The sequence below is a fragment of the Brachionichthys hirsutus genome, unplaced genomic scaffold (assembly GCF_040956055.1).
Source record: "Brachionichthys hirsutus isolate HB-005 unplaced genomic scaffold, CSIRO-AGI_Bhir_v1 contig_646, whole genome shotgun sequence".
Taxonomy (NCBI): Eukaryota; Metazoa; Chordata; class Actinopteri; order Lophiiformes; family Brachionichthyidae; genus Brachionichthys; species Brachionichthys hirsutus.
The window spans coordinates 170,659-314,837 of record NW_027180356.1 but is presented as its reverse complement, the minus strand read 5'-3'; the positions used below and the strand labels follow the sequence as shown (position 1 = coordinate 314,837).

General features: G+C 39.8%; 4 protein-coding genes across 4 annotated transcripts; 1 reads left to right on the top strand and 3 right to left on the bottom strand.

Moving 5' to 3' along the window:
- Positions 1–82,485: 82,485 nt before the first annotated feature.
- Positions 82,486–100,409, top strand: LOC137913989 (protein phosphatase 1 regulatory subunit 3C-B-like). Its single transcript, XM_068757609.1, has 3 exons — positions 82,486–82,573; positions 86,613–86,751; positions 99,428–100,409. Exons 1-3 carry the CDS (start codon positions 82,486–82,488, stop codon positions 100,407–100,409), a joined length of 1,209 nt encoding a protein of 402 aa, XP_068613710.1.
- Positions 100,410–104,986: 4,577 nt separating this feature from the next.
- Positions 104,987–105,752, bottom strand: LOC137913991 (phospholipase A2, minor isoenzyme-like). Its single transcript, XM_068757610.1, has 4 exons — positions 105,704–105,752; positions 105,462–105,609; positions 105,239–105,372; positions 104,987–105,105 (listed from the first exon to the last, which is right to left on the bottom strand). Exons 1-4 carry the CDS (start codon positions 105,750–105,752, stop codon positions 104,987–104,989), a joined length of 450 nt encoding a protein of 149 aa, XP_068613711.1.
- Positions 105,753–108,070: 2,318 nt separating this feature from the next.
- On the bottom strand, positions 108,071–111,379 carry LOC137913985 (5'-AMP-activated protein kinase subunit beta-1-like). The gene is made up of 7 exons (XM_068757605.1): positions 111,226–111,379; positions 110,967–111,120; positions 110,620–110,713; positions 109,836–109,950; positions 109,586–109,719; positions 109,321–109,389; positions 108,071–108,148 (listed from the first exon to the last, which is right to left on the bottom strand). The coding sequence occupies exons 1-7, from the start codon at positions 111,377–111,379 to the stop codon at positions 108,071–108,073; spliced, it is 798 nt and encodes a 265-aa protein (XP_068613706.1).
- A 7,145-nt stretch (positions 111,380–118,524) lies between these two features.
- On the bottom strand, positions 118,525–132,789 carry LOC137913994 (PHD finger protein 24-like). The gene is made up of 8 exons (XM_068757614.1): positions 132,367–132,789; positions 130,756–130,941; positions 125,030–125,108; positions 123,907–124,109; positions 122,358–122,524; positions 120,500–120,532; positions 119,312–119,389; positions 118,525–118,621 (listed from the first exon to the last, which is right to left on the bottom strand). Exons 1-8 carry the CDS (start codon positions 132,787–132,789, stop codon positions 118,525–118,527), a joined length of 1,266 nt encoding a protein of 421 aa, XP_068613715.1.
- Between the last annotated feature and the right edge of the window lie 11,390 nt (positions 132,790–144,179).

The window sequence follows — 144,179 nt, the reverse complement described above, 5'->3', positions numbered from 1 at the left end:
AATGAAGACCCAGCGTCTCATATTAAATTCAGTGAGCTCTCGCTGTGGAGAAATTTGAACATTTCCATAGCTTACTATTCAGAAACAGTGTAATAATGACAGCTACTCCAGGGCGTCACATTCTCTGATTTCTAACGGCATTTCACAGCCACAAATGAGACAAATCGTCACAGTAAGAAGGAAGTGAACATATTGTTTCTTGTCATCTATTATTGCAAGAACATACTCTTGAGTTTCTTCACATCTTTGAAATATTGTAAAACTGATAAGTGGAAGTTAATGTGTTACATTGATTTCTGGTGATTCAACAATCACTGGAAATCAGTGTAACGGCTGAAAAAAAAAGGATACTGAGGATTAATTGGCCTGAAGTCCGCATTCGACTTTGTAATGTGTCTGTTGAATTTGCCGCAGAAATGTCATTTTGATTGGTCTTGACTTGAACACGTAATCAGATCACTTAGCAAGGTTGCAAGAGAGCTGTGATTCTTGGCTCCAGCGCCTTCCTGTAATTCGATGAGGTCATCCTTTGGTTTGGGCTGACAGATGGTTTTGAAAGTAAGGAAAAGACTGCAATTACACAGAAAGAAATACGGTTAAAAGGCTACAGTCATCAGGCCTTTTTGTTTCTACCTCATTACACAGGGCATGAAGGAATGGCTCCATCTGATACATCAGCTCAAGCTAAAGAAAGTGACCTTTCTCTTGTCCCCCGTACAGCTCGATGCGCTGCATTTAAGGCTTTTAGATAAGACTATTATAGCATCATCAGTAAACCACGTTGATGTGCTGCAGTCAAATGCTGTCACTATCTGAGATCTGAGAACAAGTTGTCTGCTGTTGAAAATATCTATTGGAACAATCTGAAGAACAAATTATATATATTTTTAATCACTTGAGTCAGTATTACATATCAGTGTTTTATGTTTTTAATCATGTCTGTCCTTCTCTGAAGTCTTTTCATGAATCAACTAATGAAAGCTTGGATATTTCTGAAATAAATCAATCATGATTGAGAAGATCAAACCTCCACAAAATTGTCAATTATCAACATTAAGCTACTTAAAATACTTTGCATTGGGAGAGATTGAAGTTCCGCTCCGCTGATGTGATTTTACCTGTACAGGCCAAAACAGAATAGTAATGTGAAAACCAAGAAAATATGCTCTTGAAAGCATAGATTAAGGCACAGGTTTTGCTTGTTACAAACTCAGTCTCCAATAGCATCCTGTAACAGCTCTAAGTTTGCTTTTGCATCATCAGAGCCCGAGCGGCCAGCATATCAGCAGTGAAAAAGCGATATATTAGCAGTCACGTGGATTTGATGAAAACAGGAAAGGACATGGTAAGCCACTAAAGTCCAATAATAAGTCACATATCAAGTTAATTTCTAAAAGGAAATTAAATTATATAGAAAGTTTATATTAATAAGTATTGTTTTTACTGCATCTCATTTGTACCACCTGAAACAAAAAAGAGAAGATATGAGATGTCGAGGCAGATAGAGATGAGATCACATTCATAGGCAGTAACGGCTTGGATGGACATCTGCTCTGCACCAGGTTGGGGTACTTTGGCGTTAACAGATCTGTCAGGTTTGAATAACCCCCGTGGGCCTCCCTGTTCTAGCTGTCCCGCCCGCATCGGCAGACACTCTGAAAAACCTGCAGTGTCGCTTGCGTAAAACTCTTCAGGTGGTACAAGAGTCATTTTATGGTTTGGAGCCTGGAGCTCCGATGTAGTATTAAAAAGTAATGTGGATCTAAGAGGACAATCCTTCAAAGTGAAATTTAGAAAGTAGACCTTTCAGTCACTGACATTTCTTTTCTTTTTAATTTCCAAATGTTGGCGTGACATGCACAGATCGCTTTTCCTACATTATCCGTGTCATTAAGACATAAGGACGCCCCCCTTTTCCTAGAATGCCTCAGACAACAAACATGGGATGTCAATGATGTGTATGTATATAAGTTTTATTTTACATAAATTGGTAAGAATTTGCAATGCAAATGTTTTCAATTTTTTATTTAATCCCTTCACAACAATTTATATTGCACATTAAATATTAATTTAGTTCTCTTGTTGGATTTTACCATATTATTTATCCATTATTGTTTATTTCATACCACAATTTTAGATGTTTGATTATTATTTAACCAAAATATGGACTTAATGGCTCTGAATGCTTTATTTAAGCATGTGTCACTGTTTTGTGTGAATGCAACGTATTTTGTAAAATGCAGCTATGTGTGTGTGTGTGTATTAGTGAAAGGAAAAGTGGGTGGGTGGATCGTGGTAGTAAGGGGGATAGCTGTGCTACAATAATTTTAATGAAGGCAATATGAATATTGTTGCTGCCTCAAAAGAGACAAGAGCCACCTGATGAAATATTTATCAAGGGTTTGAGGATTCGGGCTTTTTAATTACCATTTGCTAAACATGCATCTCACAAGATTTGCTTTGGTGTCATCAGTCCCGACATTTAATGTTTGTCTGTCTCTGATTGCTATGACATTATTTCCTGTTTATGGTGTCTTACATTGCACTAATAAACCCAAACATCTTGGTTTTTCCAAATGCATGCATTTGATGCTTCTAATTTGTCTGAATAAAACATACCAGTTTGGAGGTAGACCATTAATTTCTTACTCAAACTAATATTAAAACTGCAAAAAAGATCTGTCTGAATCCACTTCTCAGTAGGAGTGTTATGCTGTCAATTTTAGGATTGTTGAGACTTTTTTCAAACTAGGAAAAAAAACAAACATGTACAACATGTCAAACATTTCACATTTGTTCGTGCCAGCGGGATAACTTTGCCCCCGGGAAGAAGAGAGCAGTTACTAGAACATTTTAATGTGGAAATTCAGTCTAGAGCGCAAAGGTACAGATCTCATCATAGCTTTTGGTCGTGTACTGGGATAAGAAACGTAGTCCTTAAATTATTCACTGGGACCGTTCCGGGGCGGGGGGCAGGGAGTAAATGATTAGTGCCATTACATCAAGAAAGGTAATAGAGGTTTTGGAATTTAATGTGAGTGCTTCACAACAAATGTTGACCAATCAGATGTGCAGCCATGGTGAAACTTCATATAATGAGTTTATGACATTTTTGTTATTATTTATTCTACTTTTTCCAGTTAATTACATGACCTTTTAGTGTCAAGCCGGGAAGGATGGGAAATAAGTCTGTTTAAACTCAGTTTACTTTACCAGTTAATTTATAATGTCTATAGGTTACCGTGCACCGTCCCCGTATCATGATTGCACAATGTTAACTTAGCAACTCCATTGGCCAAAAATAAAAGAATAAAGTATAAACCTGCTGTAGCATATGTAGTAGACCTTTGGTGGAACTGAGGTATTGTCGCTTATTCACAATTTAGGGTTAATTTAAAAGTTACAAATTAAACTGACAATGCTGTTGCTGCAGTATTTTTCAGGTGTAAGATTTCTGAATTTAATAACATTAATCTAAGAAAGCATTAACACTGACCATTGGTAAACCAAAGCCAACAATCTCTATGTGAAATCAGACCCAGCGGGTTATATAAACTCGACTCCAACGGCTTAATACAAGTGTGACATATTTTATCCATCAAGCCGTGATTCAGAGACGTAAAATGCACAAAAGATATCAGCTTTTCTCCTGGACAAACAAACATGCATCAACTGCCAACTTTCAAGATAAGGCAGAGGCAATAGTTGTCGGTTTACAGTGCAGAGAGACACACAATATACAGCCAGGAATGCAGCAATGCAATGCTGTAAGGTACAAGAAAGACGAAATGAGAATCACACTGTGTAGCCAGAAACGTCCAGATAGCAGCACTGAATGACGCTGCAGATCAAAACTGAAGGGAATGACAGGATATAAGGTATGTTTGTAAAAGATTTATGGGCTACAATAAAGACGGTGTTAATTATTTAGGTGGGTATGCAGTGCAATACATTGAAACTGTTGGATACATCGTGTGAGTCATTTGATAGAACCATAGATAGACACGGGTTATTTCAGAGTCTTACATGAGGAATTACATTTCCTGTATCATAGTAAATTACGAGCAGTGAAACAGACTCCAGACAACACTTTTTATAAAACAGCGCTGTCGACTTCGGTCCTATTTGCATCGGTGCTTATTAAAATTCAGACTCGACATGTTCTAGCCTCAAAGGAACTGTGTGGTCAAGGTTTCTCAGCGAGTAGGTTGTCTCTTGCGGGATTCGCTCTGCCATGATAATATGCAAAGCTATCCCCTCTGGGACTGCATGTAACGACCTGGATTTTTCCGCGATTACTTAAGCCTGATGGCTAATTACCTTTTCGGATGATAACATACGCCTCCTCATTAATTCAGCACGCCACAATCTATCATAATTATAGCCAAATAAGTTGTTGTTACCACTTTAATTGAATTCACAGGCAGTTGGTCGACCTCAAAAGAATATTAAGGAGTAAAAAAAACAAAAAAACAATTGGTAAAATACACCAATACAAACTTTTTTTTACATAAAAGCACATAAAGGCTTCTCGCAGCCACATTGCCATTTATCATCCCACCTAAATGATATGCTTTCTTTTCATTATACATATTATGTCAATTATTTTAAAAGTATGCAATCTTCTGCAATCACTCTTTGGAATAAGTGTTCCTGTTTTATGTATCATGTAACCTGCCACTCATTGCTGTACACACAATGGTGTGTCAGTAAACTGCAGTCGTGCAGCGACTCTAAGGAGAAAGTAAGAGGCAGCAATAACAATGAGATTTCAAACATTTCATTATAAAACAGGCCAATTTAAAGAGCTGAGACTGAGATTAAAACTAAATAATACTGAATGGGAGAAACTCTTGCTTCTGATTTTATCCCAACTATCTAAAACAGATAGGAGTAAACGATAAGTCACGATGGCCACATGCTACTGTGAGATGCTCTTATTTGCTTGCTTGCATCAGTGAATATCTTGCTTTGATAAAATGCCATCTGTGCATGAATACCGTCTAAGCAGCATGTGATGAGTCCGGATGGGAAGCAGATAGGAAGAAGGTCTGCATATAATTTCTGGCTTTTGACCAGCTCCCTTTGACATGTCCTATTAGCCGGGTCTTTAAAAGCATCAGCCGGCCTTCTCAGGCAACATTCCTCCCCAATATCCCTGATTAAAGTGCGGCTGACGCTCCTTGTGTGGAGCCAAGTTGGCCACACAGCATTTACGTTGGGTCATGCTCATTACTCAGACCCACTGCCAGTGCCACCATGACTGCAAGTAGCACATAATGAAAGGACATCACCCGCCAAGAGAATGTGGAACTTGGAATTTGATGTAAGACTGCAGTAACGGAACTACAAATTGTTCTCCTTTGACACAAATCATCATTCTGCTTTCCTAATATGCATTTTGGCACTCGGCAATGGTTCCAGGTTATCTACTGTGGGGAAAAAAGTAGAACTGGAGGCAAGATAAAATAGTTTATTAAGCTGTGAAAATAACCTCAGCGGGCTCTGTCTTTTGTCATTTGCATGAACACAGGTAGCATTATTATATAAAAACATTCAAAGTCTTTGCTGTAGGATAAATTTATATTTCACAACTTTGTTTTATTTCTGTGATTAAATGTAATGTATCACATGAGTTGCAGCAATAAAGTAAAAAGCCAAAAAAACATTAATTCATTATGATGTATAATTTCTTGATAATCCGGCGCTTAATTTGAGAGTCAGTCTTTAATGCAGTGTATTGTGCTTTACTGCTTTACTTCAATCTGCCAGGTGTATGTGTACAGTACCTAAGTATTTTCTACAAGTATTAACACCCAGGGCAGCCAGCACATAGCGTGAAAGATTAAACCCCCAAAGCCTCAACAATTAGTCAAGTACTCATTTAGTTGATTAGTCTCTATACCCTGGCATACTCCTACTGTGGAGCTGTCCGTGGTTCTGAAACGCGCCGCTTTGTTTTGGAGGGCCCCCTGAAACAATGCTCCCCCCCACACAACAAAACAAAAGCGGTGCATTTCAGCACCACGGACAGCTCCGCAGTAGGAGTACGCCAGGGTATAGGATAGGTAGATGAATTAATCTGCAAAGTAAATTTAGAAAGGAAATGTCCTGATTCCAGATAATCAAATGTTAACATTTGCAGATCTGTGTTTTATATAACTGCATATTGAATATGTTTGCTTTGTTTCGTTGGACAAGCTATTTGAAAACCTCGTCATAGACATTGTCAAGTTGTACACTTTTCTAAGATTTCAAGAAATATGTGAACAAAAAAAAGAATGCGATGATAAAAAAAAAAGAATCAAGAATTGCAGGAGATGATGTGCTATTCTGACTAACAATTATTAGCGCATCTCCTTTACATTGTTCTCCATCCCTGCTGTCACTCTGCCGTAGCTCCACGTCATGCTGGACGTTTGTGTGCAGAAAGTATTGTGGCCTGAACAATGTGTTGAGTGTTGAGCAACATTTCATGGCACATTTGCGACAGTCTGCAGAAGCTCCTCTGCTGTACATACCTTAGAGCGGGAGGAGGCTGGGACAAGTTGACGGAGCGACACTCATTGGTGCGTGAAGGGGGCCTTGATCTTTCTCTCTCCTTCCCTGTCTTTCCCCACTTTTCCTTGTTTTAGACCACCTTTGCAAATGAAGTGTAACCAGTGTGTGCGAATGTGTGCGTGTGTGTTTTGTGCCAGAGACCTGTAATCAAGAGTCACTGCACATAAAGGGACCTCTAGTCATTAAGGAATTAGTGGGAGGCTAACAGCTTGTTTAGAGAATCAATTAGTGTAAAATGTGGACGTGTGGGTTCATTTTCACACAGTGCCCGGAGAGAGAAAGTCAAGGGTGTGCCTTCTGCTTCTGAACTTAACTGACCCTTTAATAAGACAACAATCCCAAAAGGCCATTTTATCCTCATTTCATACAAGTTATTCTTAAATACACAGCAAAGCAATTTTATATCATATTTAGCTTCTGCGGTGTGTCAGATCCCCAGGAGACAGAGGTACAATGGTGCAATGACATACTTTTGCGACTTTTGATTATCTTAATCGCCACAGACAACGTATACTCTAGTAAAACAGATGTGCACTGGTACACATCTCTTACCCATGCAGCTGGGAAGTATTTCTCTTGAGATGCCTGGTCTGGAAAAAAAGAAAAGTGCTCTGCTAAAATAATTGACTGGTTGATTGTATGTCACTGAAGCCTGTCTGAAATAAATAAATACCTGTCCTGCATATCCCTGCATGCAGTATACATTTGTAATAAAATGTTGGCAGTACCCACGTGGGAATGCAACACCACAGATACACACACACACAGGTGTGCATGCATTCACGCAAGTTCACAGTTTGCTCAGCGGATATGGTAAATGGTAATTGCTGAAGCTGAAGCAATTACCATTTGCAATGATGGTTCTTAAGAGTTAATTTGTAGATTTACGACTCCACATGTTCACGTATTGTTTAAAATGTGTAATCACTCAAAGTGCCTAATGACACAGTTGCTGAACAATGATCTATCCTGGGAATTATTGTTTTATGTTCTGTTATTTTTATGTCTTCACCAAGCAATTTATTTTTCCATCAGTTAGTTAGATATTTTTATGACCTATTACTTCTGCTAGTATCGCATGCTTTCCTTCATTACCACAACTGCTACTGCTCCCACCAGCACTACTACACTTATTTGTACCACATGCTGACAGTAAATCCACCGTTACTATTAATATAACTGCTACAATATAAGAAATACCACTCTTGATACTCCTAACTTCATCACTTCCAATCCTATTGCTGATACTATTGCTACCACAGTGTGGTTTCTAAAGTTGCTCAATGATGTCATGCGGGTCTCCAGCACAGCAGGGAATCAAATTAATTGTGCCATCAATGCATTGAGCAAATGTATGTCTGTTTTAATCAGGGGTTTCATACACATCCTATAATAAAACATCTAAAAGCAAAATTAATGTCATCTTATCAAGCGGGGGTCTGTGGTTTAATTTGTTTCACTTTAGGGGTCCTCGATATTGAAAATCCCCAAAGCGCTGTCCTCTACTGTTATATCTACTCCTCCTTGCATGGGAAGCCGTGTCTCTAGCAACATAGAATTATGGGACATGGTTGTACTGATTGCTCTAAAAAAGGCTAAACGCTAGGCCATTACATCAAATATGTATCACGGCTTCCTTTAAAAATGAAGCAAAATTAATTTGGATAATAAATCCCTCTGCTTCCACAAAGAAGGCGAAAAGGATAAGAACTAAACAAAGTAAAGTGACTATATCATATTTGATGTAAATTAAATGTGAGTCCACAGAAACGTGCACAGAGATGAACATGCAAAACCTACTAGAAAAGGTTCTTAATCGGGGGATGTTGAAATGACTCAGAAATGATGATAGTAACACATCCAACTCAAGAAATAGAAAACTATATTTAAGTAGAACATTTGTGAAAACAAGAGAAATGACAGTCTGAACAATATTTTAGAAAGAACTCCACTTTCTCATAATTATGCTGATGTGTGCCGCGTCATGGTGGACTGAGAGGATCACACCTGGGAAGGCTGCAGACACCGGAGCTGCAATGCACCTAAATCCTATAGGAGGACGGCAAACGCCGAGGATGTTTGGCACTGATACCCTATCTGGTGGTAAAGGCATAAATAAATAAACCTGTTAGAAGTATGAATTATATATTATTATTATTTTTGCCTTTCTCTGGTCCAGTTTTTACAATCTCACAATGGACCGCTGACCATTGTTTTGGACACAGACATGCTACTAAACTGGAGAATATGCTTACAATAGTGCAAAAAGAGATTTATTTGAACAGCATAAAAGGATCCCTTCCAACAAGTTGTAACGCAGCTGATATTAAAACCATGAAGGTACCAAAATGACAGCCAATAAAATACAATGTGGTAATCTGATAAAAGCCTCTTTAAGAAGAAAATTAAGAGATGAATCTGTCTTGATTTACTGAATGCCCTTGGGGGCAGGTTGTTTCAAACCTGCTTTGGTCATCTTACTTATGCTTGGGGGGGTGCAGAGATAAAGATCCGTGAACAGGAAGGATGCCCATCATTGTCAGATGAAGTACAGACAGGTACCCATTGCAGACATCCAATGGAAGAAGAAGACATATAGCCAGACGTGCAGCTTTGGGTGGGGGGGGCTGCAGAATAAAATGATACACATGTAATATAGGATATGAGAATTGGCTGTACCGGTTCAACATCTCACATAATACACACATAAGCAGCCATACAAATTAATTACCTTGTGCTTTACATTGCAGGTGATTTACCTCAGGGCAGCACCAACTTACCCTTTGCTGGTGACCTTTCAGCACATTCTCACATTGGCAGATCTCCGTGGCACGTCATGCTTTCTTCTCACAAGGAAGCACCTCCTGCTACCATAGACAAAATACACAGTACATTAAGGGTGGGGTCGTGGTTCCCCTTCTCAAATATCCAGACACTTCCCTGCTCCGCGCTGCACCTGACACCCCCCCCCCCCCACACACACACACACACTTTGTACAACACTTCCAACATGTCACAGTCAGTGCAGCTATACTTATCTAACACAGGTCTAGGTCTGTGGAGGTTCGATTCAACGATAAGAGATGAAGCAAATATTAAATGTCACAAAGAAAAAAGATGCCAGCATATTCAATTCAATTCAATTCAGTTTTATTTATATAGCGCCAGATCACAACATAAAGTTATCTCAAGGCATATGGAGTCATTCTGTCAAGCATCAGTAAATGTCAAGTTATATATATAAACTAAATATGTAGTCTTTTTTTCCTCTTCCTGTCTGTCCCTTTTGCAATCACATACATTCACAGTGTGGGCAAGCTTGCAGAAATACAAGACACACAACAGCATACACTCCGCAAAACAGATTTATGCTCTGACAGCTTGACATAATCCACTGAAATGGTTGAGCATTTAATATTGCTTAATGAATGTGTTGGACCTGAGCAGAGAGCTGCAAGTGGGGGCCGAGGTGGACTGGGGTGTGAGACTGAAGACGTGGTGGCGGTGGGGCGGTGTGGTTGGTGAAGGCTTTAAGCTCAAAGGGGAATGAGAGGAGTAATCCACTGAGTGCCTATAATGTAATGAATCAGCCTCACTTAATGGAGTCCATTTAAGGAGGGAGGTGGAGGTTCTAGTCGGGAGTCAATGAAGCTGTGAAAGGCTGGTTAAGCAACTGATATCCCTCCATTTTTTTATTCAAAAGAGAGTAGTCACACATGTGCAACACTGGTGAGAGCAGTTGCTGAATGTTGCACAGCATCTCGGTCGAGTAAAGCTGGAGGCAACAAATAACACTCCTTTTATTTTTTTGTCCAAAACAGAACTGGAGTTAAGGGTGTTCGTGTGCCTTGATCTAGGTTCCACGGCTGAGGATAATTCCTGAACTGCCAAAACTTGTTATCCCACACTGTTTCCTTTTGACTTTGAAAACTGTTCTCTCTCACACATGCAAAAGCAGACGACTCCCAGGCTGCATATATCTGCATTTATTTGACACAGACCTCCTTTAAAAAAAAAAAAAAACCTGACCTGAATTCTCTCACACTGATTCAGAATCCCTACAACTCCGAGTATGATAAATGTTCTTGGATATTGGGGACATGTTTTTTTTGAATTGCTTGCAATGAACAGTGTCTTATTTCTAAATCCACTTCCTTGCCTTTTACTCTGTCGGCTTCCCGTGACTCAATAAATCTGCAAGGACGGTTATGTTTTCACTGTTTGCTTGCTTGTCCTTTAGCGAAATTAGACAATAACTTGATGGATTTTCAAGAAACCTGGAGGGAGGGGATTAGCATGAAACTCTGTGTTTGAGACTCTGATTTACATTGCATTTTTCCTGTTTATTTATTTATTGCAATGCAGATTTGGGTTAATTTAATTATAAAAGGCCATCAAGGCTTGGAGGAGGTATCAACTATGCCGAGTTTCCTTCTTTGAAAGCAGTTTAGGAACAGTCTCATTCATGTCGTATTTGCACCAGTTTCACTTATTTCCCACTTCAAAAATAAAGACTCTGCATAGTCTGCAGGATGTAGTGCTTGGAGCTTTTGGAATGTCATTTTTAAGTGCTTGAGCAAAGGACACATGAAATGCAATTCACCTATATGGGAGTGACAACAAAAGATGAGGGAAGAAAACTTATTGGTGCTTAACATCTTCATGGCCACTGTAGAGATGGGTAGAAAACACAGAATGTCCTTCAGTACATTCAAATAAGCTGCTATGTTTTGTCTTGGATGTGTCTGTGTAGCTGTTTTTAAAAGTTCGGAAAGGAAAGACGACTCATGAAGACATGAGGCACAGCCGAGGTAACGCTCAGCTTTTAATATCACCATCAGCAGACATCAAAGGCAATGGTTTAAACTAGTCCAAAGAGGGAGGAGCTGATTAAGTGAGATGTGTAAGAGGTGCGTCTCGTTCAGTTCAACATAACCTCCGCAGCTGTGCAGGGCATAAATCAACCAGCAGCAACAGTCACCATAGCAACCCTCACTAATGGGGTTTTCAATGTTAAAATGTAAAACATTTTCCTGGCCTCATTCTGGATCAGATCCAGAAGACATTTTTCATGATAGTGCATATCGGGGACCTTTATGACTGTGATTTGTGGTGAGTGAATTGAATGCATATTTTACAAGACATGTTTTTTTTAAAGCCTCCATTTTAAGTAAATGGGAAAATCCAGATTGTAACAGTGTCCACATTCCGGATCCAATCTGCAAGAAATTTGGTGGTAGCATAGAAGTCCCCGCCCCACGTGGCTGTGTCAAATTCCATAAACATCGGTCAATAATTAAAAGAGATGTTGAGGAACACTTTTTGAAGCTCCATTGACTGCAATGTTACCAAAAGTTTCAAAGTGATCCAGAATCCAGGAACTCTTCTGGGCCATATCCAAAATTTTATCAACTATTCCTGGTAAGATTCCCAACATTTCCTGAAAATTTCATCAAGATCCGTCCAGAACCTTTTTGCGTTGAACAGCTGTGGCTGTTTCATGATGCCTCCTGTGGAGTCCAGGCTTGTTTTATTCATGTCTTCAGTGATGATGTCATATGGGCCAATGACACTTGTGCGCTTCTTGTCTCCGGCTCGTACCGATCTGATGATCTGCCGCTGTGTTTTATTCAGGTCAGCTGCCATCTTACCCTCCTGTGCTCACATCCTGTTAGAAATCTCTTAATTGTCCTCCTTTTTTTATGGCGAATAAGTGTGTGATAAATAAGCTGGAGAGACATAGTGTCACGAGAGTCTCATCTGTTTGTTTGGCACCGTTTTAAAGTTTGGGGGAGGAAGCATGAGACCAGACACACAGCCAGATGTGACGCGCGCTCCTGGCTGTCACACAGCAGACATAGCACAGAACATGGCTTACTCGCTTGCACCATAGGTTGAGCAGGGAGCACCTGTGTGGTTTCACTATATGCAGTGTAGTTTATCATCCGTACATGCATGCCTGCATGTCCAAACATGCATATGCACATTTTCTTGTCCTTCCATCTGTGAAATTTAGTATTGCAGCAGGTTGTGGACAGGAAGCGTATTCAGACATCGTATGCTTCACACATCTGTAAGAAGCAGTTATATATTAAAGTGTGTAATATAATTTGAAAAGTACATGTTGTAATCACAGTACATGTTTTTTTATGTAGTTTTATTTGGACCAGTTTTAAATCGTTGTGCAACTTTACGGGCTTGTTCACCACAATCACATAATAAACAACAACAAAAAATGATCACATATTAAACCAGACAGCCCCATGTGTTTTGTATTTTATTTATTTTTATTTTTTCTTTATATAGGTTTTTGTTTTACAGAACATTGTTTCCAGATGGACATAATGAAGCTTAGCTTTTCCAATATAATTTGTCAATGAAAACAACACATTATCTGTGTTGTCTTCAGTGAATTTGGATATAAAGCCTCTTTGGTGAGGGAGTCATATAAATGTAAAAAAAAAGAAAAATAGATGTGCATATATGTGAGGGAAAAACATGAAACCTCTGTGAATGTTCAATGGCAATCTAATTTCAAAAATGTGTACCATTATGGACGCATATCGATTATCTTTATCTGTGTCCATCCTTGAAATGTGTGGTGCCTCTGGAAGAAGGGGGCTAGAATAAGTTCATTCTTCTGAGTTGATCACTTAGTACATTTAATATTTGTTGAACAACTTCAGGACTGAGTATCCGATTGTTAAACAGCTAAAAAAAAATCGGAACTATAGCTTTGGTAGTTCTGAAGTTTTTAAGACTAATATATTTTCTTTATGTCTCCTTTTGTTCCCTCTTCTTTGTATTTTCATCACCCCACCACAACCTACCCACATTTATGTAACCCAACTTTACCCTCTTCATTAAATGTCCCTCATGTGTTTCTCTGTTTGCTCTGTCTGAACAGGTTCCCCACCAATTGGGTGCGCTGACCTTCTACCGCTATGAACAGCCAATTGTAGACTACTGCCAGGCCCATCAGCCCCTGCGGCTCAACCTGGGATATGAGGGACCCCCACAGGGTCTGGAGGACCTGGGGCCATGTGATAGGAGCACCATACAGACAGTGGCGCTGCCTGCTGTGCCCACAACCACCAGCATAGGTGCCCCTGTGCCAGGGCCTCGCTCACCTCCGCCGCCCCTCAGACCACCCGCCGAAGGTCCAAGCAGCGGCCCTTTTCTTTGTGGCGAGCGCACCGGCACCCTCAAATTTGGACGCTAGCAGGCCATATTTCTTTGTTAGAAATAGAAAAAGGGCCTCAGATTAACCGTGACATTCAAATGAATGGGGCAGGCGAGCTGGTTCCTCAGTGGGGCTTTGTTTTGAGGATATAAGTGTTGGAACTAGAGGATAGCGTTTTCTAATTCTGCCCACAGGAATTCAACAACTGAAAAACACAGTCTCACTAGTATAAAATAGTGAGGAGACATCCTTGCGGATCATTTTGATTTCTTTTTCATAAGGCACCTCATAGAAAAACTCATGTCAAAATCACAGGCTTTAATCCAGCACATGACAAAAAAAAGTGTTACCTTGATTCGTAATCCAGTCTGTGTCGTATCCCGCGAGAACATCACAATAGCTGTTCATGGCATAACCGCAGTTCGTTTGTGTCAGGAGTGAAAGGGAAAATGAAACAACTGCAACTTCCCACACACAGTGATAGTCGTAAAAAAAAATAACACATGATGGTGTAGTGGAGGGCAATCCTTACTGTGACAAAATATATTTTATGTCGTAATTAACAAGAGCAAATCCATGTCGTTATTTTACCTACGTAATATGTCAAATTTATTTCTTATTATTTCTTTAGATGTGAGGTCTCTTGCTGAATTCCATTAAGGTGCATGTCAAACCAAAGAGGTAGGCCTATGTAGATTTTCTTTTACTTTTAATGCACACAAGCATTCTTAAATGACCTGTTGGTGTGCTAAACGAGCCTCATTCGCTAACACACACATGCACAGTCAACCAAATCACTCGGTGGTTCCAGATGAATCTGGGCTTGTCATTACAGTTCAGCGAAGTATTTGTGCAATACACACACATATGAAGTTGAAAACCTGAAAAGTAAGGATACTCATCATAATGATGCTTTACCTCATTCTCCTGTCAGTTCAATTCTTAGCCATCATTATCATAATGAACCATAGCACACACAAATACATGGAAGGACGTGTTATGGTATTGTTCCATAGTTCTCCCAAGCATACAGCGCCCTGTTAACACGCGAATGGCCGACATTTGCTCCAATTTAAAGATTCACTTAGGCTTTAAAGGGGAATTAATGTGCTTAAATAAGAACATTTTAATGCAAAGTATTGTAAATATTGATTTTTTTTTTTTTTTTTTTTAATGTCCATTTTACTGAAGGTCAAACCTCTCTCACTGCCCCAAATAGTCATTTGAAACACTATCAAGTCAACGTTTGACTTTCATGCTGGACAATTGGGAGAGCACCATCTTGCCGGGTTGGCAAAGCTCTGGCCGTCTGGTACCTCCTCTCTCCAAGAGAGCTGTGCCTCGTGGGGCTGTGTGGAAGCAGCACGCTGACTTCTCTTTGACCCTAGGCCATGCTGGGAATGTTCCCGGACAGCTCCTTTTTTCCTCCAAGAAGCCTGTCCACAGTGTGGGATTATAACATTCTGTAACCCTTTGGCTACCGTGCCAAGTTCCGTTACACAATGACTCATGGAGCTGATGAGGATGTCAAATATTATCTCTGGCCGAATCCAAGAAATGCCACCAACATGCACTGCATGTCAGCGGTCACACTCTCGGGACTTTGGGAAATGACACTCGGTCCTCTGACGGTGCAATAGATTGAATAACAGATGGATCTTTAAGGGGCCAAAATATCCCAATAAGTTGGGTATATATCATCAAGATAAGATCAATGTTTTTTTTTTATCATTTTATTTTGTTGCTTTGTTTTAGAGAATAAGAGACCGTTTTTGATACGTTCAAAGATGATGTCAAGAAATTATATGAGACGAATCAAAGGACAAAATCCAATGGAACTTATTTATCATGTAAATAGCAAATCTTTAAAGTTGAGGAAAAAACAAATGTAGGAACTTTTTCTGAAACGCAAACTGCTTGAGAAATGAAGAGGAGCCTTAATCATTCTCCAGTTCAAATCCGTTACCAAGACGACTCCGTGAGAAGGTTCCTACTGAGATGCTCCTGTTATTTCAATGATAATTATGTTTTTTTTTTTTATCTTCTCCCATCACTGTTGTGCCATTAAACACATTATCTTACAGGTTTTAATTCTCAAACCCAATAATTTCACATGAAGAACGGCAAATTGGAAATCCTGTCGCTTTGATGCACTTCACGCATGAAACTTCATAGAGATTCCAAATACATTCTATTTTTAAGGAAGTGGCCATGCAGCATCCCGTAACTTACATCCCAATACACTCCTACTGTATAAGAATATCAAAACTACCATGTTGTCTACTTATGAAGAGATGTGCTATTCTTTATACTGAGAGTTTATGTTGTGGGGGTGGGGGGTAATCTTTTGGATGTGACATTATTTTGTTTCATGTTTCACCAAACACCAACCCCACACAAGATTCTTCATGGTTTTCAAGACAAAGAAGGGGGAGTTTGCCCCCCCTTCGTGTACAGGACAATGCATAAGAAGCAGTTGATTCGCTAAGTGCGGTTGCTTAATAGTGCTGGTGGAGTTTACTTTGTAATAGCAGCTGTGCCAATGTCTTTATAACGGGAGCTCTCTCTCTCTCTCTCTCCATTCAATCCATGTATTGTCTTGCCTTGCTCTATACCATCCCTGCTAACTCTTTGGCCTGAATTTCATGTCTGCCTCTCGGTGACTGGGGTGAAACTGTTTAATGATGTTCTATTTCTGTCCGCATGCTGATATTTTGGGAAAGTGTGCCCAGTTAGGGAAGGGCACTGAACCAGAGACAAACACTGTGGGAGATATATCCCATCTGGTGTGCCCTAAAACCAGCAGCACGGTTTGCCATGGACAACTTCGCCATGTTTAAGAGCAACTTGTCCGCCGACCTATCCCTGCCACTGTCCCACCCTAGATGGAATTCCCTGGAAGTATATCGGCAGTTAAGAAAGAGGTTTGTGTTGGGCATTTGGGAACAGATGTCCCTTTATTCGTCTCCTGCTAAATCCTCATGTGCAGTAATCACATCAGTTTTCACAACAGTGATAATGGCTCATTTCAGTCTCAACACAATGATCGAAGCTAATTTGCCTTTTTTTCCCCTGTAATTGGGGGAATGCTGATAAAATAAATCTGTTTATGTTCACAATCAAATCAACTATTAAATAGTGATTAATCATGAAACCCTGATCAAATCTGATCTGTTCTGCAGAATGCCTGGATCCCACTTCCAGCAATTATTTAGCTTTTTTGTCCATTTATCTTGCCATCAGAAGGCTGGAAGCGTAGGCCCTGCACGCTAATGATGAATGTTTGAGCTCAACTCCAGGACCATCTGTACTCGCCCCACAATGCCAAAAGGTTTCTATGTTTCTCCCCCCTTCTGCATTGTTTGTTTATGGCGTTGAGCACCTCGAGCTCCCCACTCTCCTTCACTTTCACTTCAGCCCCAAATGGAAACAGTTATTTTTCTTTTCTTCATTTCTTTTATTGTGTTTTGCCGTCGGGTGGGGGCGAATAAAGGGCTGAAGAATTGTGATGAAAACTTTCACCTATTGTGTTAATGCACAGACACAAAGCGACATGTAAATCTCTAAGGGACGGGGCGTGCAGAGGAGACAGGAAGGGAGAGCCGAGGATGCTGTGCAATAGGGCGGATATAGAGGGAAAAGGACATTTTATGATTTCACAGTGAAAGCTTTGTGGTGTTTCTGAGTGTCCTATTTAGCTTTATTTCCACTGCAAGAGTTGTCAAGACTTACAACTCAGACTAAAGTATTTTCTAGTTCACTACAACACAAAACTGAAAGGTATTCAGAAATCATGCAAGTATTCAAAAACCAATTAGCATATGCTGAACTGTACTTTTTATGCATGCTCACTTGCAAAGGTAAACCATGCCATATCTCAAACACTTTATTTAAAACGGAACATCATCTGTTTTTGATTATTTATGATTTACACTAAGAACCATTTCAACTTGTCAGTGCTTAACTGCAGAATAAGTGTGAAGAAAAACCTACAAACACAGACCATGCACACGCCATGATAAATGATAATAAAGTAATCTGGCTTCTGATGCTCCAATCCATTCTGGTTCACCCGAGGCCATCTGCAGTTCAGAAGGTTCTAATCCATTACCAGATAAATAGATTAGGAAAATGAATTTCAAGAGAGACGTGGAGCTCCAGCTTTTCTTCCTCTACCATACATCTGTGTCTTACCCTCAGGCAGCGCTGGAGCATACCCATACAGCGCAGTCATGACTCCAGAGGATCAGTGGGAATTCTCACAGCTAGAGAGCCGAATCAAGGGGGGGAAAAAAGAAAAGAAAATCCTCCCCATCTGCTCCTTCGCGGCTTCAAATGAGACTTTCTATTTTTGTTAGTGTCATTAGTGTGTGAACAGACAATGAGAATTAATAACTTTGTCAGGTAAGGTATGAAGACAGAATGGAAGCTTTGCTCGAGACGTTGTTAACTTGCATGCGCCCAGATGGCCTGTATCTGTGTGAATCTAGAGCAGCATCTTCTCCTCTACCTCATCTGAACCAACATCACCATTACTGGCGTGCAGGCCATTGATTGTTACTGTTCCACGCTGTTTCACATTAGCAGGAAGTCTTTAACCTTCTGACCGGCATTGTCCCGACTATTTCTCATGTCAGAGGGGACACGGATAGGACAGGCATGATCGTTAACCTCTGTCAACAAAACACACTTTTCTGTTTGTCTGACAAAGCCCGTTTACAGCCCCTAATTGGATTAAATGTGAACAGTGAAGAAAGGAAGCTTTTTTTATTTAAATGGCCTGCATTCTTCTCCTGCAACCAGCTATAACATGCAGTGAGTGAAAGAGAACAGAGAAAATCTGCTAGACAGCAATACCAGACTTTGCCGTTGTTTCCGAGCAGGCGCGTATCAACTTGCTGCTGCTGAACGCTTTCCATATAAAATAGGGGATCCCCACTGTGTCCCTCGCATTCATGTCCTGCAGAGAGCGTCGATTTCTGTAAGGTGTAAATATGCGCTACATTGTTTTCTTTGGTAGTTGGTTTGTTGTTGATTTTGTTTTGTTTTGTTGTTGTTTGTTTTGTTTTCTGATTTGAATTTTAGTTATTTTTACTGTATTAAAAACCTAAAGCATTTTTTGTGGAGACATGGTCCAAGCGCAAAAATATGGCTCTTCTTTTGAGTATATTATTGTCAGAAAATGTTTTGTAAAACTTTTGATGATGATATCTGAAATAAACATCTAAAATGGGAGTTGTGATGTCTTTGTTTATCTGGATGTATATTGTAATGTTATACCATTATTAGGATGAAATTCTGTATTTTGTTCTTGAAGGAATGAAGGATTTAAACAATGATCATCTCGCAGGTTGGACATGAAAACTACACATCTGCTGTAAAAAGGCACGGTGCAATTATGGAACATTGATTTTTTTACCCCAACCTCAACTTTTCTTCTACCACATTTTCAAGGTAAAATGTCTGCAACAATCAAACAAACCAACCAAGCAGCAAAAGTGCACTAACTGCACTGAATGCAACTGGACTTGGTTCTGCCATGAAGAATGCCAGATAATGTGATTTTACCCCAACTTTGAAAATGAGGCCAATAGATTAGGTTACCGGTAATAAGTAATAGTTTTTTTTTGCTGATCTCCAGATACACTAAAAAGCTAACTACGGCTGCTGTATTTTATTAATGTATAGACATATTTACTGCAATAATAATGTGAAATATCCCATAATGCTGCAATGGGTCACCCTGAGGGTCAACCCACAATACATCTATTTATGTCCTCCACTATAATCACACAGTATTCAGTGCAATGTGCTCGACGATATAGAGCACTGCCGTAGCAGACTGACTGTGAAGTGCTTTGTTGTTCAGGGATTCACTTTGGACTCGTGATGTTTGTACTGAATCCAATATGTACTAAATGCCTGCGGTTGCAACAAGCAGCATAAACACAAAGCCGACGATCGACATCACCACTGAGAGTTTAGCTGGCGCTCTGCTGCTCCTCCATTCATTAACCACGGCGTTGCTTCCTCGACGAGTCTGTTGGAGTTTAGGCTCGATGTGGTATTCTTGCAACATCAGCCTTTCACAGGGTTTGCCATTGGATTTTCATTCATTTAGGGTTAACAAATAGACAAACACACATTGTAAATCAAAGTACTTCAAGGGGGAGGGTTCATTTATTGTCTAATAGACGTATCACTGAACAGGTTTTACCTTACTGTCATCATTCTGGAGCAGCCGGTGTTGCTGCCAAGAAACAGAAACCACTCCATCCCTTGAGGCTAGCATTAGTTAGCGTGCTACTGAAATAGTTCTCGCTAAAGAATAGACGGTGGTGTCTCCCCAGGCGTTTTCTGTCGGCTCATTTGGCTTCTTGTTTTTTTTTTTTCTCGCTATAAAGCATGACTAAAACAAGCGTCTGCACCACGTCAATTCTTGTTGCGTTTACACCTTCCTCCCCTCGAGATCACATGAGCGTTAGGTGGTGCATTGTTCCCACTGGCACAGTAATCTTCTATATCCTGTTCTATTATTTTCAGACATTGTATTATGTTTGAGATAAGAGAGAAAGACAGTATGTGAAACTTATCTTTCAATACGTGATGCAACCTGTGTCCGAATCAGATGATATATTACACCTCCTGCAGTCCTGAGCTCGTCTTAATGTTAGACTGACAAACTGGGAATGTGTAACCTGCCAGTTGGGAAAATGGTGCAAGATACTCAAGCATCAGTTATTCCCAGCAAATCCCACATCTGTGATAAAAACACACACATTTATTTAATGTATACAGCTGGTGATGCTTTACGCTGAGGTAAATGTATTTCAGCAAAAACTTCACAGTTGGGCTCTGACTGTTTAGGAAAAGGCTTCCTAACTGTATTCACAATTTCTTGCTCTGATTCCAGGATCTTGCCAGCTGTCTTGGGTAACATTTATTTCAGTTAAAACAAGAAATCCAAAATTGAGCTCAGCATTAAAAAAAACTGACCAGCAAGATGTTCCAACTGTAATCTATAAATCAAAAATTCAAAGTAATGACTGTAATCTGTACTTTTCACCACCTGCAGGACTGAAATCCACAGAGCAAAAGGAAGAATATCACACTGGGGATTTGACAGCCTGTGGTGAGCATGACTGTTGTGTTCTCGAAATAGCATCATGGTCCACAAAGAGCACCATGACAACAAGAAACACACTATCTATCAACTATGCCATTTATGAAGATCTCATCCTTTTTTTTGCTTCTGAACAGTTCCACTTTTTGAAATCTGGTGTCATTGTGTAACAGTCCACTTTACAATAACACTCCAATGTATCAATAATTGAATTTTGAACATTCTTTGAACAACTTTGAATTACATATAATGACATTGGTAATGTAAATTGCAAGAATATGCATGGTGACTTGTTAGGTAAAATTAAAATTTCCACATCAACTTGGATTTAAATTACAGTTAATCACATTTACACAAGTTGAGTCATAAATATATATGTGATGTTTTTCCTAGTAAGACATTAATTGTTAAAATCAATAGAACATGTGTGTATATATCTTTGATTTGACTCACAAAGTATAAATGAAATGATGGATTGGAATTTTTCATTCATTCATCCTTTTTTTAACGAGTCAACATTTTTTGTCAAAAAGGAGTTGCTGTCACTGCAGCTGATTAAATGTAAGAGACAGCTTGTCATACTAGGGCCACAAGTGAAAGTGACTGAAGCCTAATGTGAAATTATCAGACTTTGTTCATGCAGCCATTAAATAAATAAAAAAACTGTTACATCCGAGATAGTTCACCATGATAATGAATAAAACCTTCAGGGCATCTTCAACATTTCTTTAACTGCATTCTTGTGATTTGTGCTTTATATTTTTGAGCAGTTACATCCGAACATAAATCCATGCAGATGATATGGAGTAATAAGATCTGCTCAGCCTCATGTTGATCGTATCCACAGACAATCGTAAAGTATGTATAGAAAGAGGTCACAACATCTTCTGAAACAGTAGTAATATATAATGACATCTTGCTTCTGAGCACGAACAAGATTGTTGAATTAAATCTGGGTTGAAAGGTCCTCAGATGTGGAGTGAGATCCAGAACGTTTACAGTCGAGACAAAGCCAAGCTTTCAGCTCAAACAAACACTGTCCCTATAGTCAGTAAAAAGTAAGCAAAAGGCTTTGTGCATTTTGCTTTTCACATTTGTAGCATGCAGTACTAACCAAGATGACTGTTTGAGATGCTTTTGGGGAAATATGACCAGTCTTTATGAGATTCCATTATACCACCTGATTGTCAATGACATTTCCACAGCTATCCCCCCCCCCCCCACACACACACACACATCCAATTGAGACTCAGTGACTCCTCAAAATACAGAAGAAACGTAGGTGGGCAAAAAAAATGTTGAATGAAATGCTAAAACAGTGGTTTTAGCATCCCCCCCATTCGTATTTTCCAAACTTTTGGGACAGGCACCCATCATGTAAACACTTAGGACGCAACTACATCTCTGGATGAACCAAATAACCTCAGCAGAGGAGTGTTGTCAGTGTCAGACTGCAGATCTATTTGCTTTAGTCTGCTGTCACTTCAGATGCACACATCATGTCGTGACTACCGAGAGTAACGTGGCAGGCCTGCTCAAAGTCCAGCTCACTGCAGCTTTCAGGACATGATGGCTGGCAATCGGTTGCTTTTCTCCTCCGGTGATCACACACCCTCTGGAGGAACTTCAACACCAACATTAAATCCAGTTCCTATGTATTAATATTTTACACCTATAGCTGTAGTATCCGTTTTGTGGCAAAGGCTTACAATCACTAACTTCTAATTTATACTTCCAGTGACATGGATCCTTTTACACCATCGTTTGATGAAATCAAACATTTATGAATATATATATATTATTTATAGCTCTTATAAGTCAGCACTGTTAATCAACGTGTTTGCATTATCATGCATGGCAAGATATACTGTAGTGTGGTGAGAAGCTTAATATCAGATGTTCTGCTTTTTAGGATTACAAAATTCTGCTTTGCAGAAACACATTTAGAAAGGTTAAAAAGGTCTGACGTGGCTGGATGGTTTTATTTCAGCTGATTTTACACAGCCTGCCACAATAGTCTTATGTGGTGAAAAAAAAAAAAAAAAAGCATGGCTGCCAGTTGATTGGAAGGGTCAGGTGGCGTGGTAAGTATGCAGCGTCGGATTGTGAATGACCTTTGAGGGGATGAAATTTCTGCCTTGAAAGGAGTAGTCAATCTCTCTCGCTCTCTCCCTCTCAGGAAGGAAGGTAGGGGAAATATTTATATGCCACTGTTATCTTCACATCCACTGTAATTAATGGATCTCCTCTGGGATGTAAAATGTCTTGTCCTTATGTAACCTGCATTGGCTTTCAGCTATGTCCTGCCACAGTCTGGAGATACCCAAAGTAAATCTCATCAGCGATTGTTGCCCTCTTTGGAAAGCCAGAGACAGCCACTTTCCTCTTCCCTTTGGCGCTTTCCTTTCTTCCATGTCTTCCCTTGACCTGGAAATGAGCAGCCAACATTTAAAAATAGAGTTTGCATTTTTCGACATTCCCGTCCATCCTTTCATTCATTATTTGCCTGTTTCCTTATACTGTGTGTTTTATGCTCAAACCAGTCACCAGGTAGAAGATGTGTGACAAAATGTTCTTGACAGAATGAGTCTGGCCTGCTAGTTCTGGAATGACTTTGGACTGAACTCAGTTGTAGTTTTCACAATGTTAATGCATCTATTTAAAATCACCATAAGACTTAAGCTGTCGTTCAGATTTTGTATTTGCAACACTCGATCTTGCTTTTTTCTTCACACAGAGAAAGGGGGTCAACTCTGAGTGTTTGATGCCAGTAGGGAAATGTTGAGTTTTCCATTAAACAGTCCACGGATAAAGGATTCGGAGGGAGGAGAGTAGACTTACCTGAACAAACCGGCTGCTGGGCCTCAGATGCAGACAGATTTGAAGATGAGTTTCCAAGATTACCAAGGTTTTGCTCCACAAAATGCTTGAGCACTCTGATAAATTGTTGGCAAGATAATAGCTTTTGGTCACAAATGAAATTATGGTTGATTAAAAAGAGCTGGATCTGGAAACCAAAGTCATTTCATCCACTTTAAGCAGCATTCAAATATTCAAATACAGTCGGTGGTATCTGTGACTAAAAATGTGTTTCACGAAAGCATGCAGAGAAAAAGGAGTTTCTCGCACGGAAAGCTGCTGTCATGCTCACACCGCTACAGCTAAATAAGGCCATGCTTTCGAAAGCTAGAAAGCCTTATAATACAGTGGAACCTCGGTTCTCGAACAAAGAAATTCAGTTTGAAATGCATCGGAAGTCAAACAGATTTTCGGAGTTCATTCCACATGAAAAGAGCCGAAGTGAACTGAAGACACGCGAACAAAGGTGGAGTCTACCCGAGTAGGTTCAGTTTGAGTCGACCTGCTGTGTGTGCAGATTTTTCGCTCCCCCCCACCCGTCTCTGCACAGACGGGGGGGGGGGGGGGGCAATAGAAACAACTCGTCTAGTGCTGACCACTGACCTGACTGATGGCTCCCGATGGAGATAGTGTCTGCTCTCATCAGCTGATTGCATTTATCCATCAGCACAGAGACACGCCATCAGTTTGCATATTGTCTCGCGCTATATCTCATAAATTATATTATTTTCCTTCTTGTGCACCTCCACCTCCCATCAACACCCACTTGGTGGAGATTCATCACCTTCATTATTTCATCACTGTAGTCATTCCATCTGTCTCATCAGAGTCATCAGCCTTGATTCCATCAGTGGGTTTATTTTCCTTTTACTCGCCACGGCAGACATAATCTCACTTTATGATCTAAAGCTCTAAAAATAAATGGTTATAATAGACAATTGCCTGTACCTTGTTTATATGCTTCTTATGATTTAACTAGGGGAAAATAGTGGGATGTTGTGTAAAAAGAATAATATTTTTTTAAATTATATTACATTTATTTTGTCTGAATTGTTTTAATTTCACACCTGCAACAATTAAAACGTGGCATTTCGGCAAGGTTTCCTAAATACTCTTACATACAAACTTACATTTTCCAAACAGTTTGCACTTTTGAAAATACTTAATTATGACAGAACTACAAGCCAGGCAGAACGATAAATCAATACTATTTTCTACAACCTACATATTCAGAATTATTAAAAGAAAACTGAAAATATGTCAGGTCTAATGCCTAAAAATAGCAGCAGATTTAATTTCAAATATAAACTGTGAAGCATCCTCTCTTTGGATTATTTTACACAGCATCACAAATGGATTGATTAATTACAAATAAGAAATGCTAATTCAACCCATGGAATAATTTCATTTATTGTTTGTAACATCCTCCGTTTAATACTACGTTAATAAATATGAATTTGAATTATTTAAAACATATCATATATAAATATGAAGATATATTTTTTATGTGATGCTTAACCAAGCTAGAAAAAATGTCAGCTTGATATTTAATGTTATGGGGTTCAAAGTGTCACGTTTGTCCTTGCTGTATTTCGTAGAGCAGCCACATAACGGTGATACCTCAAAGGAGGTGAATTTTGTTTTGTGGAGGACATTATATTATTATATTATTTATATTATTATATTTGTACATTTCCTGTTTACCGTAGATTAAGGTCAACCACAAAACTTCCATTCTTATTTTGTCAAAATACACACACAAATCTGTGAACAACCTACTTAGACACTAAACTGCCCATATCGCCCAATCTTTCCACTAGCAAGAAAACATTTTTGCAGTCACAAAATAAACAAATATATACAAGTTAAACTGTGTTGTGACTTTCCATGGGACTTTCTTTATTTGTTGTTTAAGAAATAATATCTAGTGGATATTTATATAGCCTACTTTAGTCTAACACACGTAATTGAGAAGCATAAAGTGATGAATGCTGAAGAGCAGTAAAACACCCCACTAAAAACACAAAACCCTTTATTTATCCTCGATTTATATATGTTTCATTTCATCAGAGACACTACCACATAATCTTATTTCTCTCTAAGGGGCAATAGAGACCATTGTGCTGGGTAAAATTCAAGTACGATGATAAATGCGTAAATCTTACAAACACCATAGCAGCCTGCTCAGTCATGCTGAAATACTTTGCTTCAATCTCTATACATGGCTGAACATTACTTTACTTTTCAAGACTCATTTTCTTTTGAAAATGAGTCTTGAATGACTTCATTTTCTTTTGAAAATGAAGTCATTTCTGAAGTTATTCTGGTGAAAAGATATTTAGGCCAAGTAATGACAATCAGTTGTTTTACCACCGCCCAGACGAACGGTGATGTTCTGCAACAGGACACTGATTTTACCTGCATAATGGGATAAATTTGTCAAGGCACAGTGATCCCTGCACAGCAGGGTCTGAGTTGGTCTACGTTTGTCAGCATTTGATTGACAGGTGGGAGGAAATACTCAAATACATGGCAAGAGGATGCCCTGAATTCTTTACTTAAGAAAGGATTTGAGGAGAAACTTTACAATAGAATATGTCTAGAAAGGAAGGACAAGAATTATTCAGAAAATTCCAAAACATACTGTGTTATAACGTAACTTAATCTTGTAATCTTTGCCCCACAGTCCCTGAATGCACCGTGACACCTCAGCTGTTCTGAATTGCCAAATCACCAATTCAAAAGCCATCAACAAAGCTGCCTTGGCTTTACTCTCCTCAGTTGTGTGGGAAATAAGCCAAGAAGCAGCAGCAGCATTGTTCTATGTGTTTGGGACATATTACTCATGATAATTCAGTCCACTGCATTGGTGAGTTTGAACCATTTTTGTTGTCTGGTAGGAGGCTGTGCCTGTCTCCTACATATTCCTCCTCACCGTGAGCGGTTAATACACACCAAGAAATCTGGACAAAATTATTCATGTGCTTATCAATCACAAACTTTGAGTTCAATGAGTTGGGAATGCTTATGAAGTCTTTGTGCTGTATATACTGATTTCTGCACCCCACCCAGACAATGTGGTGTGTCTTTTCCAGAAACAAATGGGGAAACAAGAACTGTGATGTGTATAGATCTCATTGAGTAATGAAATACACATGGATGTTGAGCACAGACTCTGTGTGGAATGTGGCTCCTTTGTGACCCCTCAGAAAGAAATATCCTTCATCATCCCGTGAATCAAAGCCACATTTGAGATACTGGAGTTTGCGCTTGGGTTTGGGTTAAGTTGGAAAGACGTGGTTATTTTAATTATATTTATTTTGCTGAATTTGGTACACTTGCATATCAGATTGGAGATTCAAAGAGGAATTTGGGGAGGATGAGTATATATTGTGCGATATTTCAAATCCGGTCAGTTAGTATATTGCTGATATTCATTCACTCCCTTTCATGAAGGTGAGACACTCGGTAAATGTCTCGTCTTCAGCCACTTATCCGGGTTGCAGCTTTATGAATGATCCTAATTTACTGAGATGTGTTATTAATTTTGCGACTTAATGCCACATAGATTTTTCTTTTCTTTATAACATTAGAGACAATTTCCTTTCCTGTCTCATCTACTGTTGTGAATTAGTTGTGCGTAAATATAAATATAGTCCATTGCGTAATGTGTTTTCGGGTGAATCACTTGCTGCATTACATTTTTTAATTAGTGTCTGATAATACAATAGTCTCTCGTATAGTCAGTTGTCTTCTGCTGGCATGGATTTATTATTTTCAAGAATAAACACAATTAAGAGCAAGCACTGCTTAATAATACATAATGACAAACACAAACCAGATTAATCATATAATTAGATTTTGTTTCCGCTGAAGCTCTAACTATGTCTTCATTGTGGGGTTTTTTTCTTTCTGGAGCTGTGAGAGCTACAATTAAGAGTAACTCCTCAAATATACAGTTGTCTATCGACATTATAATACTGTGTGTCTATAGTGTAGGGTTTTACCAACAATAGACATGTTTTGTTTTTGCTCAAATGGCAGGACTGAAAAGCTGAACTCAGACAACGGAGAAGTGGTTAACAATTTATTAGACATGTAAAGTAAAAAAAAATCAGTGCCAGAAAGAAGTTAAGAAACATCACCCGAGACGAGGCCTGCAAGGCAGAGATAAAGGCTGCGACACGACCTTAAATACTGCTGCAGGCTTGATTTGCAGGAGAGAGCTATGTGTGTTTACTGAGAACACACAAGGACACTCGCACTCAGAAAAGGGAGGTGAAGGCATGAGTAGGGAGGAACAAAAGTTAGGAGTAGCTAGTATCATAACGATGCTCCCAAGTTGAGACATGATACATCGAGGTTTTGGCCCCGCAGTGTTGGTGAAAGAAATTATTAGAAATCTGTGACAGGATGAAAAGTATTCCTGCACTGAAATTCAGAGGTAGACATGAAGAAGAGCCTCTGTAAGTAGTCCCTGAAGCAGAAGAGACAAAGCGAAAAGGAAGGATATAGTGAGGTGGAGAGAGGAGCTTGAGACGGAAAAAATACACACAAACAGCTCAACAAATTGAGTGGGGATGGAGGGATGGACGAAACCTGCAGTCAAAATTTATAATCTTGCCGTGCCACAGGGGATAGAAAATTACTTTCAAAGTTGATCATCTATAGCATGTGCGTCATTCCGATATTGATATGTGTCTCCCTTATTAGAAGGGCAAACAAACTGCTGGAATGAAAAAAAAAAAAGATACCTAATGCTAGGGATGTCCCGGTCAGGTTTTTTTTTTTGCCCCGGAGTCATTTGATTTTGAACCGATACCGACTTCCGATCCGATACTTCTATAAGGCATAAAAAAATATTAAGAAGTGTGTCTCAATTTCTGTCTGTAATCAGCCAGCAGTGTGGCTATCGGAATAGCTGCAAGTTCTATAGCAGGTATTTGTATTTTAAGTATAATTAATGAAAAAAAGGAACTTAAATTTATTTAGGCAACACACAATAACCTTATTCTTGTTTTGTTTTTTTTCCATTTGAGAAAAAAACATAAACGTTGCCATTTGAGAATTGTTGATAAGGTATGTGCCAGGCATGCTGAGTCCAACTCCAGTGGGACCACCTCGCAGGCAATATTAGCAATAAAATACGCCTGGATGAAAATCCCAACCCTCTAACAGCAATTCCAGTCGGCGCTCCACGTGGTACAGCACAGGGAGCGCACCTGTTCCTACCTTTTACCTACAGACAGGTAGAAGCCCCAGGGAGATAACAAAGGTCCAACACAGGGCTGTGAATCCTATAACCTGTTAGTTTTGTTGTTTGTCTCTTTCTGGGATGTCAATGGATTTAGATTATTAGTGGGAGCCAGGTGTTAATTAGCCAATGCAGGCCAGGATCGGTTTGGTTCCGATCCATACTGCTGTGTCTCAAAGAGCTCCAACTCTTTGATCTTCCCTGCAGGGCTGAATGCGCCACTGTGCTTGTCATTTCCAATTAGGAAGTTGAGCAGACTTTCCAGTGATATCCCCCCCCTCGTTACCCCCTTCCATTCACATCCCAGTCAGATGAGTAGAACAAGAAGGATGACAAATCAGCAGAGTGAATATTTCCTCTGTTCTCCATTCAGCTGTCTGACAAGAAGCTGTAGTACCAATACGCAAAGCATGCTGAGGAGGGCTTGAAGAGGAAATATGGAAAACAAAGTGAGGCGTTTTCTGTCTGTTTGGTCTGTCTTTTTCATTGTAGATATTGTGTAAATGATGGGAGAATAGACACTTTGGCAGGACATTGTCCCTGAGCTTCAAGTTGGCAATAATCAGGCTGGATTTTCTAATTATACAATAAATACACTTAATGCTTCATCAAATCCAAATGTGTCAGCACTTAAAATGAGGAGTAATTTATGCCAATCGATTGCTCTCTTATGCTAATCAGGTATTTGTTTACTGCCAAGGATCTCATGAGATAATATCTATGCACACATTGCACGAGGTAAAACACGGTGAGTTGCCAACTACAGCTGTCAAGTCACCTCTTTACCAAATGCAAATTGTTACTACATACAATTATCACAATATCTTACAGAACATTAAAAAAACGTATCAAATCTTCATTGTCTCCTTGTTGGAAAATAAGATACATTCAAGATACAAGTATAGTGTGGCGGCAAGAAATTCTGTAACCATGTTTGTGCAAAGGTTCACAAAAAGAAGATAATTAAGATAATAGTTGGAAGAAACTGCCGAGTATTTGTTCTGAGTAATTTCCATAGCATAATTTGCATTCCACTATAAGAATGCAGTGACAGTGTTTTAAAGGTCACCAACAAGGTCCTGGGTTCAAATCAACCTGAGGAATCTTCTGTGTGGCGTTTGCATGTGCTCCTCTTGTCTATGGATTCTCAGATTCTCAAACGTTTGCGAACATCTTGGCAAATCTAGCGATTGATCATTTAATGTGGTTGAAACGGCGTCTCAGCCAGCTATGGCAGGAAAATTCACATTTATATTAATTATTAATATTAGTTTTATTTGTATTGTTAAATGTCGATGATTGATGTACTAAGGACTTTCAACGTTAACAAGACCACAAGGGCTTTTTTGAAATGCTCCTCTTAGACAGGATGTTTGACTGTACTTGTACTGTAATACATGCTACTGTGTGACTGTACCTGTACTCTAACATTCTATCTAATAAATATATTCATCAAACTCGTGTAGCATTAAAGTCATACAGGTACTTTCACTTTAACACTCGGCTAATAGAACTTTCCAGTAAAACTTAGAATGACTTCTGTTATTTGTAACGTGGTTGCATTTAAACTAAAACTGTGTGTTGCAGAGTGCATAGCTCTACCAAGGCCAAACAGTGCCTTGCAAGTATTCTTCTTTTCTTCGCTGACCCATGACACACATTAAGCAGTTTTGAGTTCAGTTTGTTTCTTGAATAAAAATGAACAGGTCAGTATTTTTTTTTCTTGATTTTACAAACCAACAAAGGCAAGTATTCATTTCATTTTTTTTTAAAGAGCTGACGTGTTGAACAAATTAGAGCCCGCAGATAATGAGAAAAAGTGAATGTTGTACCTTTTTTAAATGGTAAATAAATGTATTGCTCTCCTTATTGTCCCCTTTAATTAAAAGTAAAACATTAAAAGCAACAGTATTGATGATGTGGAAAAGGACTTCCCCATTTAAGAAATCCATCAAAATGATGCTTTAAATAACACAATATTCCAAAATGTTCTAAAAAATCTTGAAAACCTTCAAGGTAATAAACATCCACATGCAACAAAAACAATTTTGGACCAAAACATTCATACATTAAAATGCTGCTCCCTAACGCCATTTTCCAAACTTCATCCTCACTGGATTCACAATTTCTGGGTCATAAATGTAATTTAAAAATGGTCTGCAGGTATTTTGCTAACTAGTAGTTCAAAACTGCAGCTCCATGATGTGTAAATATTTTGCTGAGTGAAAACCCAATGCGAGCCTCAATATAAATTACTTTGTTTAATCACCTATCATTAATGCTGCACTTGCCTTTTCATTCCACAGGCATTTGTTCTTGCTGAAGACATCAGTTTGCCAAGGCCTGATCACATCTTGACATTTTATTCTGATTTCTGAAAGAGATGGCACAGAGTGAATATGCATGGAAAATGGATTAGTGGCTACACAGATTTTAGTGGTGTCTAATTTGCATCTCTGCAGCGCCTCAAACATCTTGCTGCAGTTTCAGCACTGATTTGTGTAAACACCTTTGTTTTGCATGGTGAAATGCAGGTGGGGGATGCAAATACAGAATAATAGAGGATTAGAAGGGTTGTATTTGCATAGAAGAAAAAAAAAAAGCATTCACTTATGGGGGATGCTGTATGAACACTGAGTAATGGGTCTTGTGGATGAGCTGTGCAGAAATAGCTCATGGGTTTTCTTTACAGTAGGATCCAATTGAATGGCTTACATAGAATTAGCCTGGCTCTAGAACTATAGCATTTGGCTGCACAGACACAGACGACAGGCCGTTTAACATGCTTTCTTCAATGGTTCTGGGTAATGTGGTAATTGTTTGCCAGTGTAAATATGAACCTGAGTGTTCTCATATTGAACTGCAAAATGTGTGTGAACAAACCTTAGTGGAAATGGACGATTAATTGCGTGGATAGCACATATACACTGTGAGAGTGAGATGGACTGTAACAGTAGGCAGATAAACTCCACTGTATAATGTGCATTCAAAGCTTTTAGGATGCACGAGAAAAAAGGAAATAGGGACAGAAGGTGAAGAAAACATTTCAGACTACTGAAGTATTTCGTTTAACAGAGAATCTCAGAGAGAGAGAAATTGAATGTCAAAATGTAACTGTAGATGAGATTTGAAAAAATGTTCTCGATTAGATTTTTTGGAAAAGTAGTTTCAAGGTTTGGAAGGGAGAAAAGGAAAGAAGGAAAATGTGACAATTGGGAATGTTAAAAACTTAACGGCGAGAGAGATGGATGAGGGGGGATAGAGAGAGGGATGAGTCAGAGAGTGACTGCCAAGAAGATGGGCCAGCATCGGCAGCAGGAACATTTTACCGCAATCTTGTCTTTCATATGAATTGCTGCATAAATGGTGATTTACGCAAACACAGAATATAAAACCCTCTGAATAAGAATGTGGTGACAGCTTACTGGTGGCTGCAGGATTTTAAGAATGAGGCTTGACCCTCCAGACTTTACATGAATGTGAATTATGTAGAATTAGGATGTTGAGGATCCCATTTTATTATCTTATTTGAATGATAGAGATGAGACTTAATAATAATTAACAAATTTAATTATATTATTTGTTAATAAACATATTATAATTGCTTTTAGTGACAAAGATGACAAAAGGGGAGCCTACAGTATCTTGAAAGGCAACCAGAAAAGCACTCAGGGAGCCCAAACTTCCACCAAGCAGCTCATTCCCTTTGCAATTGGATTTACACCGGTGATCTAGATCATCATCAAAAGGTTCTAAATTGTTCTTGGTATCTTTATACACCAACCATGAAAAGTAAAAGTGAATCAGAGTTGATTTTTGAACTGATTTTCGAATTCATAAATGGAGTTTTTAATGTTAAAATTGAATATTTGTTCCTGACCTCATTCTGGATCAGATCCAGAAGATATTTTGCATGATAGTGCACCCCTTTATCACTCTGTTTGGTGAATTAATTGATTGCATATTTTACAAAATAGGATTAAAAAAAAAAAGCCTCCATTAAAATTATTAGAAAAAGAGAAAATCCAGATTATTTATGTATCCAGGCGGCTATCGCTTTCAAAATGTAATGGGATTTAAATTAGACCAAGACCCATCTTCAGAATTTATTTCACTTAGATCCATATTCCTGCTGACAAACACAGACAGACAGACCAAAGCTGTAAAAAAACAAAAAGTTCCTCCCTGGGCGGAGATAATAATTGCCCCCACAGAGCACGGACCCTAATCCGTGCGGTCATTAGAAAAATACATGAAACACATGACCGGCAAGGAAGCTGCCATCGCATGGCATCACAACCAGAAACGGGCTCGTAATAGCCAACAAAAAAATAATGCAATAAGCATTGATGTTTTTCAAAGGTTGCCATGTCCCTGGTTTTTGCAGCACTTCTCATTCAATATCAGCCGGAGACCCTGAAGGCTTTTATTAATAGATGTCTCTGCAGAAGCAATTAAAAAAAAAAAAGATGCAGATTTGCAGTAAACCCAAATCATCTTCATGCGTTGCCTCTCAGTAAATGTTAAATGCCAAGGCAGCAGTAGATGGAAATTGAAAAGCACTGCACAGCTATGCTTCAAGGACTGTGAAGAGTTTTCATTCAATCAGGAAAAAAAAAGATGCTAATTGAGATGGCGTGAATAATGGCTCTGAGAAACATCTGAACCCTTATTCCAGTCAATGCACAAGTAATTGCCATGAACACAAATGTTTCCCATATTCCAAGATGATATTCACGCCTTTCCATCTCTCTTGCTTGTTTTCTTCCTCGGCCGTTTGTAGGATAGACTGACCTAGGAATACAAATGACATAAATTTCTATCTAGCATTTCTCCTTCAGTCTTTCCCCGTCTACTTCCCTTGTGCTTTGGAAATCAAGGGCTGCTGAGCCAAGGGAAAAAAAAAGATTCCATCAATCTTCGCCTCTCCCTAAGAGTAACGTTTACCTGGCAAGTTCCACAGCGCTCTGGAGACGCAGTCCCTTCCTTCCAGAGCTGTGGCTTATGCCCCTGAAATACTGTTTCTCTTTTTCTATTAAATTCCATTTATTGGTCCGCCTTGGTGTCTCAGCAGGTGTAGGTGCATAATGTGAACTTGCAAGATCATGAATTTTGTCTCATGACCTTTGTCATACATCTCCCTCTCTATTTTAAGCTTTATTTATTCCAGGGAGGTTTGCTGAGCATGCAGGCCTGCTTGCCATTCACATTGTAACACACATTCACTGGGATCACTGTCTCACAGCCTAAACGGTGAGACAGGGTGTTGCTCAGGTTCAGGAAAAGATATGTGATGCATATGTGTTTTAACACATGGTACGATCACCATGTTGCATGAAACTGTAACAGAATGGAAATAAGCTTGAATGCAAAATATGTTGAAGAATCTAAGCTCTGTTTAAACCAAGGAACATTGGCCTAAGATCAAAAGCATAACACCCTCCTACGAATGTGGTGTGAAAGCTTAATGAAGAGGCAAATGCACTCATGTAATGTTATCTGGCTACCATCGACTACTAACTAACAAATTCTGGGGAATGTTTCAAATTATAAAACAAGTCTCAGACTCACTTTTATTGTCATTCAGACCACTTGCGCAATTTGAACAAAACATTAGTCCGAAGCTTGGCCTCAGTGCACATTTAAATTGCAAGTAAATTATGAAATGGAAAATGAATAGGATGGTAGAAATGAATAAAACTAAGATAAGTGTAAGGTTAGGCAGGCAAGGACAATGGAAAAGAAGGTAGAGAATAAATAACAGCTATGGAAATGTTAATATTTACAAATGGCTACAGCCAAATGGGCAGTGTTGCAGATACAGCAGCATCATTTAGCAATAGCGGCATTATGGCGTGACAGAATCAGGTGCGTTCAAGGTGCAACCGTGCCTGCATTGAGAACAGTTCAGCAGTCTGACTGCATCTGGGGTGAAAATGCTTTTCAGTCGAGTTTTTTAGCCCGATGTAGCGCAGCCTCCTTCAAGAGGGCAGGGGGGTCGAAAGGTTCATTTGCTGGGTGGGTGGGGGTCACTGAGGATATAGGTGGCCCTTGCCTGCATCTGGTGGCGTAGATGTCCTTCGTGGGTGACAAGTTGCACCCGACGGTCTTTTGTGCGGACTTTATCCACCCTCTTTTCCTTGCACCACAGTGTCAGCTCCTGCACCTCCAGCCTGCACGCTGACGCGACCACCGCAGTCGTATGCCATCAGCGTTGAACACTAGTGGACTGGAGAGCACAGCCTTTGGTGGAGCTAGTGTTCATGTTGATGGTGGAAGATGACCCGTCATCGATCCTGAAGCTCTGAGGTCTGTCTCTCTCTCTCTCCTGTGGTTTGTCTCAATTTTTTGTCCAAATGACAAAGTTTCAAACTAATCTGGAAAAAAACACTTTTTAGAGTTTTCACTCCTACGGAATGATTTAAGTGGATTTATTTTAAGTAGTTATTCATTACATAACACTGAATGCCCACTGTACATGAGTAATTCTTCATACGGGGAAATGGAATTGTCTTGGGTTAGCCACGGAACAGAATATATGTAAAGGCAGATTTATTCAAAGATTGCTTTGCAGAGTCTCCAAAGCTGGAGAATATCAGTCCTCATTATTCTCTTATGATATTGCCCTGAGACGGATCAGACTGCAGATACTTACGACTCTGCTAAGCTTGAGTAACCTCTAAAATCTTTTCCCAGCTTTATCTGTCATTGCTGCATTGATAATGTTATTGCATGATATGCTTATGATGGGCTTTCTGCATATGGAAGGTTGTCTGGCTTTGGCTAAAAGCCTAGAGGATCAACAGAATCATTGTGTTCCAGAGGAGAGCAGACCAGAAGATTCTCACCAGAGACTGCTTATTAAGAGGACAGAGGGCAGGAAAGAGGAATTAAGCACTTAAGTGTTCTTTGCTTTCCTGCAGTGCCAGATTAGATCAGAAACTATTTCAATTTAGGTGTAGATGTAGCAAGATGATGTTATGACCTTGCTCTGCTTCTGCATCAGCTGGAGTCATTGTTTATCCAATGCATTAGCCCAGTAGCCACGGTGAGGGTGACTTAACATGAGACAATACATTGTTCGACTGCGAGGAAACTGGCCTTCTAGTACCCATTTATTGTATTTGTAGGACAATAGGAGACATCCAGTGTCCACCTCTGGAATAAAACATGGTGCGAGGCCGGCAGTAACTCAATCCATAAGGACTTGGCTTGGGAACCGGAGGGCGAGACCAATATGTGAACAGTGCCCTGTCCAAGACCAGAGTGGGGTGAGGTTCCCTTAAGCAAGGCACCAAACCACATGTTGCTCCCTGGCTTGTCCTTCAATCGACCACCTCTCTTTTCCCTAATTTGCATGTTTGTGTGCGCGTGTTTGTGTGGTCAAAGCCTGCATGTGTAAAAGTGTGTAGAGTGAAAAAATGATTTCTGAGTTAAATGTGTTTTTGAGTTACTGTATGATGGTTACCCTGTAAAATGTATTGCAACTACATATCAAAAACTGATGAAATTAGGAATTATATATTTAAAAAAACAACTTTGATCCTGGTAAACAGAAAAACAACAGAATGTGCAGATAGAAGTGTTTTTGAAGTCACTTGACTATAGTCATTGAGTTATCGCTGAGTGAAGACCCAAGGCACCTGGTGTTTGAAGCAACATATGAAAACTTTAATGCTGATCTCCATATTTGGAGCATTGGTCTCTGATCATTGTCAGCCAAGGCTTTTTGTGGAATCCACATTGTTGATGATAAAAAGAATATCTTGAATAGCCGGGTCTTCTCTTTGTGAGGAGGAGGAGCCATGTGACTCTTAGCATTATGCTATGAGGTGGACGGGTGAGAAAGAATAGGGAAAGTGCAGCTAGAGTTAGCTTCGGCCTTCTGTAACCTCCGCAGGAAATTATATTGCAATAATGGATGTGTCCTCATTTCCTAAATGAGAATATAAACAAATGATGGATAGCAATAATCTGAGCAGTCAACGGAGCGCATCAGCACCCACACCACCATGTGGAAATATTCACAGCAGAAAATAGAGCAGGGTTAAAATTGTGTACCAGGAAAAAGCAGGGGGAGGAAAAGAAATTGCATGGCAAATACTCAGCAATTGGAAACACAGTGGCAGGGAGCATCCTGTTTGCTGCTCCTGCACATCTACACAGTGTTTCCTGTGTGTGTCTGTGGCTGAGCCTTTGTGTTTTCTCACTCTCAGATGGTGGTCCAACACAATGATTGTACCTGGTGGTGGGTGCAGGCGCATTTTAGCCTTGCTAAGTGCTTCTTTTTCTGTCTCATCGCTTTTCGTCTCACACTTTCATTATCCGTGCAACTATTTATTATTCTGGTTTATTCCAGCAGCCATTGAAGCTGCTTAGAATTGAGTTATTTCCACAGAAAAGAACACAGATTGTTGTATCTATATTGTGTAAACGTAATAGATGTTTCATTTTTATAAAACTGAACGGCTATGATAGTGGATCTGTGAATCAAATAATTACTTTGGGGTAAATGGGAGCTTGCTACATGATCACAATGACATTTATAGCTCACCAATGTTGACCCACACTACTGCATTTAATCATGATGTCCATGTGACATGCACAGATGTAACAAAAGTAATGTACAGTTTTCATCATCGACTGTGTGATGGCTTACTCACTAACTTAACTGTTACTCTTAATAAATTTAATTGGGATAATAAGCATAATAATACAGGGTAACTCCATGTTTGAAGGCATGGAAGAGGGATGGTGAGCCCTTTAAATACATATCAGTTCCATGCATGGCAATACTTTTCCCTTTTAATCTCAATAGTCCACCAATGGTCATATTTCTGAGTGCAACTTTGAACTTTCTGGATGTCCATATGTCCATCTGACATCTGAAAATATGTCCTAATGTGTCAAAGGTCATAATTAGACATAACAATCGGGTAAATACCCTGTCCGACTGGACATTCAACCACTTTGACAGTGCTCAGTGAAGAACAGTCTTAGAGATGTACTCTGGCTGCTTGATGTAGATGCTCATTGAGTAGTTTGATCACAATTGCTGGGATTGTCCAAGAAAGTGTATATAATGCTTTATGATCGGCCTAAATGGTTTTATAGCTTACCTGAACAGAAAAAAAGATTCTGCTGCAGCTATAGGCCATAGGGTCAGTTGCACCCTCTCCTTCCAGCCCTTTAACACCACCCAAAAAGCATCAGTCTCACCTTGGAACAACCTCGTCATTATGTACAATCTGGTCGCAGACTGTGTAAGCCATGTCAGATGGCCTAAATAATGCCATCACCTGAACAAGCAGGACTCAGCTGAGAGATGAGGGGATTAGCCACAGTGTTGGCTGCTCACTGTCTCGCCTGCTGAAGGGCAGATGGAAATTATTTGGAAAAACAATCCTTTTATCAACAATATCAATATTAATATTAATCAACCAGGGAGAGATTTCGTGAAAAAAGAATATGAAAAAACAGGGGAAAAACTAAAAATCAATGGAAACAATAATAAATAAATTAAAAGTCAAGTGTATATTTATAGATAGACAAATGCACAAAGGTGGAATCAGGAAGAGTCTTGGGCCCTCACCAACACACATATTTACCAAAGAGAGAAAGGTCACTTAAGGACAAACCAATGCAAAGGCAATTGCTGCAAGAAAGCTGACCTCACAAATAATTTCCATTGCGGGTTTCTCAATAGTCACAACAAATATTTAAGAGCTTAACCTTTAAAACTAAATGCAATAAAACAGTAGGTACATGATTCGGATCGTGCCTAAGGTATTTTATTGTGTCTTTACCTTACTGTAATAAGGTTTCTGATATCATTAAAACTTATATGTGTCCAGGAGTAATTACATTGTTATACAAAATTACCATGTCAGATGAGACTTGCTGCTTTAAGTGTCCATGTTGCTGTCAATCCACCATCGTCAAAAGATATAGACAGCAGAGAACAGTCAATATATATTGAACAGTTTCCAAGCTGATTGCTTAGTAGCATCACTATATTCATAAATGTCTAAGGAAAATAATTATAATTTGCAGCACTGAATTGCAATGGACTGCAAGAAGGTATTGGGTTCAACTCTTGCTGGGACTTGTGTCTGTGGACGTGCATGTTCTCTCCATAATTCCAGAAGCATAATCAGTGCAAACTAATTTCTTAGAGTCCCATTTTTTGGGATGCTTAACCAGCTATTTTATGTTTGAAGTCAATAATTAAAAATCATGGCCAAGATCATCAATTCTGCTTCTAATTGCGAGTACCGCTTCAATGGGGAGTATTTTTTTAAGTTTAATATTTCAGCAAATAATGCAACACAAAATATGCAACACAAAATATGCAACACAAAATATGTTCCAACTGTATGAAGTTTTTTTTTTATAATCTGAAGTGTATGATTTAATGTATGCTGCATTGAGAGATGAAGGGCTTGTCCAATTCCTTTTTTTCTGCCTAAGGCTTAAAATCAAGACAAGGAATAAGACAAAAGACTCAAAGGGGTCATATCTTGATCCGTTGTGTAGGTGTTGAGGCGTAACGTGAATCATGCCAAAATGTCATCTCCTATTTGCTTTAAAAGTCAGGTACACGGACCTGCAGCAGCATTCCCCACAGACAGAGGTTGTACATAGCTACATGAAGCTCAGCTTCACCTCACTGATTATTTCAATCTGTTAATATTTTAACAGATATTATTTGTTCCTTTGTGCTGTACTGGTTATTTTTGAAATCAAATTGGCTCATGAATGAAACAAATGGACTCTGCAGAATCTGTGTTGTAGTGATTGTAGTCCTGAACCGGGATAACTCTCCAGCTCAACTGGAGAGTTATCTCAAGTGAGAAGCCATTGCAGAAACATTGTTTTGGCATGTCATACTGATCCGTCTATATGAGCTGAGGGGAAGAGTTGGATGTGAAGTACAAGTACAGGGAAATGGAAATCTGACAGTGGGGGAAATAAATGCAGTCCCTCCTTGTTAATATCTTTCTCTGAGCTTGTGCATACTTGAGATAATGTCAGCTAGGAGGAGAAGATACACTTCCCAAATCATGCATGTATCTGATTTGCCTTTGGCAAGCAGGCAAGTTACATTTAGCTTCAGTGGCAGACTGAAAAGGAAAGAGAGAAGATTAGATGGTATAGAAGGAGAAGGCATCATCATGTCCACTTTATTCCCATCTTGTTTTAAAAGGCACCACGTCTGCATATGTATGCTGGCATAAGTCTTAAATAATTTCAGTTGCCTGTGGCACAGAATGCCGTCATTCTAATCTATCAGATCATCAGACAACAAGTTGAAGTTTTGAAGTTGAAACAGGGTTCGGCCATCAACCTTGGGGAATAGGGCCCCCTTCTATCTAATTATGCATCCTGCAAGAACATAAATTGTCTTCTACTTTTCAGTCGATCCCCTGCTGAGATAGTTTTACAAATAAATGCCATGTTGTGATGTATTTTTCAGCAAAATGTCATTTGCAAATTACAAGATCATAAAAAGAGGTGATACATTTTGTAAAAATATGTTCAAACAATGTGTCAAATGGGAATCACATAGCTCCTACATGCAGCAAGATGATTTCTGTCACTTCATTATTCATTTGGATTTCTTATCAAAGTGCATACTGCAGCCGTGATTCTCTTTTCTAGTCCATCACACCGCATAGACCAGCCTGAGATTCATGCCTAATTCCATTAATCATTGAAGTTCTGTAAGGGTTGGAAGAAGTGTAATACAAGGAGGGAAGACATGGTGGGATTCTTTTCTCTCTGCGAGTACTGCCGCCGACTCTAAACTCCCCCGTTCTCACTTTCCTTTTACTCTTTGTCTCGTATGTCTTCTCTTTTTTTTGTCTGTTGCGATCTTTCTATCTCATGTAGACAGAAACAGACGTCTCCTCCCCTTAACATTGTTAAAGTAAGTGATGGAATGATTCCGATGGGTAAACATGTTCCCTAGTTCTCAAATTTGTAACCGCTGTTATAAGTTCGATGTCTTCCTCCGTCCCCTCTCTTTGGCATCTGTCGGCTGCTGCTGTGCCCGCAGGACACAAGAGGAGGCGACTGGCATCCTCAATGAGGAGGGAAGCGGTGCCCGCCTTCACGCTTCAGCGCCTGCACGCCTGAAGAGATGACAGGGAGAGGGAATGGTGTAGGCTGAGGAGCCAATTTTGCTTTTGCATGCGAACATATGAACAGATTCTCACCTATGCATGCTTTAGGAACAAGAACAAGGTTTGGGGGTAACAGCAACACCTGTATTCCAACAATGCATCTGCCTCCCACATGGTTGGCTATACACCCTTCAGTAAAGATTTATAACATAACATCACAAAGGTTTCTAAGCACACCAACTGCACAATTATCCATGAAACTAAGCACAAATGGAAGCATGGACACAACCAGAGCATGAATACATTTGTTAAGCATGCACTTATTGGCATCTAATATATGCTACATGGATTTATTCTTACACAATATACTAATAATAATATTAACACACTTTGAATGTGACCAAGTTGAATGTGGCGCAGTGGTAAGCGGCCTTTCTGTGAGGAGTTTGCGTGTTCTCCCCGTGTCTGCGTGGGTTCTCTCCGTTCTTCTCCGGCTTCCTCCCACCACCAAAATGCATGCAGTTTAGGCGGACTGGTGCCGCTAAATTGCCCGTAGGTGTGAGTGTGTCTGTGGCTGATTGTCTGTCTGTCTCTGTGTTGCCATACGATGGCCTGGTGGCTTGTCCAGGGTGTACCCCAAGATTTGTCAAAAGTACCCATTTCAAGGTTTCATAACACCTATACATACATAACCCTAACCCTGACATTGATGCACAAATAACATCTGTGAAAATAGTTTAATTACCCAAGTTCTCACATCTATTCATGTAGTGTGGGTTGCAACTTGAGTCACCCTAACTCAGCCATGTTCTTTTTCCCTTCAGGCATGGGAATCGTTTGAAATTGTACTTTAAATTTATATTAAAAAATTGTGATGTCAAACCTAAACATGTCTTGTGTGGATTTGGGATAATTTGATATTTTCTTAGAGAGGCTCAGCGCCATATAAAAGACAAAGACTAGCATTTGAGATTCATGAAGAAAAACAAAAACTTCACTAAGGCCAAAATGAATTCAATATTGTCATTTTATTAGGACCATTTATTTGGCTGAATTTGGCTGCAGGGACCAGCATTCTGTCAATGAAGGAACAGATTGCTCATTCCTGATCCAGAATGTGAACTGCCTGTGCTAGTTGAAGGAATCTGGCTCCATGGTGTAGAAAACATGACAAATTGCCTCAGCAAAAGGTTGCATGGTAAGTAAAACAAATCTAATTAAATGTAGTTATATCCTCCACATTGTCAACACACAATCTACATAAATCACACATGCATCCAGCATGCTTAAAATTATGAACTCAATCAGAAAAAATAGAAGTCAACAAGTAATGTAGTGATATAAAGGAGGTGTGAGGGGTTAAAGTTGCATGCCCAGTTGTATGTTGTAATTTGCTTCATATATAGCTCACACAGGGAAAGTGACTCGTGATGACCTTTCTGTTCAAAATGTAATAGTAAAGAATAGTAAATAGTAAACCAGCAGACTTATGAGGTCTTCTTTGACTTCTCTGACTTAAAGCTTCATTTGTTTTTTGCTCTTACACTATCAAATATACCCCCATATTTAAAAGGGATCATTTGAAAATGTTCCACATAAGGGTTCTCAGATGATTAGTCTCTATGAACCTTTATGACCTTTCCTCCAGCATCACATTTCTATTTTTCACTGAAATACATATTGGATGGGCTACCAGTAAATTAGAAACATTCATGCTACCCTCAGGATGAACTGCAGTCACATGGGATTCCTTGATTATTATTTTTTTCACTAGAACCAATCTGATTTTCCCAAAATGTTGCCTCGAGACAAAGTCCCCTCATACATAATGGATGCTAATCTTGTTTAGCTTTACTTTGCTGAATGTCTTCGAAATTGTTAGCATTCTAACCCATTTAACGTCAATGGTGAATATCAGTGTTATCAGCACATTAGCATTCAGTTCAAAACCACACTGTGCTTATCCAGTGGCATGCAAAAGTATCCATACCCCTTGAACCTTTTTGTATTTTGTTAAGTTACGACGACCAACAAAGTTAGAATAAAACATATTTTGTGGGACACAATTATAAAAGTACAAAGAAAATTCTACATGATGCAAAGCTTCCCTGAGTCAATGTATTGTGCAATTACAGCTCAAGTATTTTGTATGTCTCTACCAGCTCTGAACATCTAGAAACTGACATTTGTTTGTCATTCTTCTTTGCAAAACAGCTCAATCTTAGAGTGTTTATTAATGGCATTGTTCATATTTTGCCAGAGATTCTTGATTCTTGAATATGTTTAGTTAAAGACCCTTCTGTTGTAGCCCTGGCTTTATGTGTAGGATTGTTGTCCTGCTGAAGGGTCTCAAGCCATTTGTAGACTCCCAACATATTTTCTTCCACGATTGCCCTGTATTTGGCTCCATCCATCCTCACATCAACTTTGACCAACTTCCCTCTCCCTGCTGAAGAGACGCACCCCCAAATCAGGATCCTGCCACCACCGTGTTTAAGAGTGGGGGTGGTGCATTCAGAGTGATGTGTGGTGTTAGTTTTGTGTTTATGCCAAAAGGTTCAATTACAGTCTCATCCGATCAGATTCTTCCACATTCCACCTTCTTGGATGCTGTGTTCCCCCCCATGGCTTCTGTCAACAGGACTTTTTCTTTTCTAAAATAATGGCTTTCTTCTTGCCACTCTTTCATAAAGGCAAGATTTTTGCAGTGCACAAACAATAGTTGTCCTGTGAACAGCGACCCATTTTCAAGCATATAACAAGAATGGAACAAAACAAAATATTTTACATAAATTGCGATTCTGATCGCTGTGGAGGAAGAAAATTGCAGCTACTTCAGAAAGGCTTAGTGCCATGCATCATAAATTCAACACATTGATATTTTTTTCCCTGCAGTGGCCGTCTTTTTGTAAAACACGAAACTTGTCCAGCCAAAGACGGAATAAAAAATTTAATGGGCCTAGTTTTTTTTAAAGTTCAAATTATTGCTGAGTATTCGCATGCAGCATTTGGGAAAATGTTTGCGACAAATGGTGTTAAAAAAGATATCTATGACTGACAGTGGGTTAGTTGGGAAAATGGAATAGAGATGATGCCCTTTCTGTGAGGAGTCATGTCATCGCCAGCAGTAGCAGGAAAGGGGACTGTGTCTCATACGCTTCAGTGACTTCTCTCCTGGACAAGAAAGCAGTCACCCATCTTCCAAAAAATCTCTCTTTTGTGCTTTCACTCGATCTCCCTTTGTCTTTCTGCCTATGTTTCAACTCTCCCCCTATGTGCTGTCCCCCAACTCCCTCTGTCCCACCCACCCCTCTCTCGGTCAGACACTGTTAAATCAGATATATGCAGGTGTTTCCTCCGTGAAGGAGAATTGGCTGCTGCTGCATGCTTGCAACCTCGCAGCATGACACAACACCTCTACAATTTACTGTGCCGTAATTTACACACAGATTCAAAACATACTTAAACAACCTCTGCACATACAAGCTTTGTGGGATTCCATTTATCACAATCCCCTGCATCTGCATTATTTACAATATGCGAGTAAATAGAAATGCTGCAGTCATTGAGCACATAAACTTAAGCAATATGCAGCCCAACTTCATCCACTGCCCATGCAGAAATGTTGATATTACTCAAGTGACCAATGAGATTATTATTCTGCATTCATTTACCCCAGGCATTTTAGCATCAGACTAGAGATGAATCAACACTGAATACAATTTTCTGTCTCGCCTGCTGTGCATTCAGGCATATTTTCTTCCCCGTATCCTCGAACTGGCAGCTGGTATCAGTAAATGACACCAACCTTTCTCTCCATGGTGAAAACGACAGCCTAGTAAGCTTAGAAGCAACCTCAGCCCCTCCCGGGATGGTAGTTAAAAAAATGATGTTGACCTACGCGCGACCTCAGGACTGTATATCTCAGCAGGAACAGCAAACTGGAAATAATCCTCCCCCCCCCCCCTGCCAGTTTTGAATTATGTGTCCCAAGGTCCCTAAATTGATTTTCATAGCAGCATTGCAAGCCTGTAGAAACCGGACATCACACCGTTGGCAATTTTATTGATTTTAATATTACATAGATTTCCTTAATGCCCCTCATACAATTAGATTTATTTTCACTCTTCCATTGGCAGGATGGCATTGATTGAGTCCCACCTAAGTGGATAGACCAATGGATTTTTAATATCTAAAGTTAATTAAAACCCTACATTAAATCTGGGATATTGCACCACTGATATCTGAGGAGTGGTCATTTGCTGCCATAACAGCAAACAATCTGCTTTAGGCCATTATGACATTTCCAAACCAACCTTTTTTTTTTTTTTTTTCCATTATCAAAGGCTGTCTGAGTGCACACTGTTTTATATCAACCAATCATTGTTGTGGCTCTGCCCTCATAAGTTCTGAAAGGTCAGTCTGGATCACACCATGTGCGCTAATTAAATTGACTGAAATTGTCTGGGGAGCAGGTCTGGTAATATAGTACCTGCTGCACAAAAGGTTTTGCACACATTCAGGTTAAGGTTCAATCTAAAATTGCTTGAGTTTCATAGGGAACGCAGCATTTTGACCGTCACAAGAAAGGTGCTGCTTAGCAGTTATTGGCCACCCTCTGACTTTTGTTTTTCATGTTTTTATCACTCTTGAAAAATGGGAAACTAAAAAATGTATTGCAAAAAAAGTAATACAATTAAAGAAATCAACAAGTCAGCATTTTTTCTTGCTTTTTTCTTAATGGAGCGCATGCTGTTTCCTTTTTTGGATTATCGATATGCATTGATTATACAATCCACCTCATTGAGAAATTTCCAAGTTAATATTTGAGTTTCTCATGGCTGCAAAACTATTCTGACTGAATTCAACAGCATGCTAGAGCATGAATCAGTTCAGTGCTCTCAAGAGAAGAATTTTCTTGGCAGCATTCATTCCTTACAATGAGGTGGTGTTGAAGGTGACCTCTGGAAGAATATCGGGCTCCAGCACTTTCCTTGTAGCTCTTGCCTGCCTCATGGGCCATCAGAAAGCCAGACTCTGTCCACTTTTCTAAATTGCTACCATTTAATGGAACACCTTGATCTGACTTCCCTCGCTGCCAAAAATAAATAAAGATGCTGTTGGTAGAAATGACACCTCCCAACTTAGGAGAGGACATTTTTATTAATCAGGCACTGCTTTCGTGTATTGCTAAATAGAGGATGTTAACTGGGTTTTAGGTATCTTGGTAATGTCATGAATTTTGAACCAAAGCTAAATAGTAGTAAAGTAGTAGTAAAGTAAAATACTATAAAGAGACTCCTCAAATTAGCTTTGTTCTAGGTAGGCAGCAAATGTTTCATGCCCTGCAGGTACAAATGGAGGGGTTCTGTCCAAACAAGTGTGTGTTATGATTTCTGCACTAAAAAGTAAAAAAGAAAAAAATAATAATTCAGCCCTGGTTTGTCATAGCAATTATCGATCTCGTCTTCAAGCTGGCAATTTCCTCAAAAATCAAAACCTGGCTTTTTTCCTTCTCACTGAAAACCCTACAGATACAGTATATATCTCAGTGTGACTCATTAGAGGGTGCTGAAAGACACACATGCATTTTAGTCTAATTAACTGTCAACCTCTGACTGCAAAAAAAAACAACCTCTGTTAAATCAATCAAAACCTGAGACCTTCTCACACACTAACAGTGTGCAGTGTTTCTCTCTATTTTAGCACCTTAGAGTGCCCTGATGAGACTTTAAATGTAAGTGGCCATAAAGACTCCCTCACGTTAAATTAAGCCAGTGAGAATCGAATTAGCAGTGACTTGAGTGACAGCTTGTAGCAATGCATCAATAAGATATTGATCTTTGCCAAAACAAAGTCCCTGTTCTTAGCCAGAGGCTTAATGGTCAAAGCTGGCTTGATTTCTTATCAAATTATTCAAATAAAGAACAAAAGGATTATGCAGATCCTTTTTTTCTGGGGGGGGGGGGGGGCTTAATTAGAAACACATTTATTGTACGTGTGCGATGGCTATAGTTTTTGAGAAGATGCCTTGAGTTCAGCGAGGACTTTCCATCAATTACTGGTGAGTTCCTGCACCAACGGCATTAAGCTGTTTCTCACTAGCATAATCTTCAAACACTAATAAATGGAGAGTGAATCAAGCATGAAGACACCGAGACACCGCTGTGAACATCGGAAGCAACAACTCTTCAATGTAATTATTAATCTTCTTGGCCGCTTTGTCTGTTACCGGGTCGCAGGTCATGCTGTAACCTATCCCAGCAGTCAAAGGGCGAGAGGCGGGGTACACCCTGGACAAGCCGCCAGTTCATCGCAGGGTCACACATAGACACACTAGATGATTATTTCTACAGAGATCAAATAAATAATGTTCATTCTGGCAATGTATGCATCATTTTCAACTCGACCACTTGGACCACTTGTGTTCTGGGTGGCTACTGCTTTTTATTTAATTTTTAATTTGAAATTGTTGTATAATTCCACAACCAAGAACAAAATCAGGGAAAACAATAAAGAACAGATTGGATTGATGCATTTGTTGCTTTAGATAAAAAAAATAGATATAAAGGTCAGAAATAAGCTATGATGAAAACACACCACTAACAAGCACTTAAAGCCCCAGTGAAAAGTGTAGCCTCACTGAAAAGAAGAGAATCAATACAGGGTCTCTCTCCTTTATTATTTCCCTCCGTGTTCTAATCCACCAATATGCCAATCCTGTTAGGACGATATAATCTGTCTCAGGATGGCACCTTTTTCTAGATCCAGCCTAGTGAGTTTATATATTACTGCCTTTTATTGGAGAGAACAACAGAACAAGGACAGGCTTTATTTGCTATTGGAAAACTATAAGGAGCATGACTTGGTGTAATGGATGAGAACCTGCAGGCTAAAGGCTCACACTGAGGCTATGTATCTCCTGTTAAATGCTTAATAGGTAAGCCTAACCACCACACACTGCAAAAGAGTGCAAAAAGAGAATGATCAACACATTCACATAGTTTAACCATAATATATATATATATATTAGGGATGATCCGATCACGTGATCAGAAATCGGGCCCGATCGTGTGCTTGCAGACTCGATCGGAATCGAACATACCTTCCGATCAGGACCGGATATATATGGATAGGTATTTTCATTACTTATTATCAGATCTGGAGGATTTGTGTACTGTAGATTTTGGGCAACTATGTAAGGAACAAGTGAAGAACAAATCAGGGCTGGTCTAAAACTCATGTTATGGATAGCATAACAATGTCAGATAGAGAGAGGGTTGTGTGCTGATGCACATATACAGCCTGTATAAGCCACAGGTGTGCATTGTCACCAGTTGACCAGTTTGACCCCAATTCAGAAACAAAGCTTGATATTGTTTCAGAGTGCATCCTACATGGACGGTCACATTTCTTATAATGGACATGCACACAACCTCTCACAAAAGAAACAAAAATGATGATAACGGAGCCTGATGAACAGATGGCACCTTTCCCTCTCACCTCAGCTGCCTCTGTGTTTGTGGTAAAACGCTGTATAGGTACAGTCACTTTGCCATCTAATCACAACCTCCATGTATTAGCGAAGCTACAGCTGGTAAATGCAATTACACCATAATCTGCTGTTTTTAGCCCAAAAACATCCATATATGAAAGGGACATGCAACTTTAACCTTCACTTGGTTGTGTTTTAGTGATTCTCTATCCCTGGCTATTCCGCAGCTTCTCTCTCTCGCTGACCTTGGGGACAAGTGAGAGAAGCTCTGGAGTCTAACATATACACTCCATACATACATGTACATACATTTATGTACATTAAAAGGGGCATAGCTGCAGAAGATAGACCCCGAATATACAGAAGAAAGGAAAGAGAAGTGTTCTTGCAACAGATTCATTACATAACCACTTTGCTGCATGGTAAGCTGTTATCCTTTAAAAAATTCTAGTTCACGTCACGCATCAACAAGGAGTAGTCTTAAGGTAGGTAGTGTTTATATGACAGTTGACTCAACCATGCCATGACTGACCAAAGGCGACAAGTTATGAGCAAAGCAGGTCAATGTAACAAGCAAAACATTTTTATTTACTTTTATTTTTTAACTTTTCTGAATGTTGCAAAACATGAAGGCGAAATAATAAATCAAATTTAACACAGGAAACACTGAGTGCATCTTATAAACTCATTTGACGTTCACAAGAAATGGCGTGGATAAGTCCTGTCTGAATTGAAACTTAAATATATATTTATGAATACATATATCTTCGTTTACTTTCATTTAATTAAATTAATACATTTTTGAAAAGCCTTACAATCACCCTCTGTGGACAAAACACAGAGAGTGTGTTTGTCCACACTCTCTTTAAGTCAAACTTTACTGGCTGGTTTGAGTTGTAAATGTATATCGCCTTGCCCTGATTAGTTATTGGTTTCAAATCCTCTTTGAATGCCCCGAGAACTCCTTTTCACCATCACGTTTAGCATTTCTTGCACCTTTTTTGGGGGTAAAACTTGATGAAGCATGATTTTTCTTTGGCACGTCAGATGGATGGTGCAGGATATGGATCACTTGCTTTGATTAAAGCTCCCCACTGCCTTTGCACATCATAATCTCAGAATGGATTACAGCGCAGTAATGTGGATCACAATATTTAGCAACAGTAAAATCAAAGACACTGGAGTGCATGGGAAACAACACTCACGACAAAACGCTACTCGGCACCGCACAATTAAATTGTGGACCGTAACTCCAATCATCCATTTCACGCCTTCCCTGCTTTGGCTGCGTGTAAAGGTGAATGTGTGTGTGGATGTGTGTGTATGCATATGTGCTCAAGGATTTGATTGAGTGTGGTGAGTTATTGACCTCTAGCTGTGGAGGTGCATTAATGTCTAGTGTGCCGTGAAACCAGCCCACACCCCGTGTCCAAGGTGACAGCTGTGCCCCATCCCATGGCACGCTTCCACCTCTGATGGATTGACAGGGCCTTGAATAAGGACTTCTCATAATCTACTGTGCGTGTGTGTGTGGGTGTGTAACCTGTTTAAAGACTACAAGTTGTGTTTTGGTTATCTCCCTTCCTCTCTTGTAAAGCTTCTTGTTCTCTTGGTAACTCCTCAGGAACATTTATCTGGGACTCACCCTCCATGCCTCATGCTAATGACTCCTTGTACGCTTTCTTCTCTCTAATGATCCTCAGGAAAAGCTCCCCTCTTGTCTCCCTCTTATCACTATCTCCCAAGCCCTTTCTATTTATCTAATGCATTCTTTCATTTTTGAGTCATGGTACGCACAGTGCTTGTGACACTCCTATCACGTTCTTATCTCCGCTCCCTCGCATTTTCTCTCCATACGTTACCGCTATAGTTGTGATTGAACAGATTAGACAGATGCCCCAAGGATGGTGCTTATGTCTGTGCAAGACTGTATTGTACATGCTATTTACGGAATGAGTAACATTTGCCTTCACCATGTTGGCCAAGGAATATCTCAGGAACTACCGTGTCTCAGCGGTGGCAGATGAATTCTGGCACCGTCTGACTGCGGACAGATGAGTAAAGACATTTAAATTTGATGGCTTTACGGTGGCTATGTATTCAGTTTCATGGCTTAAGCTCAGCATCACTACCTATGCAAACTGAAGGGCAAAACACCAATTTGCAGTGACATTCTTTTTATATATTCAATGTAATGCCAATTGCAATTTGCATGTGAGCATGAAACATTTACTTTATTCACTTAAAAATATTTTGGGATATTAGCAGCACATTAGCAGGAAATTAGTTTGAATAAATGAGCAAAATTACTTCATTTTTGCACAAATTAAACATCACCTGATCGTTTTCCAATTCATGGATGTGATTGACGATTGAGGGCTACACAATATTTTCTTTCTCCTGTTTTTCTTCAAGATGACACATGTCAATTGTATTACAGCCCAGAAAACTATTTGCAAAAGCATATTTGTAATATTATAACATAATATACTATTATCTATTTCATTCCATGTAGATTAATTCCACTTTGATCAAAATGTCATTTTTATCAGAAATAGTGACCGTCTTCTAAATTGTCAATTCATTGCATGCAACCATTGTCGCTTCATGCGTTCATGAGCTTGCGTAAACCCCCTGATCTCCTTTGTCTATTCTTCACTGTAAAGTTTCCCATCAGAGCTGACAGATAAGCGGGTTTGACCCTCTGTCTCTGCAAGTCCCTGCAGTCAATGCAGATGATTGATGTTTCAAGTGACATTTCTCAGCTAATAACCTCTTATCCTATTGATTCCCTGCCCAGATATCCTGCTCTGCTCTCTTTCAACAAATGGATTTTGTCCCCAGCTGTCCTTCTCCCCACCCATCTTCTTTTCTCTTGTCTCCAGATTTGATAGAATATCTGACATTGACATCGAGGACCTCTTGAAAAAAAAATGCAATGTCAATCTTGAACTTCTCTGAGTAACATCTTTTAGCTTCTTAATTCAAACATATAAAGTAAGAGTTTAAACAAGGACAAAGGTGAGAAGAATGAGAAAATTGATCGGAAAGAAAACATTGGAATAAGTGAGAGAAATGTATGAGGCAAATAATTTAATTAGGTTGCAATTACACTAAATATACTGTATTAGAGCCATCCTCATGTGCTTTTTACCCCTAAAGCCGATTCCATTATCCAAAGAGATGCAGTGTGAAACATTGCCGAATGCTCAAGTGCTCGGACTCATGCAATATGAAAGAGTTTTAAATAAGTTGTCTAAGATATTCATTTGTGTCTTCATAATGGGTTTTCAGGTTTCATCCATATTAGAATTGTTAGTATCAGCTTAAACTACTGATGCATCCATGAAGCAAGAGACAACCAACTAAACATATTGAGTAAATAATGCTTTGGCGTTCTGTCCAACTATCTCTCTGCAGATTCTGATTACAGCAAACCAGACGAAACAAGCCTGAAGCCTGGGGCACCCTACTAAGTCAATCCAATTATTTCCATGATTGATCACCGTGTACTCAGCATTGTGCTGAATGAGAATTTATACTAAGCCACCAGTCCAAGTGGCCTCTGCGCACACTTCCATTTACTTTGACAGTCCATAAATGATCATAAAGTACAGAAGTCTTAAAACTAACAATCAACTTTGGACATTTATGATCACCATCTCCACAAGGGGTGTCATGGTGGCGCAGTCACCCGTGAACTGCAGGGCGGATAGGTGGCTGTAGACTAGACGATTTCTACTGTCACACCTAAAAGAAAATGGATGGATGGATCTCCACAAGGTGATGTAGTTTCTTATGCCAAATGTCAATTGGCTTATGTTGTTTCATTCCCCGATGTAGCACACCTTATAAACCCTGCCCACCATGCAATCCATATTCAACATATCTCCCATGTATCAGAACACATTTTACATTATATTATTGTGATAAACACTGATATACTTATTGGGTGTTGCTGTTTAATATTTGATATCAACAATATGAAAAATTGATGATATCATCTCACGGCTATCTGTTTTATGTGGCAAATGTCTCACTTTTCTTTGGGTTTTTGTGACACAGACCTCAGCAGGCAACCCTCTGCAATCACCAAATACTGTTCTGAGTGAGTTACATCTGCCAGATGACAAAAATGATCTCTCTTCATCGCTTTATCCTGCCAACAGAGTCCTCTTTCTTTGAATTCCCCACTTTGGGTTGAAACACTTCATGGCTGCAGATCTGCAGTTGGCTGAGGCATGGGTAATTTCACCTCATTTCATGCAAATACATGTTTTGTGACGTATCATACATGGTTTAGCACAGGGCTCAGATGGAAACAAAATTAAGAAACTGACTGATATCTGTATTATGTACCTGAGACAGAAAGGGATGGTGTAGTGCAGGGGTGGGCAAACTTTTTGACTCGCGGGCCACAATAGGTTCTAAAATTTGACAGAGGGGCCGGACCAAGAACAGATGGATGGAGTATTTGTGTGAGCTAATATAAATGACACATGAAAGCTATTGCATGAAAGGATTTGGTCTTTTACAGGTAGCATTACAGGAAAAAGGTCAAATGAATGAGGTTTAATTATAATACAATTTTATTTAATGATATACTTTGGAGAAGTTTGGCGGGCCGGATTAAAAAGACCAACGGGCCGCATATGGCCCCCGGGCCTGGGTTTGCCCATGCCTGGTGTAGTGTGTGCGTTCTAGTTCCTCACTGTGTGTTGTTAAGCTGTTACTCTTTATTTGCTAAATCTCCCATGCCAGAAAATTGGCTCTCCAGTTCCAAGCCATAGTCAATCCCTGACCGGTGTGCCGCTGCATTCAATTAGAGAAGTATTTGATTTTTTTCATGCAAAGTCATGCATTTGACATCAACATATACTGTAGGCACATTAATTGTTAACATTGTGCCCTGATTATCCAATTGATGGATGAAGAACTTCAGGGATCTGGGTTTGGCCTCCTACCATTCTCATTCTGTACTGTATATTTAGGTCTCAAACATTAGCTACACTTTATTTATTTTATTTTTATTTTATTCTGGGACATTTCAGACCTGCTGGTTGTCTCCTTTGATTTCAGCTCTGGTCTATTGGATGTTTGCAAGATCCAATATAAGATGACATGTAACCCCAATGTTAGCACTGCTCCTGTGATTAGAGTAAATTCCAATGAGCAATTTGAAGGGATGTATAGTATTGACTTGTGAACAAAACTCCCATATTCATATTCAGAATACGTTGTTAATCCCAATTGGAAATTCAGGCACATGTGCACTAATATACTGATATTAGTGAATGCTTATATGAACCATATGAGTGAATGCAAATTGTTCAAATCTTTACTTGTATTCAAGTATATACTTGAATTTTACTGAATCTATTTTGAAACACAATCTGCCATTTGAAATGTTCTACATAGATTCATCTTAAATATATCAGGTTATAAATATATGATTGAGTATGCAATAAAAAGTATTAATAAATGAACATCCTGGGTTTGATTCATATCTTACAGTGTCTTCCAGCAGTTAGTACCATCCACTTAAATCAGCGATGTCTGCATAAAATATTAAATTTTTATATCATTTGAGGCTAGTTAATATAATAATTATAATGGAGGTTTATCTTGTTTTTTTTTTTGAGAAAACTATCAACAAATTCTGAAAGTACAGGACTTTGAGATAAAGGTGCTGTGCTGCTATCTATTGTATTTTTTTGTCTTAATCTGACAACCAAAATAAAACTCATCATATCATATCTAAAGACCCAGCAGCCCTGTGGGGCACCACATTCTTTGATTTCAGAAGTAGCTGTATGTGTATTGACTCCTCATTTATTCACTTATAAATGTTCCATCTTCAAATTGTTTAAAGATGTGCCAAATGGGCTGCTGTTCCCTTGACCCCTGGAATGTTACTGGAGGACATTTTTCCATCAGCTTCTTCTCGAAGAGCAGAAATGAAAGGGAAGATATTATATAGAGGACAAAGTAAGACAAAGATAAATAAAGGAGAGAGGTGCAAACAAAGAGAGGTGGAGCTTTCGTACAATTTTATGAGCTCAGATGTGGATAACTTCCAAGCTCTGGAAGTTTTAGGTTGCTGTGAGGGGAATTGGGTTTCACAGTCATAGCAGAGAGCTTTGTCTTACTTTGGATTGAATTGGCAACCGTTCATATAAGAAAACATTTTTGTGTACCGGTAATCATGTTGACCTCAAATCAGACAAGGGGAGTTGAGAAATCGGGACCACCTTGTGAATATAAAAAGCATGTTGATTAAGGTGCCGTTTTGATATTTGCTCTTTCAGTTTCAAGGTTCTTCTGCCAGCGTCAACCTTAAATAACTTGATATAAATTTGTGTTGTAGTACAACAGATTATCAAACAACTTGAGCAGAATACCGTGCAACATGAAAGTATTTGGCTCTGCTGAGTCTTGCACAGAAAGGAGAATGACACCATGTGGTGAGAAAATCAAGCTGTTTTAGATGTGGAATAGAAATAATTCAAAAAACAGGGGAACACAAAATCAATGAGCTTAGTGCAAATGAAAAGGCATTAAGCAAATGAAGCATTTTTTGTAATTGTTTAAATGTCTTCCATGTTAAACATTTATTTGTAATTCATGACTTTGTAATTAATTATGCTGAGCAAGCCTGGAAAATTGGGAACTCAAGCTTTCCATTACATAACCACAAAACCTCGGCAACATGATTTGTCAATTAGTGCAGCTAAGTGAAACTGATTATGACATATCAAAATACCGTCAATCCCTCCGTGCAGACTCATAGAGCCTGTTGTGGACCATTCCAAAAAGCATGGACAAAGGTGTTTTCTTGTATATTCTGTCAATGTTATAAAGAAATAAAGGTAGTCTTGAAAAGTTATATTAAGAAATTAATAAGTGGTAGACAAAGAAAACCATTGTAGCAGAGGAGATGGCTATGACGAGAGAAAAGAAACCTAGAAAAATGTCAAGCCAAACAATCTGTCTCATGTTCCCTCAAGCGGCCATGCCTGTGCTTCCATTGCCCTCCACGGTGACGAGAAGAAAACAAACGGATATTCTCCGCATCTCTCTTCTGCATCCAGCAGGGCATGTGCCACTGAGGTAAGGGGACGGTTCATGGGCGGCACAGATTAGGAGTCAACGGGGTTCCTTTCATCTGACTGAATGCAGCTGGAGGGCCGATTAGACAACCCAAGCATGGGTGAGGAAGGGGACGCCCGATGCTATCACAGCCTCTCAACACTCACATCCTCGCTGGGAACTTGGCAGACTAGCGTGAAATTGATCAAGGTCCCTGGAAAGATGTCACCGTATGTGATGCGTCACAGGGAAAGGGAAATGGGGATAATTGCAATGAGAACATGTCTGCAGGGTTTCGGGATGTCACATATATATTTATATATATATTGCTGTTGCTCTTGTTTCATTCTGTCAATGCATTGCTTTGTTGTGGATCTTTACAATGAACACATGGTGTCTTTTCATTCAGCAGTCTATTTCACTCTGTCTATAATACGCATCTTTAGTCAGGTCACTCTCTATATTGTCATCAGAGCCTGAAAAAAAAAATCAATATTTTTGATGTCCATTAATTTTGTTCCTGTGTCACACAATCAGAAACAGCGTTACCTAAAAACCGCTCTAAGAAGAACATGTATTCATTGTTGCTTTTTCTTTTTCAGATAAAGGTGCTGTGCTGCTATCTAAAGACCCAGCAGCCCTGTTGGGCACTACATTATTTGATTGCACAAGTAGCTGTATGTGTATTGACTCCTCATTTATTCACTTATATATGTTCCATCTCCAAATTGTTTAAAGATTTGCCAAATGGGCTGCTGTTCCCTTGACTCCTGGAATGTTATCTTCTTTTTATTTTTCAATTCAACATTATTTCAGTGGCGTAACTCAGATTAGCATCGGTCTTTAGAGTCAGGTGAAATGATCGCAAGCTTTCCTAGCTATAATCATTCTGTGATTCTGTGTACAGTATATACTGCCCCCAAATCAGAGCTGTTCCCAGCTCCTATAAATATTTTTAACTTCTTATTCATTGGCATTAATAGTTAAAAGTTTTGTAAACAACCTGCCATCATGTCTGAAACAAATTGATTTGACTGGGGCTCGGAGTCACGGTCCGAGGTTAGCCAGGGAGTGTTTCCATGTGGACGCCAAGAATCCCTGCATTTGTCTGTCTCTTTCTAGAGTTCTCTTCTTCTCTGATATTCTCTTCACTGTGGACTACATCTCTCCCATCCCCACAGCCCAAGCAGGGACAGGGTCAGTCTGACGAAGGAGAACAAAAGAACTGGAAGAGGGCTTAGAAAAACCCTAACACTATATTATATTTGTTCCAACTGGCGCATTTCTTTTCTAATCCAGGCGAAATCTACCACTTCTCATGTAGTCATAAAAAAAACTCACTATACATGAGCGATCATCTTTTCATTTCAGACCCCATTTTGATGCTGGATCTAAGGGTGAGAAAAGGGATGACTTTAGGAGGTTAAGTTAGACCTCAAAAGCAACATACACACATCTTATATATCATATGTGTCATAGTCCTGCAGGTTGGCAGCTCATACTTACTTTATCGTGTTCAGTCTGAAAAAAAACAACATTACACACATGCTTAATTAAAAAGAAAGAAGAAAAAGCACTCAATTTTTGATTTCAATTTATCATCTGGGTTTTATCTTCTAGAAAGGCATGGCTTCAGAATGACCCTCCACAGATGAATAAGAGAAGCATTAGATTCAAAGTGCAATCATTTGCATTTGAATGATTCTAGTCTAAGCTGGTGGAACAAATAGCCACAGAAGTCCTTTGAGTTACAACAAAACTACGCTCATTTTCCTCTAGAGAGTACAGTACAGTGTGTACAGGAGGGCCGATTACAATAGCAGCTTTGTAAGTAGTGTTTGAACTGAGGGAATCAGACGTATTGCCTTTGAAGAAAAGAAACATGCCTTTGGGTTACGTAAATGGAGAGTCAATCAGGTTTTTTTTTACATTTAAGCAAGACAAGTAGTTGAGTAAAATAAAGGTGTATTACGTCAAATGATATATGAGCAGCAGCAGCAAGATATACTGTATATTCTCCTTCAGAGTTTAAACTGTAGTGATGAAGATTTTGAAGACTTGGCAGTAATGTGGAGATGAGGGATGTGTTAACAACAATGTGAAAGAACTAGAGGAATGAAGCGAGTCGGATAAAAATGACAGCAGCAGCATGACTGGCTGACGATGAAGGTGAATCACTGGGCGGTTGGAACCAGCTACAGCTTAATTTCAAAGGTTATGTCTTCCTGGCTGAACATAACGACAACTTTGTTTAATATTATTATAATGCTTAGTTTACATTCAGTACACACACACAAAGAAAACTGTGTTTCTGTATGTCAAAGAAGAACTATGTTAAATTATACTTTCTGTGTACTGTCCAGAACTAGTATCCCTGTGGATCACCATTCTGGCCTCAATGGAATGAAGAAGGGATTATAAAACAAAGAAAAAAGCATGGGGGGGCAGACAGGGAAGAGCCCAGCGATGAAGTACTCCACATAGATCTTCCTCCCTAGTGCTTTCCTCTCCAACGTGCAGTGCAAGATGGATGAGATGTGGCCCTACACATATATCCACCAGACTGCTGTGTGCTGATTTTCACAATGCATTATTTGAGGATTTTAATTTTACTTATAAACTGTAATTCCCAGGATGCTCCATCAGCTCCACCAGCCAGGCCATAACTCAGTCCTGTGCTACTGTGTGGCTACTTTTTGACTGATGCTATTTTAAGTGCACTTTACAATCTACACGAAAAGTCAATATGGACGTATATTTCCCAGACTGTAATCTTCTTGATATTGCCTTGAGTATGAGAGTACTAGTATGATGGATATTATATATACTATATAATTAAAGTAAACAGTATTATATTCTATTCGAATTGACTAAACGGCAGATAATCACATCTTTCATTTGTATTTTTTTGTTGCAGTGTTACAAATAGTCTGATTATAAAATATTTTATCCTCTATCAGATAGACCAGCCGTTTCTTTCACGTTTCCATCACACATGCTCTCTGGACGAGAAACTGGAAAATGTCAGTAGTGAAGCGTAAGGTCCATCGGGCCAAAATAAACTCCTTAACTTACTGAGCTCTAATTGCCGTTCAGCAGAGTGGGCGAGGGCTATCAGACCGTTCAGGAACACTTTCTGTGTTTTATTTTCTTTCGTGTTCCACTCACTTCTCTTTGACCCCAAGCTGCCCACACATGTTTGAGGGGAATGTAGGGAAGCTGGTTGCATCAAGCAAATGTAAAAATGCATACTCCAAGGGTTTGCTTGGCATTGTTGCTGGCTTCTGTAATAACAGGCTGGGTGTGAAGCTGTTGAATTTGTGCAGCATGGAATCAAAGATAGCAAGCGTACAGGTTCTTGAGTCTGGTATTCTTATCCTTACACCTCTGTTTGTTGGAAAAATACATATGTGTATTTAATGAAGCTGTAATATTTCAATTTGCCGTGATGTATCCATTTTTATCTTGGCTTGGATAAATCAATTCATGGTGTATTCTCCCACCTTGATGGTTTGATCAGTTCATCTGTTAAGAGGGTTTTCTTTCTTTGCTAGTATGCAAAATATCAATTTCAATTCAATTTTTGTAATGTAACCAGTTAGAAGGGGGGGGGGGGGGGGGGGGTTGATTCCATACTGACACGGATTGTATTTCTATTAACTGTTTTTAGAAGAAAATAATGCAATATTCAAATGCAATTCAGAATTGGGTGAGATTTAAACCGCAATTCATCTCTTCAATCATTTGAACTCCTCACTCGTGTGTCTTTGAGTGAATCTCCCAAGAAAATAGAATTGTAACCATAAGAAAGATTTTGCTTGCAGCAACTATAAAAAAGAAAGATCTTCAAAGCTAAGCTCCCTTGGTCGTCAATCAGATAAAGGCAGTAAATATATCCTTAAAGTTCAGAAGTTTGTCTGCGCAAATAATAATGATTCTACTCCATCTTTTGGTGGATGTTGATAGGGCTAAAAAATAATAACCGACTCAGATTATTAATATCTATTATATGGGTTATTAGACCAGACTGAACAAACTGATAATAGAAAACTGGAAAACTCTTCTCTATATTAATGACAGGCTCATTCCATTATAAGCAGCCATTCAACACACCATGATAATGAAAATACCATAAATTCAAAAAACGATCAATACATTTCAATCTACAACACTGGAGGTAACAATGCAGCTGATTAATGACACCTAAAAGCTGCAAGAAGGGTGCAGTGGGGTCTGTATTTTGCAGCGACTACTCCCTCCGTCTCATTTTGCTTTCTTCCTTCTGTCTTTATCTGTGATTGTGAAGTTTCCCTCAACAATTCTGCACAAAGATACTTGATTGTTCAATTAACCATCTTTGCCGCACTGCTTCATTGGTGTGACAGAGAGATGCTTTTTATCATTTACTGGAATATCCTATGCAAGCTAACCCTCAAGAGAAGACAGTACATTTGTGAGTCTTATTTTTTTTTTTACGATGTTTTACAAACCCTTAGAAGCCTGATGTTGACTCTAGCTTCGGGAAATCTTTTCTCTCCTGACTAGCAGATCCTTTTGTTTGGTACCAGCAAATATCTTTCCATTAGTCAATATTCCTCTTTGTAGAAGGAGATGGTTTGCAGCACAGTGGCTAGCTATTCAGCAGGGCGCCTGGGGAGCTGAGCTGCATGCTGGAGCCTGTGTGGTGATAAATCACGCTGTGACTCCGCATCTCTTGGGCCTGTCAACTTCTCTGGCCACATGAGGTCCAGGAACATCTGTGGATGTCTGCGAACGTCAGGGGGGTGACCACAGCCCATATGTCTCCCAGGGACAGTGACCAGACGTGCAGCCTCAATCTCATGTCAGCCCCACTTCTTACCTCCAGGGTCCCTACAGACCCAGCTTGGACATGAGATGTACACTCTTATTACATGACATATAAGGCCCTGAGGAACTGTGAACAGAGAAAAAGCAATGTCTTGGGGCTGCACATCAGTGACAATAACAACCAAGGTCGGTAATATGCCTGTTGGTGAGCTATCAAAAAGAACAACAACCTGCTGGGTGTGGGAACAGTGTCTGACACATTGCTTTAGCAGCTGCAGCTTCAGGAAGAGATGCGGTTAAAAATAACATAGAAGAAGCTGCACAGCATCGGAATGATTGTATCGACTAGCAAAATGGAGAAAACTGGAAAGAACTGTTAAAAAAATGTGTCTGAATAGCAACAAAATGTAAAAAAAAAAAAAAAAATCAGAAGAATTCAAGAACAACGTTCTTAATAATTCAAAGTGGAAATTCTTTTTTTCACTCAACTATTTATACACACATAAAAGCCTAAAAAAAACAGACACACACAAAAGGCCTTTAGACATGTAAATGTGGACAGAGATGGTGGAGTGATGGTCAGCCACGTGGCGGAGCCCTCAGAGCAGCAGGGGGTTCAGTGCCTTGCACAAGGGCACCTCCACTTCTAGGCGATGAATTGGTGCCCCTCCGACTGTCGGCCCATATTCCGGCCACCCTCCAGTTCCAAAGCCAAATCCATGTGAACTAGCTACTTCAGCTCAAACGAATGTACTTCAGGTGTTGGACTGGACTTTATCTAAACACTTTCTAACATTGCAAATATTCCTGTCCAAACAGAAACATCTTGGAATAAAGCAACATGTTTTTATATTAGCTGCAATTACTTATTTTTGTGACAGTTTTATTTTATTAAGCATGCTGCTTGCGAGCATAGTAAGTATAATTGTATTTATTTTAAATATAAAAGATATACTCCTTCACAATTATCATAAGGGATTATGATTTATTTAGATTGCTGTGTTTGTTATAACAATTTATATCATCAGCACTGGAAAAACACTCTCAGGTAACAGGTAATTCAGGTAACCCAAATAGTAGATTATGGAATATGCAAAGCGAGATTTTATGAACAAATGCTTTCAGTGGGCAGGCTGTGAGTCCATTAAGACAATCTGCTGAATTACTCTCGCAATCCACTCATTGTTTCACTTCAGGCAATGTGTCCCATGGCTTATTTTGTAAACATGAACCTGATTATATCTGCAGCGCAATCCTGGTGATTCACGGCAAATCCATTCAGGAGAGATAAGATGGAGCAGCTGAGATGAAGAAGTTAATGCAGATGAGGTATTCTGGGCATAAAAGAACCAGCTGATTATGCAGTGGCCCCGTTGCCTTTTCCAAGAAGTTGCTGTGCAGCAGAGATACAGGAGCTCGGCTCTCCCGTTCGCTCGGCATACGACGGCATGATGAACGATCGCTAAAGGGGGAAGAGGGGGAAGATGCGGCCGGAGCAAGTCTGACATGAAGGAATCATGGAATATACATGGACTGGCTTTGTGCATTGGTCTCTTTCCATTTTTGTCTTTCTTACCCTCTAGCTGGGTGCTCAAACCTGATGTCTTTGGAAAGCGGTGATGGCAGATTCAAGGGCCTCCCTCCAGTGAGACGTTTGACAGGTGGCAGTTGTCAGTGGTTGCTTTTTTTGGGGGGGTTTTTTTGCATGTAGAGTTTAGAACCAATGGCCCTCTATAAGAATAAAAGTACTTTCAACCCTATAAAACCCAATGTGACTTCGTTGAGCAGACACATGCATATAGATTATAGATGCATTGTGCACAGATGCATACTGCCACACATGCATAAGTTTCAGAAAAATAAAATGCTAATAGAGCTCAGTACAAATACATGAGATGACTGCATTTAGGCTGAGAATTCTATGTAATGCTATTATGCTAAATCCTAATCTTCATTCAAGAAGCAGCTTGTATCTGTGCTGTATCTATTAGAGGTGAGACCAGCACCTAGAACATTTACTGCCTGTGCGCTGTAGAAGACAGCTCATCAAGAATCCAGTACACAACTCACCCGAGTTATATGGCAATTAATTCAAAGTGGGTATGTCCAAACAGTCTTAAATGTGTGTTACATTTCCCAGATCAGCACACCCCTGGGTGTGCTGTTTCATTCCGTGAGGAGGAATCCAATGTGCTTTAGATACTCGACTCACTTAGTTGTGTATCATTCATTTACAAATTCTGCAAATATACAATATTTACAGCAAGCAACAAAAAAAATCAAATCTAAATCCTAAATAGTCATGAATGTCATCAGAAAGTGACTGAAGCTTCATACTATAAGCTTTCATATGTACACCATCAGCTATTCATATAGACAATGATGAGTTTCGCAATAATGTTAATCAAAACTAAGAAATTAAAAGTAAAAAAAAAAAAATCTTGTTTTGATGCATTTACATGCAAAATGAAAACTGGAACACAGATGACACTTTGCATGATGTGCACCATTTCTGTAATTACAACAGCATCCCGTTACACACATACCTTGTTTTACCAACAGGAGTACAGAAAAACTGCAATAAAAAACATATATTTTTTAGATGTGATTCAATCAAGGTAATACACAGCTCTGTTTGTTGTGGAAAATTAGGGATATTTTTAGTAATTATTACATTGGGTCAAAGACCATAAAGGCTCAGTGGTTATCATAAATCAATAGGGTAAATGTGAAAATTATCCAAAGCATCCAGGACTTTATATTATACAAAATTATATACAATTATACAATTCGATTTCCATGTCTGAGCTGACAGGAGGTTCAACGTTGACATTTAGGGATGATTGTGTGAATCAGGAATTGACCTGATAGCACATATATATATATATATATATATGCATATGTATACTGTGTGCTTACTTTGGATGCACTGTCACTGTGAAAGTCCCCATATCTCTGGACACCAATGGAGAGGATTGCCCTTTCATTAATCTCCCTGCCGGCAGTGGTGACCCTCCTAATTGCAGCTACTGTGTTTACCTTTGCCTCAGCACAACCATTAAATTATTAATGGCTACCCTGTCCCAATCAGTTTATAGTCCTCTCCGCTGGAAGCACACCATGCAATGGACAGATACCTACCAATACAATTCTGCTGGCTCCTGTATGACACGTCACTGCATTACTATGCTAATAACAATTTATTGTCCCGTCAGTTCTGACTTTTATCAGATTAATGGATCATCAGGGGACTTTTAAGCATTTCCCCCATGTTATATTTCACTACATTTTAAAAATATTCTAATATCCTTGAAACGCCAAGGTTCATCCTTTAACTTATGGGATACACAAATGACCGTTGTAGTTATTCAAATGGTAACCACTGGCAATTATCCTTAATGTTTATTATTGTCTGAAATGGCAGCATATTGCAAGTCACATCCAATTTGTGAAACCTGCGTTCTGTGGCTCATTATAACTCTCTAATGGCATGCATACATAAAATCCCCTTATCTCCTCTGCAAATAAAAAAAAAAGCAACTGAGACCAAAACCCAAATCCATGAGTGATTACCCCAAACAATAAGTAAATCTGCAGAACTAAAATTCAATTTTCAGAAATCCCACAATCCTACTGCTAGACGCCATTCAAAGCTCATGAGGATTTGGACTTAAGGAGACTTAGAGGTGATTTATGCAGTAACCCAAATGGCTGTGCAAGGAAGAAAATTAGACACATGCCCTCCTGTCTCAATTCTCATGACTCGCTGTATCTGGCTGAACTCTGCCTGAAAAAGGTATTGCCATGCATTAGCCTGCCAAGGATCACACTCTACTGCGTGTTTCCAGCACGCACCACCCATGTGTCATACAGTTAAAGAAAACATTCTCTGGGAAAGAGAAACAAGATCAATCTTAAATCTCAAAGCCATTTGAGATGCATCTGTCCTCTGCTCCAGTATGCCAATCTATAAAAAATAATTAGATTTTTCAGTACTGCATATCCCAGTGGATCAAGTGTCAAAACAACAATTCAGAAATGTCTCATCGTAGCCTATACCCAAACATTTCATACATAAATACACATTGCTATGGAAAAATGTCAGATGGTTAGGTAAGTATAGGATAGTAGTAGTACATCAGTCTGTTGGTTTTTAAGTCAGATGTTTAGCATGTATTTGGTTGGCCAATCTATAAGCTAAATAAATATTGAAAATAGCATCCTTCGATTTTCTTGTAGACCTCAATCGTCTCGTCTACAGCCGCTTTGCCCGCCTTGCGTGCCACAGGTGTTACCAGAACCTATCCCAGCTGACTACAGGCGAGTGGCGTGGTACACCCCGGAGCAAATCACAGGGCCACACATAGACAGACAACCACTCACGCACACACTCGCACCTACAGACAACCTGGAGTGATCACTTCTTCATCTTTGCCACTTCCTGCTCCACCTCCTGTCATTTCCTCAGAGCCACTGTCTCTAAGCCATCCATCATGGCTGTCCTCACCTCTGTCTTGTAGACCTTTCCTTTCATCATTGCTGACACTCTCCTATCACAGAGCACACCTGATACTTCCCTCCACCCGTTCCAGCCTGGTAGAGAAGGGTAGATTTATCATCACCACTTCATGCAGGTTACCCCGGAAAACTGCGTAAATGCCGAACATCAGTGCACCCAAGGATGATTTCCGTATACTTCAATGACCTGCATAAATCAGAATGCTTAAAGGTTCCTATAAATTATTTATGTTGATAACTATTTATTTACTCTCTAATGAATCCCTGACTTGTGAAATGTTAACCCTGGCTAACTTAAGAAATAATTTACACACCAATTTAACGTTTTAGAGTATCTGTTAAACAACTGATGCAATAGATGTGGATGATTAGGGGGGGGGGAGATTGAAATTCCCTGTTAACAAACGCTATAGATGCCCCTTTTATTTAGGCCGCTTGTTAAATTGCACACATTCATTCAAAAATCCATTGACTTCCTTTTATCTCTTACTTCGAGCAGCCCTTGAAATATAGGAGGGCAAAACTAATTTTTGTTCTTCTTCCTTTTTGATCAATCATCATCCCTTATTCTTTGTAAAACAATCATGCTAAAAGGAGGACACTTTCTGGGGAAAACGATCAACAGTAATGCTTTAACATACATTCCTCACTCACCAGGAAGCAATGATTGGATGAAGGTCTTTGCACAGCCTTCCTTTGACAGAAATGTCAGAGCTTGGGAAGAGTAGACAAGCACGTGACCAGCTGATGATGATGGCTATTTCAGATATCGGCCACAAGGTGAGATGAGGAAAATGACTAACAACCAGACAGCAAATAAAAGGGCTTGTCAAGTGCCATCAAGGAGTCACTTCCACATGACTGAAGGGGTCTAAATAAGAAATTAACAGAATTTCCATTGTAGACTCAGAACAACAACCATAAACTGTATTTTATTCCATCTCAAAAACAACAGCTGTGAGACAAAAAAAATAAAAAATGTCACTTTAAGAGAATAAAGTGGTCAACAGCCACATCCGAATATGCATGAACAGGGTTGTCACTGATATCAGTTACAGAGAAGTGAACTAGAAAAATTCTAATTTCTTCAGTGACCTTTTTTATGTTTTGCTTTTGAGAAAACAAATTGCAGGAAAAAGATTCATTATGTGTCTCAGTGTTAATAAAAACAATATATTTTACTGATTAAAACTAATCTTTTCTGATAGGTTTTCAAAATCATGATCTAGAACAGTCAGAGTTACTTAAGTACTTTATTTTTGACAGTATTATTTGGCAGCTTCCTGAAGGACACAATTCTCCATTGTTGATGTGTGTACTTACATTTCTCCTGCTCTGTCAAGCCCTGATATTTTGCTTCAAATCCATACCGATATTTTGAGAAGAAAAAAAATTACTTGATGGGAAAAGGATCTCATATTTAAACATAGGTTCAAATATTTTCTCATTTGCAACCATTTAACCTTGCAAGCGATTAACTGTATTTTAAGACAGACTTACATCACCGCTCTCCAGGAGCAAAGCCAAATGTATCTATCCCTAAATGCTTTTTTGTCCTTTCAGTCACCACTGATGGTATTATTTTAATTATAATTAGTCTATTAAACTGAAGATTCAGGCAGCTGTCAAAACCTAAGGGGGGTATTTAAACCAATGGACAGCAGCATTGATTCCACACAGTCTTGTTCCGACATTATTTTTTACATTGGCAGAGAAATCAAAAACAAAACATCCATGTAATAATAAGCCTAGAGGTGATTCTGTAGACTTTCATAGTTGTCCAGATTTGTACTCCCTTTTGGTTGCTCCAAGATTATTAGTACATGATTTTAGCACCTCTACTCCTGATGAATATTTGCATGTTATAAACTTCATGCCCCAAGATTTTAAAGTATTCATGCTGACACCAATATAACTGCTGAATTTACAGTATCTTTGTTTTTTTGTTTTTTACTCTTAACAGCATGATCCACCTTTTTTGGGTAACTATCCCAATAACAACTGCACTGCTCCTCATGTGCGGGATTTGTTTCAAACCCGTATATCTAAAAGAAAGAAAGCCTGAGATGCAGAGATGCATATCCCGGAATCCCATTGTTGCAGTTTGATTCTGGCTATACTAAAAAAAATTACCATCCTTGAGTATTCAGTCTGTCTACTGAACTTTGAAATCAAAATCCCAGCAATAAAATACAACATGGCAGAAAAAAATAATTGTAACCGGATGATTGGGGTTAATTGGGCAGGCAGGTGTGGGAGGGAGCACCTGTGGCCCGTTTACCACTGATTGGGGGGGCGGCGTATATAGGTGCTTCCCCTCCCTCGTTCCAAGTCCTCATTTTGTGTTTTCCCCGTCTCGAAGGCAGGTTGGCCGTATAGACTGTCGCTGCCGTGTCTCTCCTTTTCTTTTGTTAGTTTTGTTTTTAGAGTGTAAATAAATGTTTTGAATTCCTAATGCCGTGCTGGTCATCACTGTGAGCGGACCTGTGGGTGGGGAGACCCGCTAAAACGAGCTGGGAACCAAAGGAACAAATTAAATAGATCTTCAGGTTGAAAGTCCTGAAGTGGCGTTGTCGGCTTTGGCAACAATCGTTTGGCCCCATTTGCCCAACGCCACATAATCATATTAAGGAGAAGGGAAGACTTGGTGTTTTTTTTGTTCCTGCTGCATTTTGCTCAGTGTCTGATTGAGGCAGGAACATGACTTGCTTGAACATTAGTCATCTGTGAAAGGAAGGAAATCTAATCCTCAATGACCTTTCCTAGACTGCCTTGGATGTAAAATGCCTTATAAACAATCCGTGGTTGAAACAAACAAACAACAAACATTAGAGCTTAATTCAGTTCACAAATGACTCCTGCTGCTGGCTTTTCTTTGCAGGCAGAAATGAAATGCAGTTGAGAGTCATAAAAGAAAAAGAAAATCATCCGGTCTCGTGTAGAAAACTTTGTTACAGCCATTGCTTTTTATCTGAAGTGCAATTCCTCAGAGTCACAAGCTGGCTGGAGCCTTGAGATTTTACAGGCACACATAACATCGTTGACAGCATAATAATGACAATTTATGGTGAGTTAGTGAAAGTCCAAGTGTTACCATCTACACTGAGAATAAGAAACTGAACCTGGAAATCCAGAGTGTCACCCAGGGAAGCTGTCCCTAATGTCAAATAAAAAGTACCAGTAGTCTGTGCTTCAAACTTCAATGGCAATGGGAATAAATTATTACTGGTGTTTAATAGTAAAAAATAGATTAGAACATTTTCCTTTTAAAGGATAATTGATGTTGGATTATTTTGGAATTCTGATGCCTGCAGATGTTGGAAGTGGAGGCCTGGTTGTCACTACCAACAGCTTCTCTCCTCAAAGGAGAATGAAACATACATGGGAAACAAAAAACATGGAGCAATACAGATCATAGAACAGAACTGACAAACATTGTAAAAAAAAAAAATTGGAAATAAAAAAACACAGACTAAATAGAGGGAGGCAAGGAGATAATATGGGAACGGGTGGTACAGGGAGGGAAGACTCATAGACAGGTGGGAATGATCAGATAATCACAGTGGAGGGAAGTGAGGAGCAAAAACTGGAAGGGAAAACCATATGGAGGATGCAATAATAAACTAACATAAGAGAGTAAAAAGACAGAAGGAAGAAGAGCAAATTAGAACTGAAAACACAGATGGAGGAAACAAAAGGGTAAATTAGATCACAATAAAAGACAGGAAGTGTAAAGCATGGGACACTATGCAGAACTGTCAAAATGAATCCATATATCTATCTGTCCATCCAGCCATCTATTGCATAGAGACAAAAGACAACTTCAAATTATAATACAACCTAAAAAACAATAATGCCAACATTGCACCATGTCCTCTGTGTTTTTTTGCAATCCTTTGATGATGAGGTTCATAAAAACAGAAAAGAATGCAGCTCTTTAACTTCTTCCAAGGTCTTAATGTTTGCTACAGCATCTCCTGAAACAAACTGAGTGGCTCAAACAAAGGTGAACAAATATTTCATCTAGAAATAGATATTTGTACGAATGCATAGTGTGTAGATTCTGCATTATTAAACATAACAGATAAGGAGCTCTGTCCCCGTCAGGTAAAGTACAGCAGCAGGTTACCAAATGAAAGCACCGCTGACTTTAACATAGGACTTCTATGAGGATCAATATTGCAAAAATATGATATGTCAAATATGTATTTCAAGTCTAAAGATACTTCTAACACATTTAACATGTTGCTGCTGAGATTTGTAAGTTGATGATTAACTGTCTCTCTTCTAAATCTGCTGAGCTCACTATTACTAAGATTCCTACTGTACTCTCAGCTTGTCTCGTGTGGGATCGCCACAGCAAATCAACCTTCTCCTCTTCACCCTGTCCTTTGCATTGGATCCTTTGCAAGATCCAATGCATTCTCTCTCATCTGATACATATTTGGATTGGCACCTTGCCTGTGTTAAATGTCAGCAAATGTAATTCTCCAATTGCTGATGGACACTAGTTCAGGCGCTGCACCTTGGCCTCCAGTCTATCCCTTTGCACAGGCGCAAGCAAGTCTGCGATAATCTAATGCGTGCCGCCCAGGCCCTATGATCCTGCGGGAGTGGCTCTGCCCCTGTAAGTGAGGCTGAATGCTTTATCCCATGGCATTAGTTGTCCATGTTTGAGTTAATACTGTAGAGTAGAGCTTCTATCCAGAGGCATTAATGTCTGACACTCCACAGCACAGAATGGGGGAGGCGCTCACATCGTCCTCTTGCACCAAAACTCCCCCTCAACTCTTCTGTGTCCTTTTCATCCTTGCACGGTTTTGATGACAGTTGGCAAACTTAGCTTACATCGTTACTTTCCTGAGATGAAACATACAAGATAAAGCTACTTTCATCCAGAGGTGCTGCTGATGCACATCACAAGCATTCCTATATCCTGTCTGCGTGGCGCTTGTCATTTCTGCTGTCAGGCCTTTTTTTTTATCACACACCTACAGAGAAATGACTCGTACATATACTGTATATTGTCATTTCAAAAATAACTTGTCCTCATTTATTTGCTGCAAGAGTTTCGTGAGTTTGTTAATGGGAAACAATTAAGATTCATCTTCATTTAGTTTATTTAATAATTTAGTTTATTTTTTCCCTTCATTTTCACCAGCCTTACCACTAGGATTCTGAACATAAAAATATGTTAATTGTATTTATCAACTACTGTAACTATAAATCTTGGAAATTGTTTAAGAGAATGAAGGATTAGCGTTTTTATAATCTTTTCTGTACTCTTTCACTACAGTCACGGATTCTGGTTTACTAACCCCTCCCTTATTATACTCGCATAACCTGCAATTGTATGCATTCATACACACACACTGAAATCCAAATGCAGACAGATTTTAATCTGTTTGGGTCATTATGATAATGAAAGGCATACAGTGTCTCTTGTCATTTAAAGCAATTAGAGTAAAAAATCCCTCTGCTTGAGTTTGCATTTCTATTGCGTATTCCTAGATTAATTATTTTATCTCCATTTAATTTATTCTTCTGAATCAGGGGTGGGCAATTAGCGGCCCATGGGCCAAATTTGGACCACAAGAGGCTTTGGATGAAGCCACAAGACTGATGCACACGTTGTCATCACTGCAGGTTTGAAAAGGGCTGGCATTTCATGCCATGGAAGAAGAAGTGTATACATGATGTATACCTGATTACCAGCTGAGTAATGAAATACCCACGTACCATCTTTAGCAAGCTAATGACAAACAACTCGCAAGTTCGTATTAACGCTGCTAGACAAGAACAAGTTCGATGTATTTTGGTGTTTCTTATTCATTTCAAGTTGATGTGTGTGCGGCCCTTCTTCAATGCTTTGGCAAAAAAAAAAAAATGTAAAAATTGAGTGGAAAAAATCATCCTCTGAAATATTTAAATCCCTCATGTTTGCGCCTCAGTGAAATATCGGTGTCCTTGAGAAACACAGGAGTTTTCCACCATGTTGGTCAATGTTTGCCTGAGTTCCCTCTGACGGCATGATGGGTGTGTGTGTGTGTGGGGGGGGGGGGGGGGGGGGTCACGGAAGGGTTGATAGGACTGTTGCTTTTTAGCAGTATAAGGTCACTTACAGTTGCTGTGGTGTACACATTAGCAGTTAATTTCAATCTGCTGTTTGACTTATCAAGTGACACAAAGTTTAAATTCAATGTCATTTCTATGAGGAAACTTCAGGTAACAGAAGTCTGCCTTTATTCATCACCTCCCTGCAGTGTTTTTTATTACGACTGTCAAATTGGAAGTGTGAATGTATTGTTGTTTGCAATAGAGGAAGACCAAAATATACCACGTGCATCCAGGACTGAAGGATGTTTACTGCATCAGACTGGGCCCTTACATTAAAAGAGCAAGCCGGCCCTTTTCCCTTTTGAGTATGGAACGGTATCACTTGCATTGCTTAGTACTGACTAAACTGGACTTTTTTGGTTTCCATTAGGTAAAAGGTCTCTGCTACAAATTTGGCCACTGATTGACTTAGAGATGGAGAGGATAGTTGTTGTATCATCAGTGACCAGAATTCATGGACTATCCTGCACAGCTATAATCAATGGTACATTCATGCTACTTTAGCAGTCATGGTTTCTTTTCATTTTTTTAACTATGACCTCTATAATGACGAGGATTGACTTTCCTGTCTTCGGTAGCTAATGAGAGGATCAGGAAAGGTGGATGAGGGGTGTGTGTCAAGACAGACCATGGCTGAAGTGGTACAGGTATCAAAAGGAAAATGACCTTCGGAAACCCAGAATGAGTGGAGTTGAGTAAAGCCAGTATTTTGTGGTGAAAATACATCAACATATCTAAATAGATACCTAATAATATAAGCGTGTACCGGTACATGTTGTATGACATCAGGAGTTCATAAAAAACGTCAACAGACAACTACCGTATATGAAATGGTATTTGGTCAAGTTACACACAGTTTCTGTTCACCCACCTCGGCAACAAAGTGCAGAAAAAAGAGGTCATTGGGCCACGGGGAAGAGACTGACGCATTATTTTCCCAACTATGATTCCGTGTACTATAAATCCTGTTGAGGAAATATGGTGGTAAAATGCTGTTTGGAGTTTTGGGTGATAGTTTAATTTCCAAATATTAATATGAACACACCCCAAACGAAAAATAACATTGTACATAATTAAATTGATGTTTGAGCACGGATAAAAGATCCAACATGAGTATATTGCTATTCATATTTGGATTTTGGTAATGCCAATAATTACTATAATCACTCCCATTCAATCGCTCCCATTTTGACCCGAGACATCATGAATCTGTCTCCATTGTATCAAAAATGATTCCTCTTTCACAGCTAAAATGAGGCTAAAACTATCTATGAAGAGATTATCTTCCAAATGTGCAGTTTATTTGCATTGTGGAATTTATTCTTTGTTGTCTGATGTTAATGCAGTTGTAACATGTTTCCTTGTGGAGCTGCAGCGAAAGAAAGAACACAAAACATGGATTTTCAGCCATTTTGTCCCAAATCTCTTCCCTTAGAATCAGACTGGAGTCGGAGAATTGATCCCAGGGCAAGTGTAAAGATATGGGCATTATTTCAGCAGGCAAAAATATGGTAGTCTTCTGAGTGCTGTAATGAGGGCCCAGAGAAGCAGGTTTCTCTCAATCAGATTTACACTAAGTGCTCAAGCAGATATACCACAACCCCCCCCCCCCCTTTTTTTTTCAGTCAATGCAAACCGAAGCCACACTGTTCTGATGTTAACTCATCATATAACTTGTTTTATTATTATCATTTCATTTAAGACAAATGGTGGTGACCCAGGTTTAAAGGCAACAAGAAATACATGTTGCACCTTGTAGTACACAATGTGATACATTTAAGGTACCTTTTTAAATGTAATGAAATTCTTGGATTTAGGTCAGAAAATTCAATGCTTTTTCAATCCCAATGAGACAAATGAAATTTGCAAATGAAGACTGCTACATAAGCAGGACAACATACTACACCCAGGTTGCAGGCTGTCATGCGATACAATTGTTTTTGATTGTTTGTTTCTTTGGCCACAAAACTGCTCAAAATAAATACATACATAAAAAAATAAAAAATAAACATCAAACAACCTGCTAAATCAAGGATTTAAATTGCATGATTTATGATGTTTTAAAAATCTATTTTTTGAGATGATTAAGAAGACCTTTTTTTTAAATTATAATTATTTCATAACACAAATGCTTTCCAGCCTTTATCTTCGAGACTTTCCTAAGCTCAATGCACGCAGACATACTGTGTGCAAGGAGGAAAATATAGAGTCTTGCATAACGGACAAAAACAATGCGAGAACAAGAGAATTCAGAAACATCAGTATTCCTTCAGTGTTCTTTCTCCCCAAAAGTTACAGTCCTGCTTACATGTTTTACTTCTTTCACCATGAAAGAAGAGAACTTGGATCCATTCATAACTTTTTGCCATTGGGAAGACTTTTTTCCTGTTGTGCAAATCAGATTCCCAATCCATCCATAACTGCTGTGGTTAAACTACTTCTTTCACGGTTTATAGAATATAAAGCCTTTATTGTCATTGCATAGTGGATATACAACAAGATTAGGAGTGCTACTCTGTATGATGCTTATGTACAACATAAAAAACAGGTAGTAGTAGAAAATACAGATAGTAGTAGATGCAACATTAGGCAAGTGAAAAAACAATGCTCTCAGCTAGCCAACCATACAGCAGCCAAAGTACAAGAGCAAGGACTAAAGCCTATTTGCTACAATGAAATAACATTTTATAAGGGAAAATGCTAAACAGATAAAGAAAACTCTGTCTAAATGTTTCAAAGAGAAGCTGTGTCCCGATTCAGCTGCTAGATTCTCTAAAGTCTGCATTTCTAGACCAAGCGTGTCCCAAAAAGTTCAGTGTGTCCCATTTCAAAGGCTGCTTCAAATGCATCTGATGGATTGAACCAGCGTTGGCATCTTCTTTGTGGCTGAGCTTCATTCCATAATACATGATGTGCCAATCAGTTGTTTAAACCAGTCGGCTCTGTTAACTTGCAGAGCAGGAAATGTGTGCAATCAGATGACCATAAATTATTGATACACCACTTGATATATAATCACACATACGCACATACATATTTTTAATTGCATTAAATTGGTATAATGTGAGTGGCAAGCGTGTCCATTAATATCAACAAATGAACACGGCTCCACATTGCTCTAGTTAATGCAAGCTAACTGTATTTTGCAGTCATTGACGGAAAAAATACCACTCTGAAATAATAAACACCAACTGTTAATTTAAAAGGTTGATTTGTTCATATATTCTAAACCAATTGAGTCCTTTTGGGGCTACAGGAATTAGGCATAGTTTGACTCGTGGTTCATTGAGGGGCTCCAGTCACTGACGAGTTATTTGCCATTACACTTTGTCTACGTCAAGTATTTCTTTAAAGATCACATATTATACTCTTTTTCCACAAGGTATTTCAGTTCCCAGACACTTATATAAAATATCTGTAGAGGATTTTGTCAAAGCAGCAAACAGCTCTGTCAGAAAAGCCTCTGAAAACAAAACTGAAAGTAAGTTCATCGCGTGCATGAGCGCAGCAGCGTGCACGCAATGAATGTGCATGCATGTGCACGTTCGCCCTCTGTGACATTGCAGGGGGCGAGATTTCTGCCAGACGAATTTCAGTAGGTGATTACACTTGATGCTTTATTTTGCTGTTTTGGGACCAAAAGGACCGAAAACCACCAAAATAGTGTAGAAACATGGGAAAAGTGAAATTTTCATAATATGTCTTCTTTAAATGAAGGATACATTTTACAGTGCTGTCACTGAAAGGTATTCGAGCAAGAAAAACATTTATCAACCTTCCTGTTGTCAGGTCTCTACCAAGCGACAACTTGAGTGTTCTGTGCTTATAATTCCAAGCTTCTCTCTCACAGCAGTGAGCTGTAATGCAACCATAGAAGAAGAAAAAAAAAACCTCTCACAGTTTGAATCCCCCAGAAATTCAAGTCTCAGCAAAATGGAGCACTCCATGGACACTGTTGTGTGCACACAGACTCTCCCTCCAGGGAGCCTCCAAATCACACAAGAGGTAAGCACATGCACAGGAAAAACTTACAACAAATGACAGATAAGAAAATCTTAATCCATCATCATATTGCAAATTAGGGAGTACTTAATGAGAGTGATTGAGCACACACTGTAGTAAACAGTTACCTAAAGATGTTTGGGTTTCATGAGAAGCAATAAGCTGGCTCAAATTACATTATTAATAAACACCAGCTTCTTCCCACGCAGCAGCGGGGGAGCACAATGGAGCTCTTTAAAGTGTTTCTGTTTACCTGACAAAGGCGTATCTATCAATATCAAAATGTTTTAAGCTGTACTTTGCTCTCATATGTCACTGTCTAACAGCGGTACGAGTCAGCAAGAATTCTTCTTTGGATGTTCACTGCCAATGTCCTGCTGGGCAGTTACTGCAGAAGGAAAGGCACGGATGCTTTCTTTGACCTTAGCACACTGTGATTCCTACAAATAAGTCGGTGGATGCCTCTGGGAGGCAACTGGCACAGTAAATACAGCAAAACAAACTAACACATATTTGTATTTAGAAACATTAAAACATGAAGGGAATTGTTTCTTTTTTTTCTTAACCGATTCTACAAGTAGATGGAAGAATAGCGTTTCACTTCAACAAACTTTCCTCAAGGGCAGCATGGTGGTGGAGTGGTAGCGCTGTTGCCTCACAGCAAGAAGGTCACAGGTTCAAATCCAACAGGTCCTTTCTGTGAGGAGTTTGCATGTTCTTCCCGTATTTGTTCACCATTAAAACATGCAAATTAGGTGTGTGTGTGTGTGTGAGAACTCTCGGCTTGGAATAGGCTCCAGCACGGCCCGCAAAGCAGTTAAGAAGATGAATGAATGAATGGAAATGTGTTCAAGGAGATCCAAGTGGCACAGATATCAACAAAAATCACAAAACAAAGATCTTTCAATAAACTGATCTGACCCACTTGTTCACACGACTTGCCTTCCTGTTTTTCTTGCCACAGCAAGAACTGCCTGGGAGATTTTCACCCACCCCTGGGCTTCAGAAAAAGAGGTGGCACGTTCTTCTAAAAGAAGAAGATTGCCCTCATTCCAGTAAAAAGACTCAGGAAGCAAAGGGTAGGGTAGAGGATGTGGCTATAGAAATCTGATCATTGCAACGTGCTACGGCAATCCATGTGAGAAAACCCCTCACCTGCACACTTCAGCTTCATTGATGGAGAATCACATGCGAAGTGATTCTCAAATGGTGGGATGTGCCACGAAAATGTACGTATGTCGACCAGATATGAAGCGTAGCATCATGGTTGGTCGTGTTTTTGCGGAAGGATCAATTGAGAAGCATTGGCATGAGTTCATTCATTCATTTTCCAACCGCTTACTCCATCATCAGGTTGCGGGCACAGAGCCAATCCCAGCAGTCAATGGCCGAGAGGCGGGGTACACCCTGGACAAGCCGCCAGTCCATCGCAGGGCGACACAGAGACAGACAATCAGCCACTCACACCCTCACACCTACGGGCAATTTAGTGTCACTAATCAGCCTAACCCGCATGTTGTTGGTGGTGGGAGGAAGCCGGAGAGCCCGGAGAGAACCCACGCAGACACGGGGAGAACATGCAAACTCCCCACAGAACGGCCACAAGTTGGAGACGAACCTGCGACCATCTTGCTGTGAGGCAACAGTGCTTACCACTGCGCCACCGGGCCACGGCGTAAGTACACCCGATACACAAAGACGCTGCCGGATGGGATAGTAGTAGAAAAGCAATATTTAAACATAAAACTAGGTACTATATTAACTAAAGGACCCCAAGCTTGCTGTAACCAGTCAACAACAACAAGTGCACTTGAGCCGAATACATATTAGGCACTCATGCAGTTTTGTCACTTGGTTTTGATCCACCGCATGAGTATTTTTAGATTTTACCTCATAAATATGTTTAAAATGTATTTGCATACTGATGTTTAAATTAACGTGCATTTAGGCTGCAGTCTTTTCTAAATATGATGGTTAGCAATGTAAAACATTGCAGAAAAGCCAAGCCTTGATCCTCATCATGGGTCATTTGTGAGCCACCACGGTAGAAGGTGCATGTCCTTTGTGCTGCGAAAGCAATGCCTTACTAGAATTAGATCTGACAGGGTTATTTCATTTGGGTTTCTGTGGGAGGACCAATATAGAAGAAGCAGGCTGAAATTAATAGAGTATTGCAGCCAAATATTGCTGTGAGGCTTTTCATTAGCAAGGGAGAGTTAGATAAAAACCTTCAAGATTATTTTTTACACTAATGGAACCACATCTCATTGTAGCTCCCATTCTAGTCTTTTTTTTTTTCAAACTTCTTTTAAATATTGCAGTCTACCTGAATCTGTCTATGGCATTATACCAACTTGATAAAGTGATCCATCCCATAGTGTACCCTTCATCTGAGAAGCCTAGAGTTTCAGAGGACTGAGGAGGACTGGCTTGCATCTTGCATACGAATATGGTGACTGAATTCGTTCCATTCATAGAAATATTTCATCGAGAAAACGGTCTCAACAGAATATATTTATTTGCTTTCTAACCTAACTTCCAGATTGTCCCAACCTCTTAGAAATGTTTGTGCTTTCCAGATAAGACATTTTGCCAAAAAGATAAAGTTATAATGTCCATCACATACACTATAGTTAGAATCATTTTATTTTTGTTGGAACTGCTTGTGTGGAGGTAATACTGCAAGAAGATGGACATGTGCAGCGCCAGGTTTAGCCTCATAGGGGGCCAACATTTACTGGCCTGTTGTGTATTTGCAGTATTTAATATTATTATTATTATTATTTATGATTCTCGTCCAAAAGTCTTGTCACCCTTACCAAAAACTATTTGTTTTTATTTTGTTCTTTTTAGTTTTTCAGATTACCCTGCAGTTTGTGTATTCCTGTGTGTGTAAGTATTCTTAAATACCCAAGCCAACCAGAAAAAAACTGCTCTGCCTTTGAGTGGAATTTGCCTGTAAATGAAAAGAGATTGTATTGAAGAGGACATTTCTTTTCACAGTGTGTCCGCTGCTATACATGTTTTCCATTTTATGTCTTTTGTGAGAGCAGAACATGTCATCACTTATTTAGCTTGTTGTGGCTCAGCATCTGTCCATCTCATTTTTTACTTCTCTCCCCGTGTGTGATTGCAGGTTTGACTGTGTGTATTGAAATGGTGGTATTTGCTGAAAATATGTTTTTTATTGAGTGTTGTTTTTTTATTTTACCCCAGTCGTGTTCCAGAAACTCATTGTTATACAGATTCTTGTCTCTCCCTCAAGAAGTGTTTCCTTTCGTCTCAAAAGTGAGACCAGGCTTCACAGATTAATTTAACAAAGAGCTCTTTATTTTTCCTTTTTCATCAAGTCTTTTCACTTGGCAGCTTTTAGCCTAACAAAGTTCTGTAGAATGGCCTGTCAGTGAGTGCTTTTCAAGTACACCAGAATGTATCACATTTATTCATGCACACAGATTTGATTAGATCACTCGTCAAACAAACAGCTCATACCTGCAACAGCAGGAAGATGGGAATCTAGGTCAGTAAATGAGTTGATGTGCATTCTGTGAAAGCATGTAGGCTAATGCATTATTCTTTTTCTATACTATATTCAAAACATAAATAAAGCTGTGCTTTTGAATATGTAATTTATAGTGCTGGTTTTACAGATAAAAGACATGCAGCTACCTCATGAAATCAGATTTGAGAAACGTTTTCACCTCCGTCGAGACAGGGATTATATAATCACTGGCTTTGGTTTGTCTGTCTGTTAGGAACATAGGAACTCAAAAGGTTAAAGACAAATCCTGATGGAATTTTCAGGACATGTTGGGAATGTTACCAGGAACAGATGGTTACATTTTGGTGATGATCCAGAAGAGATCCTGGTTTATTGATCGCTTTTAATTTTTTGTTAACATTGCAGTCAATGGAGCTTCAATATTTGTTCCTCAATATCTTGGTTGACAATTTAAAAGGTGTAAGGTGACTTTATTTGTACGCGAAGGTAGAATTGGTTTACAGCAGTTACACTCTGCTGCTGGTCGCAGCGTGCGCATGCGCCCGGGCAATGTGGGTGAAGTGTCTTGCCTAAGGACACAACGACAGTGTTCACATGTGCCCGAGCCGGGGATCGAACCGGTAGTTGTGCTAATTGTTGTTTTGCTTCTAGAGTTTCATGTGATCACATGAACTCCACAGAATATTAAATGCACACAAAACTACCAAAACATGAAACCAAATTGTTAAATTCAAAAGATCCTCATAAATTACCTTAATTGCCATTTTTTTAAATTTAGATTTTGATATAATTTTAAAATGTATTGGGCAGCACGGTGGCGGAGTGGTAGCGCTGTTGCCTCACAGCAAGAAGGTTTCTGTGAGGAGTTTGCATGTTCTCACCCTGTCTGCGTGGGTTCTCTCCGGGTTCTCCGGCTTCCTCCCACCACCAAAAACATGCAAATTTGGTGAATTGGTTACACTAAATTGTCTGTGTGTGTGTGTGTGTGTGTGAATTATTGTCTGTTGTGTGTGTGGCCCTGTGATGAACTGGCAGCTTGTCCAGGGTGTTCCCTGCCTCACTGCTGGATAGGCTCCAGCATGACACAACCTGGTAACAGACAAAGAAGATGAATGAATGAATCGAAATATATTATTGTAGCAAGTAAAATGCAGATTGCTTTGCTACTTCCAGTTTTTTGTAGCTGCTTCCAAACATTTACACCAAATCGTTGTTGTTTTTTAGCACCGTTTATTAGTCAAAAGTGCCGAGCTGAAGGGTTGCTCAATCAGTAATCTTGTGAAGTGCAAAATGGCCTCCTTTTCAAATAAAACACTTGCAGGAGAGCCTGAATGTTCCCTATTGTCCATTGATTTTGTCGCCTGTAATGGCCCTTCTTCAAGTAATCTCTTTTTGAAATCAAACATGAGGCCGATGCCTACTATTATCAAACCATGCAGTACCAATGAGGAAAAGAAGGAACAGCTTACTACTGATCAAATTAGACAGATCAATGCTGGCCCCTGTTTATGTCTAATCAATGTAATCGAATCTGTCCTGAGACTGACATCGAGATCAGAGCGAGAGCTGTGTGCTCGGCAGTTAAACGTAAACCTGAAACCCTAAGAGCACAGTGTCATGAAGACATGCACTAAACTCTATGGATACCAGCCTTATCATGTGCACTCGTGCAGTTGATGGTTTGCCTCTTGGGAGCTTGGTATTCTAAATGCTGTATGCAGAGGTCCCTGCTTTTCAATGATGTGGTCAAATCCCATGAAAGTGGAAGTTGGACTTGGCATTGCTTTTGGGTGCTGCGTAGAAACTAGGCATACGGACGACTGTAATGTTTTGGAGGCCTCCCAATCCGTCATCATGCACAGGGGGGTGAAACCCAGCATACTGATGGGAAAGGAAGGCTATCATCAGAGGATGCATTTAATTTCCATAAATATGACTTTGTTCCCTAATTAATCTCCTGGCTCTGCCTTCCTGCTTCACTCTTGTCACTTCCTCAAAATGAAACGTAGCCGGCAATTTGTTAAATCAATTATTCCAGTTAGAAAGCAAGCTCATTCCGCAGACATGCAGAACAAAAAGCTCTCTCTCTCACACACACACACATACACGCACAGAAGAGGTGGCGAGGGAGGCTGAGTTTAAAGATGTCAGCTGGTCTTCAAGTGACAAGGTGAGCTGTGACATTGGAATTTCGGGATCTGTAAATTAAGGGAAAGGAACTGTTTGCCCTTGTTGACATGGCATAAAGCGTCACAAACACTTGGCTGACGAGGACTCTCCTTGGCCTTCTGAACTCTTACCGGGAAAAAAAACCTGACTGCTCAGGCTCAGGGGACAGGGCACTCAAAAATAAAAAGAAGAAGGAGTAAGGGCATGGTGACAGCAAGGGATAGAAGCAGCAAAGGAAATGAAATAAGAGGAAAACATGGATGACAAATGGCAAAATAAATTAAAGAAAAATGAATTAGAAATGAGTTTGTTTTTTCTTTGTACATCTACTTTTTAAAGAACTCTGCTCTCTACTTTCTTTGCTTTTGCATTTATGGTAAACGTTGATTGAGAATAAAGCATTTTCAACCTGACACATGCTGAAGGTGCACCGGAGCGAATGATTAGGTTCGGGCTCTAAACAAAAAAACAACAAAGCACATTTTAGATCACGTTTGACTTGCCAATGATCTACAGGTGCACAGAAGAGAAGTGTGATTCATTCCAGGGCAAGAGGAGAGACGGTGGATTGCTTCCAAATGAAAAAGCTGACTTTCAAAAAGGAAGATAAACAGAGAGCGGCCAATGTTGACGTTGGCTCTTTCCGGCTGTATTAGGGAAGAGAAATAGCGTGGCAGGATGTGTTTAAATCAGGGCGCTCTATCTTGTAGTGGGACACATTTCATTAAGCCCAGCAGCTGGGGCCATGGTTCCGTGCGTCTACATATCTATCACACAAATCCATCAGGCCTGTCTCCTTACAGTGCTGACAGCATATGTAGGATAGGACGCCGTCCCTCTGATCATGACTGGCTCCACCTTTTCATTTTATACTTTATATTTCTCTTTCTGTGAAAAAATTCTTGTTTGCACTCTTTCTTTGATTTTTTCTGGCACTCCTTTTTTCCCTCCCATCGACCTTCAGCCTTCATTTCTTTCTTAGCCCACTTTTTTCTATTTTTGGGGGGGGGGTGACAGATGTTGCTTAGCTTTGCCTTAAAGCCTGCTGTTTCCTCTCTGTTTCACTTTATTCCCTCATGTGTCACCCATCCTTCTCTCACACGGTAGGCACATAGTTCAGCACAGCAAAAAGTGAAATACGGCATTGAAGTGCATTACAAATAGTGAAAATATATTAGCAAAATGTACAAACCAGTATTTAACATAAGTAAAACCCATATGAAGTTGGAACATACTGTAGGATGTATGGCAGATAAGACTGATTGCAATCAGATTGCAGCTAATAAATGTTCCAAGGGGCCCCTTGCATAGGGTGTACTTGGGTGCAAAGACAATTCCGTTGCGTGCTTGCACTGTAACAGTTGTAACATAAAATAACAAAGACTTTCTTTCTTCTTCTTTTTTCTTCCGTTGATTTGAAGTTTTAAGAATATTTGATCATCCTACATGAAGAGACTCTAACATATTGCGTGTTTTTATCTATTCAGAAGTGAATTGTATTTGTATTTCCCTTTATCCACTGAATTACTGATATTAATAAAATATATTTTGTAATAGATTCTGTGGTGAAAGAAAGACAAATACAAGTGGCTGAAATGATCGTCCTCCAAAATATGTCTTGGCTTGCCCTTAAATATTTGGTTAGGACGCCCCCGAACTACTAGGGAAGTATTCCGGGCATGTCCCAGTGGGAGGAGACCGCGGAGAGACCCTGGAGTGGTAATATCTCTCAGCTGTCTTGGGAATGCCTTGCTGTACCCCAGAAGAGTAAGAGTAGGTGGTTGATGTAAGGAAGATTTGGGCTTCTCTCCTGAGACTGTTGCTTCTGACCCAGACCTGGATAAGCTGAAGAAAATGAATGAATGAATGAATGAATAAGTCCTATTTATAAACTAATTCCCTTGGTGAAGAATATTATTCATGTCTTTTGACCATGCCTGATATATTGGTTTGTAGAAGATGCATTTCAAGCTTCTGCTCCAAACTGTGTGATCATAAATAAACGACGAGACGTCATGGCACTTAAATAGAGTGAATCTTGAGTGAATGCAGTCAAATGTCTTTCCTCCGGTGTCAATTCTTCCTGAACTACCTCCAGCTCTCCACTGTGCCCATCAACATGCAAACACCGGGCGGTTACTGGAATGTGCAGTCTGAGCAGAATAGCAGCCAATTATGGCGCTCTGGTCCAGGAGCTGTGGGGCGGCATGGTGGCGTAGTGGTTAGCGCTGTTGCCTCACTGCATTATCGGATGAATTGCATCAAGCTACTTATTAATGCTATACTTAATTAACCGAGAGGGTCTTTGAAATCCACTAATGAGGTTTTGTCAAAGGGTTAAGATATATAGACCGGGATATGGGAAGTGTTAGCAGCTGGATAGGCTGTCTCTCCAGTCTGTTTATTTCATATTATTCATTTCTACCACTGGTGACATGATCAAAGATGACCTTCACTTTGCTCACTATACTGAGAGGCTCTCCTCTGAGACCTTGATGCAGCTTAGATTTTAAAAAGATACACAGTCCAAATACTCAGAATTACCTTTAAAAAAAAGCAACCACTACTGTAGTTTTATTTGTAACCAAGACAAATATCCAATGGAGCGCTATCACAATGGAGAGTTGTCTTTAGTCTGTTGCCTATTGGAGCAATAGTGAGGATTTGAGTTCACCAGTTTGGTGGTGACTTTTGGCAGTCCTAAAAACCAGTTGTTGCCTACATTTAACAGCAGCTGACCACATGTGTGGGTATGAATACTTCAAACAATTCCCTTTGCTGCTGTATTGACTTATCCAACTGCTTGTAATAAATGGCCTTGAGGAAAAGCTCTGCATGTGGGTTAATTTTGAATTCAGAAACAATTCACATTTTGTTGCACGTCAAAAAACAAAAAAACTCGTGTTAAAAGGAAAGAGAGAAAAAACAATCCTACCATATTTGATCACAGATGCCCCAAATCTAATCTCCATACTCAGAATTTCTATATGTTCTATGTTGCACAGTGAAACGGTGTACTTTTTATGACGTATTTATATAAATCTGCATATTTTGCCATGCAAACACATTTATACTATATTTATTTATGTTGTGTGTTTTTGCTCTTGTCATTTGTTTCTTTTGGTCTTCATCACCAATTTTAGACAACCCCTTTTTTAAAATATTCAAACTGGAAACAGGGCTGCAATGATTATTGAAAATAACCACACTTTTCTATTGTCCGTGAGCCATTGAAGACACTTCAACAAGCATCAAACCTCTCCCCTGGGCTCCCACACGCCAGAGGTAAAAGACACTTTTTTGCTATTTAAACATTCTTTAGTCTCTAAAAATATCAATTCACTTCAATGAATATTCACCTTCCTATTAAGCGGGTCCTATCTACAGAGATGTCTGACTCAAAGTGGCAGCTAATCAGCGATTTTATTCACCAACATTCCATCAATATACCTGATAAAAATAACCACTGTTTATTAAAATCACCTCACGTATTGTTTAGAAGTGTAGGTGACACATGTATTGTGCATACATGTGTGTTGTTTTCACCGAGGCCTGTATACAGAATGCACAAATGTATTTGCTTAGACATGAATTTCTTAATTAGTGCAATGCATAAGATGTATTTGAAAAATATCTCACATTGGTGGAGTATCCAGTATTCATCTTTATCTATAGGTGGAACACAGTGTTGGGTGAGTTACTCAAGATCAGTAATATATTACTTATTACTAATCACTTGCTGATAAAAGTAATTACTTTACTTTAGTTATTACTCCCTGGAAAAAGTAACTGGTTACTTATTGCTTTAAGTTACTTTTTTCCTTCTCGCCCTCAATAATTGCCTCCTTTCTCCCCTAACCACTACGCCACCGTCCCGCCCATTATGCGGAAAATGTAATTAGCACAGATTATTGTGCAAAAAGAAAAATGTGATCCAAATGTGAAACCGCCAGGATTTTGAAGACTGCAGACATAAACATATGAGACGCAGACAGCAGTAAAGAAAAGGAATCCAACCACTGCAAGATAAACTGTGATTCTATAATATGATTACCCTTGGTGGCTGGAAATGTACATAAAATCTAACTGAACATAGTGGAATATGTTCCTACAAATCACACAAGCAGCCTCTCTTTGGTCCATCCAGTTCCAGACCTATTCCCTATGTATAAGTATTTTATGGTACCTCATCTGAATCCCAATAATAAACATTTTGTCAGCGAGTGTTTTTTTTTTTGTATTGCACATTGTGCTCAAGCTCGATAGCCTTCACCACAGTGTTCATCACACAGCAGAGCTGTGCTGCTTCGGCACAGTGCCTGTTCCTAGGAAATACTGTGCATTTCGATGGCCTCACCACGTCTGTCATCAAGTTTCCTGCATCACACGAAGTAAATCCCATTCTGCTTGCCAGCCATTGTTGGAGTTGTTACTCCATACCGCTTGATCATCCCAGTGTTCAACAGTGCCCTTTCAGGGCGGGTAACCAAAGCCCCACTGGACAGGCTTGAGTAAATGACAGTGGGAAATGGGTGTACTTTAGAACACAGTGATACTCGGTCCACGTGGAGGCGGGCGCCTTTAGTGCCATTAAATCCTCCATTCATGCTGCCTGGTGTTTACCGCTGGTGGAATATCGCTCCAGATCTGAAATCCTGACTATCCTCAAAACCCCATTACAGACTTTAATCCCCAGCCCAGCCATGCACACTCTACACTCTTAGCTCAGGGAGCATTATGAGTGCCTGAGTAATTTAATTTCGTCTGAACCTACGCAAATATTCTTTGTGTGAAATATTTGTGAAGATAGATTAAGTCTTTAGTCTCCATTTGTGAGCCCTAAAATACAGGTGCCACCACTTCTTTTAATTGTTTTGTGGGATTTATGGAACAGCAGGGTGCTACATGCAACACAATTTATTATAAGCAAGAGTAATAGTTAGGGATGGGATAAGATCAAAATGCCCCAAGATTTTTCATCCTTGCGTTAAACTATTGAGGTGTTCTCAAAAGCTTCACGGATGCTAGAAAATAAGTTATCACCACCTGCAACACATGCAAAAATTGATATCAGTTTTATAATTACATATCCCAGCAAGGATGAGTCAAAGGAGTAAATATGATGACAGAGCAAGAAGAAAAGCCAAACAAATGTTACAACTACCAGAAACAGGCTTTCGGATAAGAGGGGGCAGGAAATTCAGATACATCTTTTACAATTAGGAGACACTTGGCTCAATGTTCTGTTTTTGGTTGCTTCAGATATGTGAGGAAATCGAGATAAGGAGCCTTCAAAGATATTTCTCATCAGGAGAGATTTTTGTTACAGAGTGGAACAATGTTATGGTTTCAGGCGCTCAAGATATGAATGTAAAAAAATAAATATGTCTTATGACATATGCATCTGAAGCATTCTGACTAAGAGCTGAGGTTAAGGTTAAGGCTTTCTCTGTGCGATAGACCCGCAAGGGAAGAATGCTGTGCATGAGTACAGAACGTAAGTAGACATAATGTTAGATATAAAGAAGAAGAAAAGAAAAAGAAAACATCTTCAAGACCAAATAATTGGGGATAATTGAATTCATTAAAGAAGAGTTTTAAAATGCATGTTTATTGACAGAAATCCAATCTACAGATTACTCACACTCAAACACCTATCTAGAAAATAAATTTACACAAAACATAAATAAATTAGAGGAAAATAGTAAATAAACTATCTTGTGGGGGTGCTTCAGGAGTATGGGGTTTTTAAATTTAATTACCGGTATACTGGGACATCTATTTCGGATGCCCCCTGGACACCCAGGTGTTCCGGGCATGTCCCGCCGGGAGGAGGCCTCAGTGAAGACCGAGGACAACCTAGAGAGGCGGTCTCTTGGTGGTTGCCCAGGGAACGCCTCGGGATCCTCCCGGGAGAGCTGGAGGAGGTGTCTGGGGACAGGGAAGTTTGGAAATCCCTTGGAAGTTCCTTGCAATATTTGTAACTAATTAGAGCCACACTGATTAATCAATTTGTCAGATATGCATATTTGTTTGGTGTCTACATCACTAATTGGTATGTTCACATGGTTACTCAATAAAATTGGGTGAAGAACTCTGGTTTCTCTATTAAAGTAAAACAACATAACTACTCATTTCCACCTAAATTGTGTTTTTTTTATATATATATATCTAAGTGACTCTTTTCACATAAAAGTAGACATTTGATTCAATGTTATTATAAAAATAGTGAGAAAATTAGTTAATGTAAGTATCATTAGTGGTGGAAATAGATACAAAATATCTATATTCAGGTCACAGTCTGTGGTGTGGCTCTCATCTGAGCAATGCAAAGCTCCCCATTTTCCTGCAGGAGCTTCCACTTATATGTGGGATCAACAGTTTCATGCAAGATTCACCTGTACCATAATGTAAAAGAAAATGTCAGATAGATCAAACTTTTAACTTTTTCTACAATGTTCCATTACTTTAATGTCTGACTTATTTGGCTGCTACATGATGGAATAGAAAAAGTACCCCAATAGGTCCCAAAGATATGCCCTAACTGGATACCAGGAAAGGAGCAAAATGAATAAATGTGCTCATTTAAAATTGAAGATGATATCATTCCACACACGCAGTCGAATGACCTTAGGAAGTTTGCAATTTTTTTAAGTGAATAGGTCATGGTCACCCTCCAAAAGAGAGAATCTTTCACAAAAAGGAAGAACTGTTAGCAGATGCCCGTGTCAGAGACCTGCTGGCAGATTGCCGGCATCGGATCCTTCCGGACCCCCTCTAAGGCCTCCTCGGGGGGCGTTTAATGGAACAACAGCTGTGCCAATGCTATTTCTCATTTAATTCACTTAGAGGCTGCCTTCTTATCACAGGCTCAGAGGAAAAAAAGAAGAAAAAAACCCATCAGGTCACCCTTCCAGCGCTTCCCCCTTTCTCTACAGCTCCCTAACGTGATTGTAAACTTCTAAAATTTAATTGTGGTTCCACAGAATTGCTCTGTGAATTTGATCGAAGCCCCCACTAGAAAGCAAATTCACCGGTTTCCTTGGAGCAAATGTCTGTTAGGCCAGCCCCCATCCCAGCACACAGCTGAAGGAACACGGAATGCTCTGCACACATAATCATGCACCAGCCCAAGAGGGCACACTAATATAATTAGGTACAAACCAATTATTCAAGCAATCAGTCTCAGTTTGATGATATGTCAACACTCCTTGTCGATCCTATTTCCCAAACTGTTCTTGAGCTGCATCACTAATTTTGTATTCATACACAGCATCCATAAACCTTGCTCTCTCCTCAATTTTAATCATTGTAGTCCCGGCAATCAAGAGCGAGGAAACTGTTGACAAGAGGTCAGAAGTCGACTTATGAAATATTACAAAAGTGTGAATTTAAATGAGACACTCTGCTAGTTATCCTCCCACAGTAAACATCCAAAACGGACTACTTAGCTGCATAATGCCTCCGTATGTGCGAGGAGGCAGAGCAATTTAAAAACAAGATAGAAATTTTGAGACATAAAAAAAAAAGATGTGGATAAGAACTTGGGATAAAGCTCTAGACTACAGGTAATGTCGTGGACTCTCTCTGTCAATCAGCAAAATGATTGTCGAAGTAGAGTGTAATGTCGTTTTATTTTTTTAGGTCTTTGTATCCCCAAAATATGCAAATTCCACTGAGAGAGCATCACATTGTTTGGTTTATTGGGCATGTCTGCAATCAATTTACATTTACAGCACATGCAAACGTTAAGATGAATTTTCATCAGCTTTGAAAGTCAACAGTCTGTGTCACCGAAGAGAAGCATTTGACTGAATTCTTCTTGTCCTTTTTATACAAGGTTGAGATCAGAGGTGAGCCATCAAGAAGCTGAGCCGTCATTCAATAACTATTCAGTGTTCAAGGACACATCAGGAGTGGGTAGAAACAAGGGAAGTGATTTTTGTTTTTGTTTTTTTAAACAGAAAGCAAGTGGTGCATTCTGATATTTTTCATCCATGGTTACTGACATGATGTGTTGGGATCACTTGAATTTTAATGTATCATCAAGATTTAAAGTGGCCTTGATGGCATGATACTAAACTTTACTCCAGTTAGCGAACTGTTTCAAGCATTATGATGTGTGATGGCTATATGGATGATCTTTGTTCAAATCTCACCTGCATTTGATTAGTCAATTTCTTTTCGTTTTTTAGTTAAGGTTTTGAGCAATGGCACCAAAAATAGCATCAAAAAAAAAAAAGCCTGCTTTCAAAGCATCTATATTCTCCTTCTTGGTCCTCCTGATTAAAAGATCCAGGAGGTACGATCCAGAAATAAAGATGAGCACAAGATCAGACAAATGTTAGCTCGGTGGAGTTAGCGTGCTATCATTTTCAACATCTGTAACATTTTGACAAGATTGTTGGCTCCAGTTTGGTGCCATGCTACCTCAGCCTTTGAACAATAAGCCTTTCGACTTTAATTCAACAACTGACGGCTTGCCTGCATGCAGTCAGTGAGCCCACGTATTTGCATCCTGTCAAGTAACACCAGTCATCATTCTCTTTGAGCTGACAGGAGCAGATGATGACATGTTAGTGAAGGGACAGTTGTCGGGACTCAGAGCTAAATCAAAATGTATTTTAATGAACCTTTGCCATTAAGCGCTCAGTTGGGAGACGAGCAAATCGAGCCCCCTCCATGTCTTTCAAACCCTGACGTAACCTCCTTTGTCTCCGTCATTTGGTCCCTGGTGTCTGTAATTCCTGTTTGCATCATCAGAGCACTAACTTCAGGCTATCGAGGCTAAGAGGGCCCGTTAAGATTCATCAGGAGCAAAATGATCAGTGGATTGAAGAGTGTGAAAGCATCTCTGAGACCAATTACGGCACAGATTCAACATAAAATGTTCCCCGCTGTATTTTACGCATGATTCTTTGATCAAAAGCCGATCGATCATCAATGAGTAGCAGTGTGTCCACATAAGTAGTAAAATCACTGACAGTTTATTGACAATTCTGCACAGTGATCACAGGTAAAATGACAGTAGCCACGGTGCATCACTCTGGGTAAGCCCCAATGTTGCCTACCAGCACATGCATTTACTTATAGACCTCCTTCAAATCACCTTCTAGCCCATACCCCCCCCCCCCCCAAACCCTACCATTTCTCATTCCATTAAATCATGAATTATTCAAAACAAATTAAATTGATTTCATGATAGTTTAATCGCAAATCAAAACGGAACCTTGGACCCAGTTCTTTCCCTCGGGGCAATTTCTGACAATCAAATATTCATGTGGGAATGAAATGTTAGCAGATCATTTCTGCTTCTAGCTGATTAGGCAGACACAATGAAATTTAGTTGGAGAAAAGAAACAGGCATGGAATTAACTTAAGCGATATGATAAGGGGGGTGGGGGGGTTTTTTGATTCTGTGGTCAGGAAATGCCTGCAGGTCAGGGGTTTGCCCTTTGCTGGAAACACAGCATCAAGTACACACACACACACACACACATTTATATAGGCCTATGTGTTGTTGATTTTTCTGTTTTTTTCTTGTAACCTTTATCACTGATATGACTGACTTGACCCCATTAAAAACTAAAATTACACGTTATCCAATGCACTCTATTGATAATATGTCGGGTATTGACATTGGGCTGGCTGATCACATGAAGATGAGATTCAGCACAAACAAGAAAATAAGAGTTAAATGTGTGTTATATTAATACACAGAACTTTTAAAGCTTTGAAAATTTGAAAGTCCAACACACCATGGTATAAAAAAAAAACCTACCCTCACGTAAAACAATACATTCATTCAAGATGAGCGTACAGGCTCACATTTCCTAAAAACAAATAAACAAAAATAATACATATAAATGTCAGATGACATGACGATGAGGTCATTCCATCACCATCATGTGTGCACAACAGCCAGATACATGCGCATGTTAATGTTTAGTAAAATAATTGTTTCCTTTCAGCAGCTAAATGTTGTTCGGCTTTCTTGTGCTATGCTAATATAATTCAGAAGCTTCTCACCCAACTTTTTGTTTTCCTTAAACTATGCAATTATTTCTTCAAATTGTGTACTATTATCCATGCCTCATCGATTGATTGGTAGAGACTGACTTGAACTTTAAAAAATAAACTGTAGTAGAATTTCTTCAACAAGAGCAATAACTGTTTTAAAGGGCTGGCAAGAACACAATGACAATTCTCTATTACCATCCAAAGAATGAACCACCTGTCCATTACCAAACAAAAGGAGTCTGAAAATTATTCAAATTTACCACTCAGATATGAGCCTTAGATTTCTAAAGTCCATTTGACTCTTAAAGTGCATCGTAATTGAATGAGTTTCTAAACCTCTGTAAGAGAAAATAAGAGAGTGATCGAGAAAAGAAAAAGGCCGAACGCCATCACAGAGGAGGAGGAGAGGGAGGAGGTTTGGTGCGCTCCCTGCCTGCTGTGCGGTTTATCAGGTTGTATGCTTCGAGGGGGGGGGGGGGGGGGGGCAGCTCTGATCTATCAGCTGTATTAAATCTACGGTTTGCATTATTTCATTGGAACATGTTTGTGCTCTACATTGTATATGTCAATGCAGCATTCTCGTCTCCATTTTTATTAGATTTTACACAATTGTGAGAGTATTAATATACTATGCATGCTAAACTATTACCATGAGAGAAATTATAAACAATTGTGTACAATATTTCTTCTTTAAATATATAATTTACATTTCTACTTTTTTTCTTTACAGCTTTCATAACTCCTCCGAGTTTATGCTGTGCTTAATTATCAGTGTGTGCGTTCCCTCAGACAAGGGCTCTGATGATGCAAGGCCTTTAAAAAAAAAAAGCCAAAATATACTACAAGCCATATAATGCCTATGGGATAGAGACATAGGAAATAAACTAGCCCAAATTGCCCTCTGCATGGTCAACACACTGCATCATGTAAGTGTGAAATGGGCTGAAATGAACAACACTTGAGAGTTTGCATTCCTCCTGGTGTGCTGCAGGTTTAGGAGCCTTTATTTACTTACAGCCATTCCACACGGGAACTTTCTTTCATGCGACAAATATTGCATGTGAATTCGGCATATGTGCTGTGTAGCAGCAGTGGAGTACCAATGTGTGTATTCTGATCTGCACAACATAATGTGCATAAAATAGAAATGTTTTCTGTTTACTCTTTCTTATGACAATGGACATTATTATTAATAATATGTTCAATGTCGAGTGGATGCTAATTGCGGCAGACTAATGTCCGAAGTACAGTAAGTGCCTCGCACAGGGCCTTGAACAGTTTTTGAAGTTCTCAACGACTAACATTATTTGCCGATACTATGTCCAAGGTTGCACAAGTGCTTGCGTTTGTGGAAAGCCTTTCACGAGGCTCTATCAGGTTGAAATAGCCAGAGCCACAAGCACACCTGTGGGCCCGCTGTGCTATTCATTATGAAGACAGCAGGGTCCAGGTTTCATTATGTTTACTGTAGGAACCTGATGATGTAGAATGACAGAGTGAGGTTCGGTCGTGTCGCTGTGCCCGATGTTCCACTGCTCTCTGGTGGAACAGTCTGAGACCTGCATGCAAGCAAATGCTGAAGTGGAGAAATCAGGAGGGCAGAGAGAGAGAGAGAGATAGAGAGAGGTTATGTTTTGATGATCATTTTAATCAGAGCTGTCTAAGGAAGGTAACAGAGCAGATTTAAGAACAATTCTAAGGTACTGATATCTTGAGTACTTCTGCTTCATGCGACTTTATGCTTCCTTATTCACAAACTTTTAGAAGAGTCCTTTATTCTTTTCGTCTATTACGCTTAGGGAAGAAAATGGATGGATGGATGTGAGGCGTTGTCCCACGCCCCTAACCACATAACCTCTTCTCCCACCATGGTGATCTGGAAGAGAGGCCACACAAAGATGACTGAATGCAGCTACATAAATTAAATTGTGTTCAGGTGAGGATAGACTGTATGAAAAAACAAAACGAGACAAGACAAGGAAGTATCCATATGGAGCCATCCTGGACAACATCTGTGTGAGCCGAGGCAACGGAATCTGGATGACATGCTGGTGAGCGGAGAGGAACTATTAAATCTGAAACACGTCACATGTTAGCATCACAGTAATCATGATATAATTACTGTGTCTGCCGTCACGGGCTAAGTGCCCCATCAGTTTTCGTCAGATGATTTAAATCGTCATTGTCATTATCTTTTCTTTTTTTCTTCTATTCTTGAGGGCAGCTGTCAGAGAATCCATCTGTCATCCCTCCACCTTTGTTCTTATAGGCCCGTAATATGTCAGTCATTGTGAATGTGACAACAGAGAAAACATTCTGGAAAAAAATATCCCATCTGCTATGAACGCCACATGATCCAAACAACAACAGGGTTATATTTTTCAGTTAAAAACAAGATCTTCTGCAAACCAGTTTAGTTGAATACACGCTGATGATGAATCATCCTTTGTCATACATTACTGTACACAATGCTCGAAGTTGTGTAAGGAGATGCTGATAATCAATTGCCTATTGTTGCAGATGAGGTCCATCTACCGCATGGCATGCGGCATAGAGATGATGAAACAGCTCGATTAGAAACTGCAGCTCCAGATTAAGCCCACAGCTTCCAGCCCCTGTTATTTCGCCCTGCTGCAACTTCTAGATTTAGACTTTGCTCTCCCAGCTGTTGCATATCCACCCTGAGGATCCCTGGCAAGAGCTGCAAGCTAAACCCTTAGATGCTCTTATCTCTGATGCACTCCTTCTTAAGCCTCGGACCGCAGCCCACAGGGGTAAATATGGCAGCAAGTGCAATCACGTGAAGCCAACTGCAAAATAGATTTAACATCCTAGATCTTGATTTCATTACTAGAAAAGAGCAAGCTGGTCAGGCGCTGTGGTCAGACGGCATTGCAGTTCTCACAGCTCTTTTACATGTCCCAGATATCCTATACATCTTAAAGCAATGTACTGAGGCCCACTAGTTCCTTTAGTCTGCTGAATGCAACCTGTCATACGCTGAATAAATCTGTCAGATTGTAATGATTCAACTGCCATGATCGTAGATTTAAGATCTTCTTCAATCCAGGGGCACATTAAAAAGAAAGAAGCAACAGTACACACTAATTATAGACTTTGTGTATATACTACTGTTTATACTATTGTGTTGTGATTTTCTAATTATTATCATTATCATTATATTGTTTCATCATTTAAACTTTGCATACCTTGGTATCTTTAAAATTAAAAGTGAATCGGAATTGATTTTTAACTGCTTCTGGAATCCACAAATGGACTTTTCAATGTTAAAATTGAAAGATTTTTATATATTAAAATGTACTAATATTATATATTATATTAGTATAAGTTTTTTGGTGAGTGAATTGAATGCATATTTTACAAGATAGGATTTTTGGAAAAAGCCTCCATTATAAATAAATGGACAAATCCGGATTGCGACAGTATCTCCAAATCCAGATTAAATTCAGTGGTAAAATAGAGGTCCTCACCCTACATTACTGTCAAATTCCCTAAACATTGCTCAATAATCAACCAATATATTGAGGAACAAATTCTGAAGCTCCATTGACTGCAATCTTAACAAAAATGTCAAAGTGATCATGAATCTCGATTATCACCAAAAACTCATCATCTGATCCTGGTAATAACATTTCCAATTCCAATTTCATCAAGATCCGTCTATAACTTTTTGCGTTATCTTGCTAACAGACACAGAGATGGAGAGGCTTTGATTACATAACCTCTGCCTTGGCGGCGGCAGTAAAAAGATTCCATAAAGATTTTCAGACTACTCAACATCCTTTAAATGCTGGCATTGAGTGTCTATTATAGCTTTTGAATAACTGAAAATGTATTCTTGTATTAATTAAAAACAGAATAATACAAAAGTCTGCACTTGGACACAATAAACCAGTCTCTGGGTGCATATATATAATCTTCAGAGACTCCCTCTTTACAGTGGAGAGAAGTGCCGCCTTCTCCTCCCACAGGAGGGTGCTCCTCCCCTATCCCTTCTGGCTGCATTGGGAGTCAGCACAAATGATAGGGTAGGGTACTATCTTCAGTCAACCAGGAGTCGTAATGGAGTTACAGTGTGCAATTTGCTGCTCGAGCCCTGTAAGCTTGCATCAGCTTCCTTCATCATTCTTCTTAAATGCTCAGTTCTAATCGTTCTGCCAGCAGAAATCCAGCGTCGGCTTTGAAGACATTATGTTTCACGCCCGAAAGAAATAAAGTTTGGACTTTGAAGATCCCATTATTGCAGCTATATTTCTTTTTTTTTTTTGTCCCAGAATTAAGTTGGGTCTTAAAAAATTGTCTAAGGCATTTTGAATTTCAAATTCAGACTTCAAAAAACGTTTAAGCTGCATATCAGACAAATTGGTTTCCAGCAGTTTATTTAAGAAGTTAGCGGCTAATTTAACCCACAAGAAAGGATGGCGAACAAACCGGGTTATTTTATCATTTCATTGCCTATCTGGCAAGTTAAGAATTCATATATGGAACGTGCGAGACACGCATGAGACATGCTTTAATGATGAAAACATGTTTAGAAGCCTGAATTTAACTTTAATAATCCATCTGTATTAACCATAAACAACGCAGATCTTTAATTGTACTGATCATTTTATAGTGTGCGTGTGTCTGATATGTATATGCATGTCTGATATGTGTCTACATTATGTATTGCAGTTAAATTAATTGAAATGTTTTATTAATTATAGATTTTCTCTTTTTTTATCTCAAACTCTATTTCTTTTTATTGTTGAAATAATTTTGGTCTTAAAATCCCACAAGTTTAGCCCTTCTGCTTGCATCACAAAGTGTGTTTACATTGGTTCAGTGTGAGGGGGAAAGGTCACGTCAATGTCAAAGAAAGTGAGGAAATAAGCCTTCATCTGGAGCCGCATCCTTCATTCTACAACATTCTGTGGAAATGTATTTTCTGTGCAATTCTGCTGAAACAAATCAACAAAACTGAGACAGGTAAAAAAGAAAGACACAAATCCCCCAGTGTGTGACAACTTTGCCGACATTTTGTGCGGCCAATTTCTTCTATATTTGCATACGTATCCATCCCAGCTTACTATGGGCAAGAGGCGGGGTACACCCCGAATGTGTCGCCAGTGCTAACCACTACTCCAGTTCACACACAAATACAATATGTAATGTGATGTAAATATTGCAATTATTTTAATATGTTCTATTGATGATTTTTTTTCATAACCCCCCCCGACAAATAAACACATTCAAAAAACATTTGACCCCCAACAAATTTTAATAGTGGTGAGACACAAAGTAATTGATCTAATGGAATTATGTAACAGAGTCTAATCAGCTAAATGTTTGCTTGCCCATTCGTTGGCTTCGTAGAGCCAATAAGAGTAGAGCTAACTTAGATTTAATACTTGTTGCTGTTGCATAAGCAACTGTTCACATTTATGCTCGAATGGAAGGATAGTGTCATCTTCATTCCTTGAAAATGTGTTCATCACACACAAATCAGCACGAAGCCGAGAACAAAATAAAACAGCTCTCATCCCTCTGCTGAAGACGTTTACCACCCACACAAGTCTGATTGTCCTCCCTGCACTTGCGCCGCCCTCCACATCATGCTGCGGTGAAAGGATTATGCCATTTTCCAGTCAAGCTTAACCTTGCAATATTACCCATAGTTACGAAACCTTTCTGGATGCACCATATAACTTCATATACAGTCCTGTACACAATAATATTAAAGCGAGTACGTACAAATACATGACTGAATGGCCGTACTCAAAGCAACATTATCTGATGATGATGAATATATTTATTAGATAGAATGTTAGAGCAGTACAAGTACAGTCTGACAATAATATCTATTACAGTACAAATACAGTCAAACATCCTGTCTAAGAGTTGCATTTGTAAAAAGCCCTTGTGGTCTTGTTTCCGTTGAAAGTCCTTCGTACATAATTCAATACACCATTGATGCAAAATAACAATAAATTAAAAAGACACATAATATGTACAATGTAGGTGGACAAAAAAGGGGGGGGATTGATCTGGAGAGAGTCGACTATCTCCATTTCTGGCCTTCTGATAGGTGAATTTTCAGGGCTCTAAGCAAAGACCTTTGAACACTGTTAACATCTTTTAAGGCATGCAAATAGGATCCTAATGTGTTTAGTCACAAGTATAGGCCGCTAACCTCAGACAGCTCCCTGTTGTATTAGAACAAACGGCTCAGCTTACACACACTCACAATGTGTTATCCACACATTAGCAGCAATTATAGGAGGTGTTATTATGAACCAAGGAGCTTGTGCCGCTGTGAAATTACAGAACCACTGGTCAAAGACTCTTTAAATCCTCTCAATCTCATATTAATGACACACATTAGCAGGAGGGATAGAGACAGGCAGACAGACTGCTGATGCCGAGACAAAACGTTTCATTAATGATGACGCTCTATGAGTCAATATGAACTCAATGAACACCTGTGAAATGATAAAATGCACCGTGACTCCTGGCGCCGCTTTTTCAGCACTTTTTCACAGATTAAATTCATGATCTGTGAATGTTTCAGAGTTTGACTGTTAATATTTGTCTTTTTACATTTCCAGCATGTTTTATTTGTGGAGTAAATAAGTGTTCACACCAGCAAAGAGTATAAGACAATAGGAGTGTTCAAACACACGCACAGAAAACATACTTTCAACATTCAGGTATTTGATTCGCATCCTAACCCTGACATCATCGGGAGCTGGCTGGAACGCTTCCACTGCCATAAATGGAAAACAGGCAGTTACGTCTGGAGAACAGAGTGGCGTTAGAACAGGCAGGAAAGACTGTGTCAAACGTCCTCGTGTTTGTGTGTGTGTGTGTGTGTGTGACCTCACCTTAATGGAATATGTCTGCTTAGGACACGCCCAAACTGTCAGCATACCTACAGTGTGTGTAACAGGTATGGCCTTCGTGTCTCTCCACGCAGCTATCGCTGACCTGCTGATTCAGCATATTCATAATATACACAGTTTGTTGTTGGGATATAGCAGTTCAATTGTTTGTTTGTTCATTTCTTTGTTGTTTCATTCAATCTGCTCCTATTGAAAAAATGTAACAAATGACGCTATTCCTGTTTAGCCAGAGAAGGACATGCAATAGAGGGACCGTGATTCTGTTTGCATGAATCACAAACCTTGTAAAACTAGAATGCTGATTGATTGTTGGAACACCTTTTCCAACGTGTGTAAGCAACCGTAAGCAGAGCCAGAAAATGATCTATCAGTTGGCCGCAGAACTTTAGCCAACTTTTTAACATGCGGGTGTGTTTTTAATAACCGCCCAGGGCAGTGCTATGAAAATCCCCAGTAAGCCAGTAATGGAATATGTCTGCTTAAAGGAGACATGAAATTAGTTCCAACTGATACAACATATTGAAATATGCATTTATCACAGCAAAGAACTTATTAGCGTTCCTGCGTAATTTCCATATTAATTTTTAGGTATTTTTATTATTATCAAAAATACAGTTTTGGACTACTAATTGCTATAAAGAGAGGTGGACAACTTAACAGTCATTGTAATAGTTTGTAAAATTCCAGAAGAAAATGCTTAACAATAAGAAATTAAAAAACAACCAGAAAAACACGAGGAGAGCGCAGAACTCCGCCAAGCAGCTCATTCCCCTCCCAATTGGATTTACACCGTCGACATGGTGATCTGGATCATCATCAAAAGGTTCTAAATTGTTATTGGTATCTTTAAACACGAACCATGAAAAGTGAATCAGAGGTTATGTGTATTTTTTACTTGTTTTTAATCTGTAAATGGGATTTTAAATGTAACATTCCTAATTTAATTCTGGATCAAACGCTGTCAAAGACATAACCTCCTTGGTGGAGGTAATGAAAAAACCGCTCTAGGTTATTTGTCATTTAGGTGTGAAGGAATATATTTGACTATATTGACCTACACTGTTCTTGTTTTAATTAACAAAAAAAAATACAACAGCAACACACAAACACATTCTCTTATTTTAAGTATTTTCTTACCTTAACTATATAACTGTAAATAAAACATTACATAGTTTCGTGTAAAGGCTCCCATAGTGGGCAGGACTTTCCCATCACTGACTTGAACTCCACCCACATGTAAGTGTGATGCCACAGAAGTTTCCAGCCCCATTAATAAACTCACTGCCTTGGCTCCACAGAGAGCAGAGATGCTGCAGATCCACAGTAGTCTCTGTTTCCCAGGCACGCGTTTGAGGAAACACATTGTACTGTGCAGTCTGTGAGTATCTTCCTATCCAAAGATACCTTACCTTTATACTAATGCTGTTTACATCTATGGGAAAAAAATAATTTGATGATTAAATCAGATTTTCTTTTGCCGATTGATAAGACTTTGCTGCAACCATTGGACAAAGACAACAGATAAGCAACGCAACATTTAAAGTCTACATATGAATTGCACAAGGTAAGCTGCTGCCTGCGTTCATGTATTCTGTCCCATACGTACTTGCTGTTTCATATCAAGTACAATCATACCGGAAAATACATGTCTCATCACGATTTAGATCATTTTATCACCACCATGTCCTCCTTCTCTCAGAGTCCTCAACGCCTTCGGCAGTCCCCACCAGCCAGCTGGAATGCCGGTCAATCTTGCCATGTGTCTGAATATCAATCAACTGCTGTCCATGTCACCACTGAAACCCACAAAGCCACACTGCCAGCCAGCTGATGGTCCAACAAGGGCCAGCCTTCCCTCTCCACATTGTAGCTCGTCTTCCCTCTACCCACTGCCGTCATCGCTGCGCTCCCCTTTGCCACGAGTGCGCCGGAGCTGCTTCCGCAAGGACGGCACGAGTCAGAACAAGAAGCATGTGGTATTCGCAGATGCCAAAGGATTGGCTCTCACTGCTGTGCATCTGTTTATCCCCGAGTCCACTTCCTCCCCAGCTAAGCTGCATTCACAACAGTCAAACGCACAGCGACGCCACAAGCTGAAGTTGGGTTTTCCTCAGCCAGCACTTGACTTTAAAGCCTTCTTTGCCCGTCTGAGAGAAACCAATGTGCTGCTGCAGAGCTGCAGTGTTTCAGAGAACACCTTGATTGCAAAAGTCTGTGTCTCCCATGTCAGTATTGAAAAGGACGTACATGCTCGCGTGACCTTCAACTCTTGGCGGAGCCATCATGACATTCCCTGCACCTTCCTGCAGCATGTGCCCTATGGCGGTTCAGACATTGATGTTTTTGCTTTTGGCTTAATCTTACCAAAGGACTTGGATCCAAAGGAAGGAATTGAGTTTTGTCTGTGCTTCAGGCCTGGACCTGGTGAAATGCCACGTTGGGATGACAACAGGGGGCAGAATTACAGACTGTGCATGGAAGGAGCTGGAATGAATGCTGGTGAAGGCACTTCTAAGCATTATCATCCCAAACCATCATACCTTCAGCCACCATCGTGGACTCATCCTACATTTCAGAACTCCACTAAGCTTCAGTATCTGCAGAGGACTTTACCAATGAAAGTCAGAGCAGAGTGGAACAGTCGTGGATTTAGCCTCAACAGAACTGGAAAATGTCAATAACGTGAATCTAATTTATTTAATATATTAGAGAGTGCCCCTTGGGATGTATGCACTTTCTGAATTCTCCAGCACCTGAGCACAACCCTGATTTAATGTGAATAATGCATTACACATTAATGTTCCCATTAAATCTATTTTTTTTAAATAAGCTATTCCTTTGCTTTTTTTCTCTCTGCGGAAGGTAAATTATTTAACCGACGCACATTTTCAAATGCCTCCTAAATTTGACTCCACTATAATGTGTATACTTGTGTAGTGTAGCATGACATGAGACACTGGGGGGGGGGGGGGGGGGTCAGCACTTTGATTTGAGAGAAAACATGTGCATCACTACTCAAAGAGATACTTTTATTCCAAATACATATTGATTTTGAGCTACTAACCATTTTTTTTAACAGAGATATGAGATGGAATGAATAGCCTCCACCCACAATGTTCTGTCAGAGCAGACTTGATCCACCCTGGCGCCGGCTCAGTTTCCCATGCATGTCATGCATACCAGACAGAGTAAGTCAACTCGGTGAAACTTCTTCAGGGCGAACTGGCACACATAGCTATCAAGGGAGAGCCTGCAAACGTAGGCCTGCCTGGCCAGCCCAACACGACAGTACTACCAGTATATATCTGCAATACTATCTAATGATATGAACTGTGTGTCATCTAGTTTTATTCACCCAATACTACTCTTACTACAGCACTTTCGGCTTGTCCCGTGAGGGATCGCCACAGCAACTCAACCGTCTCCACTCCACCCTGTCCTTTGCATCGTCCTCCCCAACACCAGCCACTCTCATGTCCTCCCTCACTACGTCCATGTATCTTCTCCTGGGTCGACCTCTAGCCCTGTTCCCTGGCAGTTCCATCCTCAGCATCCTTCTGCCGATATAGTCCCTGTCTCTTCTCTGGACATGTCCAAACCATCTAAGTCTGGTCTCTCTGACCTTGTCCCCAAAGCCTCTACCCTTCACTGTCCCTCTTATTGTCTCATTTCTAATCCTGTCCAACCTGGTCGCTCCCAAGGAGAACCTCAGCAGCTTCATCTTCTCCACTTCTAGCTCCGCCTCCTGTCTTTTCCTCAGAGCCACTGTCTCCAAGCCGTCCATCATGGCTGGCCTCACCACTGTCTTGAAGACCTTTCTCTTCATCCTTGCTGACACTCTCCTACCATATAGCACACCTGAAACTTTCCTCCACCCGTTGGCTGCGCACGATACCACCCACCCTCATCCAAAACAAATGATAATTTCTTGTTCAGAGACCCACATGAATGCTTAACTCCACCTCTGCTGATCCTGTACGTTACATCACATTTTAAATGATGTGAAAAAGACTTTCTAGATTATATTTTGTTTAAACCACAAGGATTTGTCAGATCGGTGCTTTTCCGTTCAGCCAGAAGGAGGGAAAAACTCCCAGAAAGCATCACATTTTCACAGTGCCTGGAACTATTTGAATATGACCTAGATGCTAAATAGATGCCTAAAGTCAGCTTGGACAAGCACCAGCCCCCCGCCACCACCCAATGGATAACAGAGAGATAAATGAATCAATTCATCTTCTCAGTGTTGCAGGACATTTAAATTACCAATAAATTTAAGTTGCTGTGCCTTTTAAATAAATGACAGAAGAGATCTCTCCTGGCGCTTTGTGATTTCTCTAGGCAATGTAATTCATGTTTGGTCATTATGAAACTATTTTATCCACTTGCTTCCAGTCTGCTATTAATAAGAAGGATCGTTCTCATAACTTGGTCCTGTCATCAGCAGCACTTACAAGCCACAGATGAATCTTTTATTCGTGCTTTATAGGTGCTCGTATCAGTGTATATTTCTTTTTACGTGCATGCATTCTCAACCTTCTGGTTGTTGATTGATTTGCAATATGGCATCGATCTCAATCAAAAAGGTGCATTGGTGGGGGGGGGGGGGGGGTCTGTGAAAAAATCCAGGCACGCTCCACTTTAGATCCAACTAAATGTTCATGTCATGAAGATGTGAGTCATTGTTAAGGGAGAACTGTTTAAGGGGAAGTACAGTCGCCAAGTGTCCTTCAAAAATGAATTGAAATTTACACATGTAAATCAAGTCGCCACCATGGCCCTGTATTAAATACTGCAGAAGACATCCAGTCGGAGGAGCCTCCTTTGTAGCCTTGGTTGACCGAACCAGAGAAATCCCATCACATCCAGTGTGACACACGTGTTGGTGCGGGAAATAGCGTTACCCTGGCAGCACCACAGACAACCTACCATTTGGATACTTGGGCCTGTGTCCACATGCAAAGGGTGGAGTCATTATTACCTCCGCCAAGGTTGTTATGTCTATGGTGTCTGTCTGTCTGATTGTTGGCAGGATTACGGAAAGACCACAGGATGGATCTCGATGAAAAAATAATCTGAAGATGAGTCCTGGTCTAACTTAGATACCATTAAATCTTTGAGAGTGATCCGGATACTAAATAAATATATATATATACAGATTTTCCCATTTACTTATAATGCATGCTTTTTCAAAAAAGTATTTATTGTAAAATATGCATTCAATTCACTTACCAAAAATCAATAGTCCGATATGCACTGTCATAGTTAGAAACCTTCACGTTTACTTTTCATGATTCGTGTAAAAATATACCAATGAAAATGACATTTGGTGATGATCCAGATCACCATCTGGATCAAGGACGTTCTTTTTTTTTGTGGCTTGGGAGGTTTGTGCTCTCAGTACTTTTCTCCCTGGCTACTGTAGCAGTCACAGCGGTGAGTCTCTGCTTCTTCTTCTTCAGTTCCATTCCTTCTTTGAAATGTGTCAGTTCGATTCCTTGTATATGCTTGTGTCCTTCTAGTAATAGTGCCCATGTAAGACACAGTTCGCACGTATAACAAATATGAATACACTGTAGCCGAAAGCACTGTTTATTCACGAGTGTCAGCAGGGTAGGCAGTAAAAACGATTTTAAAACAATGGTGGGCGTGGTTTGGTTTTTCTTATTTTACATAACTAGAAACAGCTTTGTAATGAGACATTCCAGTCACGCAAAGCAGTCATCACACTAAGCAAAAAACCAATCACAGGTGTGTCCTGAGAGACCAGCTGTTAAGCTACAGGAGTGCGCATGAGATCCACTGTCTTCATTTCCTGTTTCTCTCTCTACTGTCTCATCAAGTAAATGTTAAACCACCAAGCAATTATCTCAGTAAGCAGCCAAATAACATTTACTCGTATCCCACTGTTAAAGGAATCAGGTACCAAAGTGATACAGGAAGTGCGGTCTTATTTAATAAGAAATCACCATATGGTAATTTTAATTATTTAATTATTCATCTAATGCAAGCAGGACATCCATCAGTACATGATATCAATGACAAGCGATAACTTCTTGTGTGTTTTGAAATGAATATTGGAAGTATAGTAGAACTAGAAGAAATCTGAGACACAAAAATATCAAGAGGATGAAATCAAAATATTTTAGTTTTAAATTAACTAACAATATGGTATTTTTCAATTCAACCTAAGAATCACACAAGAGCAAAGGAATGGTAGACGAATCCTGAAATGCATGTTCTGCTACGAACGTATGCAGATTATCAATCTTGTCCTGCTGATTAATGGTGCCATAAAACACAAATGATCAATTACTCAGGCAATGGCAACTACATTTAGTCACTCTTTTGGGGGATGTTCTAATGTGCAGCAAAGCACTTTCGCCGAAAACAATGCTTGTCATCAGGGTATATTTCATTTGTCATTGCTCTCCTTTTATCCTTAAGCCTTCGGCAGCCACAGCCGGCTGATGGCGAGCAGTCCGCCAGCTTCAAGCTGCTGGTGCTTCCACTGCGGATGTTAAGTGTCATCTTAACAATTGCCTAAAGACTGATCCAGTGGGCTGCAGACACAGCTGTGATCACACGAGAGTGAGCTAACTGTGGTGATGATGATGAATATATTTATTAGATAGAATGTTAGAGTACAAGTACAGTCACACAGTAGCATGTATTACAGTACAAATAAGGTCAAACATCCTGTCTAAGAGGAGCATTTCTAAAAAGCCCTCGCGGTCTTGTTTCCGTTGAAAGTCCTTGATTGGTTTGTACACGCAGCCAAGTATTCACAAAGGAATCCAGAATTTTGCTTGCAAAACGTCTGGCAACTTGAGAGCTGTGTGTGAAAACTGAGAAGAGGAAGAGATTATGGGAATGCCTCAACTAAAGCTGCTGGGAAAATACTGCCTGTTACCCAATGATGTGTTCGTGCCGATGTTCCAAACATCAGCTTACTTAAATCTAATAAAATAAAGGAAAAAAATACATATATATATAATTAGTCGACGCTTTACTGAATTGCTAGCTCCAGAAAAATGTGGGCCACAGTGCCCTCTAGGGATACTAAATATTAGTAAACAGTGCAAAATTTGAGATGCAGATCTAAATGTGTTTATTGCAAGAAGTAGCAGGTTATTTTCCTTAATGGATGTGTCATAAGTTTTTGTTGTTTGAAAACTACAGATCTCAAAATAATCAATCAGTGAACCCCCCCCCCAAACAAAGAAAAAAGATGTCCCTCATTTCCAGCAGCCGTTCTTCACTGACAGTTCTCGCTGGGCAGGTGCTCGTGATCGGGGTTCCAGTGGGATTTGGAGAAACACTCGACGGCCTTCCTGTCACACTCGCAGATGAACATCTCGCAAGAGTCGTTTTCAACTGAAGAGAGCACAAAATGACCATCAACCGTTTTCATCGAATCAATTCTCCCCAAACAGTTTTATCATCTACACTTTTACTCTCTTACCAAGTTGCTATGTTGGATTCGGTTTATCAGGTGAAGCATACTCACCGCTGCAGGTGACCGTTCGGCTCTCCTCATGGCAGCTGTAGTGATAGAGCTCAATGTAGGGATCGTCTACAATGGGCCAACAATCAGGGTGTAGTTTAGCGTCATCGTAACACCGGTCGTGCGCTTGACAACATCTACAGGTCAAAAGGTCAAAGACAGTACTTTTTAAAACAGTTTTTTCTCTCTCTCTCTCTCTCATATAAAGCAGTCACTGAAGCGTCACCTGTCCAGTTCATCCACCGGCTCCCCAGAGCCTCCTTTTCCACAGTAACAGCCGTAGTCGATGTAGTCCAAAACAGGCCAGCTACCGGGCATCACGCACAGCATCATCTGTCTGAACTGGTTGAGTGCCTTGTAGTCAATGGACAGGGCTGCGGTACGGCAGGCAGGCATAGTCAGGGCTCTGGTTATACCCGTCTGAATAATGTACGCATTCACAACCGCCACCAGTCACGTTGCACTCACCAAGAGACAGGCTAGCGGCCGAGAGGAGCAGAGCGTGAATGGTCTTCATCCTGAAGCCGGTCGGCGAAAACAGGTGTCGCTTGAACACCGGCCCCCGTTTATATACCGAGTCTAGGACCTGGAGATGTGCACCTGTTCACACTAGAAAGGGTCACACGTTGCATCAGCCCCCTGCTCAGACTTCTGAACCCACCTTCCTGTATGTGTTCTGTCAAATCCAGAGTTGTTCTGTCTTGAAGTTAAGGATCCATCCAAGATATAGGGGACTAATGGCATGCAAGTGATTTGGGGAAACTCATCTGAAGAGCATGGATCATATATCGTGTGCATTTTGATCACTCTGAAGAAGCCTAGTCATTGAATCATCGTCTTTCCGCCAAGTCCTATTACTTTTGGATAAGCTTCCAAAATTCTCGATTATTACGCAACATCCATGTCAGGTGAAGAAAACAAACATCCGACAAAACTAAACATCACCATGTGTGGAGCGAGGCGGAAAATCCCAGACTTCAAGAGCATGATGAGCAGGGTAGCAGACTGTGCCCTAGCGAAAACACGTTTGTGTTTTCCTTTAAAAAGCTGCCCAAACTCAATGTCTGCTTGTAAGTTAGTTTCTTTTCGAGCATATTGTAAATAGAAGCTTAGATTGGACAATAGATGACCTGAAACCGTCTTGCATTACAGAATAACAGAATAAAAACAAACTTGCAAGATAATCTTTAATACAAACATCTCTAAAAACAGAAAATGTCTTCACACCAGCAACGGTTCAAAGGGACAATCGGTTTAATAATTGTTCTGATACAACAGCAGCGCTGCCGCAAACACGAGAGCAGCTGTCAGATGTATTGGATTTATTACATGATGATAGTTTACTTAGAATCTAACCTTGCAGGTGTTAGTGACAGAAATACCATTATACAGAGTACTGGACCACTTTGAGAAGGAAAAAAAAAACATCTGAAAATTAAGTTAATTACAGAAAAGATGTTTAAAAAAAAGTATGACAATCAAGTACTTTTATGAAGATGCTGCTGCAAATAAACTAGTTTAAGAGAGGGAAAATAGCCATATTACAAGAAGAAAGTAATTTTATAACAACAATAGCTTGGATGGTGTAATATCAGCAGTGTTACAAGCACCACAATCAGTGCCGTGAAGCGTCGTATCCAGCTGCAGTCGACAAGTTGTTGGTTTCAAAACAAAAAAAACACTGAATCTTTTGGCAAATCGGCACCATGGATGCTGTTGGTTGCATCAACACACTCATTTGAGTGTATTATCGGAATATAGCAAGTTTAAGTCAGTGTTGAATTGAACCTGCTTTACATTCATCTTTCTTTCTTCAATATTTCCTATATAACATTTTCACAAATCAACCAGGAACATCACTTTATAGATACGAACGCCGCTACTATAAATCGATAAATGGAGTTTTACAGCAGATGCCAGTGATGTCACATGGAGAGAGCGTCTGGTCTCAACTGGAATGGATTCACATGAGCATGAAACTTGTGCAAAGACGTGAAGTGTGAGGATTATTCCACCTTTCTGGATGATCAGAAGGGTGGAAAGCAATAATGTTGATAAATAGTTGTGCTGTAAGTGTACATACACTGTATGCATATTCTAACTTACAAATAAATATGTGTTACCATAGTGCAAAACTTATGTATTCTGAGGTTTAGATCAAATTCAAGTCTAAAAAAAAAAAGATGATGTTCTGGTCTCAACTGGAATGATATTGGCCACAAGAATGCAATTAACTATAGGAAGAGCCTTTCTGTTTGTTGGCTTTTCACAACAAACCACATCATGACACATATCACAGAGAGACTTCACAATATAAATATATATCATCTGGGTTTTGCATGGGTGTTATTAAGGACATATTCCTCAAGGTAGACAAGCATGAACTTCAAAACAGTGCTTAACTACTGCAGCCCCCCCCCCCCTTCCTAAATGTATATTCAGTCTTGATTGTACAGCTGCTGTCTTCACAATCACAGAAACCTTCCTCATTACTTCCTGATCAGGCATGTCGGAGTGTCTTCCCTCATCATTATTACCTCTCAGTGTACTTTAGCAACGATAATATTTGTGAGACTATAAAGTGAAATCGTGAACAAATACAGGCAGGTTCTGCAGGACTGGAGAGATATTAGCATCCGACACAGCGGTGTGAGAGAACTGGAGGTGCAGTGAGTGTACACGATATCTTATTACTTATGATATTCTAAGAATCTCATCGAGGTGACTGCTAACCTGTGTTGACCCCCTTTCACCAATAAATGGACCGGATTCACCTGCTCACTGCCTAGTTTGTATTCCGTACACCCGGTATGCCGGCTAACACAGAGCCCTCCATCAAATGGGCTTGTACAGTAAGGTGGTGACGTACTTCTTCTTGTAACGATGTGTCGCGCTGAGCACCATCACTCCGTCCTGTAGTGGAAAAACGTGACATGGAGGAAGAACTGTCTTCAGAAACTCACATTTTGAAAACAAATACATGGTTACACAGTTTTGAAAGAAGTAGGCCAGCGGAAACAAAGCTATCAGTCGTAGCATGCGCAGCAGCAACGGATTAATGGAAGCGCCACCCACTTATCTCTGAGCCGCTCTGCTTTCTAATCCCTGTCAACAATGGGACAATATAATGTGATATACTCCTGTCTCCTGCTGTTCAAGAACTATTTGTGGAAACTAAATGCTTCATTTTGCTGATTTACAATAAAGAGAGTTTCCATGCATCATTTTCACAACAGGTGGAGGATGAAATACGTTTTCCAAGTAAACGATTCGGGTTTGAATCCTATCTGTGTTTGTATGTTCTCCCTGTGTCCGTTTGGGTTTTCTCTGGGCTCTCTGGTTACCCCAAAAACATGAAGCTTAGGTGAACTGATTACTCCTAGTGTGCGTGAGTTGTCTGTCTATGTGCCCGCCTCTCAGTCGTATTAATTATTAGCAACTGCCAGGAAGCATTTGTTTTGGGAATGTTCCTTAGTAACCTGCGACAACAGAGCTCCAGTGGGGCCTGATCTGCTGTTTCCCAGCTGATAGTGCTGCTATGAAAACATTTGGATGGGAACACAGAAGCCGTCTCGTTTGCCAGCTCAAAGAAAATAAATAAATAGAAGACTCGTGTCCAAGGACAGACGGCCCTTCTACTGGAAAAACTAAATGAAAAAAACCTCAATGCTAATGCTAAGCAACAATAATACGCCCTATCGTGGGTGAATGAGAGCAAACTGGAATGGGCTGAATTCAAATTTGCCTAAAAATTTAAGAATAAAGGAAAGTGAAGAAAGCAATTAGGAAATGCACATCTAGGTGCACATGTGCAACGCCTCATTGGATTATGCCAAACGGTTTTTGAAAAATGTGTGTTACAGCACAGCCTGAACTTGTGTGATCTATTTTTTCCTGTGTGTCCTGATTTCACACGAACCCAGTGCTGCTATTTATAGCTTGACTTGCATGTTTTGTTTGTTTTTCCTGTCACAATAGTGGAAAAAAGGGAAATGATCCGTCCTTCAGCTCCCCTTATAAGCAGCTTGTTAGAACTTGAAAGATGCAGTGCTAGTACGGTAGCAGCTGCAGAAGCAGAGCTTTACCTTGATGGAGAGAGCATAGAGGTGGTTGAGCATGACATGGTTGGGTTCTGGGAGTAATGCGGGATCACACTGGAGACAAAAACATACATTTGTAGTCACTTAGTTGTATGTATGCAACTAAATTACAATTGTCTCAGAGTGATATATTCCTTTTTTGATTGGTTATTAAGCTTATTGTGAAACAATTCAATATTTCATTTGACATAAGAGAGAATAACAATTCTATTAACTTGGAAGAAAGAAGAAATATTTGGGAGCCACTTACAGAAATCCCAGTGTCCTTGTTCAGAATGACCTGCAGGAGGTGAGGTGGGAGGATGGGCGGAGACTTGAACTTCTCCTCCTGTTTAGGAACATAGGCATCCTGATGATATGGGCCCGGAGGAGAGCTGGAGAGGTCTAATTTGGGAAAGCGTGGAACAGTATAATTGAGACACAACACCAATTACTGACATCGACACAGGTTCAGGTTGGAACAATCGAAACGGGAAGCACGAGGATTTGTCACCACTAACCTGACATGTCAGAACACTTCTGTGAGTCGACCATTAGAGCATCAAACACCTCGAAGTCAGTCTTTTTCACCTGGATGACGTTGTTGACTGTACCGAGTTGACTCGTTACAACTGGCTGTCAGGGAACATGACGCAAACATATTGAGCGTAAAAAGTAGCATCAAAACTGATTTCTATTCCACACACACAAATAAAATGTGTTGCATGTTTTACCTAGACGGGCAGAGCACTACGTAGTGAGAAGCGGAGGTAGGGAAAATAATAGCTTTGATTATCTTGTTTTTTATTCAAATGTGAGTTAATAATTACTTAAGTCTCATCTTATATTCTTATATTATTTCTTGTTGTGTAATGAGATCATTTGTCCCCATTTTAAAGATTCCAAGTGGAAGGAAGTTTAATACACAACTGGTGGTGGTTTTTATTATCTCAATCTTTGATGTTATAGGAGACCTTAGTGCAGTTTTCAAAAAGGCAATAATTATTGATATTTCCAATAAAAAAATAATCATCTTAAATAATCCATCTCAGTATTGACCACAATAACAGACATCGATTTTTGTATAATTCAGCAGCTCTATGATAAATTACTAATGTTTAAGGTCATATATTTGCTCAAACTAAGAAATGAAGAAAACTGCAGGCAAAAGAAAAAGAAAAAACACCTTCAAATTTTTCGTAACCAAAAAATGTCCCTCAGTTGAAACGACGTTCACAGATAAAATATATAATGTTTGTTTGCACAGTAAAACAGAAATGATTAGAACAAATAGTCACTGCTAACCTCGGCCGGGTCATGGGTCCACTGGCCATCCACATAAAACTTGTACTGGTGCTCCCCCTCAGGTAGATCAACGATGGCCACAAAGGTGTTCTGACTGAAGAGATTAAGACACAAAGGACAGTTAATGCGGTTCCTCCATCTCTAATCCTTAACCGCATCAGAAAGCACGCCCTATAGTTAGTGCACTGACCTAAAACAAGCTATTAAACCCTGACTACAGAAGTATTCTTGCAGCAAAGCACTTAGAAACACAATGAAACTTGATCCTCTGTCCATAGAATAACTAAACGTTTCATACTAAAGAGGTTCAACAGATGCATTTAATCATTGTTATCTGAAATAAAAACCTTCTAGTGAGAGGAATCTTGTTGGCCCAGCTGTTGAAGGAACCGGAGAGGTAGACCTCTCTGCCATCGCCAGTCCAACGAAAGACTGTTGGTCTGTCCAAGGTTGGCCCTTTGTCGTCTGCTTCCAAGTCTTGCTGCCATGCAAGGAACTCTTCTTTCTCTGAAGGAGCCTAAAACACCCAGCATGCATCTGCTTACTGTCCAAAGGTCTCCGGGGAATGTCAAACTGGCAGCAGATGAAATGTTGTTGGACCACAACTCACTTTAATGTCTTCCCCATGAAATATATCTGCATCCTCTGGACTGTCCATCAGGATTTTTGGCCTCTCCCCCTCTTTGTTGCCTCGGCTGTCCCGACGCTGGGCCTTCTCCCCCTGGCCCATGGCAGCCCTCTCGCTGCTCGTGTTTCCCATGATTCTGTCTTCCTGTCAACCGGCACAAGGGCACTGAGGAATTAGACAAACCAGCAACTCAGAAGACGATACAATATTTGATAAGTGACTAATCATTTATTGGTTCAGGAAGCGTACTGGCAACAGGGGGGGGGGGGTAACAATTTGTTGCTTTTCTTAACTTCATAATCAAACATACTGCACGATCATTAGCCAACATTATTACTCAAAGAGCAAGATACAGACCTTTCAATGCACTTCCTGTTCAACTGCATTAACAATATTCCAGAGTTATATTTGTATGAGACTTACCGGTAATTCAATGATACCTTCAGTTGTCAATGAAGTTGCTGGACATTTTGTATAACATATACTTGTGATAAATAGCCGCAAATTATTTGAAAACTATGCCACTGCTTCATTACAATCTAAAAGAAATAAAAAATCATCGCATTTACTTTTCATGTTTACAGTAAATTAATAGGGAACTAGATAATTAAGCATCTGTGAAGAAAAGGAAAAATACGGGTGTTTCAAATTAGCGCAGACCTTCATATCGCTGCCACATGAAACTAAACTACAACAGGAAACTTCAAAGAGCCGAAGAACATTATTGTTATCTTTTAGTCCATTTCTTCACGCAAGCTGCTCTGACACTGAAACCCCGTCAATTCAAAGCTAATGTCGCGTTAGCTCAATTTAAACCCTGGTGCGCACGCACATAACACCCACTGTTACTCGTTATGAGATTAATCAGACACATATACTAACTTTGATTTCTCAGCTTCGCGTCTGAAGAGTACCTGCTTTGATATACGACCTAGCTAACAAAAACGCATGCTAAAGCTAACGACAGTTAGCGCCAGTGCGCGTCGGGACCGGCTGGGCGTCCTTGGACCCAAACAGCACTGCTCGCTGCACAGAACCGCTACAACTTTAAACAACCAATTCAGTGAAAGTAAATAAAAACGGTCGAGTAACGTTTTACCTCGTAAATTCTTACCGTCGCAGTGGAATGTGTTCAGACCATCACTCGACCCAGAAAGCTACAGACACGCCCACTGCTCTGCGCATGCGCACTGAGTCGCGCCGGAAAACGGGCTCGTTTTATTATGACAGTACTGAAGAATCACACTGTGTATTAATTCTACATATGTGCATACTATTGTGTACTTTTTATTTTTTGGGATACTAGTTCTTTTATTTTTTTACTATTCCCATGTGTTATAGTCTAGTGCCCTGCAACGAGAGATGCAATTATATGTACTTTACACTAGATGGAAGAGTGAGACAACTGTAGTGTCAACATGAAGACATGGATGGAAGCACGCACATACACAAGCATAGTAGAAGTATTAGTAGTAGTAGTAGTAGTAGTAGTAGTAGTAGTAGTAGATGCAAGATTCTAAATTGTGTTGGCCTTCAGATATCATACCGTACACTGTGAATTATGTGGAATGTGAAAACACACCAACATATTTTTATGTAACTTTCTTACTGTGTTAATATGTGACAGTGATTTATCTCATCATTCACTACATTTTGAAATTCATAATTGCTGATTTAAAAAAAAAAGTAATCTGCAACTTTTCTTTCCCACAGCCATTCACAACATTCACTGAAGCTTTGTTCAACATGGAACAGGCAAAGAATAAATGGCGCTTTCAGCTTCCAGCTTCCAGCCTTAGAAAATGTGTTAACTGTGAGTTCTCGGATGTCACAACTATTACATTCATTAAAGATACAGTTATACAGCATACAAGTACTTTTCATTCAGATGTGCAGACCAGTTTGACATGAGAGCAGAAGACAGCTGCTGCGGCCCTATTTTCCCTAAGCAGCACTGAAGTGATGACCACAGGTATCAGTGCACCTGCCAAAAGATGAGGCAGATTTGACTTGGACCAAAATCATATCTCATTAGTAATAACGAGTCCTAATGAGTAATATCTCATTAGGACAAACACTCACTATGTGCAATATCTAAATGTGCAATAACAAATGTACTGTATTTCTCTCAACACATGCACTGATCACTTTAAATCATACTTGTATTTTAAGGCACATCTACCTGCATTTTCTTATATTATTATTATGTTGTACTACGCACCGGACGGAGCAGTGCTCCTAATCCACTATGCAAAGACAATAAAGGCTTTCTATTCTATTCTATTTCTATTAATCATGCTCCAATTTAGGAATGCATTTGGCCCCGTAGGCGATACACCTGTTGGAGCGTAGACATAACACTATTAGGTCAACATGATCTTGACATTTTTGAAATGTTTGTCAGTGGCCTAATTTAGCGTTTTCCAATTGTTGTTTGGATTTTTTTTTTTTATATGTTACTTAAAGCTATGTCTTGTGCAATACAAAGTGAAAAACCTGTTTCAATAGTCAGATGATGGAGGTAAATTCTTCTCACACTAAGTTATCCTCACAGAGAAATTAATTATTCATCATTACCCTATTATCTTCAGCGTCCCAGCAACCATTGCTCCAAATGATGAGGGTGGGTGGGCACAATGGATTGTAGTACACAGATGTTGGTCCACACGAGGTGTTCAATTACAGATATTAAATGCCTTCACAGCATTCTTCCCTTGTAATGAACAGAATATATTGTTGTTTTCTCCTCAGTAGGCTTCACATCTCTCAGACAGTAAATCTCATAGTCAGGTATTTACAGTAAAATGACTACAGTTGAAGCTGATTGCAGTGATTGGTTCACAGCAGCACCATAAATTGAATTGGCTCCAAGGAAGAATTGAGACATGACTGATGAAGTTGGGATGCTGTGCTATTGTTTGAATTGGGAACTTTAACTTCAAAATGTATGGAGATAAAAAAGTTTTTTTGTGTGTGTGTGCCTAAACCCTGAACTGGCTCGTTTGAAATGTTCTATTGGCTCACAGGCCTGCTGATGAACTTTGTGATGTGCTTGCATTTCACTGTGGCTCCGCTCCTGCCTCGCGTCCCATGAGCCATGACCACACCGGCGCGGCTGTTTGCTGATGCCCGTCCCCGCTGAGTTAAACCATCGCAAGGCATATCAGCCATCTGCACCACAGCACCTGGACCTCATGCACTCGCTGTAGGACAAGCCAGATAACCTTTAGACAGAGTTCCTCTGCATTACAAATGGGGTGTGATGACTAACACTACTTGGCAAGCTGCTGTGAACCGATCACTGCAATCAGCTTCAATTGTGGTCATTTTACTGTAAATACCTGGCTATGATATCTTTTTTGCAAGTTGTCTATGATAAAAACATTTTGCTACTGCTTCTAACTGTACAAATAAACCTCTTCACATAAATTGTTGCTTCATGCAATAACAGTCTTACTGTTTCCACATATATTAATGATACTGTCTGAGAGATGTGAAGCCTAATGAGGAGAAAACAATAATATATACAGTTCATTACAAGGGAAGAATGCTGTGAAGGAAAAACAAATAATATCTGTAATAAGTACATGATAACGGCCCTGTAATAATGAATGTGATTGCTGAACACTGAAAATGGAAATTAGCATTTTTGTTATTATCACATCAAAACCCAACAGTGATAGATGTTAGCCCTTTTCTTAACAACTTACAATTACCCTTAGTATCTCAGTGTGTACCGTATTTTCACGACCTTATGACGCACCTGGTGATTCGGCGCAGTCTCATTAACAGCTGATTTTTCGGTATTTCAAACATACAAAGGGCGCGCGGATCAAAAGGCGCCGGCATGATAGGTGCTCGTTTATCACGGATTTGACGGCGCCCATTTGATGCTTGATTTGTCAGATAAGCTCCAATCTTTTCAAGACCTGATTTGGCTTAATGCCCAATGTTCATTTTTTTTTCATTCATTCATTTTTAAGCCTTGACACATGTGAACAAGATTAGAAAACGATTGCTTTCCAGAAATTATCTACTCAAAACTGCATAGCAGAAACATTTTAGAGTTTTCAAATAATATCCTGATATGATTACATTAAATATTTTGCTTTTTAATGCTAAAATGTTCTCATACTATAAACTAATCTATTAAAAAAAAAACCTTTGCTAGCGTTCTTATTCAGTCTTTATCACTAAATAAAGTAAACTTTAAAATAAATTTGAAGAACAGTTTCACCTGATGGACATGAGAAATTATTCCTAAGCCTCATGTCCCAAATGACATGAAGGCTGCGTCACAAGGTCGAAAGCAATCTGTGTGGCTATTTGAGAGGAATAACCTCAGACTCTTCCAAAGCTCAAGTTTCACATTTAACTCAGCTTTTAATGTAGCAATTAACCCAGAGAAGAGCATCGTTATTGAATCAGTTATGAAACAGTTGCATAACATCCTCCTCAAAGCGATTTCTCTACCACACACACACACACACACACACACTTGCTCATTGCTTGTGCCCTTTCATCTCTACTTCCTGTTTAGCGTCTGTGCGACTTTATCTCTCTCTGTCTCCTTCTACTGCATGTCTTTCTCCGAATCTTACAGTTTGACCTTCTGTTCGGTATCTGGCGAGCTGCTGCTGGCTACTTTCTATGTGTTGCTGACAGACAAAAGGATAGCTATAGCTTCAGGGCAGCAGAGGTCCACTTGGACTTCAACACTTCACTTATTTCTCTCCTTCTTTATTTCCTCCAGTTTGACTTTGTGCAATTTGGCAAGCCTTCAAGACCAATGCTCAGTGGTTCGTCTTTGTGAGAAAGCGATGTCTTGATGATATAAGAGGCAATCGTTTTCATTTCTGTTGTAGGCGAGAATTCCACTGGCATGGTGCTGTGAGGTCGGGGCTTCTGTCCATTTTATGTACATCGTACATCTCAGTTCCTACCCACTAAACTCTTTTCAGGGAAAGCCTTTTGCCCTCTGTTGAATTTTTAGTCTCCGATGGCAATATAGGAAGCGCTGTTTTGTATTATTTGTATTTTCTGCTTCGACAAGTTGCAGCTCTCCAGTCTGAGAACACACAATTAAGTGCTACAAACAAGTGTGAAATCAATTCAACGTGAACAGACATAAAGGTGTTTATTTTGGGCGCGCAGTTTTTATTTTTAGTTTCTTCTTTTGGCATTTGGGTCATGAAGATGAAAATCATTTTTGAGCTTTTGGTGAATAATCTCCATTATTCATGCCATTCAGGTGGCACGGTGGTGTAGTGGTTAGCACTGTCGCCTCAAAACAAGTTCAAATCCTATCTGTGTGTAGTTTGTATGTTCTCCCTGTGTCCGTGTGGGTTTCTCCGGTTTCCTTCCACCTCCAAAAACAAGCAATTTGGATGAATTGATTCCTCCACATTGCATATAGTGTTTGAGCGTGTGCGTGGATAGTTGTCTGTCACTGTGTGGCCCCGCAATGTGCTGGTGACGTGTCCCAGGTGTACCCCACCCATAGCAAGCTGTGATAGGCTCCAGCAACTCCCGTGACCCGCAAAGTGCAAAATCGGCAAGTAAGTGGATGGATGGATGTTAAAAAAGTCTATTGTAAATGAATGAGGACAAAGATCTCACTGGTTCCTTTAGAAAAAAAGGTGTGTTGTAAATACTGGCGGATATTTAGGTAGTACTACAAAGTGGTCAGTGTTGGTGTGTTGTTCTTGCAACATACTCTTGTTCCAATGTTGCACTGTACTTGTATTGTGATGACACTGACAATAAAAAGCTTAATTAAAAAAGCTTAATTAAAAAAAATAATTATTGATTTGTCATAACTGATGCCATAGACACTATTTTTTAATTAGTTGTAAGTAGACAAACAATTATTATTTCATGCAAATGTAAAGAATTTACATAATTTGTGTTGAGAAAATATTCTTATATAGTATTATTATTATATAATAGTATAGTATTGTGGTAAATGTTGCAACTTCATTGTCTTATAGGCTTTTTGTTGTTTGTTGTTGTTTCTTTGTTGTCATTTATAATAATAAAAAGAAAATACATCAATATTTCCAAAAATAGAGAGTAAATGTTATGCATTTATTTCAGCACTGTGCCATACCATTCAGACGATCACGTTTCATTTCATCATCACATTTATTCACTAACACGACCTGAAATCGACCCTTCGTTACATGGCATGAACACTGCATGACGTTCCTCTTGTTACAGCATGTTTCAAGTGAGTCTGTGGGCAGTTTCCTGTGCATCTAAATTGTTATGAAACCTGTAACAATAAAGTTTCCATCATGTGTTATGCATATAAACAAATGACAAAATGCTTGCACAACTTCTCCAGATTGTCCTTTAGTAATATTGACACTCGAGCAGAAGTGGCAGATGACTCCACCTTTTAGCAAAGTGCAAGCTCTGGGCACAAACAGGAACATAATGTACGATATGGCAGTATATATACACAACAATTACTAGGGTTAGCTTCATTAATGTTCACTCCACATACCCTGTTCACACTTTAGAAGAACATCTTGGAAGTTAATGGGGGAAAACACAGGCTATATGGGTGGATACCGGAATAAATACAGTGTTTTAATGCATAACATTAATTTATACTGGTATGAATAGCAGTTCTCATATAATATGGTTTATGCAGATAGCTTTCATTCCTGTTTGGTATATGTTCTGATAATGGCAGTTGCAGTGCTAACCCCCTTCCATAAGCCCATCCACAAGTAAGAGTACCATTAAAGAATCTGTATGTGCCTCTGCGTAGCGTGATTGACAAGTCTGATGGTGAATAACAAAGAGTAACAGCCTGTCGCACTGATGCACACGTGGAGCGATGTGTTATGTCGTCAGAAGGCCGTACAGAGCAGTCTAGATTTATTCAACACAAGCTTGTCTCATTTTGTGCATGTCTACACTTCAAAGTTTCAGAAACACCTCTGACATCCTCATTCTACCTCTTGAACTTGTTTTAAGCCGTCAGGGTTTCGAGTCGGGGACCTGTGACAGCTGCTGTCACTTGCGTTATCGTTGTCAGTCTGTGTGTGCGTGTGTTGTGTTGTCAGTTTTCGTGGCCGTGGGGTTGATACAGAGGGGTAGAGATTCAGTCGATGGCTTGATCTACATTCTTTCTCAGTCCTCTCAGTTGATTTCCTCACATCACTGTGTCATCATGTCCGCCTTGCTCCACTCATCTGCATACGACGGGTACACCTTCCATCGCTCTCGCTCCCTCTCCCTGCTGGGCTGCAGCGGACCGTCCTGGACTATAGAGGCAAACGGATATGCATGGCAGAGCTATTGGGGCGTGCAGCCAAGATATAGATGGCACTCTCCTTTAAAAAGTCTGCCCAGGTCATCAGTCTGTGGAATAAACAGAGGGGTATATTTCCTAGTTAAATACAAATATTTATTGTTACTGTATAATTAAAATTAGGGGAATGGAAAAGGTGCTGTGGAGAGAGGTTGAGCAAACGAACCATGGAGCACTTCAGAAATAAAGTTCATAAAGGACAACAGTGAAATGTTAATAAAGTTTATATGCAAGAACAAAAGTGCTCCTTAACATAACCACAAAGAACAAATAATTTGATGATATTAGAGAAAGTAGAATGCGCAGATCCCAGTAGATCCAGATACTTTTGAGTTCTCTAAAAATGATTGCAAATTGTTGCAATATGAAATACGTGATATGTCTCTACTGTCTGGTGACAAATGTGAGCCAGAGGTCCATTGTAGGATGAGGAAAGCCTGGAGGGAGAATTGTGTTTCCAAGAACACAGCAGTTTGGGTCCTATAATTTTACTCCAAATTAATTCCATGAAATATTAATGCGTTTTGCACAAGTACGTCTCCAAGTTCATAAAGGCAATTTGTAGCCTGGTCCAGTGGGGGGGGGTCAGGATTTATGCTCACAAAGTGAACAAGTTTATGTAAATTTCCTTGCTGGTGTTAGCTTCATCCAACTGATATTTACAGCAAATCTGTTATAGTTAGTTTCTAATATTTTTTGCCCATGTCTTTTACGTAGTCATAAATCCAGTGAAGACAAACCTGTTTTCATCAGTTTTGCTCCGTTCACTGCCGGAGCTGGCTGGACTACTCTCGCACATGGGTCCAACGTGACTTATGCTGCACCAGAAGACAAAGAATAAAAACACAAAAGCAGGAGTTCAATAGAATACTAGTAGTCACTGAAAGGAGAGGATGCCAAATTCTTATATAAAAATTTGCACTAAATTATTTCTTTACTCGCCTGTACCACTAATCTTTTTAAGTGCTTTTCCAGAGACGTGTCTCAGGGATCCTACAGATGCAGCTGTGCACGTGCACGCAATGAATTTAGTTTTGTTTTCGTTTTCAGGGGCTTTTCTGGCAGAGCTGTTTGAGACAGAAAAGAAGGATGCTGTCCTGCAGCATCTGTTTTTTATTTTGACCAAAGACTGGGACAGATATTTCATATGGTGTCTGGGAACTGTGTTAACTTGTGGAAAAAGGGTATACCGGCAATATGTGATCTCTAAGTATTTTAACAAGGCTGCTTCTAGGGGTATCGAGCCCCTCTCATTGACTTCCTCTGCAGCCAGGCAGCATTTGCTGATGAGCTCCTGAAATCGGGCAGGTGGTGTTTCAGTATGAACCTAGATTACTTCTACATTTATATAAGTTCTTTTTTTTAGCGTTCAGTCAGGTAGAGGCTCTTATGAGGATTCTTTTGAGTGATGTGGAGAAAAAAAAGTCTTATCTCTCTCACGCTGAAACTTGATAATGACTATAATCCAGCTAGCAAAGAGTAGCGTCATGCCTCATTCAATATTTCCTTTTTAATGAGCATGGCTGGCTTTTAGTGTTATGCATGGACCTGATGTGCACTCACATGCTTCACGTCCACAGTGTCCACTTATAGTGATAAGTGAGGCTTTTAAAGCAAAGCTCTCCCAAAGAGATCAGAAGGATCTCTTTTTGATTCCTGTAATCAGAGGCCAGTGTGATTCGATTCATGCCTCCATGTAACAAGTCCTAATCAGAGGAAGGGCTCACATTATGCGTGTTGCATTTCATTCAGGGAAGCATGACACTTTGATTGCTGTGTATTTAGAACGAGTTCAGATATGTAGACTGAGGGTTAGATTACAAGTAAAATCTAAATCAAGGAGTTGTCTGAAAATACTTGGAGGTTTGCGGAGAACTCAAGGGTGTTGACGTGAGGATGACAGCCATGCAGGTCTGAGTCACACTCACCCACAATTCATAGGAGAGCAGATTCCCATGAGTCTGTGGGGAATGCCAATTGTTGCATGGGTGACAGTGATGAAATGGCACAGCACAGGAGATGAGTCAGCACAAGAGGTTATAAGCAGTAGCAAACACATTCACATGCATGCAGTCACATGACACTCTCTGAGGTGGTGGAGGAGCCACACAAATCTGAAATACTTCATTTATTTCATACTTTGGTGGTCCACTTCATTCAAAAGAGGAATGTGTCTAATTGACTACATTTGTTCGTAGTCACCACTTACTACAAATTCTGACATCACGTACAAAACATATGACAAGTTGTTAAACTGTGATGTAGCAGTGCATGAGTAACTAAAAAGGATGAAGCGTGATGAAAGTCTACAGAACCACAGATACAATACTGTCTTGTATCTTTTTGCTTTGTCTAAGCCCTGTTGCTAAACATGAACAGATCTCAGGCCAAACACAGCACAGCCTGAAAAGTCTTCGAAAATGCATTCCGACAAAAAGTAAATGGCTTTGTCAATCCAGTAACGGACAGTTTATTAATTGCAGAAAGGCAATCATACTCTGCCTCCAAATGGAGGGCATTAAGTGCTTGCCAACATCCTGACTAGCAGTGCAAAATGCATCATCAAATGAAACGTATTAATATAATATAGATCTGGCTGAATTTACTCTTTCTTCACATGTTGTGATAATTTCAATATGTTTCCCAGAAGCAAATATTCTGTGATAATCCTTGTTTCCTTTATTGCCAAATCCAATGCCTCTCATTCAACTTAATTAACATTGACTTCCCTGTCATTATTCTGCATGCAAAGTGTGATGGAGTGTAAATAGTGTGAAGTATGCCTGTTGTATATTCCTCCTCCATCTCCAAAGATAATAACAGTTTGCTCATTTGCATACAAAAACGAAACGCATTTAAAATAAAAACTAAAACTAAAAAACACGCAATTTAGGTCCAGTTCATTATTGAAAATGAGAATTAGTTCTCACTTAACTTACTTGGTTAAATAAAGGTAAAATTCAAATTAATAAAAAGTTCAAGAAGACAATGTGTATCTCCTGAAAGGGGGTTATCAATATATATATATATATATATTATTATTAATCCCATTGAAGTCTATCAATAGCAACATATTATTAATTTCAATTGATAAATATCCCTTAAACTTGCTGCCCTTACGATGCAACTTTTGCATTTATAACCACAACTTTAAGATCTTTAGACAACTACAGTATGAGTGAGAAACTAAATAATGAAGTTAGGGTCCAGACAGATGGAACAGACCAGAGTTCAATATATTCTGATTGTTTTCATGTTACCATGGATCCAAGTTAAGGTATGCATGATTATCACTTAAAAGGTGGGCCTGTAAAACAGAGAAGGGACGCATTTCAAAAGCCGCAGCAACCTAAAATGTTGACAAGGGGACACATGTCCAGTGAAGTACGTTTGTGTGTTTGTGTTGATGTTGGGGAAAAAAATGACAATCATTTTTTTCATCCCTGACAATTAAAGTGGTGTATGATCTGCAAAAAATAAAATAACAAATGTTTACTGCGCTCTATATTTTTGAACCTAGATTTTGTCCATAACATGCATATTAGAAAACAAAACACATTCCTATCTTGCCTCTAATCATATCTTTTCCCAGAGGAGGCAAACTTTTTTTATTTTTCATGACTGTTACAATTTGCATACAGATGAAACCCTAACTCCCCCCAAAATGTCTGCAGGACTTTATGCAGATGTTTTACTGTTAGTCTGAAAATAGAATATGTTAGACTGGTTTTGAGTCTTACTACTTACTGACTCAGTCATGGCTGGATTTGTCTGTGGTGTGCTCACCTCACATTGCAGGACTGTGAGTCTTTGCTGAGCTTCTGGAACCAGGACTGCTGGGCCTGGCGCCATTCTGCTCTTGAAATCATGCCATCTCGATCCAGGCCCAGACTCAGGAACACTGATCGTGCGTTGTCTCTCTCCTTGGCAGTTAACAGGCGCATCATTGAGTTCTAGAAATAAATGTTTTATTTAAGTAATACATTTGCCTGGATGTCCTCCTTTTATCATTAATGTTTTTTCATCTGCATTTCAGTGCTGTAATTTAGAGGCATGAATACAAATTTTTTGGCCTCAAACTTTTTCAAGTATATTATCACATGTTTGACATAATTAGCAAGCAATGCTTTACCCCATGTCACCTCAGAGTCACAAATTGCAAATCGTAAAATGAATCTGCAAAGCCAAAAACATATAGTATTTAAGCTGCTGCCAGGGCATCAAATGCAATAAAGGAGAGTAATTTGGGGACACAAGCCAATTTTCTTTGGATCTACAAGAGGAAGGGTTGATTTTACCAGACACCCCACCTGGCAGGCTGGAAGATACCGTTCATCAAAACACAAAACTGATTGTAGATTATTTACACATCATATGAAATATATGCAGAAATATCATGCAGCATTAAGCTCAGAAGTCTAGTCTTTTTCAGAACTGCAATACTTTATAGGTCATTTATGACTGTGTCCGCTACAATGAATGAAACAACATAAACAAAATTCAAAATTCATTGGAACGTAGTTCAACATATTTCATGTTGATTACCAATGCAGACATCCATTATCCGGCTGCTGCTTAAAACTCAAGCAAACATTTTTGTCAGCAAATTGAATGAATCCTGTCCGAGGTCGTGCTGTCCGTAATTCTAACAGACGATGCTACGTGTTCATGGGTTCTAAGCCTCCCTTCATAATGTGCAAGAATAACCCCAAATCCTTGTATTCCTACATAGTTTACACTTAATGTAGTTCTGCAACACAGATGCACTTGAGAATTACCATTTTTCCAGTGTGCTAAATACAGTAATAACTTGACATATGAGCATAATTTGTTCCTGGACCGAGCTCGTAACTCAAATCACTAAAGTACGTAGACACTTTATACCGTAATTGTACCTTACCCGTACACAAACTTAGATATAATTAGTTCTGCCTTTGGAAGGCTTTGTGTCCTTATTAGCATCGTTCTGTTTGAGAATTGTACATATTGTCGATACACTCCACTCAGTGATGCCAAATCACTCAAAGCGCTCGTGTGTCGAGGTATTACTGTACTGTTATAGGAATACTGTGAGTTGTATCTGAAATATATACAACATGTGTATTCATTCTATATATACTTTCAGATGCCATCCATCAGTGTCACACTGATTATTCGGCATCAGCAGCATTTATCGGGCATCTACCTGTCATCATTTTGTGTTCAAATGTAAACAAGGCCACGGCAACTGAGACATGCAGACAGTTACATGTATGAACATAATACTGATTCAGTTGTATGAGGCATAGTCACAACTTAAGTGTCACAAATCGTGCAGTCTGCGCATGGGATTTACCTCTGAGCGAAACTTCCTCAAGACCGCCAGTGTTTCAAAGCACAGGAAGTCCGACCATTCAATGTGGCCCTTCTTCTCGGGATCCAGCGCTGCAAACTGAGCCATTACTTCCTCCTCTTGCTCATCGGTCAGGTCTTTATCAAACTGCTGCTTGGATACAAAGTGGCGGTACTGAAGCAGCTCATCTGACACCAGGCATGACTCTACAGCAGCAAGGAACAATTCATCACATCAGATCTAATTAGTTGCTGTGCAGTCTTCCAGAAATAATTACCTTATGGTGACTCATTCTCAACAATGGCACGGGGCCACCTCTCACTGATTGCCCCCGCCAGCCCCCCCCCCAAGCTATGGAAAAATGCCACACACTGAGGAGGAGATAGGCGGGAGGAGCAATGATGGTTAATTCTACGTACATGTAGTATAGCTCTCTGTCAGGTCGAGTACTTGTTCACCAGTGACCTTGTCTCTGCTCCCCAATGGAGGTTGTAAGAGTGCAGAAATAGAGGTTGCCTCCGAACAAATTAATTTAGTGTCAACAGATGTAGAGCAATTGACAGGAGAATGTAAGAAGTCAAGACTGTCGGTTAAGCAGAACGTGGTCCTCAAAACATCTTTTGAAATGGATTCATTCTGGTTCCAACGGCCGAGCTGAGCTGTGAGTCTGACACAATCAGACCGTTTTCACGTGCATTTGTTAAAGTTTCTCTGCACTCATTAATAATGTAATTTTAAAAAGCAAGTGACATCACAAATAGTTTGTTTCAAATTAGCATTTATCATGCAAAAGTAAACATGTTCTGCTTCATATATTCTGCAGGGAGGGGTAGCGGCCATTTAATGTATTTTAATATATAATAATTGCACATTATATAAAAGCGAATGTTTTATTCCATCTCCTACTGAATATCTATTTCTTCTCCACTTAATTTTCACTTTTGTTCTGTATGTAAAACTGCGAGGCCGCGCTGTCATGCTGTAAGCTAATGCGAGCATGCTAACTAATGCGATGAGACTAATAGGCATTAACGGCTACCAGCTTGTATTTAAGTGGCAAACCAATTTAAATTGCCATTTACAGTAGCAGTGTCTTATTTTCTAACTTTACTTTACGGCGACTCACCCGGGATGATCTTGCACTGCTTGAAGGTCTCCATTAGGCTGTACATCTCCTCCTCTGTTAGGAGCAGATTCAGATTATCCTGCAGGAAATGGAAAGACGACGGCAGAGAATTTCATTTTACGAGAAACAGAAGACGTAATCATTAATTTAGTCAAATGGTGCATGACATAAATGTGATCTAATTATCTAGAGTCAGCCCTAGATGTGCTTCCTACAATTATTCATAAACATACAATGTAATGGATTGCGATGTCAGCAACTATTACATATTCCATGTTATTCAATAAAGGTTTTTTAGTTCATTTCAATTAAGGTTTGAGTGTTTTATATTCAGCATAACATTTTTTTTTTATGTGTACATGATTACAAAAGCTCAATCAATGTTATTATGTCATATGTTTCATGCCAGCATCACATGTATGTCCATCCATCCATCCATCCATCCATCTTCATCCGCTTATCCCGGGGCTGGGTCACGGGGGCAGCAGCCTAAGCAGGGAAGCCCAGACTTCCTTCTCCCCGGCCACTTCCTCTAGCTCTTCCGGGGGGATCCCGAGGCGTTCCCAGGCCAGCCGAGAGACATCGTCTCTCCAGCGTGTCCTGGGTCTTCCCCGTGGTCTCCTCCCGGTGGGACGTGCCCTGAACACCTCACCGGGGAGGCGTCCAGGAGGTATCCTGAATAGATGCCCGAGCCACCTCATCTGGCTCCTCTCAACGCGGAGGAGCAGCGGCTCTACTCCGAGCTCCTCCCGGATGACTGAGCTTCTCACCCTATCTCTAAGGGAGAGCCCAGCCACCCTACGGAGGAAGCTCATTTCAGCCGCTTGTACCCGCGATCTCGTTCTTTCGGTCACTACCCAAAGCTCGTGACCATAGGTGAGGGTAGGAACGAAGATCGACCGGTAAATGGAGAGCTTCGCCTTTCGGCTCAGCTCTCTCTTGCTCTCAAGAGAAAGCACATGTATGTGAATGAATCAAACACCGTATTTATACATTTCCAATACTTTTCCAGAATCTGTGGTTAGATGAATAGCAAGCACTTCGGATAAGGTTTGGGAAAATGTTACCATTCATCTTTCATCCTAATGTGTCATATTCATGGATGTACAGCCATAATAAAAAAAAAAAATAAAGTTCTTTAAAAGAAACAAAAAGTTTATTTCATCTATATTTACATATGGCCAGGTCAAAATGTAATAATGTGTATTTAATTGCTGCTATGGAAATTGAAAGCCATCCAATCACATTAATGTGATGAAATATGCATGGATATCAGAAAATCCACAAATAGGGATAAAAAAAACCCACAAGAAATATTGATTTTAATATTTATATTTTTGTGTAAATTATTTATGAAACTTTAATGATCTCTATGGTGACTGTTGGTTAGTTAACTCCAGTTTGTTTACGTTACCCTCAATTATGGTTACAATCGATCAATACTTTCTAAAAATCTCATTATGAACTCTAAATGAATATTTGCAGCACCATGTAGAGAGAGCGTGTCGGACAGCAAACGACGGGGCGTTCGAAGACGCTCCGTCACACCAATCATTGAATTTCATCGAGCTCAGGTTTCCTTTCCAGAATATGTGACTATGACAAATTGCAAACAAAAACACGGTAGCAGTAAATACTGCTAAATAAGGGGAAGTATGAAATAAATAAAACCAGAAGTTCAGTGATCAAACTTAGATTACCCTCGTCCACACACTGACTCTGTCTTGGGTCCACACCCATCCCCAACTTTCACTGCATATTAAAGTTTAATTTGCCGCAATCGAAGAAGGCCACTTGGCCTCATTAAAGCAGCCACTGGGAAGCGGACACATGTCCCAGCAAGCTGTGCGTGTCCTGCTGCATTTCTTCAACCTGCCAACAAGATTACAGCAAAGTAGTAACACCATGAATCAAGGGTTCATGCCGTATGAGCATGTTTGCTTATTTCCTGCAACGCCTCTTCCGTTTTTGACCATTAAGGACTGAGCTATTCATATTAATATGGACCCACACAGTACCGGACATGAGCCTCAACCAGGATAATAGACTCACATCCTGTCTGTATCTCTCCGGCATGTGATGTGGATGCAGGCTGGGACACCATGTCCTTGTTTAAGTTTTAATGTGTCATTGCAGAAGACTGGAATTGTTACTGGAATGTGTCTCAGCTAAGCAAGAGTTACAGCCACACAACAACAAAAGCCATTGAATGGGGATTTATATCAAGAAAGGAGTTTTACAATCTTTTTTTTTTTTTTTTAAAGAATTTTACAATCTTGAGATTCAATCTTTGAACTTCCAGGCCTCACTTGCTCAAAATGTCATTTCCAAGAACTTTTGGGGAAGAGTTTGAGAATCCTTATATAGTACGTATCAATATATCTAAATATGTTATTCTAAAACTGGAAAAGCACTCAGAGAGTGCAAACCTCAACCAAGCAGTTCATTCATTTCTCACCGCTTATTCCGCTATCGGGTCACGGGCCAAGCTGGAGCCAATCCCAGCAGTCAATGGGCGAGAGGCAGGGTACACCCTGGACAAGCCGCCAGTTCATCGCAGGGCAACACAGAGACAGACAACCAGCCACACACACACTCACACCTACGGACAATTTAGGGTCACCAATCAGCCTAGGCTGCATGTCTTTGGAGGTGGGAGGAAGCCGGAGAACCCGGAGGGAACCCACGCAGGCACGGGGAGAACATGCAAACTCCACACAGAATGGCCACAAGCCGGAGACGAACCTGCGACCATCTCGCTGTGAGGCAACAGTGCTTACCACTGCGCCACCGAGCCGCCCCCAAGCAGTTCATCCCCCTCATAATTAAAGAAAATGTTCAACATTTTGCATGATAGTTGAGTGAGTGTGTTTTTGCTTATGTGGACTTCTGAAATGGTTTGTTATGTAATATCAGACCCCTTTATGGCTGTGATTTTTGGTCAGTGAATTAAATGCATATTTGACAAGATTTTATTTTATTATTATTATTACAAAGCCTCCATTATAAGTAAACGTAAAAATCCAGATTTCTTTGTATCCAGATGGATATTTTAATGGGATCTAAACTAGACCCATCTTCAGATTTTTTTTCCCACCAAGATCCATCCAGCAGTTTTTCCTTAATCCTGCTAACAAACAAACAGACAGACAAACAGCATCAAAAACATAACCTCCTTGGCGGAGGATCAACAAGAAAGTGCATTCTCATACTGTGTGGGAAGCACAATTCTTTTTGTTTTAATCTGTTGCAGCCCTCTATGTGTTTTCCTTTGTCACATCAACTATCTGTCACAGGTGCTAAGATGATTACCTCCGCTGAGGCGGACAGACAAACTCATTTGTTTGTCTGTCCTTCTGTTGGCAAGATAGCTCAAAAGGTTCAGGATGGATCTTAATGAAATTTTCAGGAAATTGTGACATTTTGGTGATGATCAAGGAGAGATCCTGGATTATGGATCAGTTTGAAATTTGTGGTAACATTGCAGTCAATGGAGCTTTAAAATTCGTTCATTAATGTCTCGGTTGATTATTGACCAATGTTTATGGAATTTGACACAATCATGTAGGGTGGGGGCCTCTATCTCACAACTGCATTTAATCTGGATTTTTAATTTCATTGTTTTTACTTCAATTTAAACCAAAATATTAAACCTAAATGTCTCCAAGTCAAACCCATATACACTTTAGAGATAAATCTTTTAAGGGTCACTTAAAATACTTAAGCGTTGATACTTCGCTGTATTCCCAGAACCATATTGCAGATAATAGGCACATAGTATCGATTGACCAGAGCTGAAAAGCAAAATGCGGACTATCTACCGGTATTCATTACAATAGACATAGATGGGGTGAAAAACAAATGACTCTTTTTTTCCATGTCAATGAAACATGTAGCAAGACTCCTTCAAATGCACTTTTTAACAGGCACGCATTGGTTGGTCCAGAACTGTCAGCACAAGCTCAAGCAGAAGCCACGAGGTCATTTATGATCCATATCCCTGTTGCATATGATTGGCTGCCACTGAAACATTCACCCAGCAGTTTGCTTAGAAGGGCTGACTGTAAATTCACTTTCAAGGAAACTTGGTCCGTCTGCCAGCAGAAGTCTCCGGTGCCTATATGTGAAAGTAAATGTCAGTCGCAACAGAAGGGGGGATTTGTAACAGCTGAATGATGTCTGCTGACAAATAAGCTTAGAATTCACAATTTAAAGAACATCTCTCTCCCGCTTCCTTTCTCTGAATCGTCTTCTTTCGCTCACATTCACACGCATTGAAAAAGGAAGTTGAAGAAGGAGCCAAAAAAAAAGATTGTGCGAGAACATCACCCTGGCAAAGCAATTTCACTTCGAAAAAAATCTGTCGAAAGCCAGCAAAGCCCCTCCTCCACTCTGAAGGGTCCTCCAGCAAAAGCGCCCTTCAGCTGTTTATGCCTCGATTAAAACAGACTTGTATTAGGCCTCAAACAGTGCCACGCTCACCAGAGAGACATCAGCTTTGTCAACGGTCTGGAATTCCTGATGAGAAGCCAAGTGTTTGTTGCAATGAAGATAACGGGAATTACAGCTGTGCAGCACAAAAGCTGCCATCATACATGCAACATGGACATAAAATCAGCAGCAACAGACGAGTACTGGAAGCCGAAGAGCCCAGTGGTGAAAAACCACTCGATCCGTGACCTTCCAAAAAAAAGACAGCAATAAGAGAAAATATTGCAGTTTTTTTTTTCTTTAGCAATATCTAAAGTTTTGAACACAACTTAATAACAACTGTTGTATTAACAAGCTGTGGCGAATTGACTTAAAGGCAGATCATTCACCATGACAACTGTCACTGACAGCTTTAGCTAATTAGAGCTGTCTAACACTTAGAGGAAGCAGAGCCTCTGTTTGTGATATTAGCTCCACTTGAGTGGGGTTTTTTTTTGCGGTGACTTGGGGAATCTGCCATGAAAAGAATGTGTTGTATTGTTATTATGCTCCTCTCAAGTCCGTGTCTTTATATTTATGCTTAGCCAGGGATATTTTTGTGAATTAACTTCTTCCTGTATCACGTTATTGTATTTGTCAAAGAGAAATAAAAAAAAGGATTGGCTCTGTCTGGCAGGCAACTCAGCGTTCAACATCTGTGAAACAAGCCGTATGAATCCATACGTCATAATTTAAAGCTTGAAGTCTTTGGAAGTCTGAATTTGATTTGTGGCCTTTAATTAAAATAAGGTGTGATGTCATGTTTCAATGTCCAGATTGAGGTTTTTATCTTAACTATTTATAAGATATTACATCTAATGAGCATATATTATTAAATACTGTGCACATTTAAATGTGCATTAATGTAAAGAGACCAGTCAGATTATCGGTAACTATAATAAAAAAAATTGTTGAGCTCTAAAGTAGTTTTTAATAACCAGAACAACTTTTTTCTCTTTTTGAAAATTCATTACCATATTCTTAATTTGTGTGTTTTTGGACCACCACAACTTCCTTACATTAAACTGATGCATTAAACGTCTCTGTATGTGTCACAAAGCTAAATCATTTCATGGAATCCGTTAAAGGAAAAGCACAACTCCAAATAAAGTCTCAATATAGATATTGATTAAATATTGCACCAAATGTTCCTCGAAACCTAGTTCTTTTTTTTAGAATGAATCTGCATTTGTTAATCCAACATTCATTTATTTGTATTCATCATTAAAGAGTGCAAGTGGGACGAACAGACTTACACAATAGTAGCAGCTCCAGCCGATAACATCGTGGGCTGCGTCTCGCATCTCCTGCAGGGCCTCGGCACGCAAGTAGCCAAGCTCCCTCAGGCAGCCATCATGGAACACCCGGGTGCAGATCCTGCAGGGGTACAGGTCATCGGCCGTCCACACCTCACACACGTCGCACATCTCATCACTGGGTGGCTGACAGAAGATTAAAATTGCATCATTTAGAATCTTATTTTGGGGGGGCAGTTTGAGGATTACTCTCATGTCCATCGAGGATGGAATAGACAGGTGACCCTTACCATCAGTGGTGTGTGTGTGGCTTGATGGTATGGTGGGATTGCTGTCTTATAATGTATCAGCGGTTCAGTGCTGTGTTCTTTGTTCAGATGTACAGATATAATCACATAGAGACTAATACCCATGGCTTTGTCCAAATGGCCCATTGTCCCATATTGTCTCCCTAACTTTCTCCATTTACATCCAGAATAAATTCAGATGTCAAACCCATAAAATGACAGCAGGAGGCTTGACTGGTAAACCATGGAAACACATTTCCATTTACCATCCACACACTGTTTTATTTGTTTTAATCTGTCAGTGCTGTAGCAGCAGCTTGACAGCTGCACACATAAGACATATGAGACCTTTGCAAATCTCTTCAGCCAGCGTTCATCTTATAATCATAACCCATTTCATGTGCATCCATCTTCAGTACAAGGGCAAGACGCAAACATCATAGTCGAAGGCAAAATAATATCTTGGGTTATGCTTTGTGGCAAAGGTAATAAACGTCTAGGATGGGGTAACATCATAAAGATGACGCTGACAAATTAAGCGACCCTACAAGCCTGATGCTCACACATAAAGAAAGAGCAAACTACACAAAAAGCATCTGGGTCAGTAACCTCCAGAAGGTTGGGATTGCAATTATACACAATAAATTCCCTTGAAGTCTGTCTCTTTAAAGGAAAAATATATTCTCTAGTAAGAAAAATATATTCTCTAGTAATCTTAGATTACGATTCATGCAACATTTAAAAAAACTACCCCCCCCCCCCCCCCCCCCCAAATATATATATATACAAATGAAATAAAAATCCGTAGATCGATACTTTTATTTCTGCACCTCTCAGAAAAATGTAACTGCGATAGCAAGTGAGACTGTGAGACAATGTTTACACTTTGCCAAATAGACAACCTGATGGTGTCAGCTCTCCTGTTAACTCCCACCCCTGTCGTCAGTGTGGCCCTGGATATAGCCAGCCGGAGCCGCCCGCCCACAGGTGCCATGCTGTGAAGAGTCCTTGTACACAACAACACATCTCTCAGTGTACGAGGAGATAAAGAGGCTTGCAGAAAACTACTTCAAACTCGTACTTTCTCACCTTCAACAACGGTGTTTAGATAAAGCCCGTTTTCACCCTTGCTGGAACGCTTTATCAAAATGTCTATCCTTAGTGAGGAAAAGAGACGATATTCTGCTGTTGCCATGGAGATTGTTGACATGCCTGAGACACTCTTTAATTTTAAAATGTGAGGATTTTTAGTGTTACATCAAAAAAGGAGTTCAAATATGAAGTCCTTACTGAGTTAATGAGGAAAAATGGAATTGTTTCATACCTGCTCTTTCTTCTCCAGCTCCACCTCTACAGGCTGATCATCATCGGCTTCCCTTTTGGGCCGCACAAATGCAGGTGGTGTGAGCTGATGGCTCTTGTCAAGGTCTTCAGGCTCCACTCCTTTCCCATCTCGTAATCTGGACCAAGCCTCCTGGTTGGCCTTACACTCAACCCTGGCTGGCGCTGAGGCCTGCTGGGAGGTTGAAGGACATGCACTATTGTTCGTCTCCTCTTTCTCCTCCTGCTCTCTGGTCTTTTCATCAACACTGGCCGATGGTTTGGCAGGGCCATTGCCTTCCTCCACCTCACTGTCTGCCTGTTTAGCCGGGGGATAACGGTCTTTAACTCCCGATTGGAAGGCAGACACGACGGCGTTGCATTTCTGCACCTTCTCCACCTGTTTCTTTGACATTAGCACTCCCATGGCTGCAGACATATGGAAAGAGAAAGAAGCAGAAGAGATTTACTCTAATAAGCTGCATTAAAATCGACACTGGCCAACAGCAGCACAATTATCCAAGATCCTCCAAGGTCCTTGAAAGCATTTTTTGTCATTTTGACTAATTCACTGGTGCCAAATATTTAATCAATAAAAGTAATTCAAAAACATCACTGAGTATTATATTGATAAGATAAATGCCAAACCTTAGCCAGTCTGATACACAGCCAGTCTGTGCTAACTGTTCAAATTACAGCTCACACACTTAACCTGTATATTTACCAAGTAGCTGCAGACCACTTAACCCAAGAAATAGCATGTGTTGAAAGATTTGGGTTTGTTATAACCAGTTCTCTGGTGGGTTGATTTCTCCATTTGATATGTTTTGATGCAACTGATAAATGAGACACAGCTCCAAGAAGTAGGACACTAAATATTGGCATTACACCTTGATGTTTGTACTTCTAAATGTGTCACTAATTGCTTCCATATCTCTGAGTTTTATGCAATATGGCAAACATGCCTTAAGCTGGGATATGAATATTTAATCCCGGTGTTTTATGTTATCTATAAAGCAGGCCTGTGATTAAGGATAACACTGTTAAATATTAGTAGTTATTTAATGCAAGATGCCCCAGACACCTAGGTTAATGGGTGTATGTCCCCAGTAGGATGAGGTTTGGTGCCTGCTTACATTCCAATCCAATGCAGCTGAATGGAATTTTGATTTGTGGTGCTCACGGTGCAAAAGACCAGCAGTGTGTCTTCTGAGGAACAATCGCTTCGATCGCCCAGCACGCCACATCTCCCGGACTCTCCAGTCACCCTCTCCTCCCATCACAACATGGAGGGCACTTCATCAAAGGCCTCCACATACCCCCCCCCCCCCATCTGCATCCAGGAGCAAAATGTGCACACACAGTTCATGAAGCTGAACCCCCACAAAGCTGCTGGGCCGGACAATGTTTCCTTCTCCATCCTGAAACACTGCCACTGAGCTGACTCCTCTCTTCACGGGCATTTTTAACACCTTCCTGGAGTCATGTCATGCAAGCCTGCTTTAAATCCAATTTAAATACAATTCTCATAAGAGAATTCTTATGCTGAACAAGTCATTTACATTTTCCCAACAAATATTTTTTTTAATTTGTCATAGATTCCTTCTTGCATGACCTTGTTTTCAAAGGTCAACCTTGTCAACCTGCATGGGAGTGGGAAACATCACCTGCTTCCTGCTTGGGAAATTAACCTCCATGATTTTGTCAAGAGGCCAGATTTTGCTCAGATATCAGGGAATACCTCAAGAGTAAGCATTTGCTGTGTGTGCATATAAAACATGTGCCTCATTTGAATTCCACAGTAGAGTTTTCATGCACAGCATCAATCACCTCAACTTGCTGAGCTCAGCCAGCTGTGGATATTTGATATCATCTGTCTTCTCTTCTGACTGTTAGGCAAATTAAATGATTTATGGTAAGATCGGCTTTATTGATCCCAGTGAATGAAAATAACTTCACTCTTGTTGCATATTTTACGTTTTTATGTTATTTTATAGTCTTTAAAGTCTTGATTGGGTTTTTTTTTAGGAATAATGCGGCAACACATTAATCTATGAGCAACTCCTGACCAAACTACGTTATGTGAAATCATATACCATTAAATGTGGTGCATTATCACAGAGCTTTGAAAAACTATATATATAAAAATTGACTTAGTTCTCATTTTGCACTTAAGTGAGACACAACCGCGAATTCTGGTATTGAAAAACATGCATCTATAATGGTTTGAAGTTGATTACATGGTACTTATGGGACATATGTCTTGGCTCTACAATGCAACCCCATCCATCCATGGTCCTCGTAAGTGCTTGTGTGAAATTCTATCCCATTTATCTGAAGTAATATGGGACTCATTCCCACTCTCCTCTACCCAGGCTCTAATAGTCTGTCAAGGCTTATGTTGTCAGGCTGCTGGTGAACTCATGCTTCATAGCGTGTGGAAGATAAAACAGTTATTTAAAAAGAGGCATTATTGTACAACTAAATCATGAGGTTCGAGTGGAGAGTTAGTCCTGCACTGAATATCTATCTGGAGTCTCTCTCAAGAATGAGGTCAAAGATAATGCTGGTTAGAGCATTGCACTCTTGCAGTGCAAAGTAATTCATTATAAAACATGATGTCCCAGTATTGAATTTGCAACATGAGCACACTGAATAAACAATGAATAACAATGCAAAGGACAATAGAAATTGTAAACATGAGTTCCAGTGAGATGGCAACTGTATTTTTCCCCAGTGCCTTGGAATAGAGAAAGGGGCTCAGAATTAAACAGTATTTCCCTCCATGCATTTTCTTGGATGGATGGATAGACTTATCCACCTTGTGGGTCATGGGTGTTGCTGGAGCCTATCCTAGCTGACTACGGGCGAGAGGCGGGGTACACCCCGGATGTGCCACATGTGTCTCACAGAGGCAGACGCACACACTCACACCTACTCACACCTTGGAGTAATAAAAACACCCAAATGTCATGTTTTTGGAGGTGGGTAGAAACCGGAGGAAACCCACACAGACACAGTGAAAACATAAAAACTCCACACAGGTAGGAATCAAACCGAGCATCTTCTTGCTGTGAGGCAACAGCTCTACAGATGATGCAACTGTGCAGGCAGTAAGATACTGCAAAGGCCAGAGCACTATTTAGGTTGACCTATAATAAATAGCCTATTTAGTTTTATTCTTTTATTTAATTTTGTTTGTGGCTGTTCACTTTTATTTAATTTATATTAGATGCCAGTTAATTAAACGTTCATCAGAACATCGCCAAAGTCAGGAAGATTGTACCTAAATGAATTGGGATTTATGTCTATACAACATTGCATTACAATCCAGCGCCTGTCTGGATCAAATCGGTCCACAGAGACTGACTGGCATGGAAATGACAAACTAGCACTAGCTTGGATGATGTTAAAACCTGCTAAATACATAAGAATTATCTTTGCCGAAGATTCCAAACAGCTCATAAATGCACTGCAAAATAACACACCACAATACATGTTGCTACCATCATTATTATGGCTTTTATATCTGACCTTCCCATCCTGGCTCAGTATAGTGCTGGCACAGAGACGGTGGCAGCTTTTAGATGCCTTCAAGGATCAGCCATCTCTTTGCAGTTTGTATACTTTTCACTTGTCTAAAGGCAAAGACTCAAACTAATACTTGTCACAGTTGGATCCTAAACTGTGCAGTGCAGATAATGGACCGTACAATATTAAATGAGATAATCAACAGTAAACAAATTGCACTTTAATGGCCGGAAAAGTGAATAGGCTTCAAAAACAGCAGGGGGATGAATCAGTAGCAATAACAAATAAAGTAAATGCTATTAAAAGCCTGAATGTCTACAATCTGTCAGATAAATGCCAGCAACAAACAACACACATTTCATTATCCTAAAAAAAACAAGTACTCATAATTTGAAAATGAATACTATTTTCTTAAATATAGAACAAACAAAAAAATAAGCTATATATAGATCAACAAAGCAAAGATAGAATAATGGTTTGCATTCGTCAACCAGAGCAGGAAGCAAAGCCACTGCTGATGAGGACATAGGCGACCTTGTCATTTCCAGGTTAAATTATGAATTTTAAATAAGGGTGTTGTGTTCTTTTTCTCTCTGCACAAGTTGATTCTGACACAAATAGGTCAGTGATTGCCTTTGATACTTCAGTTTATTATAAAGCATTAAGAAGGATGCCACTTGGGTGCCTTTGCAAGTCTGAGATCCAACAGCTTCTGACTGAAGGCCTGTCAAATTGCTCAACCCCTTTTTCTGCCGGACTGACAGCAATATTTGCGCAGCTCAACATGTGCGTGAACTCCATGCTCAAGAGAGACACTGCTGACGTATTTGTTTTTCATCCGTAACTGCACATTAGTATTTTCAGCAAATACATGCTATTTTGCATGTCAGTACAACAGCTTAGCAGAACTTGAGTCTTATTTTTGCAGGTTTGCTCATGATTATTAATTATTTGTAAGACAAAATGAAGACAAACAGTTTTAAACAAAATAATTCTGAGAGTGTAAACCTCTGCAAAGGCAGCTCATTTTCCCCACGATGTCATTGAACTTGAAAGCAGCAATCCAAAAATAGTTTTGCCCTTATACTATGACTCCTTGATTTGTCCATGAATAATCATCCCTTGCATCCCCACAACTTGCATACCTACGTACCTTCCTATATGTATGCATACATCTACCCATAAAATGCACCTACAGACATTTATACTACAAAAGTCATACGTGAAATGGCAGGAGAAAATGCCGCCGCTGCCACACTCTGCCCTGCCATCATCATAACCACTGATGGAAGTGATCAAATGAACACTTGTTCTTGCTCAAAGTGGAAACTTTTGTGGCTAGGTGCAGTAAAGAACAGCCAGGAACTATCGATCGCCTGGCAGATATGTTTTTCAAGTAGAATAAACAGCGTTCTTTTTATGCACCGTGTAACGGAGACTCTCCAATCACATCTGTATAATCAAATCCAGTTCCACTGATCTGGTGCTGCAGGCTAGGATCCCTCTTGGATGTCTATTCTATGTTCTAGAAAAGAAAGTTCAATATGCATCTGACCCATACTGTCATACAGCTCTTACTATTAATGCAAAAAAATAAGAAAACCACTAACAGACTTCACTACGACACCAGAGATGTCAAAGATTTTAAGTGAGTCTGTGAATGAAATACTTTATGAATCACAAGAACCTATCCATTGGTCTATAAAACATGTCTTAGTATTGAACAAAACGTTCAATTTAACCCATGTCAGGATGTCACTTGGTTGTCGATCGCTACCATAAAAAAAAGTTAGACAATTACTCAGTAATACATTTTATATATTGTTTCTTATTTTGTGACTTTTATCCTTATACAACCTCTTTTATTTGACAACTGTCATTCAGCCAGGCTCCCAGATTGCAGCGATTAATTTCCTGAGCGCGAGATAATAATACAACAAATGGCTAAACTAGACATATAATGTGGCAAATGGAACACGTTTCTTCAATTGCCAAATTTATTTACAAAAAAGATCCCTCTGAGGCCCAAATTCACCCTTCACATTATGTTTTGAAGGCAATAAAATTGGACAAAGATCGGATGAACTGCCTCAGGCTTGACATTCACTGTGAGCAGCTGCCTCTCCAGCTTTGCTCTCTTTCCGAACCCCTCTGAATGATTTAAATGCCCCAGGATAAAAAAAGATCTGGACCAAGAGAAGGAAAACAGGGACACTCCTTGGGGCAGAACCTGCCATATGTGACTGAGAAAATGTTTTTCTCTCAAGCTGCAAGAGAATATTCTCTTTAAAATGGGAAAGCAGATCAGTGAGTTCCACATCTTAGTTTACGGGACAAGGTCTACATTACAACTACTCGCCTCATTCAAATCTCAGAGAGACGTATACAAAGAAGTCAAGCAATGATTTTCCTATTTTTCCAAATGATTTTAACATACTTGATTCAATCTGGCTTAGGCTCATATTTCATGTCAGCGAGAGGACGATCATGAAGCTCTGAGGAGCATCTTGGTTTAGTTAAAGATTGACAATTTGTTATGCAGGTGGCACCAAAGTGCTTTTAAACCCTTTTGTAGATGGTTGACGGTCCACTCATTTCTTCAACAACACCAGACAATGGACCAAGTCTCCATAAGCAGTGCCTTTATGAAGCATCAATTCCACATGAAGTCATTTTCTGAATGTTATACATCGCTGACAAATGAGAAGAAATAAATGGTGGTGGATCTATATCTTGTCACACAGCCTGGTGGGAAGCACTATGCTGAAACAGGATATTAATCTTTAGCTAGAATTGGATCCATTGACTCCTGAAAACAGAAGTGTGTATTAAATGCCAAAAGGGACAGCCTCGCGTGAAAATTAGTATTCAGTCTCTGTTCCCCAAAGTGTCACCGTGGAGGTGTTATTGAGGTCGACAGGAGATCATATAACAGCCATGTCTCATTTTATGAGGGGGGGGGGGGGGGGGAGCCTCCCACTCCTGAGAAATATTAACCAGTCAACCAGTCTAAAGTCAATACTTTTGTTGAGACATATTATTCTTACCTGTAGAATTGTTGTAAGATGTTTTTGCAGGGAGAATATCTGAGCGGATATTGATCTGAGATGTCACACAAGATCACAGTGATTATGTGTGAGGGAGCCGTTAAACCATTTTGTTGCTTGGGCTTGAAAGATGGGCATATAACATAAACAAATGTTGATGTTTTGTCCATCATTGATTAAAAAAAAAAAGAATTTCAGTAGAAAGAGTTGCTTTTCTGGGGTTAAATGTTTCAGCACAATAAGTTGACATTCAAATTGTTCTCAATATGTTTAAAAATATTTTGTCATTTCAACTTTGTTCTGGACTAAAGTGCAAAGGACAGAAATCTGTATCTGGATTTGCACACATTCCTTTCCTAAAAGGATTTGGATGTCACTGCTGTGTGACTAGAATCCCAACCAGCCCTGCTTTACAGTCCTTGTTTTGCAGCTAGAGGAAGGGGCGTTCTTTTTTTTTTTTTGAATGGGAGCTCCACAAAGCACGCCTTTTCATGGGAATAACCCCCCCCACCCTTTAGCTGAAGATCTCACCCACGGACCGGAGAAGCAAAGACCTAGAACGAATTAGCTAACGAGTTCTCCCTGATCCATGTGGTGGTGAGTGAGTGGAATCAATAAGAGTCATTCAAACCATTTTAAAGCATGCATGTAGATGCATCTGGACACACGGAGCTAAAAGCATGAGCAGGGCTCTCGAGCTTTGTCCTGTCTTGTCAGCACTAGTGAGAGAAAAATACTGCTATATGCATATAACATCTCTCTCTCTCGCTCTCTCCCTCTTTTTCTCTCTCTCTATTTCTTTCTTTGCCTCCTCCATCGCCCTAAACACAAATGCATTCTCTACCATCCAATAGCGCAAACAAATGCACTTGAGTGATTCAAATTCAGCTTGTGGACAGACCCTAAAGTAAAAGTGCCTAAATGGAGATGGAATGTAGATCTCAAAGCGTCGTTAGACTGGAGACATCAGGCGCTGCCAGGCAGAGAAGCCTGTGCCAGCCCAAGGATAATCTGACAATAACCACTGAGCAGGAAGCAGTGAAGCAGCTTGGGCTGCAGGGCTCTGTCACAGACTGAGGAGCAGGACGAAATGTGCTTGTTTGTGGATGTATTTGGGTTAGAGCATAACAACAAGCGGATTGAAAGCTGAGGCGGACCGAGGGTTTAATGGATAGCATCGCTCCCTTGCGGGACAGCGCTGGGAAAGTGCAGCAGAGCAGCTGAGGACAGAGCGATCCACGCAGTACGGCTAATGCAGCGAGCAGCATTCAGTTGACAATGACCCATCCATGCCATCAGTTGCAGATGTAGATCTCTAACTGACACAACTTACAGTGTAAGTGCCAGAAAAAGTCTGGAGCTTGAATGGGTTTTCTAGAATGACGTGCATCCACCCATCAGCTCCGTAGATTGTTCCAAAAGAAAAACTACAACATGAGGGAAGCAGCTAAAGCCATCCAGGTTAGCGACTCGTGTAGTTTGATAACAACCATTCACACCCATGTGAATGATGACCTAAATATGCATCCCATGCAAGCCATCTGTAATGAGGATTCCCAGCATATCCATATTTGCAACATAAAAAAAATAAAGAGAGAATGAATACTGCACATTTTGTTATATAACACAGACGGCAGTTAGAAAAGCAGGCTACCGGGGGACTCACCGTAAAGACTGAAAGGCTACGATCTCACTTTGTCTTTTCTGTGTCTCAAGCCCGGCCGTCCAGCATGGCAAGACTTTGCTCGAATGAAGTAAGTGCTCCTTTACGTGCAGCCCTGCAGGGAGATAAATGGCACGGCAGTTTATCAGTCCTTCCTTCCCCCCCCTCACGGTCCCACAGAGAAAATTCACAGTCGGAAGCGGCTTCCCATTCGAGAGGAATAGAGACTTCTCCCGGACCCGTGGACAGCTCCAGTGCTGAAATCTTTTTGTTTCCTTTTCACCTCCCCACGCTCCTCCTCCCTGATCTACTCCCTCAGCATTCAAGGAGAGGCAGCACAGCAGCCTGCTGGCAGCGGAGGCAGGAGGAGAGCTTGGTGCAGGCTCACAGACGGCCACTGAAGTCAAATCAAGCTTTATCAACCGTCATATTTGAAGCCGCCCTCCTCTCCCAGCAGCCCATGCGAGGAGGTCCTAATTCTTTTTGTTTGATAACCTGTAGACGCCTCAGTAGTTGCCCTGGAACGTATTGATAAGCTGGATCACCAGGGGTCTGCAGTTTCCAGAATAATGAAGTGAAGAAAGATGATTCTTCAGTGGCAAAGTGTTTCACCTTCATAGATTAGATGAGGCATGCAGTTTGGGTTCAGTCACATTTCACTCACATCAGAAATGTTCAGATGTTCAGAAATTAGAACATTTGTTACATGAAGTTATGTCGCGGATGCAAACCTGAAAGATCGATAAAAAGATGGAAATCCCAATATTTGATTTTAGCTAGTTTTATTGTTTATAAATCCTGTTTGTGATTCTCACAACTGCAAACAATTCATAAAACATGCGTTTTTAGTAAACGATAATTAAAATAATTATTGATTTGGTGTCATTCATGTGACTATCATTACAATAATCCTTCCAATCTAATACACAATGGGCACAAATGACCAAATTACCTTTGTTGTACAAAAATACACATCTATAAATCAGGCACTATCTTGAAATTACCTTCTGCAAAAGTTACTTGACATTAAACAGCATTGTTTAATTTGTATATGAGGTGTGATAACTAAAAGCTGAGTCAGTGTCAATGAAAGGCAAGTCATCCAGTGTCTGTCAAGCAGGAAGTATGCTTAATGTATGAACGACTGCACGCACCATGTTTCGCTATGTTGTTCCATAAACTGCTGGTTCAAAAGGAAATACATACATTTTTAATGAAGGCGTAAGTGCACATGGACCCATTGGTCTTGAGGTGCTTGGCTTCTTTTCTCAGGGGGGGGATTGTCAGCTGCGGTATGTCACAGGGGTAACCCGACCCCTGATTTTCCTGCAGTCACCTTTGCGCAACACAATGGTAGAAGTTTAGTATGGTAACTTAAAACAACCTACCGGCACTTCTTGTCCAATGAAAATATGGTTTTGGAACTATATTATGTTGCGCAACTGGAGTCCCAGCATGTCATTGAGAAATATATACTATCCACAGGGCAACAAACGTCAGCCACAATCAATGCATTGCCAATACTTTAGTTGGCGATGACATTTATCAAAATCAACAATAAAGAATAAGATCACAGTGGTGCTTTAACAAATCTATATTGGAGTATTGGGGTAAACTCAATATAGTTTGCAGTGCAAACAAAACTGCACAGTCCACAGTAAATTCTTCTTGTCCTGGCCAAAGTAGGCTGTTTGCTGTCAGTGGACATGAAAACAGTTGCCAGGAAGCATATTAGACATTCACAAAATGGCATCTTCATTGCTTTCAGCCAGCGTTGCCCAAATACCAATACCGCTGTCTGGAGCCCATATTCATTGGTGAAACGGTCATTGCATCCTAACTTAGACAGCGTTCGGTTTGCTATCTGCAAGAGAAAGTGCAGCATTGCAGCACTAGGCTTGTTTCCAAGTTTTAAAAAAATATATATAAATTACGTGCCAAGTGTTCTAAGTAGCTTTGGATAAACTATATGAATGTAGGTCAAGATTTTACTTTTTGCCAGCAGCACAAAATGTACAAAGTGAAATGACTCAGAGTGAGTCAGTGATTTTGGAAACAGGATGTTGTCCGTCCACCGAATCAGAAGCCATCAACGGTATATTCCAATCTATACTATATTTCCATTGACTAAGCAAAGAAAATATTTTTTACTTTGCCTTTGATTGGGTGTGCAACATACAAAAGAAAATCTCTACCTTTACAATTTCTGGCAATCGATTGCACGACCAATTCAGGTTTGTGTAGTCTTCAATATTTAAATAAAGCTCTATTTGTATTTATTTCATAGAAATGGGTTCTGAATGGAGATGGAACAAACCCAGCCTTGGGTCCTTTTCAAAATAATAATAAGAAAAAGGCTGGCAAAGTAAAAGGCAAAGGCTCCGTGTCCTCAGAATAATGGTCTTAGGTTGTCACCATTAGCAGTCTATTCATGGTCCACTTAGATGCTCACAGTGGTGAGAGTCCCACACATCTTAGAATTGGCGCACTGCACCAACTGCCTTTTTCAGCACTGAATTTCTTTACCTGAGGGTTGAGAAAAACTTTCCTAATTCCACATGATCGGTGAATCCAGAGTGCTTTTTGGGGATTTGTTACCCGCTCATGCCACCTGATTCCCCATGAGCACATGAAGGCTCATCGCTGCAGCATATTTACCTGGTTAATATGAGAGTAGTTTCAACCTTTTCACCTAACTCTCTGCTAGAAAGCTAACAAGTATATTTATCTGTTTAATATGATCATGACTGATTAAATAATCTTAGTTTTACAGTGAAACAAGTCAAACTGTTTGAACCAGTCAAATAATGTAGTCAGAAGGGAGGTAAGATTATCAGGATCTGCACCCCAGCATCGCTCATTAAATATATTACCCTTTGTAGAAACACTGATCTGATTGAGTCACAGATCCACTTCCATAAATGCCACTACAGCAGAAATCAAGCAGAGGGACATGCCCCCTGGGACAGAGCTGTGCTCCACTTTTGGCATATTTTGGATTAAGTCGCATCATGGGATAAAATGAGCTCTCTTATTGATATATTCTTAGAGAGTATCTGAAATATTTAGATATGTACCACAGGTGATAGCAATGCAAAGTCACAAAATGTAAAAGGTCTCAATATACATCTTTAGACACATCTTACAGTCGCCCATTCATTAAGTTCATATTTAATCTAGAATTGTCCAACACAAAATTCTCAAAAAACATAATCTAAATAACTTTAATGTTGTTTTATAGACTGAAACATTCCTGAACCAGAATGGCATGTTCTCTGCCAAGAATCAACATCCAGCCGTCCATCCATTGTCTTGTAAATGAGACAACGTGAATCATCTCGCCTACAGTCGCTTTATCCACCTTGCGGGTCACGGGTGTTGCTGGAGCCTATCCCAGGTGACTACGGGCGAGAGACCCGGTACACCCCGGACGCATCGCCAGCGCATCCCAGGGCCACACACACAGTGTGGACAGTCAACCGCTCGCTCACACACACACACTCACACCTATTGTCAATTTGGAGTGAACTATTCACCTTAGTTGCATGTTTTTTTTTTCCTCCTGAAATTCTAAGT

Bases quoted from the DNA above. Each gene is read 5' to 3' on its own strand.
- LOC137913989 (XM_068757609.1), top strand. From the start codon at position 82,486: ATGTCCCAGTGGGAGGAGACCGCGGAGAGACCCTGGAGTGGTAATATC. The intron at 82,574-86,612 runs GTAAGAGTAGGT...CTGGACACCCAG, and splicing joins CCTTGCTGTACCCCAGAAGA to GTGTTCCGGGCATGTCCCGC. The intron at 86,752-99,427 runs GTTTGGAAATCC...TCCTTCTCTCAG, and splicing joins AGGTGTCTGGGGACAGGGAA to AGTCCTCAACGCCTTCGGCA.
- LOC137913991 (XM_068757610.1), bottom strand. From the start codon at position 105,752: ATGAAGACCATTCACGCTCTGCTCCTCTCGGCCGCTAGCCTGTCTCTT. The intron at 105,373-105,461 runs GTGACGCTTCAG...TTTGACCTGTAG, and splicing joins CCGGTGGATGAACTGGACAG to ATGTTGTCAAGCGCACGACC. The intron at 105,106-105,238 runs GTGAGTATGCTT...TGCTCTCTTCAG, and splicing joins CCGAACGGTCACCTGCAGCG to TTGAAAACGACTCTTGCGAG.
- LOC137913985 (XM_068757605.1), bottom strand. From the start codon at position 111,379: ATGGGAAACACGAGCAGCGAGAGGGCTGCCATGGGCCAGGGGGAGAAG. The intron at 111,121-111,225 runs GTTGTGGTCCAA...CTTCAGAGAAAG, and splicing joins TGGGGAAGACATTAAAGTGA to AAGAGTTCCTTGCATGGCAG. The intron at 109,951-110,619 runs GTTAGCAGTGAC...GTTCCCTGACAG, and splicing joins GGACCCATGACCCGGCCGAG to CCAGTTGTAACGAGTCAACT.
- LOC137913994 (XM_068757614.1), bottom strand. From the start codon at position 132,789: ATGGGAGTGCTAATGTCAAAGAAACAGGTGGAGAAGGTGCAGAAATGC. The intron at 130,942-132,366 runs GTATGAAACAAT...ATCTTCTGTCAG, and splicing joins AGCTGGAGAAGAAAGAGCAG to CCACCCAGTGATGAGATGTG. The intron at 119,390-120,499 runs GTGAGTGTGACT...CTTCTGGTGCAG, and splicing joins TGCTCTCCTATGAATTGTGG to CATAAGTCACGTTGGACCCA.